At 40.9% G+C, this 144,179-nt stretch overlaps 5 protein-coding genes across 6 annotated transcripts in view; 3 read left to right on the forward strand and 2 right to left on the reverse strand.

Moving 5' to 3' along the window:
* The first annotated feature begins 38,340 nt into the window (after positions 1-38,340).
* LOC108427305 (glycine-rich cell wall structural protein 1.0) lies at positions 38,341-63,980 on the forward strand. The gene is made up of 25 exons (XM_037544911.1): positions 38,341-38,407; positions 45,005-45,052; positions 45,605-45,646; positions 46,933-46,986; positions 47,354-47,371; positions 47,489-47,560; positions 47,733-47,822; positions 47,978-48,007; positions 48,328-48,363; positions 51,303-51,353; positions 51,474-51,524; positions 51,709-51,747; positions 51,842-51,898; positions 52,023-52,073; positions 52,376-52,420; positions 52,821-52,865; positions 53,821-53,880; positions 54,052-54,099; positions 61,619-61,651; positions 61,779-61,838; positions 62,398-62,466; positions 62,863-62,895; positions 63,293-63,337; positions 63,444-63,500; positions 63,785-63,980. The coding sequence occupies exons 1-25, from the start codon at positions 38,341-38,343 to the stop codon at positions 63,787-63,789; spliced, it is 1,206 nt and encodes a 401-aa protein (XP_037400808.1). The 3' UTR covers positions 63,790-63,980.
* Positions 63,981-67,575: 3,595 nt separating this feature from the next.
* Positions 67,576-77,515, reverse strand: LOC108427338 (perforin-1-like). 2 transcript variants are annotated; one of them, XM_017697396.1, is made up of 5 exons: positions 77,447-77,515; positions 74,670-75,256; positions 72,728-72,866; positions 71,469-71,686; positions 67,576-69,586 (listed from the first exon to the last, which is right to left on the reverse strand). In XM_017697396.1, exons 2-5 carry the CDS (start codon positions 75,218-75,220, stop codon positions 68,710-68,712), a joined length of 1,785 nt encoding a protein of 594 aa, XP_017552885.1. In that variant the 5' UTR covers positions 75,221-75,256; positions 77,447-77,515; the 3' UTR covers positions 67,576-68,709. The 2 variants fall into 2 exon arrangements, with proteins under 2 accessions (XP_017552885.1, XP_037400910.1); XM_037545013.1 differs by lacking the exon at positions 77,447-77,515 and adding an exon at positions 75,596-75,625.
* Positions 77,516-79,258: 1,743 nt separating this feature from the next.
* On the reverse strand, positions 79,259-84,937 carry LOC108427337 (perforin-1-like). The gene is made up of 5 exons (XM_017697395.2): positions 84,899-84,937; positions 83,289-83,842; positions 82,758-82,896; positions 81,662-81,879; positions 79,259-80,278 (listed from the first exon to the last, which is right to left on the reverse strand). The coding sequence occupies exons 2-5, from the start codon at positions 83,816-83,818 to the stop codon at positions 79,387-79,389; spliced, it is 1,779 nt and encodes a 592-aa protein (XP_017552884.1). The 5' UTR covers positions 83,819-83,842; positions 84,899-84,937; the 3' UTR covers positions 79,259-79,386.
* A 5,117-nt stretch (positions 84,938-90,054) lies between these two features.
* paqr4a (progestin and adipoQ receptor family member IVa) lies at positions 90,055-106,730 on the forward strand. The gene is made up of 3 exons (XM_017697364.2): positions 90,055-91,704; positions 101,325-101,543; positions 105,668-106,730. Exons 1-3 carry the CDS (start codon positions 91,539-91,541, stop codon positions 106,099-106,101), a joined length of 819 nt encoding a protein of 272 aa, XP_017552853.1. The 5' UTR covers positions 90,055-91,538; the 3' UTR covers positions 106,102-106,730.
* A 19,256-nt stretch (positions 106,731-125,986) lies between these two features.
* Positions 125,987-144,179, forward strand: part of coro1a (coronin, actin binding protein, 1A) — a 20,182-nt gene continuing 1,989 nt past the window's right edge. Inside the window, exons 1-7 of the mRNA XM_017697392.2 lie at positions 125,987-126,139; positions 130,485-130,699; positions 136,014-136,136; positions 137,914-138,043; positions 139,480-139,661; positions 142,187-142,306; positions 142,575-142,679. Of these exons, the coding sequence (XP_017552881.1) occupies positions 130,502-130,699; positions 136,014-136,136; positions 137,914-138,043; positions 139,480-139,661; positions 142,187-142,306; positions 142,575-142,679 (858 nt within the window). The 5' untranslated portion in view covers positions 125,987-126,139; positions 130,485-130,501. The remainder of the gene's footprint in view (positions 126,140-130,484; positions 130,700-136,013; positions 136,137-137,913; positions 138,044-139,479; positions 139,662-142,186; positions 142,307-142,574; positions 142,680-144,179) is intronic.

Below are 144,179 nucleotides of genomic sequence, written 5' to 3' on the forward strand. Positions count from 1 at the left end.
ACATCCCCTCGCTATTCTACAAAGTACACAATAAAACCTTTTACCGCCCTACAATTTATAGAAAACCTTCCAGAACCATCAACCCCAGTCTCCACTTCATCAGACCAAATGGAGCTAGAATTACTAACCGATTATTTAGAAAATACCTTTTGATCTACTTTAGAAAATGTGGCACCACTTAAAATAAAAAGGATAAGGCAGAAAAAGCTCGCCCCGTGGTACAACGATAAAACCCGTGCCTTAAAGCAAACAGGTCGGAAACTAGAGCGGAAATGGCGACAAACCAAGCTGGAAGTGTTCCACTCTGCCTGGAAGGACAGCCGTATAGAGTATAGAAATGCCATCACTAAAGCTGCTCAGCACATCTGACCTCGATGATTGAGAATAATAAATATAATCTTGCTGAGTTCTGTTTAGTGTGATCTCCAGAATCACAAAAAATCAGGCAGGTACTGAACCACAAATTCTAGCAACTCTCACCAGTGAAGTTTTTATGGACTTCTTTAATCATAAAATTGAAAATATTAGTAGTTGTAGAAAAGTTGTAGAAAAAAGGCTGGAAACTTTTTACCCACTCCCACAGCTAGATAAGATTGTCTCCTCTGCAAATTGTACAACGATGCACACACACACATTTTCTAAGCTGCTTCTCCCTCAGGGTCGTGGGGGTTGTGCTGGAGCCTATTCCAGCAGTCATCGGGCAGAAGGCAGGATACACCCTGGACATGTTGCCAGTCTATCGTAGGGCAGACAAATAGACATACACAATCACACACACACCTAGGGGCAATGTAGCATGTCAAATTGACCTAACTGCATGTCTTTGGACTGTGGGAGAAAACCCACGCAGACACAGGGAGAATGCGCAAACTCCACACAGAGAGGACCCTGGTTGCCTGACCAGGGAATCGAACCCAGGCCCTCCTTACTGTGAGGCGACAGCGCTACCCACCACACCACCGTGCTGCCCACACTCATTGCAATTCCCTCAAAATTATGTACCCAAAGCTTTTAAACCAGCACGGCTCATCTTCAATCTATCCAAGTTCAGCCACGTCACCCCACTGCTGCGCTCCCTTCACTGGCTTCCTGTAGCTGCACACATCAGATTTAAAAACCTAATGCTTGCCTACAAAGCCAAAAATGGACCAGCCCCTACCTACTTGATGGCAATGGTGAAATCTGGTGAAGATACTTTCTGTAGATAGACAAAGCACTTCTTGTAAGTCGCTCTGGAGAAGAGTGTCTGCTAAATGCTGTAAATGTAAAACTAGCAGTTTAAAGTAGATTAATGTAGAATTTACATATACACTGATCAGGCATGACATTATGACCACTTCCTTGATTCTACGCTCATTGTCCAATTTATCAGCTCCACTTACTGTATAGGTGCACTGTGTATTTGTGTTTAGACACTTCAGTGTCACTGCTGGACTGAGAGTAGTCTATCCTGTGGGCAGCGTCCTGTGACCACTGATGAAGAACTGTGCAGCAGCAGATGAGCTGTCGTCTCTGACTTTACATCTACAAGGTTGACTGACAAGGTAGGAGTGTCTAATAGAGTGGACAGTGAGTGGACACAGTGTTTAAAAACTCCAGCAGCACTGCTGTCTCTGATCCACTCGTACCAGCACAACACACACAAACACACCACCACCACATCAGTGTTACTGAGAAAGTGCTGAGAATGATCCACCACCCAAATAGTACCTGCTCTGTGAGGGTCCATGGGGTCCTGACCACTGAAGAACAAGGCAAAAGGGGGCTAATAAAGTATCAGAGAAACAGATGGACTACAGTCTGTAACTGTAGAACTACAAAGTGCAGCTATACAGTAAGTGGAGCTGATAAAATGGACAATGAGTGTAGAAACAAGGAGGTGGTCATGATGTTACGCTGTAACATAATTATCGGTGTATAGCTGATGCACATTTGATCGACTCCATTGCAGATAATTAAAATTGGCTCAAGATGGTTTTGAGCTCCAAATCCAGGGTATATTCCAGTAAACGGAGGGCTACACGCGTAACCTCACACCTCACCATCTATAGCACCAGTGTAGACTGTGACTGACTGACCACAGCAGTTTTAAACATCATTCACAACTTTGAATTGCCTGCATAAACGCAGTATGACCAGCGTTTCACCTGAAGTGAAGGCTGCAGTTTTGCTGCAGTTACACCCTCTATTCTGGGATGGCTTTACACTGGATGTTGAACATTGCTGTGAGGATTTGATTGAGCATTAGTGAGGTCAGATATTCATGTTGGATGGTCAATTCTGGGCACTCCAGCTCATCCCAAAGGTATTGAATGGAGCTCTGTCACTTCAAAGAACACTGTTTCCCGTCTAGCCCACGCTTGCCATTGGGCATGGTGGCCTCAGGCTCATGCGTTGCCCCATTCTATTGGTCATGGCTTTTCTATGGAGATTATACAAGCTGTGTGTTCATGTGTGAGCAATTAAGTGGCCTTAAAGCAGCTGAATTCACTCATTTGAAGGCCTGTCATACTTCATTAGATATTAACCCTTAAACGTCTGGAGTTATTACTGTTATTTTTAACCTGGAAATCGGTATAAGTAGGTTTAAGGATTAGTAAAGTTGTGACAAATATTAATAATAAAAAATATTTGAAATTCTGCACTATTTTTAGGTCTCTATTCAAATTGAAGCTGATTTGTGAAACTGGCCAGGTTAAGGCCTTTAAATGAACAGCTCAGGTTTTAAAAAAATCTTATTCCTTCCATTGAAACACATTTTTTGGTTTGATCTACTGATCAGTGGCTTTTGCGCAAACTTGTGGATGTCCATGCCAGCTTGAGTGCACACTGTCATTAAAGCAAAAGGGGACACCCAACCAAATACAAAAAAAAAAATAGAAATTCATGTAAGCATTCAAAAATTCTACTCCTCACTCCAATTGGTATCCTGATCATATTATTTGTAATGAACAATCATGTATTACATTATAAAGCAGAGGTCACTAATAGGCCAGACCCAGACGCTGTCCTATGCAGACCCGGACCTATAACTGATGAACTATGGAGAATCATTTACTTTTGATGGGCTGGTCCTATTTTAATCGGCATGTCATTTATAGTCCTTACAGTTCCGCTTTAGCACCCGGGAGACTCACAGACCAATCACATGCATCCTAAATATCACACGAGATGCTACTCAGCCAATCAGATTTGTGCACTACGATGCCCACTGAGACTCGAGTGAGTGACACACATGCAGGGGAGCACGAGACGAGAAACAGCAGTCAGAGAAGAAAGTGAGTCAGAGGGAGGTTATTTTACGTGTCGTGCTCTAAAAAGAGAAAAGTGACAATAAATGTTGTTGAAATTTGACTGAACTGTACTTGACCCTGTACGTAACCCTAACCCTATTTGATTTGACACTCAGTTGTTGACTGTATAAGATGCTGATATACCAACTAGGCTACTTCAGTAAACAGTGAATGGCACTGAATCATAATGCAAGTAGACATTATGATGTTCTGGACCTTTGCTTGAGGAAATTTTCTCTACTTGGACTTTAATGAATTTTAATTAAAGACCGCTGTTATAAAGGAATGCGAAATAGAAACATTTTCGCCAGTGGCCTCAGACTTCTGGACCCCTCTGTGTGTGAGATATTTATACTAGGTTTATATTCCGTAGACTGTGTTTCTGACTTTTTCCATTTGATTCGACATCAAAGCACCACAAAAATGTCAAAAGTGCTGCTTTTTCTTTCAGCAGAAACGAGACTGTATGACTGTATGCACAGCAACAATTTACCATCAAAGTAGGCGAAAATAAAAGATCTCATCAAGGACTTAGAAACTCCCCCTTGTTCTGTTCTGCTGTCAGTTTTGTTTTAAAGGAACATATTTCTTAAATACTGGAAAAGCTGTGTCACAGACTGAGATTTGGGCACAGAGCATTTTGTTATATATTCAGGTAGCATTGATGCATTTTTCCTAATAAATAAATAAATAAATAAATAAATAGATAGAGCCCTGCGATGGACTGGCGACCTGTCCAGGGTTTATCCAGCCTTCCGCCAGAAGACTGCTGGGATAGGCTCCAGCACCCCTCTGCGACCCTGACGGAGAAGCGGCTTAGAAAATGGATGGATGGATGGATAAATAAATAGAACTTGTAAGCACTAACGTGTTAGAATCTGGATCTCTGCACTTTTTCTCCACTTCTTTCTAAGAACTGAGTGAGAAACGATTCATGTACAATTACCCCATGTGTTTATAATCGCTGCTGATAGCTGTGACTTTCAAGAACTACCTGAAGTCATGAAGGATCACCTACATTGTTTTGAAACTGGCATCACATGAGAAATCATAGAAAAAATGAAGTACATGAGCAGTGATGTAAGGACACAGGCGCACACTGTAGATATATAAATAAAGATATCATCATCAGACCTCCCTCTTGGCCGTGTGATGCAGCAGCGAGGACCCGCCGTGCCACCATGGACGAGGCAGACGCAGCCATCCCTCTGCAGGCCAGACAATAAAACACTTAAGCATATTACACCTTCTACATTAGATAAACAGCAACGTGGAGTAGATTATGGATTAAGAGCCTGTTAATCTCAGAAAACTAGAATTAAAGGTGGTGTTAAAGCTTATCGCTGTTGTCGGAAGAAAACCTCGTATCTCCAACATGGTAACTTTACAGGAGGTGGAAAGAACCTACGTTACTTTTAATATAAGTCAATGGAATCAGACTCTTTCCAAGCAATTTTGGGCCGTTTCTTTTGGTCCACTCATCATAAAATTTACCCACAATGTAAAGGACAACAGGCATTTTCAGATTATGTCAAAACTGAAAATCGACAAAAATGGAGATGTGAGGTTTTCTCCCGAAGGCAGTGACATGTTTTCAAAGGTAAAATAAAAGTCAACCTGAAATCCAAAATGTTACCTTGTTTGTTCATGTGGCTGGTAATAATAAGCGTGCGTCATCGTATCATTTACAAGATTCATTCATTCTTGCTTCCATTGAAACATACTAGCTTTTGCCCCGCCTCTAAAACATCTACTGATTTTTAGTTGATGCCATTGTGCACCAGTGGGTGGGACAAATTAATATTAATCAATAATATCATGTTGACCTTCCCGTCCCACCACCTCTATCATGGAGAGAAAATGCCCAGCTAGCTTTAGAGACCCTCCCAGATATACTTTCACTCACAAGTATGTAATATTATGGAAAAGGTGGAATAGTTTATCATTTCCGATTCAGTGACTGACGTTAAAGACGTTATTTCCCAAAAAATGACTTTGCAGGTAGTGTTAACATTGTTTCAGCATGTTTGTTTAAACTTAGTAAACGGTGTTGATTAATGGAATCAATACAGGCTTAATTTCACTCATTTTCCATTAATGTGCATAATTACATTTTTAAAATGTAAACAAAGTCGTTTAGAATAGTTTAGTGTGAAATACTCTGTTATAGTCGGAAGTGTTCACAGTGGTTTTGAATGGAACCAGACATCCGGCAGCTCTAAAAGCTCCCTCACAGAAAATTATTACATGACGTGGTTGTAAATTTGACGCCTGATTGACTAAGACCCTATTTTCTGGTAGTTTTAAAATCCATGTTATAAGGCAAAATGCTCATGGCAGAATCTGTAACGGACGTTTTTGGTGTGAAAAACATGCTAACAGAGCTGCTAACCTGAACAGCTGAGCTGCTAACCTGAACAGCTGAGCTGCTTCTGTCAGTAGTCACTCGTCTGCCGCTGTCTGGTCGCTTACAGTCCGAGTTAATGTTAATTTGAGAGCGGAAGGAAACGCTGGACTCTCGGCGTAATGATAGCCTTTAGCCTCGATTTAAGCTTTAGCATAGCTGCCCGCTAGCCGGGCCTGTGCGCCCACTAGCCCCGCCTGCGGTGCGCCTCCGTCGGTCAGCTGTATAACTCAGCAGCGGTGTCTCTCGGCCTGTCGCTTCAGGCAAGCCAGAAAAACACTGAAAGTCGCTGATACTGACGGCGTGAACGACGGTGATATTTACTGAACTGACGCTCAGAGATGCAGCACGAGTGAACAAGACGCTCGTATGAGACAAACAACTTGAGAAATTTGATAAACATGTTTTTTTATGACTGATTATATAATAGTAAATACTAAATATATACAGTAAATAAGCAAAAAGTTTTCTTAAGCATCTAACAAATATAATCCATTAAGTAAATGCCACCTAGCCAAGCTGAGTGTGATGTAGATCATATGTTTTACCAAAATAAAATCTTTTAAGATGTAATTGTATATATATCAGGACTTATAAGTGAGTTAGGTTAGAGAGAGTTAGTATCGATATCGATACTAAAGGATCAGGTATCGGATGGGAAGAAGTGGTATTGCTGCAGCTCTGGTGTCAATACAGGTTCTATTTTGTCTGTTCCAACTCAGTTAATCTCAGAAAAACTAAATATTGTGCTGGGTATCTTGTATTGCGACAATGTTTTGAGGTATAATATAACAGAATAATTATAATATACAGTATATTTGCCCCTTTGCTGTCCCCTAACGTGGCTTTCTTGAGACAGCATAAATAAATATTGTTCTATTTTGATGTTGGAGCAGAAATGCGCTCACAGGCTGCAGCACCACGAGGTTTGCATTTAATGTTTAATATGTGATTTTGTTTTCTAAATCCAGAAGAACCAAAGAACATGAAGCAGGTGCGAGAGTGGCTTTTCTCACCCAGTCCTCCCACAGCCTGTGGGTGCTGGGGGGGGCAGCTGCTGGCCTAAGCTGACCTTCTTCAGCAGTGAGGACCGACTCCTGGAGAGGTGGAGACAGCAGGAGAGTCTCCAACAACTTCGGAGAGAGATAGAGAGAGAGAAGGAGCTGAGAGAGATGAAGCAGAAGAGAGAGAAGGAGAGAATGAAGAGGAAACTGAAAGAGAGGAGGAGGCAGCGAGAGAGGGAGTGGCAGAAGGAGTTTTTGTCTCTATCTATCTGTCTGCCTGTCTACCTATCTGTCTGTTTGTTTCTTTCTCTGTCTGTCTGCCTGTCTTCCTATCTGTCTCTCTATCTTTGTTTTTCTGTCTATCTTTTTGTCTGTTGTCTGTCTTTGTTTTTCTGTCTGTCTGTCTGTCTGTCTGTCTGCCTGTCTCTCCTCCTCTCTCCACTCTTTCTGCTGTTTATCTTGTTCAGTCTGAGTGTGAAAGCCCAGAGTTGATGGTCTCAGTCAGGACAGTGTTCTTCACCGACTGTGTGTGTTGTGTGTCTAAAGGGAGCGACAGGGACAGTGAGATCAGAGGAGTGGAGGAGATTATCAGAAAGCAAGAGACAGAGATCCTGAGATGCAGAGAGAGAAGGAGAGAGCTGAAAAGAGAGGTGCAGAGGATGAAGGACAAAATAGCGGAGGAGGATAAGAATCGAGACGCTGAGAGAGAAAGACTGCTCCTCCTGCAGAAAGAGATGGAGCATTTCAGATGGACAGAGAGAGATGGAAAGAGAGAAAGAGAGAGAGGAGGAGTTAAAGAGAGTGCAGCAAGAACATGGACAAAAGGAGAGGGAGCAAATGGAGAAAAAGAGGGAAGAAGAGATGACAAGAGAGAAAGAAAATGGAAGAAATGAAGGAGTTATGCAGGAAGATGGAGAGAGAGATGGAGATGGTGAGGACGGCGGCCAAAGAGAGAGAACTGGCCATGCTGAAAGAGATGGAGAGAAGGAGAGAGAGAAAAAGAGGAGAGATGGAGAGAGAGCTGATGGAGGGACAGAAACAAATGGAAAAGGAGTTGCAAGAGCGACTGAGAGAAATGGAGATGGAAAGAGAGAAACAAAAAGAGAGGAAGGAGCAACAGATGGAGGTGGAAGAAAGGCTGAGAGAGATGGAGAGAAAGATGGAGGAGAAAAATGAACAGACTGAGAAGAGAGGAGGAGAAATGGAGCGAAAGAGTGAAACAACTTGAGGAAGAGTGGCAGCATAGATATCTGGAGATGGACATAAAGAAAGAGGAGGAAATATGGCTTGTGAAAGAGGAAGTCCAAGAGAGACTGATGTCTGAAGAAAGAGAAAAGCAGAAGAGAGAGAATGAAAAACAGAGGGAGTTTGAAAAACTGGAGAAAGAGAGAGAAGAAAAGGAAAGAATGGAGGTGGAGAAATGCAGGAAAACCCAGATGGAGGAGCAGCTAAAGACTGAATGTGAGGAAGAGTGGAGAGAGGAGAGCAGGAGAGAAAGTGAGAAAAAGAGAGAAGAGGAAAAAGTGATGGACATGGATAAAGAAAAAGAAAAAGCTTGAAGAAAGAAAGATGCAAATGCTGAGAAAGATGAAGGAGCAATAAAAGCAGAAAAGGATGATGGCAGAAAAGAAGAAAGAGAAGGAAGAAAGGTTGAGAGAGAGGAAAAGACAGTGGGAGGAGGAGAGAAAATGCTGAAAAGAGAAAGAAGAGAGAATGTAAAGCAGCAGAGCTGGAGTTCACTTCAAATTTCAGAGAGGAGGAGAGAACATTTGAAAAAGAGGAGGAAAGGCAGAAAGACATGGAGAGAGAGCTGGTGGAAAGAGAGAAAGAGATGGAAGAGAGTAAGAAGACTAAACGAATGAAGAGAGAGGGAAGAACATGTGAGAGATGTGCAGAGACGCCTTGAAGAAGAGAGAGTAACATCAAAGCTGGAACATGAGGAAGAATGGAAAGACCAGGAAATGGAAAAGGAGAGAGAGAACGAGAAAGAGAGAGAGGGGCACGGAGACGCTTCCTGCAGGTACAGTCCAAAGACATGCAGTCAGGCCAATTGGTCATGCTAAATTACCCCTGGGTGTAAGTGTGTGAGTGACTGTCTGTGTCTGTCTGTCTGCCCTGCGATGGACTGGCGACCTGTCCAGGGTGTATCCTGCCTTCCGCCCGAAGACTGCTGGGATAGGCTCCAGCATCCCCCCGCGACCCTGACGGAGAAGCGGCTTAGAAAATGGATGGATGGATGGATATGGAAGCTCTCATGGCAAACAGATGTTATACCCAACACCAGTTCCATTTCAAATCACACTAAATCACACCTGTTTCTCTCAAGGAGCAGATACTTTTCCTTAATGTACATATCTATTATGTCCTGCTCCAAAACTAATCAGATGTTCTTTGGAAGCCAAAACATTTCCACTCAGTTGACTGCATCACATCACAAACCATACTACTGAAAGTTTCAGTTAAAATAAAATGTTTAGTCAAGTGTATAGGTGTGCTGATCAAGGCAGTAGATGCTACTCTAAAATTTCTGCTTCTAAAATGTGCTATTTGTTTATTGTCTTTCGCCTAACATCTCTTCTATCTGCATCTCCTCCAGCGGTAACACTACTGACCTTTGGAACTCCACCAGTGGTAAACACCACTGACCTCAGCAATTTCTTCAGCAGTTACACAACTGATCTCCAAACATCCATCAGCAGTAATACCAGTGACCTTCTGAGCTCCTCCAGCCGTTACACCACTGATCTCTATACCTCCCAGCAGTAACTCCCGTGACCTCTGCACCTCCAACAGTGGTAACACAACTGACCGTTGCATCTCCTCCAGCGACAAGACCTCAGCAACTCCTCCAGCAGTAACACCTCTGACCTTTGCGTGTCCTCCAGTAATAACACCACTGACCTCTACACCTCCTCTAGCAGTAACACTTCTGACCTTTGCATCTCCTCCGGTAATAACACCACTGACCTCAACACCTCCTCCAGCAGTAACACCATAACACCACTGACCTCAACACCTCCTCCAGCAGTAACACTGTAATACCAATGACCTCAACACCTCCTCCAGCAGTAAAACCAATGAGCTCCTGGCCTGCTCCAGGGGTAACATCATTCACCTCTACACCTCCTTCATTGGTAACACCACTGACCTCTACACCTCCTTCAGCAATAACACCATTGACCTCCATAGCTCCTCCAGTAGTAACAACACTGACCTCCACACCTCCAACAGAGGTAACACAATTGATCTCCACAGTTCCTCCAGCAATAACACAATTAACCTCCACACCTCCTCAAACAGTACTACAACTGACTTCCATTTCTCCTTCAGTAGTAAGACCACTGATCTCCACATCTCCATCAATAACTTCACTGATCTCTACTTCTCCTCCAACAGTAACACCACTGACCTCTACATCTCCTCCAGTGGCTTTTTTTACTGTGTACTATCTGGTATCGACCAGAGGAGGATGGGTTCCCCTTTTGAGTCCTGGTTCCTCTCAAGGTTTCTTCCTCTTGCTTTTCGTGAGTTTTCGTGAGTCGCCACTGGCTTGCTCATGGGGGCTCGGATCCGGATTTTTCTGTAAAGCTGCTTTGCAACAACGCCTGCTGTAAAAAGTTCTACATAATTAACTTTCACTTGACTCTAGTAGTAACACCACTGACCTCCACATCTCATCCAACGATAACGCTGCTGACCTCTACACGTCCTTCAGTGGTAAAATGATTGACCTCCACACCTCCTCCAGCAGTAACTGCATACTGTTTACTATAAATACTGTTTACTAATTCTTACATCATTCCTCCCAAATACATCTACCTTCCCAAGTCTGCTACAAAGGGAAAAAGATCAATATATTGTATGATATTACAGGAAGCTAGTAGTAAGATGTCAGTACACAATCCAAATAGGATGAAAATAATAAATTTGGAATAGCTGGTAATGGACATCCTGTCCTGGGTGACTTAAAGTCAGGAGGGTGGCTGGCACAGCATGTGCTTTAGCCAAACACTCGTCCCACGCTAGTCCTCACAAGGATAGCGTACACAGAACTCAATCCCCATTCTCAGGGGCAGATGGCATGCTTCAGCTGAATTGTCAGTCACCCGAGCTCACACGCTCATGTCAAACTGCTCAGGCCTATAGCCTTTTATTCACACCCGAAACCAGTCTTTTAGTGTTAAACAACAATATGCCAATTAAACCAAAATAGAGCTTCTTATCATCTATCATACAACACAGATTTCTATGAGTACATATGTATATGGTGTAAATATTGCAGCAAAGCGTGACAACCCTTGTTTCTAAAAAACAAAAATGGTACTTGCAATGGCATTACATACATGAATGAAATGAATACATATGGATAACATATTGAAAACATGAAAATGAATATATGCGGATAACATATGAATAACATAGGAATAATGATAAGGTCATGAATAAATGTTTGTCCATAAATGATTGTCCAGGCGTTGTCCTCTTCTGCCCATTGTGATATTACACCATGTAGATGGGCACGTTGCTGGCACAAGGGAGAGGTTACTAGCACATCACCTTGGTCAGTTAAGACGGGTCGCCATGGATGATAGGTCGAACGCGGCAAGTCAAACGAACAGTCTCAGGTAGTTCAAGAGACAGTTCGGCATGGATCATAGTGTACTGTCCAGTAAAGTTGGAAAATATTATTTCCACCATGCTGCGAACAAATGGTACCACACAGCAACCAAACACACACAAAATCACAAGGAAAATCAACAATACCATCCCTAGCCTAATTAAAATAGCTTTCCATTGACCTGAAAATATCCAATTAAACCATCCCTCCCCAGGGGCCTGTCCTTTTGTGTTGGATACATGCTCATCTCTTAAATCTTTTAGTTGTCGCATAATTTTAGTGAAATTACCCTCTTCTGCTGTGTGCATTGGAATGTATGTGCAACACTCATCACCAAACAAAACACACACACCATCATCTGGGGCTCTCATGGAATCAATAGCAAACCTGTTTTGCATTGCCATCCTGGATGTAGCATCTAGTTGTTGTCCCAATGCTTCCATGGCAGCAATTGTGTAATTCATAAATCTTTGCTGGTTGTACCAAATGTAGTTGATCCACTTAGCATTCTTATCATTTTGAAACCATGGAAAGAATACAACCCAATTCTCAATACTACAGACAAGGGATCTGGTTCTGTGGCTCTGCCTGTGTGAAGTTTGGGTGTCTCCTGTGTTGTGGATGTGTCGGTGCAGTTTATTATCGCTTTTGGATTGTCAGTGTGTGAAACAGTTGCAGACAAAATTATTGTCACAATGATGACAGACAACAACATTAGCACACATGTGGTTCCTCTCAGTCCACAGAGTCCTGGATGTCTGAATGGGTGCCAAGCCGACATTTTGTCAGTTTGTTCGGTGTTAGGTCAAAGTCACTTGTTCAATCTGTGATTGTATTCAATAGTGTCAATACCTGCTCTGTAGAGGCGGCGCTAGGCTCACACCTCAATTGTGAGACAGGAAAATAGTCGGTCTGGAGGGTTGTTTACCAACCGTAGGCCAGAATCTCAACTTACGTTAATCAGAGTCATCATCATCTGGTGGCGTTGCTCTGGTGATGCTCCTTGTGATCGGTCGTGAAACACCACTCGGTCCTGCTACGGCCTGGTCCCCTGCTCCTGAGTCTTCAGCGATGTGTGGCTGCTGCTGATCTGGTCCCACTGATGTCAGATCTGGAGCTCTGGAACAGTGGTTAAGATGTATCCAAACCTTACGACCTTTTACCTTGACAGCTGTGGGCGTAGCTAGGATCACCTCAAACGGTCCTTCACGTCTTGGTTCACTCCAGCCTCTCTTAAAGGTTTTGACGTACACGTAGTTGCCAGGAAGCACTTCCTTCAGACGTTTGTCATTGATGGTGGAGGTTCTCCACTCGGTGGCACCTTTCACCTGGATTTTTGTCAGACATTTGACATACTCCTGCAGTTCATTTTGCAATTGTTCAAGGTTTGGACCATGGGTAGGCCCACGCAAGTAAGTTACTGGCATGGGACGACCCGTTAACATTTCGTGAGGAGTCAGGTGAGTGGTCCTGTTGGTTGACATTCTCATGCTCATTAGGGCTAACGGTAGTGCATCTAGCCAATTGATTTTTTGGTCGCTGTCAGCCATGATTCTTGTCATTTTTGCATGTATGATCCCATGACAAAATTTGTTTTATTTCCCTCACTATTTTAGTTTATGAACTGGCTGTACCATGACTGCTCTATGGGTGTGAATGTTACTTCTCTCTCCTGCGAACACAAGTCTGCTAAACAAAAAATGTATTATTTTCTTGTAAATTTTAACTTTCCAAATTTTACTAAGTGTGAATATTCTAAATGCTACCAGTCATGCTACAGTCAAGTCCTGTCCAGTCTTTTACCTCAAATCCCATTTTGTCTCACCACTTCCACATGATACATCCCTGGGGATGCATGTCTGTGGGTTGGTCTAGGGTTAAACACTGCCCCTTCGTTCCATTGCAGTATTACTACCAACGTTTTGAGCGTCACATTCTTTTGTTTTGGCAGTTCATGGTCATAGCCTGGTCCAAATGGATTAAGTCTGTCAACAAGCGAGGTAGCTCTCCTTCTCTCCCAGAAAACTTCCCTTTTTTCCAAGGCCAATCTTGCAGACAATTCCCTACATTGTTACTCTTACTTGACTAGTCTTTTGTAGTGGCCGCATATTAGACAAATGACAAACAAGACAAACAACATTTATCTTTCACTGCTTTTTCACCTTTTCTGTTTCTCTTTACTCTTGTGCACTTTATCTTTGTTTCAGCTCTTTTTGAGCTCTTTTTTATCCTTACTTTTTATACGCAGGGGTTTTCTGGTAGTTTTCTATTACACACAACACAAATTTTTATTAGACTGAGGCCTTGTCCTAGTTCTCACACCATACACCTCCCCTTTCCTCACACACTGCAGTTATGTAAGTTCAGTCAAGAGGTTCACCAAGACCATCAGACTTGTTTTTATTTTTATACTTTTTCTATCCGACTGGGTTTTCTTAACTATTACTCCTTTTATTGTAAATTTTTATCATGCACTTCTTCTTCCAACGAGTCTTCTGTTTAGTTATGCAAAATCAATCATCATCATTTTTAATCATACCAGTACATAGCTTTCAAACACATTGCATTTCAATCTTTGTAGTGGAGAGACTCCATCCATCCATCCATTTTCTAAGCCGCTTCTCCGTCAGGGTCGCGGGGGGGAGCTGGAGCCTATCCCAGCAGTCTCCAGGCGGAAGGCAGGATACACCTTGGACAGGTCGCCAGTCCATCACAGGGCAGGGTGGAGAGACTCAAGACCCATCAAATGCAGAATTTATATGAAAAATATAAATATAGGGCGCGCTTGTAAAGAGCGTTGTTTTCTCTTGTCCACAAAATGAATGCAACGGCCTGATGCTGCTGATATCGCCAATCGGGGGGGGGTCCCTTTAAGTCCCCTGGGACGGGCCACCATTAAATGTCGTGACTCGACACTTGTTTGACCACCAAGCCTAAGTACTATTTATGGTTTGTAAAATAAAACTAATTCAATTGTTTGTTGAAAGAAAATAAAAAGAATCGAACAAACTAAAAAATGCGAGAAGACTCTTCATAATTCAGAAGTGCAGGTCCTTTATTCCTTTTGAGCATGGAGAATGTATTCCCAATGGGCCCTTGGGCGACACTCACAAATATACAGTTTGTACACATGTTTTATACCCTCGGTGAAGGTGGGGTGATATCGCCCAACCTCTTTTTGTCATCTCCTGATTTCATAAAACCACCATTATATCCAAATTGACCTTCATACGTCTATCATATAGGGTCTTGTGTGAACCATTATCTCCAAGTCTAGTCTGAATCATTTTTTAAAAAGCATTGTGCCAGGTGTACGCTGGTGCTTTTCCATCTCGGCTTTTGGCCTTGAGAAGTTCACAAGTTCACTCGCTCCCTATAAAGTGTCTGTCTGCTCTCTTACGCCCTTCTGAGGAAGCTTGTTTTAGGGCACTTACTCCAATGTGCTAGGCCTTTATTTATGGTTTATCCTGCATAATACATGGCATTTTAATTTTGAGAATCTTTAATTTACATCAGTATGTAGATGTTAAATACACCATTTTAAATTACACCAAATTCATCCATTCCTCTAAATTATCAAGAATTTTCTTGTTATTGTATATGTCCAGTATTTGATGCCCTGCAGCTGAACTAATTAGACGCACACATTCTACCATCTCTTTTGTAAGCTAAGAACAGAATTCAGCATCTCATCACAAACTGTCCTAGGCCTGGTGATCAAGCCAGTGATTTAAATCGTACCCGAGTTAATAACTCATGCTGGTTCTGAGAGTCAGAGAACACTGTACTGAGAGTCTTTATCACTGCCATTTCTATAAGAGGGCAGCTACATACTGGTCAGATATACAATGGCATTTACTGATTGCTAAGCAACACCTTCTCCAGCAGTGACCAACCTATCCCACTGACTTTTGAAAATAATTTGAAGGATTAACTGGACATATTAATGGCCTGTTTTATTACTTTCAGAACATGAATGTCATGTTTAACAAAACACAAGTTTAATTAAAGCTTTATTCACAAACACAGGTGAACAAAGTTCCCATCCTGAACCCCCAGCTGGCGTACCCTGCTTTGAAGGTTCACTGGAGAAACAGTCTTGCAGCCTGGAGCCTCACAAAAGATCCCGAAAAGTTCTGACAGAAGAAGTCCAGGAAGAGCAACACATGATATGTCAGAACAGGATGAAATCAATAAAGTTTCTCCTCATAATCAGAACTCAGAAGAAAATGAATCAAACTTGGAATAACCAGCAACTACAATGAATAATACTGTGGTTTAATAGTACAACTGTATTTAGCACTACATATGATGTAATATAATTACCTCAAAAACATGATGTGATGTTCAGTCATATTTGAATGTTGACCTGCCCGTCTACATGCATGTCCTCAGGTGGTGGAATATCATCTGAAAGGGGCATCTTTGTACCCAGCACTTTCCTGCACAAAGTGAGGCCTGTACATCAGAGCATGCATGACAGCTGTGCTACCCCTAGGTGGAGCACAGACACAATGAAATGACATCTTGTTAGTTCAGTGAAGTAATGTCTGTAGCAGGGGTGTTGAATTGCCGTCTTAGAGAGCTGGCGTCCAGCGCAGTTTGCAGATGTTCCTGCCTTTAACACAGCACTTAAACCTGCCAATTAACTGCTGTGTTGAATCAGGTGTGTCTGAGTAGGTAAATCACCATATTATGCTGGACTCTGGCTGTACATGACTGGAGTTTGCCAATCCTGGCCTAGTATAGTGCGAAATCAACACCTAATGTCATATGTAGACCCTTCATGGGTGGATTGCATTTCTTTTTTTTGCCAGTAGCACCTTCATGAATGACCAGACAAAACGTTCTGATTTTAGTGTACATGGCCGACTTTTCTGCCCAAGGTAGGAACAAAAAATAAGAGTATTCACAGACTAGACCGGGGTGCACAACTTCAGTCTTAGAGGGCCGATTTCCAGCACAGTTAGATAGTTGCCCCACTCAAACACACCCATTAAACTTGGCAATTAACAGAAGAGTATAATCAGGTGTGTTTGAGCAGCTAAATCACCTAATTCTGCTGGACACTGGCCCTCCAGGGCTGGAGTTATGCACCCCTGAACTAGACTGTTATTTTAGAGTCTAATGACCAGTTATGGGTAAAATTAGGGGCAGAACACAGATTTAATAAACATTCAAACCTTGTTTGTGGACAAGCTAGTGAGATTTTTAATCTGCAGCACAGCATCAACGTTTAAGTCGTTTTTTTTTTTTTTTTTTAATTATAGTTTCACCCATCCAAACCAGCCATTAGGGGTGTACTTTGTGTACTTCTGGTGCCGGTCCCAAGCCCGGATAAATGGTGAGGGTTGCGTCAGGAAGGGCATCTGGCGTAAAACTTGTGCCAAAACTATCATGTGGATCACAAATATGATTGCCATATTGGATCGTTCGAGGCCCGGGTTAACAATGACCGCCTACGGTGCTGTTGACCAGCAGGGTGCCGGTGGAAATTGGACTACTGTAGGTCGAAGACCATCAAAGAGGAGAGGAGGAAGGCGGGTTAGAAGGCAGCAAGAGAGAAGGAAAGGCAGGAGTGTGGAGGTTAGAGTAGGGACTCTGAACATAGGGACAATGACTGGTAAAGGCAGAAAGCTTGCAGACATGATGGAGAGAAGGAAGGTAGATATTCTGTGTGTCCAGGAGACCAGATGGAAAGGAAGCAAGGCCAGGAACATTGGAGGTGGATTCAAACTGTTCTATCATGGTGTAGAGAGGAAGAGAAATGGAGTAGGGATAATCCTAAAGGAACAGCTTGTGAAAAGTGTTCTGGATGTAAAGAGGGTGTCAGGCAGGATCATGAGCCTGAAGTTGGAGGTTGATGGTGTAATTTTGAATGTGGTCAGTTCATATGCACCACAGGTTGGTTGTCAGTTAGAGGAGAAAGAGGAATTTTGGAGTTAGATGGATGAAGTGGTAGATGGTGTCCCTAGAGAGGAGAGATTGGTGATTGGTGCAGACTTCAATGGACATGTTGGTGAAGGGAACAGAGGGGATGAAGAGGTGCTGGGTATGTATGGTGTGAAAGACAGAAATGCGGAAGGTCAGATGGTTGTAGATTTTGCAAAGAGAATGGAAATGGCTGTGGTGAACACATATTTTCAGAAGAGGGAAGAACACAGGGTGACATACAAGAGTGGAGGGAGGTGCACACAGGTGGATTATATACTTAGCAGGAAATGCCACCTAAAGGAGATTGGAGATTGTAAAGTGGTACCAGGGGAAAGTGTAGCAAGACAGCATAGGGTGGTTGTCTGTAGAATGAGATTAGAAACAAAGAAGAGGAAGAGAGTGAAGACAGAGCCAAAGATTAGATTGTGGAAGCTGAAGGAGGAGGATGGTTGCAGGCAGTTCAGGGAAAAATTGCAACAGGCCCTTGGGGGCAGTGAGGAGCTACCTGAGGACTGGGAAACTACAGCTCAGTAAAGAAGGAGTAAAGGACTTGTATCGTTTGGCTAAACAGAGAGATAGAGCTGGAAAGGATGTACAGCAGGTTAGGCTGATAAAGGATAGAGAGGGAAATGTACTAGTGAGTGAACAGAGAGTGATGAGTAGATGGAAGGAGTACTTTGAAGAACTAATGAATGAGGAAAACGAGAGAGAGAGGTGGACAATGGGGGGATAGTGGATCAGGAAGTGCAGAGAATTAGTAAGGTGGAAGTGAGGGCAGCTTTAAAAAGGATGAAGAATGGAAAGGCAGTTGGTCCAGATGACATACCTGTGGAGGTATGGAGATGTTTAGGAGAGAAGGCAGTGGACTTTTTAACCAGGTTGTTTAACAAAATCCTGGAGAGTGAGAGGATGCCTGATGAGTGGAGAAGTAGTGTACTGGTCCCCATTTTAAGAACAAGGGTGATGTGCAGAGCTGCAGTAACTACAGAGGTATAAAGTTGATGAGCCACACCATGAAGATATGGGAAAGAGTTGTTGAAGCATGGCTAAGGCGAGAGGTTCAAATCAGTGAGCAGCAGTTTGATTTCATGCCCAGAAAGAGTACCACAGATGCAGTTTTTGCATTGAGAGTGTTGGTAGAGAAGTTCAGAGAAGGTCAGAAGGAGCTACATTGTGTCTTGGTGGATCTAGAGAAGAATATGATAGGGTGCCAAAAGAGGAACTGTGGTACTGTATGAGGAAGTCAGGTGTAGCTGAAAAGTATGTTAGGGTGGTGCAGGACATGTATGAGGATAGTGAGACAGTGGTGAGGTGTGCAGGTGGAGTGACAAATGGTTTCAAGGTGAAGGTAGGGTTACATCAGGGATCAGCTTTGAGCCCCTTCTTGTTTGCAATGGTGATGGAAAGGTTGACAGATGAGGTCAGGCAGGAGGCTCCATGGACCATGATGTTTGCAGATGACATTGTAATCTGTGGTGTTAGTAGGGAGCAGGTGGAAGAGAATCTGGAGAGGTGGAGGTTTGCACTGGAGAGGAGAGGAATGAAGGTCAGTAGAGACAAGACGGAATACATGTGTGTGAATGAGAGGGAGGCAGGTGGAAAGGTGAAGATGCAAGGAGTAGCGGTCGTAAAGGTGGATGACTGAGGTAGAGGTGAAGAAGAGGGTGCAGGCAGGATGGAGTGGGTGGAGACAGGTGTCAGATTTAGAAATTAGCAAATCAGAGGGACAGTGAAGGTGGAGCAGTTTGGAGATAAAGCCAGAGAGGCCAGGTTGAGATGGTTTAGGAATAGTGGATATATTGGTCAAAGAATGTTGGAGATGGAGCTGCCAGGTAGAAGGAGAAGAGGTAGACCTCAGAGAAGGTTTATGGATGTAGTGAAGGTGGACATGGAGATGGTTGGTGTAAAAGTAGAGGAGGCAGTGGATAGGGCAAGATGGAGGCAGATGATCCGCTGTGGCGACCCCTGAAGGGAGCAGCCAAAAGAAGAAGAAGAAGATAGTTTCACCCATCCCTCCACTTAAGAACTGAGACCCGCACAGACCCTAGGGCATGACCACGGCTGACTTCACTGATGCTTTTTCCAACTGTAAAACAAGTGGGGGGGTTTCTTGCCTCCTGGGCTTTAAGTGCAGACTATTCCTGCTTACCCGTAGTGGACTGTCAGTAGTGAACTGTTCACATGGCAGCATTAGAGTTGTATCCTATTCTATGGAGTGGGTCCTTTCTATTCCCTAATTACTGTCACATTTCTGTAAACCTGCACTTTTTTTCACATCTCATATTTATTATTAAAAAGGCTCTGAAACTGTAAACACAGATTACAGTTTACAGTTTGTAGCTCTGCTTGGCCCTATTGGAGTTTAAGTGTCTGAGACAAATGGCAGAGTACAGCAAGTACAGGCTATTGGAGAGTCTTTCAAGTCTGTGAAGAAAGTGCCATTACTGGACACTCTGACCTTAAACAGAGTCTAATTCTCATTAAATAGCCATTTTAAATTCCAAACTTGAGGTTTTGTACTATTTTGCTTTGAGTTATGTGGCAATATGTTGACAATCCTTGGCATTAACTATCAACAAGAAAGACTTCTAGTCAGTCTTAAACTGTAGATGGTGGCCATCTGGTGCAACTAATTTCTACGGCCAAAGACAAAGTGACCCTTCAGAGTGCTGTGAGCTCTGGGGACTGGGAATCCATTTGGTCATTTGATTTTTTTTTCTTTTGAAACAAACTAACCTTGTAGAATTCTTGTGCTGGGTGTGTGTGTGTGTGTGTGTGTGTGTGTGTGTGTGTGTGTGTGTGTGTGTGTGTGTGTTTGTGTCTGGAAGTCTATGAATTGATGTACATGTTGCCAACCATGCCTCATTTGTTTTTGTATATTTTCAGTTCGTCATTTTGGCCTCCTGTTGATTCAGTGTTTAGATGTATTTCATGTTTTTCTGCCTGACTGGTGCCCCAGCTCACACATACATCCACCCACATAAAGAACAGGTTTTGATATATACACCGTTTACACTGATCAGGCATAACATTATGACCTTGTTTCTGCACTTATTGTCCATTTTATCAGCTCCCCTTACTATATAGGTGCACTTTGTAGTTCTACAGTTACAGACTGTAGTCCATCTGTTTCTCTGATACTTTGTTAGTCCCCTTTTACCCTGTTCTTCAGTGGTCAGTACCCCCATGGACCCTCACAGAGCAGGCACTATTTGGGTGGTGGATCATTCTCAGCACTGAAGTAACACTGACATGGTGGTGATGTGTTAGTGTGTGTTGTGCTGATCTAAGTGGATCAGACCCAGCAGCACTTCTGGAGTTTTTAAACACTGTGTCCACTCACTGTCCACTCTATTCCACATTCTAGTCCACCTTGTAGATGTAAAATCGATCGCTCATCTGCTGCACAGTTTGTGTTGGTCATTCTCAAGTCCTTCATCAGTGGTCACAGGACGCTGTTGGCTGGATATTTTTGGTTGGTGGAGGTGTTTAAAAACTCCAGCACCACTGCTGTGTCTGATCCACGCAGACCAGCGCAACACACACTAACATACCACCACCACGTCAGTGTTACTGCAGTGCTGAGATCCACCACCCAAATAGTACCTGCTCTGTGAAGGTCTATGGGGGTCCACTGAAGAACAGGGTGAAAGGGGGCTAATAAAGTATCAGAGAAACAGACGGACTACAGTCTGTAACTGTAGAACTACAACGTGCATCTATACAGTAAGTGGAGCTGAGAAAATGGACAATGAGCGTAGAAACAAGGAGGTGGTCACAATGCTATGCCTGATCGGTGTATAAGCTACATCTTATTAACAGTTTCACCCACAAATCTTTTTCATATATTTATGCATCAAACATGATACACAGAGAATTTTGAAGTAGCTAAAATGCATGTGTGAAAAAGTGTGGCATGAAACAGAATTAAAGAGAGAGAGCTGAGTATTTCCTGAGCTTTATGGAAGAGAGACCACTAAAGTCATAAAGGTCAAAAGAGCATGTAAAATATCATCTATAAATAGGAACACACTAGAGACAACAAGCATGATTATGCGGTATTAGTCCTGCTTGATCTTATAGCCAGCTTGACTATATTTCTGGGTGCATTTCAGAGCATTATTGTTTCCTATGTATGTGGGTTTCTGTGTGCATATGTGAAACTGAGGTGCTATCATTGTTATTCACACTCTGCCAGTGGCTTTAGTGTGTGAGAACGTTTGCATGAGGCAGAGTCAAAGTGTGAATCTTTTGCTTTGCATGCCACTTAGGTAGCGTTTCTCCTCTCCGTCTGCATGGCACGCACCTCTAATACCGACAGCCGCGGGGGCCGGTCGAGGGTTAGCCAGTCACGCAGGCCGTCCATTTGGTCGTCTGGACCGGTGTTATTGTGGGCAGAAGCTCTGTCTTAGTGTGCGGACACATTCCCATCAAAGCACACACACAAAACGGGGCCTGTTAAAACACACTAGAGTGCAGCTTGGATGGCTTAATGCGTGAGGGTCTGGAGGGGTGAGCTTTTGGTTGAGTGGGCCGCCATGTTAGTAGTGTACTAGAGTGGTGGTGTGGTACGCAATCGTACACGTATCACTGTTGGATTTTCCATAGTCTCTTAGTTCTTCAGAAGTCCTTTTTACTTTTGTGCACACTTGCTCTTTATACTTTTTCCCCTGTTGTCTTTTTGTGCTCAGTGAGCTCTTCCTTCAGTTTCAGTATGTCTGGCACATTCCTTTCCCCCAGGAGACTCAGACACTCTGCACACGGTCAGATGTATTTATGCCCACAGTCTGTTGGCTGTAACTGAAGTGATCTAGTGAAATAGCGACACACTGGCTGTGTTTACATGCAGTTTTTTGCCAATATAATCGAATACGTTCAGATTATAGATGAAGTCTGAGGTGTTTATATTCTCACTCAACAATCTGATTGAAAATCTCTCTTTACATGCTCATTTCAAATAACCAGTTCCAAAATGACATGCATGTGTAGAGTACTACTCACTGTAGACAACCAGCATCATGTGACTCCAGTCAGAGTGAGATGAGCAGCAGTGCGCAGTGCTTGTGTTATTAATGACTTTAAAATGATGTCAGACTCAGGAAAACATCTTTCACATGTACTTATTAAAGAAGGCTGAGAGGAAGACATCATGTTCTGAGACACGTAAGCTGGACGTCCATCCCACCGCCATCTTTTAAAGATCAGAGAATAAACTTCGTCTCCTCTGCAGACCAGTTTCTGCGCCGCCATGTTGAACGTTATAAACTTTCACTATGACGTGACACACAAGCAGAATGGATTTAAACTTTCCGATAGGGAATGTAATCAGATACACGTGTTTACACAGCTATTATTCTTCCATTTAACAGATTATTTACAGCATTTCCTACCTTGTTCAGTCAGATAGAAACTGTATTTCCAAATAGAAACTATTATAGTCTGTTCCGACTGAGGTGTTTACGTGAATGTATTCTATTCCGATTGAGCTGTTAGTTGGATTATTAATGGATTATTAGGCTGCATGTAAACACAGCTACTCTGCTAGAATGGAATGTTTTTAATGTTTATTCAGTATGTAGTCAGAGGAGGGCAGGATAACATAATTCAGAGATGTTTGGCTTTAGCCAAAAATCAAATGACACAATTTGCCATTATCTCAAATATAGTTGATTATACAAAACATGATTAGTGTCTTAACTTTGTGATGGAGCTATATGGCTAAGTTAACAAGTGGAAACTTGGAGCCACATATTTGCATTGTGCAGACTGCATGCCAGACTCACACATTTGATTCAAAGTGCATTGTGAAATAATCTTCCACAGGCTTAGTTACATTGTTTCTGATACTTTATGATATGCCGTTATATGACAAGAAGATACCACAATTCACAATACATGACATTTATTTTTAGATTTGATATGTTTGACCAAAAAACACCACCATTAGTGTAACCCCTACATTCTGAAATACTGAAACTGAACACAGTGATTTTTATGTACTGTGCTATGGTGAATCCTGTTAAATAGGACTATTTATGCTCTCTTTGAAAAGAATCATGTATTTGTTTAGTGTTCTGTAAGTACTGATGAGCTGGTGTGCTCAGACATAATATTTTGACATAAATAATCTTGACACTAAGTGCTTTTACGTGCACTTAATAATCCAATAACTGCAGTGATTTTGTCTTTAATCCAATCAACACATTTAGACGCAATCAGATAATGGAGAAACTCGTAATCAGATTTCTGCTTTGCAACCAGCCCAAAAACTCACAGACGAAGATGTGACGTAAACGTAACTTAAAACTCAAACTTCATGCTGCTGCTTATTTTTTAAACCTCAAACCACGTTACCTGAAAATATGAACATGCATCATCTACAAGATGAAGAATATTTAAATCCTTCGTTTTGTCAAGCATGTGTTTGGTTTCAGCGCAGCTCCAAAAGTGTTCTGCTGCGTCTCACGGCAACACTGCTCGCTTATTTCCGGTACCGCTGTCTGTTTTCACACATGTGCAGAAATCAGAGTAAGAGTTTACACTGAGAAATCTGATCACATCACTGAGCTACAATCCAGCCTCTTTATAAGATTACTACACCTTCCTCCCATCTAAGAAATCTGAGCGTGCTGTTTAAGTGCCTGTTTGAATGATCAGATAACTGCAGAAATCTGACTATGAAGTGATGTAAACACACTGAATGATAAAATATTATCATATTGCGCACCTGAGGTAACAGTATATCATATAATGTTAGAAACCAAACAACTAATAAGCTTCCATTAATTGTTAGCCTTTTAATGGCAGAGCAGAACTAAACAAGCAAACTTTGGATGCCAGTGTTTTTGCACATCGACTACTTTGGGGTAAGATAAATATTGTGTACATTTCATTTTTGGCCCGACTGTTGTGAGTGAGGATGACAAATGTGTACCATTAGGCTTGGCTTACCTTATAATCAGCTGTTTAATATGAATTATCATGATGTGAAATCCACTGAAAACAGGAAGCAAAGAGATGGTGAATTATAGTGAACTGGATTTTTTGATTTCTTGATCTTTCCCAAAATCATTAAGGGAAAATGTTCATTACATACATATTATTTTGAATGTAGGACCGGTTCTTCTCCGTTTGTCTGCAGCTGCTGGATTGAGGAAAAACACCATGATCATACTTAACTCTTGTGTGGTGTTGATGTTGTTACCCTAGTGGACCCACCACATTATTGTTTTATTAAATCAATACAGCCATAACTCTTTATGTAAAAATACTAGATGTTTAAAATATCACAAGTGTCCAGCAAGGGGTTCTCCTTTAGCAGCTGTAGCCAGTCAGCAGCCTGTCCATGCTATCCACCCTCACACACACACACACACACACACACACACACAAACAGCAGGCCATGTAGGAGGAGAACAGAGTGAAGAATCTGAGGGTCAAATAATAGTAAAATGTGTCTTTTTTTCTTTTGGTAAACACTGAAAATGGGTCCCACAGACCTGAACACCGCACAAGGGTTAAACAAAGCAATGCACTAGCTGTGTTATGGCTTCTGTTCATCGTTTTGGTCTTAAACTACAACATTTGATGTGTAAAAAGGATTATACATTTTTGTAAACTTTATATTTTAGTGACTTGATATCATGGCAGATAGTAGAACAAGCCGTCTTACCCTCATCGCCCAGTGCTCCCATATTTACTGTCTGTATTTTTCCTGCTCTGTCCACCTGTTCAGACGAACATGTTTGCGCCTGCTCTTGCTGGCCTGCTCTTGCTCTGTTTTTAACAGGTGTGGCATCTACAGTGGTCTGCCTGCCAGTTCTCGTTGCTGTAGCAACCAGCATCACCACATCGGTTTCCCTGGAGACAGATGTATTAGTATGTAAGTTTTTACACAGGAATGAAATGGCAGACTCTTCTGTCTCAGGTCAAGTCAGACTGCACCCCTGCATTACTCACACACTACGATGCTTGTCCTACATCAGTGCCTTTTACACACCGTGTGATTTGGGTGTTGGCCTGTATTGACAGCAGGTGTGAAGAGATGGTGCAGAAATGATCCTGGCTTCAGGACGATGGGTGGATGATGAACTTTTTCCTCAAATGTTTGAGGAAAGATGTCATAAATCTGGGAGAAATATGATGAACAGCTGAACTGAAGTAGCCTGTCAGTCAGTTACAAGATTTAGGGCATCTGTACGGTAACAACTTGGTTTAAAATTCTTGGAAAGCGATTATATATTTCTGAGAATGCTACTACAGAATGAGGTGTACAACCAATAGATTTATGGTCTTCAATCGTGAGAAAACAGGCAGTGCATGTTGAACATGCTTATATAAGGAAAGTGGCAAAAACAAACAGAGTTCTGGAGTTGAAACACAGTAAATTCATTCATCTCTTACATTGGAAAGATGACAAACTAAGAAAGGATCACCTTTGACCTCTGCCTCTTTATCTAGAGTTATGATGCTGATGGCTTATGGCCTGCATTGCGGCAAGACTACACTCTTCATGTAATCACCCTGAGGATGTATACTAGTATCTAATCCAGGGGTCGCAACCCAGATGTTAAGAGCTACTTTCTCATTTTATCAAAAATCTGTCCACTTTAGGAACCATAACTTTTTATGTCCGTTTTATTGAAGTAACATTTTACCATTTTAGCTGGTATAAATAGGTCTCAGTATGTGCTAATGTCCGTAGTATAGGCTAAAAAATGTAAACAAAAATCCAGACTTTGCTCTGCTTTAAGCTTCAGCTCAGCTATAGCTGCTTTTCTCGCATCTCCAGCAGGAAACGTTTTCATAAAAGTAGAACAGTTTCTCCTAAAACATCTCAATGTTCAAGTTTTTGTGAGGCTGAAGTCATTTGCCAGCTTCTTGTTCAAAAGGTAGAAAATGGGAAAATTTGAACAAGAAGCTGGTGAATGAGAAGCTGACTTCAGTCTCGCAATTTTACAGTGGTTGACAGCTTCTCGTTGCATATTAAACATATTGGTAAACCAGCTGAGTGCTTATAAATGCAAAGAAGCCTGTCTAAATCATTGATGTTCGTCTTAAGTCTTTCTCTTCTTTGCATTTTTGTTAGCTACTGGCTAGGCAAGAGTATTGTTTGCATTGCTGTGTGACCAGCAGTCTACGCACCAATCTTTCTGGTTAAAGGATGATTTAGCAGTGTGTAAGACCATTTATGGAGTAACTCCAGCATTTATTGTTGGAATTGTGTGTTAGAAAGCTTAGCAAAGCTTTATGCTTCTACAAAGAAGGATTATTTTATTGCTATCTTGTCAGACTATCACTTTAAAATGGCTTGTATTGTTTACAAGTGAGTTGTTAATAGAGTTGTAACATTTGTCAGACAGTGAACTTTTCACTTGGATTATATAGAAAGTTAAAACCATAGAGGCACATTGTAAGAGCTCAATACAGGTTAAACGGGTGTGTATCTTTGTGTGAGGAGCTGAGCAGTGCAGTGTGACCTCAGTCTTGTGGTGACTCAGCCACAAAATAAACAGCTATTAAAGGACAACAGACAGCATAAGTTTAAACTGGGCTCAGATGCAAAACGTATAAAGCTCAGTCTGATTTCCTCCTATGTCTGTATCTCAGCATCTCTCTTCTCTGTGCGTCTTTGTTGGATGAGGCCTCTGAGTGACTGTTTTTGGCCTGTGCTTTTTGGCTGTAGATGCCTGGGCAAATCTTTGAGCTGGAAAAATCCACCACCAATATTGTTCCTGTCTGACTGTATCAGCGGGACACTGGACAGCACTAGCGGGGCGGATATGACTGAGCACAGAAAGCTTCCATTTGCAAATGTATACAGATATTGAAGTAATATGTTTATGTGTAGTTTTTCCACTTTTCTTGAGGTATCTCAGTGTTCTGGATCCTTCAGCGGTCCTACTGATTTAAAATGCTGGTCTGTTCCTCATTTTATGATTGTGCATAATTACACCATAGAGAGTTGTTGACTTCTTTAAACGGTTGAAATGGGTTTTTCGTCATGATGATAACATTTATGCACTACTGCAGTACTTCCTTAAGTTCCCGAGTTGTTTGCTGTTGCTAAGATGCATTCCATCTGCATTATGGGCATTGACATTTATTGATCATCATGTTGAGAGACAACTGCATCTGCCCCCAAATGCCAATAGAATAACTCTATACTTATTATATAATTACTTCCATTTTAAACCCAATGCAAGAATACAGGACTCCCCCAAAAACTGTCACAGTCTACTGCATCAAGTTTGTGATGTTGGTCAAAGCAAGAGAGATAAACTCAGACAAAAAGACCACATCAAAGTTTTAAACATTTATTACAAAACTGATTATATAGAATAAGTTGCCTTTTCCCTATTTAGAGGACCAATTATTCAGGCATGACCTAAAAAATAAAGAAAATAACACTAGTATTTGACAACATGTTGAAATTAATAGCCTGTGTGCCTTTCACAAGAACATTTAGCTCCATGTCTGTCAGAACTGTCAGATCTTCTGACCTCAACCAACATCACAACCACAAAGGAGCTTTATGACTCGATGTTGTCGTACTTGGCCTGCGGCTACTAAAGCCTCTGTAGAAGCCAAAGAGAACTGAGAAACTGTGCACAAGTACACCAGCAGAATTGCAAACCACTCCCTGCTCCAAGATCACTTGGAGAAACATCTGCTGCTTTAAAACATCTATTTTTGCAAGGCCTATCCTGTGACACTATGTACCTCAATGACGTTCTTATGCATGAACATTATGCACTTATTAATTACACAGACTCATTCCACCATCCTGGCAAGTACAGACATAATAGTGCAGAGATACAGATGATCGGATTCTAAATAACTAAAGAAATATCTATGGCATGATTAGTTTTCCTCATTATTCTCCCAAATGAGAGTCCCTCTTACACAGATTCTCCTCTGTGTTCTGGAGTGACCTTTCCATTCCATCACCAGCTCTTCATTTTAAAAGCTCTGAATATATTTTGACCATAAGTACATGTCAGGAAGATCATTTTGCCTGGCAACAGTCCAGCTCCACCTGTAGCCCTGCTGTCTACTGAGTGTCTAAATGACCTTGTTTGGTTGTCTCAAAATATCTTATTCGTTTTAGATTTTCTCCAGATTGTGTCTTGGTGGAGTTTATCGTCAGAAATAGGCATGCACTGCCCAGCTGGATCAATATTTAGACAGAGTGAACTCTGATTATTGCTTGTCATTACAGAGCCATCACCGCTGAATGTTGAAAATTTCTCCAGTTTGGCCTTTTGGGCCATGTTTTCTTTGCAAAGAAGTAAAGGCTCCCATTCATTATCAGAAGGAATGTAAAGGATAAACTTATTAACTGTTACCTGACAAGTAAACTATTGTTGTTCTAGGGTTTTGGTCACGTGATTTTTCTGGTGCTGCCGCCATATTTGGGACCAAATTTCTGGCTTTGCTGCTCCACATGAACATAACTTGAAGGAAAAAATGGCTAAAATTACTCTCCTTACTTTACAAATAGGCTGGAATCCTTTATACAGTTTCCCCTGAACTCCTGGTCCCACTTTAACTGGCAGACGTGTTTTCCTGACATTTATATCAGCCCCCTATTCTGGTCTTTCAAAGCATTTAAACGCTCAGAAGCCCACCAGCTCTTCACACCAGGGTGGGTAAAGGATCCCACGGTGTTGCAGAAAGAGGAGATAAACTCTGTGATCATCATAGGAGGGTAACGACATCAGCTACTTAACACAGACGTGAGCAATGCTAGCCTTGAGGTAACTTCAGCTAATGCTAACAGCCGAGAGGTAAACAGCCGCCCCCCCTAACGGAGCTGCAAACAGCCGGTATCAATTCTCTCTCTGTTTCTGGAGATTTAAATGACGTTTGAAGGGAGAAACATAAACGTTAAACATCAGGCTGAATGTCGTGGGTCGGAAAACGACGTCGTGTTCCGACAGACGTGATTCTGTAAGTTTGCTAATGCAGTTAGTTCAGAGTTCAGCTCCAGTCCTGCAACCGCCGCACCGTCTAACTTTCCTGGTTAAAATACCTGAGATGATTAGCTCATTAAGAGGTGAAGAAGAGGGTGCAGGCAGGATGGAGTGGGTGGAGACGGGTGTCAGGGCTGATGTGTGACAGAAGGATAGCAACAAGAGTGGAAGGGAAGGTTTACAAGACAGAAGTGCGTCCTGCTATGATGTACGGTTTGGAGACTGTGGCTCTGTCTAAAAGACAGGAGGCTGAGCTGGAGGTGGCGGAGATGTAGATGCTGAGATTTTCGTTGGGAGTGACAAGGATGCACAAGATTAGAAATGAGCAGATCAGAGGGACAGTGAAGGTGGAGCAGTTTGGAGATAAAGCCAGAGAGGCCAGGTTGAGATGGTTTGGACATGTGTTGAGGAGGAATAGTGGATATATTGGGCAAAGAATGTTGGAGATGGAGCTGCCAGGCAGAAGGAGAAGAGGTAGACCTCAGAGAAGGTTTATGGATGTAGTGAAGGTGGACATGGAGATGGTTGGTGTAAAAGTAGAGGAGGCAGTGGATAGGGCAAGATGGAGGCAGATGATCCGCTGTGGCGACCCCTAAAGGGAGCAGCCGAAAGAAGAAGAAGAAGAATTAGCTAATTAATCCTTCTTGACCTGAACGAGGCGTGAACAGCAGAGAGAAACACTAAACTATACAGTGCAGCGGCTCCAAGCCTGGAGTGAAGACACTGGATTAATGGTCTGTGTGTCTTGTCTTGCAGGTGAAGATTCACAAAGCACAGTTAACCGAAGGCGTCGTGCTGATTCGGTCCTCAAAACGGCGGCCACTATACTGTGTGACGTCACATGGACCATGAGAATAGGTTAGCTAAAAATAGTGGTGTTCACTTTTCCACTTTTCGACAGGATGATAGGTCAGCTGCAATGAGGTGCCACGCAGAAAGCAAACATTCACACGCGATAAGAGTGAGACAGTCCACTGTGTCATCCGCGTTGTCTGAGAGAATTCGTGACGCAGGGTGGGAGGCTTTTTGTGCATTAATACAGGATTCAGTGATTCTTGTGTATTCTGAGTGTTTTGCAGTGGCTTCAAACGTGGCTCAGCCACTCAAACTTCAGATGAAGAACTATTTGCGTTCTAATTGGCATTTTGATGGATTGCATCCTTGCCTACTAACGTCTGTCGGTTATCTGTCAAGAGAGTTTATTAAAACTTACACCCTCCTTATAGATGCACCTTGCGGGTGTGTCAAATAACAGATGAGCTCTATTTCACTTTTCATCTTCTCAGCACTCACTATAGAGAGACCGAGAGGGTGTGTGAGATATGGTTGTTTTTGTGGTCTGCCATGTTCTGTCGCCGTTTTTGGTACACTCTGAGAAGCAGAACACCACCACCCTACTAACACAGCTGTGGGCCAGGTGACGGTTCACACCTATAGATAGTTTAACACACAGAGTCTCTGGAACCATGAGCATGTGCACGGTTACAGAAAGGGCAGATAAATCCTGAAGCATATGTAGAAGTAGGAGCCAGTGGGTGCCTCAGCCATTCTCTACTGGATTGACTGTAGGCTTTGTTGTCAACATGCACTCACTACAGGCCAAAAGTTTTGAAGCAATGCAAAACAGCATGTTTCTTAAGATCCACACACCAATCAGGCATAACATTATGAGCACCTCCTTTGTCCATTTTATCAGCTCCACTTACTGTATAGCTGCACTTTGTAGTTCTACAGTTACAGACTGTAGTCCATCTGTTTCTCTGATACATAGTTAGCCCCCTTTTACCCTGTTCTTCAGTGGTCAGGACCCCCATGGACCCTCACAGAGCAGGTTCTGGGTGGACAGTGAGTGGACACAGTGTTTAAAAACTCAGGAAGCACTGCTGTGTCTGATCCACTCAGAGCAGCACAACACACACTAACACGTCACCACCACATCAGTGTTACTGGAGTGCTGAGAATGATCCACCACCCAAATAGTGCCTGCTCTGTGAGGGTCCATGGGGGTCCTGACCACTGAAGCACAGGTTAAAAGGGGGCTAATAAAGTATCAGAGAAACAGATGGACTATAGTCTGTAACTGTAGAACTACACAGTGCACCTATACAGTAAGTGGAGCTGTGAAAATGGACAATGAGTGTAGAACCAAGGAGGTGCTCATAATCTTATGCCTGATCTGTGTATGTGCAGCAATGAAGTTCATCAGACTGACCATTAATGAGCTGAGCTCCAGCTGATTCTTCTGCAGAGTGTTATTAAAGCTTTTCAGATCGACCTGGTCCTCCCATTCAGGTACTCCTAAAGACTTCATAAAATTTGTCTGGTTTGTTTTTAGCATGAAATAAAACCTCTTCAGTGTAAGGCACTGTTGTCAAGAAAGCTTTACCCACGTGACACTGTAGTGCAAGAGTACAGAACTGCAAACCAATGAAAAAACGTGGTTTTACACATCAACATGCATGCTGTGTTCTGTTGGTTGGTGGCAAGTTGGCTTAATTGTGAAATATTTATTAAGCTTTCTTTAAGTCTTTTTTTGAAACCCCATCCTTTTGGCCAGTAGTACACATGCTGCTGAAGTTGTGAGAGAATGTGGCTCTACAGAAGTTTATTTAACTTCACCACGTCTGTGGGAGTGGCACGGGGCCAAGCCCCCTCAGGCCTCCCTCATGCTGAGGCTAAGCGCGTGTGTGGGATATTTAGGAATGGCACATCTGCCCATTAATGGGCTCGACGGTGGCCGTCAGGTAGACCTGTGGCCAGTTTTGTTTATTTTTCTGTGCCAGCCTTCTGGGTGGTTTGTGGTCTGGGTGTCCGTTTAAGTGCACAGCAACTTTGAGCTACGCATGGTTTCCGAGAACCTACAGTCCAGAGAGAGAGAGAGAGCATGTACGTTTGTTCCCTCCTCTACATCTGTGTTTTCTTCGTCCATTGTCTGTGTGTTATTTCCCACCATCCTTGAGTTACTTACCGTTTTACAAATATGATACCAGCAACATGTGCAGCTGCAGGCACTTTTTTGCCTGTTGACACATATTACCTTTAAAGCTGTGGCCACAGCGGCCTTTCACCTTGATACTTTCTTTGCTTGGGTGCAATGAGCAGTTTTGGAAAGGAGTGTGTAGTCTGATGAACGGCTAATGTTCACAAGTTAACTAGTTTTTGCAACTGTGAGCAACAAGCGACATCATGATTGTTTTTCTATGTGGAGGGTTGAAGTTCATCTAGATCAGGTGTCGGCAACATGCAGCAACATGCAGCTCCAGAGTCTTCACAGTAAAGTAAAGCTCTGCTGATCGTTCAACACAGTTTAACAGTAAATGGTCTTAAATGCTGGAGTTAATGTAGAACTGCTACTTCACCCTTTAACCCTGAAGATCAGCGCAGACTGCAACACAGTCGACTCGTCCAGCTAGTAGCTAACGAAAGGCAAGAGTCAAGGTGAACGTTGATAATTTGGAGACAAATGGATTTATTTCCGTTTATAATCACTCTAGTTGGTTTCCTGATGCGTTTAATCTGCAGCGAAACGCTGTCGCTCACTAAAAAGGTCAGGAAGCTAAAGTCAGCTTCTCTTTTGCCAACCTCTTGTCTGAATTTTCCTGCTCCACTTTAAATGGTGCAGCTGTTACATTCTGACATCTCAATCACCATTTAAGGTGGAACAGGGAAATGCAAACAAGTTTGCCTGTTGTCCTTTACATTGTGCCTAAATTTCATGATGAACAGACCAAAAGAAACGGCCAAACATTATTTGGAAAAATGTCTGGTTCCATTGACTTACACTAAAAGTAATGTGTGTTTTTTCTTTCTTCTGAATGAGAAGCGACTTCAGCCTCATAAAAATTGAACGTTGACACATTTTACAAGAAACCTTTTACACTTTTGCTGAAAATATTCCTGTCAGAGATGTAAAAAATGTGAATATAGCTGATCCAAATTTTAAAGCAGAGCAAAGTAAGTCTGTTTTTTCCTTTAGATTATTTTGTTAGTCTATACTAGGACATTAGCTAGCACATATTAGGACAAGGTGATAAAATGTTACTTCAGTAAAAAGGGCATAAACATGTTGTTGCTCCCAAGATGCAAGAATTAATTAAATAATATATTGTTTAGCATAATCAATCACTACTGGAAGTGAGTTCCTTTTCCGCTTTAATCTTTTTCTTTTCAAGCGATTGAACTTCATCACCTGTTTTGATTAAGATTCTTTAGGAAATGATTCAGTGCATCAGCATAGAGAGCTTCATGGAATGCGTTTCCATGACCGAGCAGCTGCATCCAAGCTTTACATCACCAAGCGCAGTGCAAAGCATTGAATGCAGTGGTGTAAAGCACAACCACTGGACTGTAGAGCAGTGGAGACGTGTTCTTTGAAGTGACCAATCACTCTTCTCCATCTGCCAATCTGATAGATGAGTCTGAGTTTGGTGGTTGCCAGGAGAACGGTACTTGTCTGACTGCATTGTGCTAAGTGTAAAGTTTGGTGGAGGGGGGATTATGGTGTGGGGTTATTTTTCAGGAGTTGAGCTCGGCCCCTTAGTTCCAGTGAAAGGAACTCTTGATGCTTCAGCACCAAGAGATTCTGGACAATTTCATGCTCCCAACTTTGTGGGAACAGTTTGGGGACGGCCCCTTCCTGTTCAAGCATGACTGTGCACCAGTGCACAAAGCAAAGTCCATAAAGACACGGATGAGCCAGTTTGGTGTGGAAGAACTTGGCTGGCCTGCGCAGAGTCCTGACCTCGACCCGATAGAGCACTTTGGGATGAATTAGAGCGGAGACTGCGAGCCAGGCCTTCTCGTCCAACATCAGTGTCTGACCTCACAACTGCGCCTCTGGAAGAATGGTCAAAAATTCCCATAAACACTCCTAAACCTTGTGGAAAGCCTTCTCAGAAGAGTTGAAGCTGTTATAGCTGCACAGGGTGGGCCAACATCATATTAAACCCTCTGGATTAAGAATGGGATGTCACTCAAGTTCATATGCATATGAAGGCAGACAATCGAGTACTTTTGGCAATATAGTGTATAATAGATGACAATATAGAGAACATATTGATAAAAAGCTATTCTAACCTTCCAGAATCAATGCAGTTGAATCAATGCAGTGCACCCTCAGATTGATGTATCACATTGCACTAATGCATTTTTCAACCTGTGACTACCAGTAGCCACTTAGTATTACTGGAATATTACTGCCACAGGTACAGTTGAGGTCTCTGGAGAGTGCACTTTACACACAAAGCCTGTTTATGTAACACGTTCGTCACTCATCTCTTTACAAAGAGGTCTGTGCAAACAGACATTATATACTCCAGCCCTGCTTTCCCCCCCCAAACACAGTGCAACAGGTGTTAGAGTGGCATATAAAGAGGGAAAGAGGAAAAAGTGGCGAGCCAGAGTTAGGTTCTAATGAAGGCCTCATATTCACATCATCTGAAAACTGGACGATCCAAACACAACTGCTTGTAAATAATGCTTGTTTGGGCATTCACTTAGTCTGAGATACTTGGCGCCTCCTAAAAATTGTGAAAAAGGCTTAGAAGAATCAAAGTGGGTAAACAGAAAAAGTCCCCAAATTGCCCAAACTAGCTGAAGAGAGAAGGGCAGTGAGTGGTGCTCTGAATTACTCTTTAAACATGACTTCATTTAGTAAAAGTCACTGCCAGGTCCCGTCCTTACATGAAAAGCAAGCATTAACGGAGGTTTAATGTGGAACTTTGTGCGTCTCAACATCCTGCGGTAGTTTGTATTATTCCTCTCTGATGTTTACAAAATCTTCATTGCCTGGATTTTTCCGAGCTTCGGTAATAGAGGAGCATTGTTGTAAAGGTTGAAAAGCACACCTGTGCAAGCTCCAGTCGATACCTACGTAAAAATATCCACATCATGGGCTGTCTTGGCAGTAACGCAGACGCAGTTGCTGTTGGCCCCAGTTTTACAGTATTGGTGATAAGTTTTAATGTAGCATGACGTATTATTTTAGCTTGGCCGTGATGTTTGTCTGTCACCTCCAAACCAGGGAGATATTTCACAAAGACTAACTAAAGCCCAAACCCAAGCCTGTCCAGTAGGTCAGGGACATTCTGGGACATATTGGTCAGTTCTTGCTTTGAAGTTTAACTGAGATGTTCTGCTTTGTCCAGTCCCTCCAAGCATCCTCATTTTATTTAAAACTTTCCCTATCCTGCATACAAGTATGAGCTAATGAAAAAGTCTCTTATTCAGAATGATCTATGAGTTTTCAAGGGTGAATCTTTATTATATAAATCTTTATTATATATTTTATATATATATATATATATATATATATATATATATATATATATATATATATATCAATCCCACCCAACAAAAAAATAATGGCTTAAAATTATGGCTTATGTTACAACCGAGGATGAGATACTAGGACACAAAATACCCCATTAGGGTAACTAGCACACGCACTTAAGAGGATACGTAAAAGGTGATGTTTGCACGTCTGTATTATGTATTATTATGTAACCATGTTTGTAAAATGGTCCTGTTAGTCATTGGATACTAGATTATACTCCACAGCCTTTGTTCTTTAGTTCTGTTTGTTTATACTGTTATTAATCGGTCTTTTGTCCTGGAAGTCATCCAGTGATCATCGTAAAATGAGAAAAATGAAGTTTAGAAAAAAAAAGACTGGAATAAATGGAAAGCTAGTACTGACTGACTTCCCTAACAACGAGTTTGTTTACATGCACTTGAGTTATCAGATAAAGGGAAAACTCTGGGTCTATATGAGTCAGACAGTAATCAGATTCAAACTCACAGAAGAAGATGTGACATGAATGTAATGTAAAACTCAAATTTATGCCTCGTTTTTTTTCTTTTTAAACAACGCGGCACGTTACCTGAGAATATGGACAGACATCATCCAGAAGATGAAGAGTGTTTACATCCTTTGTTTCATGTTTGCTTTCGGCGTCGCTCCAAAACATTTTGCTGTGTCTCGCAGCAACACTGCCTGCTTTTTCCAGCACCACCGTCTGTTCGGAACTGTAAACACCAAAGAAATCAGAGTAAGAGTCTACATGCACTGAGAAATCTGATTACTGAGCTAAAATCCAGCCTCTTTATCAGATTTGTAGATCAGAACATGTCCATTCTGCAGAAATCTGATTATGATCAGATTATTGAGTGCATGTAAACACATTCACTGACTAAAAACTAGCAGGAACCATTTGGTATAATTGAATGCTTACAGACTTCTATTCACTTGCGACTATTATGAAACTTTAGCACTTTGGGTTGATGTTTTCCTGTAAGAAGACATCATTTTGAGAATGTCTGGGGCTTTGTGGTGGTAACTGTACTGCTACAGAAAATGTGTGTTTGATAGATCTGAAATGACGAGGAGAAAACTGTAGACTGCTTTAGTAAAAGACAAGCCTGGCCTGCCAGTAAATCTGCCCTGGTCCATTGTAAAAGTACACCAAGGATGGGATGGTGACTCACTCCATGTTTCTTCTGCCGTAAATCTTGCACTTGGCTGTCCGTGTGGAGGAAGGCTGTGTGCCAGGGGATGTGTGTCAGATGGAGCAAGCTATTTTGACCTCAACTGATCTTTGGTCAGGAATTCACCCATACGCTTAGTCTAGTGAGTTACTGTGGAAGCATTATATGTAATTTAGATGAATGTCTACATTATATTCACATTAGCAGAGGTGGATGAAGTACACAAACCAGGTACTTGAGTTAAAGTAGAGGGACCCAAGGTAAAATATTACTCCAGTAAAAGTAGAAATTCCTCCCTTTAGACCTCCACTTGAGTAAAAGTACAGAAGTATTTGCCTTCAAATGTAAAGTATCAAAAGTAAAAGTACTAAAAGATTAATTATGACTGTAATGTCCTGTTATCATTTTATAACAAGACTCGCTTCATGAACTCATTTTAAGTGAAAATCCTCCAGCGTCTCTCTTGGTAAACCAGTCTTTTAATAGAACGTCATTAATTAGTGACGCTGACGTCTATTAAAATGATCATAAGCTCAAAACACTGAAGGTAAACAGTTTCCATCAGGGAGAACAAAGCAAAGTTTCAGTTTAAGATTACTTTGTAAATTAGTTACAAGTAGAATAAAAACTGGCTTTAAACTCAGGATCAGAAATAAGTTTCCTTTACTGTGTTGATCTGTAGGTCCCTGTTCATAAACATAAACCAGGCAAACTAATTTACTATAAAATGAAAGTGTTTGCATAAATTCAGACAAAAAGAAACATGATACCCTGATTGGTGCTCTTGCTTTGCGCTTCTTTTGTTTTGATATGTTACGTTTTTATGCACACATAAACCAAAAGGAAGGACAGACTTTTAACTGGAGTTAAAGGAAGATATTTAACTCTGAAATGTAGTGGAGTGAAAGTAAACAGTCGCCCAAAATGGAAAAACTTCATAAAGTACAGATACACGAAAAAACTACTTAAGTACAGTAATGAATTACATTTACTTCGTTACTGTCCACCACTGCACATTAGCAAAATATGTATCAAGAATGTTTTGCCAAAGACAAAGTTGTGGTCATTGGGAAACAAGGTTTAGATCTGAATCATGTCAAAGCATTACTTTTTTCAGTCAGTGTCCTATTTTGTGTGTTTGGGCATCAAGCTAGTACCATGGTGTAGAGCACATATTACTAAATGTCCCTCTGAACCTTTTCGTCTCGCCTCTGTCTTGAGTTTGAGTGTCCTGGCTTGCTCTTTGTCTCTCTCATCCTCTTGCACTGACCTGTTAGTACACCTGAATGGCCTGAATGTGTACAGCATCTTTGGTTGAGTTTTTCCCCTGGGTCTGGAGATCTGGTCCAGTCTGGGAGGGGGGGGGGGGGGGGTGTTGGGGGGGGGGGGGGTGGCACAAGGAGAGCCACACAGGGCAGTTGGTTGGACTAAGTGGTGCCCAATTTCATGGTAGAAGGCAGGGCTCTGGTGGAGGGAAGGCACAGGAGTCTAGAGCATATTTAAAGGGCGTGCAGACACTGAGACTGGCCATTGCTTGCGTCTCCGAAGTCAGCCAGCTCATCCGTCCTTGTCTATCCGCTCGGCTGCCCATCCTTCTCTGCATCTGCCTGTTTGCCTGTTGGCTGCCATGTTGGGTCAGAGGCTCCTGCAGACTTCAGTGCTGCTGTGGCTGGCACAGTGCACCTTACAAGGAGGTAAGAAGCAGTGGGGGTGGGGGGGGGGGGGGCACGTTCATCTGAGGTGCTTGGAGATGCATGGAGATGCAGTTGTGTTAGAAAGATGGTGTACAGAACACAGTTCTGGAAGCAGGAGTTTCTGAGGGTTTGAGTGATATTAGTCTGGAGTTTAACACTTTGTTGAAATGAAAAAGTTAGTGCTTAGTTTTTAATGAGCTTCTAAGTCAGTAACCATGCTAATACATGCTAATGTGTGTAAACTGCATGAAATGCATTGAACTAATCTAGCAACTAGCAGTGGTGGACAGTAACTAAGTAAATGTAATTCGTTACTGTACTTAAGTAGTTTTTTTCATGTATCTGTACTTTACTGAAGTTTTTCCATTTTGGACGACTTTTTACTTTCACTCCACTACATTTCAAAGTCAGATATCTGACTTTTTACTCCACTACATTATGAGAAATCTGTCCTTCCTCTTTGTTTATGTGTGTATAAAAACGTAACAAGTTAAAAAGCAAAGAAGCGCAAAGCAAGAGCACCAATCAGGGTATCGTGTTTCTTTTTTCTGAATTTCTACAAACACCATTTAATTTCATAGTAAATTTGTTTTTGCTAGTTTATGTTTATGAACAGAGACCTACAGATCAATATAAGTTACAAATAAATCTTACACTGAAACTTTTCTTGTTTGTAAAAAGTGATTTCAGAGCCACTCGGTTCTACCTGATGGAAACTGTTTGCTTCAGTGTTTTATTATTATGATAATTTTAATACAAATCGGCGTCACTAATTAATGACCTTCTATTAAAAGACTGGTTTATCAAGAGAGACACTGGAGGATTTTCACCTAAAACGAGCTGATAAAGTAAGAGTCTTGTTATAAAAACGATAACAGGACATTAGAGCCATAATTAATCTTTTAGTACTTTTACAGTTGATACTTAAGTACATTTGAAAGCAAATACTTTTGTACTTTTACTCAAGTGGAGGTCTAAAGGGAGGAACTTCTACTTTTACTGGAGTAATATTTTACCTTGGGCATCTTTAACTTTAACTTAAGTACCTGGTTTGTGTACTTCGTCCACCTCTGGTAGTGACACAAAAAACTATTTTGTGTCTTTCTGAGAGTATAATAAAAATGTTTAGGAATAAGCCGGAAACAATGGGATTTTTTGGCTTAAATTCACATCACAATTTATTTATGTTTTTTCAAAATACCAATTTTGTACAGAAAGTACTTATATGTACTAAATCCCTGTAAAGCAAAACTTTCAGCAGTGAGGTATATATAATACGGCCAATGCAAACATATAAACAAATGCATAAATAAATTGCTTTATGATGTGAAACTTCTATTAAAATGCAAGTAAAATGATGCTTGACCTGTACAAATCTTCTGTACATGCTCCTAGTGGCATTCAGCTCATGGCAAACATCAAAAATTAGGCAGTGTGACAACCTGGCCTCACTTCTATCGTCATTCATGCAGTGCTCGATGCAGAGAGCTTGTGTGTGAATGGTCACATTGATAAGTCAAGTAAAGGTTTATTTATGTACCGCTTTTTAAAACAGGCGTTGTCGCATAGCAGTTTTGCAGAAAAATCCGGGTTCAAGCCTCCATGAGCATCGCCAGTGGCGACAGCGGCATCACATTTGGCATCACATTCAAAATGGGCAAATATTTTTCAAAAAACTATCTATCTATCTATCTATCTATCTATCTATCTATCTATCTATCTATCTATCTATCTATCTATCTGTCTGTCTATCTATCTATCTATCTATCTATCTATCTATCTATCTATCTATCTATCTATCTATCTACTTGTGCATTAGTGTCTGCAGCACTGACTTGGATGTAGTCTTGATATACAGTATACATGTGCTTCCCTTAATGAGATCCATCTATGAATGTTCATATATCTGAATTCTCCTCTTTACCGATGCTGCGACTGAAGGACATTGATCCACACTCTGACTTCATAATCGTCTGATCTGTGTGGAAGTGCTACCCGATAAAAGGTGGGCTGGATATTCCAGTCTACCCTCTTAAAAATGAAGGGACCAAAAAGTATAGAACCTCTTTTAAATCCCAAAAGAATCTTTCAGTGGATGGTTCTTTAAAGAACCATTTTTGAAGAGCCTTTTTACAACGTAAAGTACTGCCCCCCCCTTAGAACTGTACATCCAAACCAAGAAATGTTTAAACCTTTATTTTTGTAGGAGTGTAGCCCAGCATTGGGAAAAGGGTCAGGATGCCCTTTCCCTGAGCTCTAACAGTGAAAAGTCTGAATGTGACAAATTCCACTGAAGTATGGCACTATCTGTTCCTCTGCAGTGCCCTCACTAGGTAACCTCCTACACTGTTAGAAATGAAGGTTCTGTCCAGGTACATTTTTCATTCATCAAGGTACAAACAATGGAAGTGTTCCCTCAAAGGTACAACACTGGAGCTGAGACGGGGTGTGTGTAGTGAGTACAGCTTAGAAAATATCATTTCAGTGGATTATGTTTCAGTTACGTTCCCTGACTAAAGGTACTGAGATGAACCACTGAGGGTCCCACACCAGTGACGAGAGGGGAACTGCCCCAGTGACAGTTTAGTATTTTTAGTTTTTGAGAGTGTATCTGAGGGGGACTACAGTATGAGCTTTAAGTTTTAAGGCACACAAAGCATACAGACAGACTATATTACTGCAAATTCTTGACTAATAAACAACGTGTCAAAGGGAAAAATGTGAGTGAGGTTACAACAGTATTTTCCCACAGCGGTGGCAAGTTAAAAACTCCCTAAAAGCAAGAGGAAGAAACCCTGAAAAGAACCAAGACTCAAAAGGGGAACTCATCCTCCTCTGGTCAACACCAGATAGTAAACAATAACAATAGAGCTCCTTAAATAGAGAATAAGGTTTTAACGTTAGCATGAAATATTAAAATACAGGGCCACCTCTGCATGCAGCAGTGGTGTGAAGCAGAAGGGTTGTGGCTACTGCAGCTAAAATGCACTTAGCTGAGCTGAACTCTCACAAGAAAAAGGCCTGGTTATGATGGTGACACACTCATCATGGTCAGCATGCTACCATCATGGGATGCTTGCTGGGGTCTTTAGAATCGCTGCTGTTCTTGAATTAAATTGTACTGAGTAAGGAATCCAGATCAGGATTTTAATGTAATGTTTGTGCAGACCTAGTTAGGAATAAACGCTAGTGTAAAATAAAAGCTCATCTATCCACTATTGCTCAGGGATTCCTCATCTAAATGCATAGTGAATGCTTGATCTCTGAAGGTTAGTCATCTAATACTGTGCAAAACTAATAAGAAAACTGTCCTTCTCTTCTAAACAGTGATGATAGTTGTCACATATAGGTAATAGGTGTGAAAATAACTAGTCTTGTGTGATTGTATCTTGATAGCAAAAGCTAATCTGGACATGTTCAACTCTATTTCCAAAAAAGTTGGGACGCTGTGCAGAATGTAAATAAAAATGAAATGCAATGATATGCAAATCATGTAAGCCATGTTTACGGTGCCACTTTGCGGTGCTGCCAAGGATCACAGCCAGCAAGTGCCTTACATACAAAGATTCTCCAGATTCTCTGAATCTTTTAATGTTATTCTGTACCGTAGATGATGAAAAGCTATTGCTGTTTTATGTTGAGAAACGTTATTCTAAAATTGTTGCATGTAGTCTTTCACAGAGTGGAGAACTCCTCCTCATCTTTACTTCTGAAAAACTCCGCCTCTCTGAGATGCTCTTTATACCCAGTCATGATACTGACCTTTTGCCAATTAACCCTGTTTTTTTTTTATTTATTTAGCATTACACTTTACCAGCCTTTTGTTGCCCCCATCCCAACTTTTCTGGAACGAGTTTTTGGCATCACATTCAAAATGGGCAAATATTTTTCAAAAAACTATAAAATTTCTCAGTTTCAACATTTGATATGTTGTCTTTGTGCTATTTTCAATTAAATATAGGGTTTAAATCATTTGCACATCATTGCATTTTGTTTTTATTTACGTTTTGCAAAGCATCTGAACTTTTTGGAAAAAGGGGTTGAAGTTAAACTGGTAGTGCAGTTTTCTGTAATCTAGCCACGTTTGGCTGTAATCTAGCGAAATTTTGGTACAGTCATTATTGCACTACATCTCTCATCTCAGGTGATAGATATTATCACAGACTGTGGTATTTTTTTTTTCTATTTGTATATATGCCTGTAGATAGGATCTGGTTTATTTATTCTTGTTTTATGTCTACACCCATTTACGGTTACTGTATAGTGTTGTGTGTCTGCTAGTGGCAGCTAAATTTCCTTTGGGATCAATAAAGTATCTATCTATCTATCTATCTATCTATCTATCTATCTATCTATCTATCTATCTATCTATCTATCTATCTATCTATCTATCTATCTACTTGTGCATTAGTGTCTGCAGCACTGACTTGGATGTAGTCTTGATATACAGTATACATGTGCTTCCCTTAATGAGATCCATCTATGAATGTTCATATATCTGAATTCTCCTCTTTACCGATGCTGCAACTGAAGGACATTGATCCACACTCTGACTTCATAATCGTCTGATCTGTGTGGAAGTGCTACCCGATAAAAGGTGGGCTGGATATTCCAGTCTACCCTCTTAAAAATGAAGGGACCAAAAAGTATAGAACTTCTTTTAAATCCCAAAAGAATCTTTCAGTGGATGGTTCTTTAAAGAACCATTTTTGAAGAGCCTTTTTACAACCTAAAGCACTGCCCCCCCCTTAGAACTGTACATCCAAACCAAGAAATGTTTAAACCTTTATTTTTGTAGGAGTGTAGTCCAGCATTGGGAAAAGGGTCAGGATGCCTTTTCCCTGAGCTCTAACAGTGAAAATCTGAATGTGACAAATTCCACTGAAGTATGGCACTATCTGTTCCTCTGCAGTGCCCTCACTAGGTAACCTCCTACGCTGTTAGAAATGAAGGGTCTGTCCAGGTACATTTTTCATTCATCAAGGTACAAACAATGGAAGTGTTCCCTCAAAGGTACAACACTGGAGCTGAGACGGGGTGTGTGTAGTGAGTACAGCTTAGAAAATATCATTTCAGTGGATTATGTTTCAGTTACGTTCCCTGACTAAAGGTACTGAGATGAACCACTGAGGGTCCCAACCAGTGACGAGAGGGGAACTGCCCCAGTGACAGTTTAGTATTTTTAGTTTTTGAGAGTGTATCTGAGGGAGACTACAGTATGAGTTTTAAGTTTTAAGGCACACAAAGCATACAGACAGACTATATTACTGCAAATTCTTGACTAATAAACAACGTGTCAAAGGGAAAAATGTGAGTGAGGTGACAACAGTATTTTCCCGCAGTGGTGGCACAGTTTTCCGATTCAGTTTTAGTTGCCTTTAGCAATTTTTGCACATTTACTGTACTAGAATTACAATTAAGCCACTGTCCCACAGTACTTTGTGACACTGGCCCCAGCATCCGGCCAATCATCCCAACAGAGCGCTGGGATTACTTTGCATTGGCAAATAGATTGTCATCTCAGTCAATTCATGGATTAATACTCTATTTCATTGCAGCAGTTCTGCGTCACCAAATGTATTTTCAGTCCACAGATTTTTATTCCTAATCCCCATTTACACACAGCACCACAGATGGTTACATGAATGACAGATTAGGGGTTGTGTGACATGGCACGCAATACTGTACCGCAATAGAGATGTGGCCTATAAAACTGTTAGATGCTGGGATGTTGTCGTTGTCTTTTATCATATGGTTTGTGTAAATCAAGCATATTTTTCATAATCCCTGCTCGTGCAGACCATAACAACTGTATGTGAGATTTTTGAAACAGTTGATAAATAGGGGAGAAAAAAAAACTCCAAAGCACGTCTCAGTTGCCTGGACACTGGCAAGTTCACAGAGTAGCATCCGCAGCCGCAGCATAAAAGCCCTCCGTATTTCATGTCTCGCCACTATGGCTGAAAATCACAGGCCTCGGCCTGGAGGTGGCAGAGGCGGTCAAAATTTGACAACCAGCTGCGAGCGGAGGCTTTTACAACCCATGCACAGTCCATCCATTTGTCCAAGCGCATGTGCGCATCAATGGAGGCCTGTTCCCAGTTTGTGCTGAGTCGGCTCTGAGCCCAACGACATTCGCACAGCTAATCGCATTTTACGTCAGCCATCATACTTTATTGGCCATGAAAGCTGCCCTGCCATCATCCTGAGAAATGCAAACGAGGAAAGGCATAAAACGCTCACAGAAGAGGCGGAAAACATTGAATGCATGCACAGTTTTACATCATTTAGTAGCCATCATGGAGCTGTTTATCAGCAGAAGCTGTCTGTCTTAAATCGGCCTGACGCTTACTGTCTCACTACTTTACGTTCCCAGAGGCTGATGTTACACCTCATGTTGAAGCAGTGTACTCACTGTTTTATTAATTACAGTAATATCAGTCACTCAGTCAATTTATCGACTTGCTGCCATCCATGGAAGAGGCCACATTAGTACAAGTTCAAAGCCTTACATCTCTCTCTCTCTCTCTCTCTCTCTCTCTCTCTCTCTCTCTCTCTCTCTCTCGCTCCCTGCTCTCTGTGTTTTTTCTTTATCAGGCGTCAGGCCTCAGACTGGAAGCCTGGGGAGATTGGTACCGAGTCGAGGTAAAACAGAGCACAGTACTTTGTTAACCCAGTAATTAATCCAGTATTTTGTTATCCCATTCAATTAACCTAGCAATTATCTCTGTAGTTACCTAATGTTGTCCACAAATCAATGTTATTATTCCTGAAAATATCCAGTATTATTAACATCTTAAAAAAATGTTACAGAGGTAGGCAATCATTATATTAAGAGTCTTGCCCAAGGACGTATTGGCATGGAGTGCTTGCCCAGGTAGGTTATACTGCTGGCGTCTCCATGCTAGACTAAGGTTCGATTCCCCACCTGGGCATGCACTCCATATGTCCTTGGACAAGACTCTTAACATTGTGTTTGCCTGCCTCTGTAACATGATTCAGTTCTTCTGGCTTAGAGCATCTGCCAAATGCATAACTATAAACGTACCTAACCCAGTTATTATCCTAGTAATTATGCCAGTAATTATACAATTACATTATCCAAGTATTTGTCCCAGTAATTATCTCATTTCCACCTATGATGAACAGGAGGTAGCTCTTCCTGAGTATTCATTTATTTTTTGTTTTATTTTTAAGGTGCTGCTCTTGGTGCTGCTGGTCTTGGTGGAAAGCCTGGAGGTTTGTGAGGCTGTGACATTGTCTATATTGTGGCATTCCCTACTGACTACTAGAGCTGGGCGATATGGCCAAAAGTGTTATCATGATAAAAATGTTCATATCAGTTGATATTGATACATATTGTGATAAATCATTATTACTTTCGAGTTTGAAGGCTGATTTTTGCTCCTGGGTGGTTAATTTCTGTTTTAAACTATCCTTTTTGCTCAGAACATGACAAACACTCACCAAACAGTGGAACATTTCACAAATCTGTCATGGGACAGTGGGAGAAAGTTTCTGGTGAGCTGTTTATACCAGCTAGAAAAACACGGCTGCAATTTTTGTAACATTCATCATTTAAGAAAGAAAACATTAGCTGGTTCGGCACGTCAGTGATGGATCCACCCACCTTACTGCCAGTGCTCCTACCGCATCCATGTCAGAGCGTATCACAGTATTCAAACACCAGCTAGCGACGTCTGAATTTCTCTATTTTATCGTAGTAGTTTAAGGGGTGAACTGCATTATATCAACACCAGACAAACAGAGTGCTCCTTTTAGGCACATTTAAAGTGAAATCAGCAAGTTACTGTGCTGTGCGAGTGACAGAGCGCTGCATCAAGTTAGCCAACTGCTAAAAACAGCTAGCCCTGGAAGCTAGCACTCTCTCATTCTGAATGCCACACACAGTCAACCTCGGTTTAGCTTTGTTTAAATCAGGGCTGTCTTTTCCTTTCAGGGCTGACTTTCACTTTCGTTGCTTGGGAATGCAGTACTTAAATATGACTGTCTGAACACTGTAATAGTGCTGTAGTTGTGAATAGCAGACATGATTTAACGTGATTTAAAGTTGGTTAGCATGTACGGAAAGAGGTGAGTTCACTGTAGGTCAGCACAGCCACACCACTGATCTTGTCACTCACACTTGGTCACAGGAGAACAGATCGCCGGTTGCTCCATTCAGACAGGCAATGTATAACGCCGTGTTTTGTAGTGTATGTAATATATTTGGCGACTCATTTCACTCCTTGAGCCCCCCAATCATGTCAGAAAAATTGGGAAGTGCACCTTCTTGTGGCAACAGCAGAGTAGTGGCGCTTTCCTTGCAGTAGAAAACGCCACCACGGCTGTCGCCACAATGTGTAAGTGTGAGAATGCTCTATTATATCGAATGTTTCTTATATTTTTATTGAGGGAAGTTATATCGTTATCGTTTTATCGCCCAGCGCTACTGTATACATATTGCTTTCTTCAAGTCGTATTTAGTGCTTGCTCTGCACTCTTTCTGCACTTTTCCTCCCTAGGCACTGGTATTCTCGGAGGCCGTGGCTATGGAGGGAAACCTGGAAAGGCAGGCAGTAAGTACTATGACTTCCACCCACTGAAGTGTGTGTGTTGGCTGAGGGGTGGTGGGGCTTGTGAAAGTTGTAGGCATGTCCTTGCCAACAGTTTCTTACATGTGATGTAGTATTTTATCCTGTGAACTACTGATATGTGTATTTGAGCATATTTAAGTGTATTTAAGTATATTGTTACTGTCATATAAAGCTTACTATTTACTATGTAAACTTACTATTTACACCAGTTGAAAATGCCAGATGCCCTTTATATTTCATGATAAATCTTTGTGAGATTTGAGGTTTTGTTACAAAAGAGACAATTTAGCAATATAACACTCTAATAACAGTAATTGCTTTAATCTCTCCTGTGTTCTGTTTTAAACAGCTGGTCGCTACCTTGGAGGTGAGTTGACGTCATTAGATCTTCATTGTGCTGGTGGTAAAGGAAGGATAGGAACATTGTTGTATATAATGAGCAAAATATGTCCATAAGAATTCGTATGGTGTTGTTTTCTTCAAGCGGGAGGATACAGGCCCTTATCAGGCAGAGGAGGTGCAAAACAAGGCTACGGAGGAGCCCTAGGAGGTTTCGGTAGGAATAATAATGCCTTTCCCATATTTTCTGCCATCAAACATTTCGTGCATGTTTTAAATAAAGCTTCAAGTGCCCTTCGTTTCAAATGCAGGTCAGAGAGACCTTAAAGTACAGGTGATATTTGTAAACAGACCCCTTTCTGGGATGCTCTGGTTGGTTTCGGTTGTAGGTGCTAGTCTTGGAACAGGACTTGGACTTGGACTTGGAAACGGCCTGGGAGTGGCCCTGGGGTCTCAGGCAGGAAAGCTAGGAGGGCGAGGTGAGAGACCTTCTTGAAAAAATAGTAATAAACAACAAATATTTCAATATTATTGCAGTGTCTAGCAGTATTGCTTATTTTCAGAAAGGGTTCTTAATAAGATCAGGCCTAATTGATTATTAGAATGAATTAATTCACTGTCTGCTTTCCTTCAGGATACACTAATGGCTATGGAGTCCAGCCAGGTGAGTATGTCCTCTATGGGTTATGTCTTTGTCAGTGTGTCCTCTGTGGGTTGTGTGAGTATGAGTGTGCTTAGCTGAGTTCACTATGTCTCCTTACCATGTGGCACCTGGGGACGTGAGTCTGATCTAATCCAAAAACTAAGATTGGGCCATGATAGTAACACAAGTTGTGATATATGCTTTTCATTGGCTATGATTAAATGCCATGGTGTTGATTTATATGGGTGGGGTGTAACTGTGTGTTGTGCGTGAAAGATGGAGCAGTAGTTTGTTTATTCCCATTTGCACTAACCTTGGCCTTGATCCTGTTTTGTTGCTAGGTTACGGTGCCGGTGGATACCCTAGTGCTGGACGTGGTAAGTCAGTTCGCAGTAAGCGAGACTTTTACTCTCATTGGGCCTTGTGATTAACGACTAACCGGTAATATATTTTTCCAGTCATGGCATTTTTTATTGTGTTTCATTTTTGCACACGTAATATTTCATTTGCTGAATGTTTTCTTCCATTTTGTGTCCTGAATGTGTGGCTCCTGTAATTTCATGTGTTTTATAGACTCACACTGTTTATTTTGTGAAATCTTCCTTGTCTTCCTGTGATGATCAGCCAAGGTGGGTACTCACTGGGTACTGTCAATCAAGGAGATCAGAAAAAGGCCTTTTTTTTTTTTAGTAGAAAATGACCACCTCTATGGAAATATGTGAGACACATCTGCCCTTGTTACTTTATGAGTGCTCTACTGTTTCGTGAATGTATGGAGACTGTGGTTATGGTACCTGATGCCACCAGTAGGTGATGTAGCCGGGGCTGTTCCCACAGGACAGGGTCTTGAGACCTCCAAACTGGGTAAAAACAAAAATGAAAATCTTTTTGAAGTTGTATGTGTCCTTTGTATCCACTCCCTTTTTATCTACTCTACTGTGTCTGTAATGTTGGTTTGTAGCATAACCTGCCCCTCCACACAGTTTTACCGCATCTGCTTTCCACATCTCTCAATTCAGTTTACGTCACAAATGTTTTGATGGAGCCGACAGTGATCCCTGGCTTTTGTGTGCAGGTGTGTGAAAACAGGCCCCCTAATGTTAGCTGGGTCTTTTTTGTCAGTAGATGTGGATAATGGATCTTAAAATAACATGCATTTGCATTTTGTTCATGTGCATGTTTTTGATCATCCTCTGATGCTGAGAGCAGACAGTCACTGCATTCTTCAGCAAACACCAGCAGAAATGCTGGGTTTATGTGCTGTTCTTGTGTGGTTTTTGGGAGTTTCTGAAAGGTTCCCCACCATTAAAGGTTCTCCTTCATTGGACCCATTGGTTTGGTCAGTGCTTTCATTCTTCAGCCAGTAATATTGGTGCTGGTTGTCACTGTGTAACAGAGCGGTTTCTGCCTTTCTGTTAAATACTGTTATCTGTAAAACTGGACAGAAGTGTCAAAAACAAAGGCAAGTCTACTTGAGATTATTTAATAACTTGATGTGATTTAAGGGCACATGTGTGATGCAGGGGTGCAATATGTGTGGTTGGTGTAGAGTAGTGGGTAACATCTCTGCTTTTTACACTGTAGACTAGGGTTCAATTCCCACCTGGATAAGCACCCTACACTATACTAATAAGAGTCCTTGGGCAAGACTCCTAACACTACCTTCACCTACCTGTGTAAAATGATCAAAACTGTAAGTCCCTCTGCCAAATGCCATGAATGTGAATTAGTTGACAGTTGATCAATAACCAGCAAGCCATCAGAGTATCAATTATGAAATGGATAGTTCTAGTCGGTCTGGTTGACTGAGCCATGTTCAAAGTACTCAGTATATGCACACTCATAATGATTAGCTACTAAAAGTTAAAGCTATCCCAAGTCAAAAGGAGCAAAGCTAGCTTTAGCTCAGTACCTATAAAAGCCACTTGGGCCTTGTGGACCTGAAGCTAGTGATGGTGTTTCACACTGCTTATATTCAGTCACAAGGAGCCGCAGTTTCAGTTTAAAATGGAAAGGCTTTAAAGGTTTAACCTCTTTGTATTACTTCATCTGAACGAGAAGTAGTGAGACTTCCGGCTGTTTCACAGGCTCAGATTCAGACAGCTCTGGCTGTCCCTTCAAAGACTGGTAGGGAAGTCTTGAAGCTTTGATCATCAAACCAGTGATCAAGTCTTGAAGGAACTTTGACAAACTGTTTAGGACCTGTACTTTCAAACAACTTCCTTTGGCTGCAGACTGAATAAATCATAGAAACACTTATGCAAAAAGCACAGATGAGTAAAAATCTGGCAAAGAAGCAAGTCTTTTGCATGTTTTGTGCAGGTTCTGTTGCTTCCCTTTGGAAAAACCATACCTTTAATTACAGGCTCTCTTGAATGAATACCATGTATGCAAGATAGCAGAAGTCTCAAAGGGTCAGGTTTTTTTTAGGAGAGCAAGAGTCTTGGTTCTCCTTCCTTTTCTGCACTAAAGGGCAAACACGTTGATGTGTTAGATGCTTGTTGAATTTGCATTTTGTGTATGTAAGACAAGGTGTCCATTGCTTGCTTTAGTTCCTCTGTCTGGGTTTGTATTTTCTCTGGATTAGTATAGCTTGTCTTTCACAGCTGCAGCTAATGTGACATTTTTGTGACCTTTTACACTGTTAAAAGCATCATCTGTTGTATGAACCACTTTAATGTTCTATCCAGCAAGAGCTTTTACTTTTAGTTTAGCCGAGCTAAAATCTCGCCATAAAAGCACTATTAACCCTTATGTGGTGTCCATGTGTTCGTTACTTAGATACAGCCACAACTCTTTATGTAAAAATACCAGATGTTTAAAATATCACAAGTGTCCAGCGTAGGGTTCTCCTTTAGCAGCTGTAGCCAGTCAGCAGCTTGTGTCTATATATATATATATAACAAACACACACATACACACACACACACACACACACACACACTCGCAGCAGGCCATGTAGGAGGAGAACATAGTGAATGACACAGCACCTCCACACTTTTACTCCCTGTGGGTTCAGTTATTTTATATATTCCTCACAGAAAATGAGCAAAGGCCAAGAATCTGAGGGTCAAATAATAATAAATCGTATCATTTTTTTTCTTTTAGTAAACATTGAAAATGGGTCCCACAGACCTGAGCACCACACAAGGGTTAAGTTATTATTGTTCATAATAACTGAAAAGCTACTTATGTTTTTGTCTTGCCATCATTTAATATTTGTATGCATTGTGTTTGAGTTTAACTGTGTGTGTGTGATTGTTTTCCTTTCACAAGACATACCATTTCTTGTTGGTTGATATGTGTACGTTTGTAGGTAATGGGCATGGAGGAGGACTTCCAATTGCGCAGGGAGAAAAAGGCAATGGTAAAAGGACTTTGCATTCATTTGTGAGACTCACAGTTCAGTTGCAAATGTCCCGTAGTAAAAACAATAAGATGTTGTACTCCTGTAGCTTCCTTCTGTAACCCGTGTTGTGATCTTTAGGATATGCTTCAACTCCAGGAGTACCAAATGGACAAGGTGTTCCAAGCAATGGTAACTCTCTGGTGTCTGTATGTCTTATGTTTGTGTGTAGATACAGTGGTGCCTCATTGGCTAGTGGCTTAGGTTGTATTTGAGGTGTAGCTGTGTCCAGCGGAATGACCTCTGGGGGAGTTAAATAATGTAAGGAGATTATTCACACTAGCTTGAGCCTAGCATCTGTTGTCTTGGTCTGTAGGTTACGTCCCAGCACCAGTGGTACCCAATGGACAGGGAGGTAAAACCAGTGCTCTTCAGTCTCACTTCACTGTTTAGTTTTATAAAATGCTGTTAAATTGTTGTTACAACCCCAGTGTTGTGATCTCCATCAGGGTATGGCTCTGGAGCAGGGATTGTTAATGGAAATGGAAAGGGAGCTAAAGCTAACGGTAAACCTGCATGTGTGTGCCTTATAGTTGACTTTTGTGCCATTGTATTGTAATTTATGATCATGTTTGCTATTATTTTTAGTTCTGAATGTGACGTATAGTTAACTAATAATGTGGTCTGTAGGCTACAGCCCAGTGGCAGGAGTGTCTAATGGAGCTGGAGTTATAAGCAACGGTAAAGCACCACAGCCATATCCATACTTGTCGATTAAACACTGTGTTTCTGCAGAGTCGACACTATTGAATGATCAATATAGCAGTGAGTCTTGACCGGTAGTAGGAGAGCTTGAAGCGATGTTAAACCTCCATTGCATGTCATTGCATCTTGCTGCCTTTATTTTTAGCTAAGAATTGTTATTACGTCTCAAAAGACAGAGGAAGATGTTACGAACTGTTACAGAAGATTTCATCATTTTGCCACTAGACTTGTAGAGAATGATCTTTTTAGTGGCTAGTCATGAGCGCTGTGCTTTGTAGGTTATGGACCAGGGCCTATAGGAGTCAATGGACAAGGAGGTAAAGGTAAAAGCCTGCCAAAGTTGTTTCTAGCAATCTATATGAGCATGCAATACCCTACACTGCATATACCAGTAGTTCCCAACACTATTCCAGAAAAGCCTTTTGCATATACCTTTCTATCCTTAGCTTGTAAAAGGCTTGATAGTTACCAATGGAGACCAGTCAGAGCTGTGATTATTAATGGGAACCACTGATGAACTCATACTCATTGAATTAAACATACATGATCATTTGAGTTTAATACCATATCATGAAGATGTAAATTGTATACAGTGCTGAGTTCCCTGTGGGGAGAGCCATCTCAACGCAAGGCTTCCTTTTAAAACTTGGTCACATAGAGTGTGATTTGTGTTGAAGTGTTGATGGTGTGTTTTTAAACTTACTATTGATCCGTATGGTGTAGGAGGAGCCGTGCTCCGCAGAAAGGCTGACAAACTATCCAAGACCGGTAAACTCCCTAACTAAAGTGTGTCATAGGCTGTGTGTCCACATGCATGCCAGCCACAGGGTGGTATTTTTAACGTCCTAAATCACTGGGCTAGTCAATGCAATCTCTGCCAAGATGATGAAGGATTTAGGCCTGTAAAAATCCACCATTCACTATGGATCTTCTGCTGCTTCACCTTGATCTGGCTACACACCCTACATATACCTCTCTTATTCAAGGCGTTTGACTCCCATGCTCCAACCCTCACTTCCTTTTTCCACTCTTTTTTTTCTCCCCTTTTTGAATTTGTTGTGCTGCTGAGCACTCATTTTGTATGTGCGTGTAACCTTTCAGTTCACTTTCCTTTATCACTGCACAATCACTTTGGCTGTTATCACAGACGTGCACACAGTTTGTATGGTTTGTCATGTGTCACTGTTTTTTTGGCTCCACAGGCTCTTCTACCATGCTGTTTAGTGATGTATGTAATATTGGGGTAAAGTGTAGGTGATAAAACCACAGTGTACATTCTGGACAGTGTGTATTGTGTTATGTAGGGTATTTAAGGTTAGGGGTAGATGTAGAGTAGGTTATGTGTAGGGTAGTTAAGGTTAGGGGTAGGTGTAGAGTAGGTTATGTGTAGGGTAGTTAAGGTTAGGGTAGATGTAGAGTAGGTTATGTGTAGGGTAGTTAAGGTTAGGGTAGATGTAGAGTAGGTTATGTGTAGGGTAGTTAAGGTTAGGGTAGATGTAGAGTAGGTTATGTGTAGGGTAGTTAAGGTTAGGGGTAGGTTATGTGGTAATAGATGCTAATTATACATTTTATACGCTGTCCTTTGTGATTATATCAACTACACAATACCATGATTTTCTGCTCCACAGTTTCCGTGCAACTCACATGTCTATCAAGGAGCGCCGTTTTATCCGACTGTCTCAATATCAGTGTGTTTTAAAGCCTGTGTGATTGTTTTTGATAGGGTACGGCCTTGGCACAGGCAGCTATCCAGGAGCCGGTATAGCTAACGGCTATGAAGCGGGTATGAAACTGTTACGAATCATAAAGATCATCTGCACTTTCAATTAGTCCTATAAACAGACCTGTTTATTATATTAGATTGAAGCAAATGTTTTGAATATACAGACACACTATATGATTGTGTCCCAATCTAATACTGGAGTAATGAAAGGCTTTGTGTATTTTGATTTAGCTCTTGGCTGGGGTGGATTACCTGTTGGTAGAGTGGGCAAACAGACTGGTAAGGCCATTTGTGTTTTATTTCACCTTCATTTCTTTCTCTTTGTCTCATTTTCACAATAGTGCTATTCATTTTTTGCTAATTTCTCCTTCATGTGCTGTTCTTTGATCTTAAATTAAAATGTGGTAATTGTAATATATTTTATGCTATATACGCCAACCGGCCACTTCAGTAAGTGGATCTACACTCTTTGGCCATTTTATCAGCTCCACTTACTGTATAGATGCACTTTGTCGTTCTACAATTACAGACTGTAGTCCATCTGTTTCTCTGCACTGATGTGGTCTGTTAGTGTGTGTTGTGCTGGTGTGAGTGGATCAAAAACAGCAGTACTGCTGGACTGAGAATAGTCAATAATATCCTGTGGGCAGCGTCCTGTGGCCACTGATGAAGGGCCAAATAAAAACCTGCACAAACTGTGCAGCAGCGAATGAGCTTTCGTCTCTCATCTCTACAATGTAAAATGACAAGGTAGGAGTGTCTAATAAAATGGACAGTGAGTGGACACAGTGTTTAAAACCACACACAACCCACACTAACATGCTACCACCACGTCAGTGTTACTGCAGTGCAGAGTATGACCCATCACCAAACACCTGCTGTCTGGTGCTCCTACAGGAGACCTGTCCACTGACCAACAGGGTGAAAGGGGGCTAACAAAGTATGCATAGAAACAGATGGACTACAGTCTGTAACTGTTGAACTACACAGTGCAATTGTAAGGTATGTGGAGCTAAAAATGGAAAAAGAGTAGATAAAGGTAAGTGGCCAGTTGTGGTGTGTGTGTGTGTGTGTGTGTGTATTAATGTGTGTGTATATTAATGTGTGTGTGTGTGTGTGTGTGTGTGTGTGTGTGTGTGTGTGTGTGTGTGTGTGTGTGTACATACACAGATGCTTGTTAACACAAATAGCTAATCAGCCAATCACATGGCCGCAACTTTAGGTGTGTAGATGTGGTCAAGATAACTTGCTGAAGTGCAGACCGAGCATCAGAATGGGGAGGAAAGGTGATTTAAGTGACTTTGAACGTGGTTGTTGGTGTCAGACGGGCTGGTCTGAGTATTTCAGAAACTGCTGATCTACTGGGATTTTCACGCACAACCATCTCTAGGATTTACAGAGAACGGTCCGAAATAGAGAAAATATCCAGTGAGCGGCCAGTTGTGTGGACGAAAATGCCTTGTTGATGTGAGAGGTCAGAGGAGAATGGGCAGACTGGTTCGAGATGATAGAAAGGCAACAGTAACTCAAATAACCAACCAAAATCTCTGAGGAACGTTTCCAACACCTTGTGAAAGTATGGCATGAGGAATTAAGGCAGTTCTGAAGGCAAATGGGGGTCCAACCCTTTACTGGCAAGTTGTACCTAATAAAGTGGCTGGTGTGTGTGTGTGTGTGTGTGTGTGTGTGTGTGTGTGTGTGTGTGTGTATAAATATATATATATATATATAATGTTATGCCTAAGACTTTCGCGCAGAAATTTATTTACATTACTATGCAAAAATCTTTAAATTGTCCTAAATTGTTTAAAACGGTCTTTTTCTGCAGTATGTTTTGCCTGTATAATATAACGCTAAATACTATTAATAAATAGAGTTAAACCTTACAAGATTTTTGTTTTTTAAAAAAGTTAATACGTTGGTTAGAAGAATGAAGTTTGGGGAAAAAAGCTTGGTTCCTTCTTGCTAATCTTCAGTGCTCTCCAGCTGTTTCTTGGATTAAATTCCATCAACAGCACACCAGATTAAATTTAATGAAGAGTTGAATCGATAAATTAGGTATTGCATGGTAACTGCAAGGAGGGCTTTGGAAATGGTTGAGCCAGCACACCTACTGTTCAGCTTTTCATATCATTTGGCCTAAGACCAAGATGGCCAAAGACTTCTGCACGGTGCTGAGTGTACTGAATGTTTATCGAGAACGAACTCGGACCGCGGTCCGCCTGTTAGTGACCTCTGGTGTAGAGGCTCATATCAGTGTTCTACCTGCATACAGAGAGTTAAAAGCATTTTCGAGTCTTTCTTGCTGTCCTGTTGTTTAGATAAGCTAAGACAGCTGAGGGAGAAGACTTCTGCTAATGCATTGCTAACTGTTATCAGCATGTGTATGCGTGTGCATCTGTGTACCACAGGCCGTCCACAGCTGCTGCCGTCACTCTCAATATATCGTTTTCTAACCAGTGCTGGTCACATTCTTAAGAGGGCACAAACATCATGTTCTCTCTCTCTTTTTTTTTTTACACAAAGCTTTACATACAACTTGAGGCAGATTTTGTAATATACATTTTAAACCATGCATAATTTGAGGCAGTGAAATAATCAAGCCATGCCCCCACCCCCCACCCCCCCTCTCTACAGGCTATGGCAATGTGTATGGCATTAATGGATATGATGGTGGCTATGGAGCTGGTGAGTGTGATCATGCCTTTATAACACTGTCTCAGCACTGTACTAACACGCAGGCATAATTATAATCAAATGGGAATTATAATTATGTTACAGAGGTTGGCTATCCAGCAGCGTTAGCTGATAGCACTGGGCTTGGAGGCAAGGCTGGTAAGAGCTGAGTCTAACTAAACACTTTAAGCACTTGGGAGCAGGTAAACTTAAAGTTTCTCACAACTTTCTTGGTGTCTGTGCAGTTGCAGTTGAATCCCAGAGAGTGCTTTGAAGTTTTAAGGAAACAAGTCATACAGCGTCACTGTTTTTTGGCCTTTCACCTGTGGGATGAGTCAAAAGTTGAGGCCCTGTAAGACCCTTAAATGCCACAGATTTTTCAAAATGTCCATTGTTTATTGGTTAGCGTGTAAACAAAGCTGCTCTGAGTGGTTCGATGTGAAATGCTTCGTTCCAGAGAAACGAACCAAGTCAGAATTGTTCGAAGTGGTGGTGATAGGAACCAGACATCTGAGGTGTGTAATGCCTCTAAAAGCTCGTTCACAAAACAAAAGGTTATTATATGCAGTAGTTCTAAATACACAGCCTGACGTCTGAGACACTGATTGATGCTAGCTGATAAAATATTGGCCTAAAAAACTTTTTTAACCCTCTACTGCACAAATTAGGAGAGCAGTTAAAAAGATTTGATTCATGTTTCTTGCATAAATTGACCTGATTATTAAATTCAAAAACATTTTTTTAAAATAATTATATGTGCAGGGATCCTTTGCTTGGAGGCAGGAAGAAATATATAGAGCCCTGTTTCCTGAAGTGGTGAGACTTGGCTGGTAAAGGGCTAAATCCATTCCACTGTTGCGCAATGTTGCTTGTAGGCAACATATTTCTGCAAATTCTAATGATACTAGATGTTTAAGAAGAGGTTTAAACATGTTTAAGAGAGGTTTAAGAGTTAGTGACCAAGTACATGCTTTTTAATGACTTGCATGAACTCTGCCCTTCATTGTTGACCCTTTTATTTTAATTGTAAAGTGAGGAAAATTGATTTTTTTCATTCAATAGTAGGTTAATCAATTTATTTTAATCCATTCATGGTTAAGGGACATGTGATTGGCTTTCTAAGGCAAAATAGTCCCCAAAGAAATGTAACGCTGGCAGACAAAATCAGATGCTCGCAGCAGAGGTTTGATCTTTATTGTCAAAGCTGTTGTCCAACATCACAGTCGATAAACAAAAGCAGAAAATCAAAACACAGAAAACCAACAGAACAAAAGGCTATAGCTAGAATCAGGGTCATAAACAAGAAAACGGTTTATACACTGGACAGCAGTCAGGAACACGGGAGAAATGATCGATATGCACATGAATGTGACAATACTTCACAAGGAACATAAGCTAAAGTCTGGGCTTAAATATTAAACTAACAAATGACAGAAACAAGGAGCAGGTATGTGAACTGTAAAGTCTGGCGCTGATGGGTGGTTCGAGTCCTGAGTTATGTGAATGCAGCAAGGAGTTCTGGCAATTGGAGTCCTGGGTGGCCCCGTTGGATGTAATTTCAGGTTCACTGGTGGCTTTGAATAGCAAATAAAATGGCTATATTTGTATTGTAGACATAGCAACCCCTGGTTCCTATCACCACCACTGTAAAGAAATCTTTAGTCTTTAAGCTTCACTATAAATGAGGCATCTTACACCAAAGCACTCTGAATGACTCTGTTTATACACTGATCAGGCGTAACATTATGACCACCTCCTTGTTTCTGTGCTCATTGTCCATTTTATCAGCTCCACTTACTGTATAGGTGCACTTTGTAGTTCTTCAGTGGTCAGGATCTGAGAATGATCCACCTCCCCACTAGTACCTGCTCTGTGGGGGTCCATGGGGGTCCTGACCACTGAAGAACAGGGAAAAAGGGGGCTAATAAAGTATCAGAGAAACAGATGGACTACAGTCTGTAACTGTAGAACTACAAAGTGCAGCTATACAGTAAGTGGAGCTGATAAAGTGGACAATGAGCGTAGAAACAAGGTCATAATGTTATGTCTGATTGGTGTATCTCAACCATCTGATTATGCAGACATTTTGAAAAATTGTTGGAAATTCTTTTTAATGTTCGACATATCATGATTATGTATTAGGTTAGCATGTGTGCCTATAATGTCTGCTTCTTTAATGATATATGGGTAGTTCCTAACTTATGATTCCACCTGTAACTAATTATCCACCAAGAAAGGATAAAGTGATGAAGCGTGTTGATTTATTGTATTTCAAAACCTTCATACTTCTTAATGAGGGTAACTGATAAAAGGTACTGCCACCTTCCAGCTGTACCATACATATTAACACATCTCAGCTAATCCTCAATGAGAGATCCTTTTGCACTGTGCATTATTCTGTGTGTAGAACTCAGCAGCTTAGGTTATTTGATGTGTCTTTACTGCTGTAGGCCTGGGAGCTGGAGGCTTTGGCGCTCCAGCACTGGGAATAGGCACCGATGCCAAGTCTGCGAAGTACGGTAAGAGGGGGTCTTTCAAACCGGTCAAGTTTGTTTCCATCCTGTTTGATGAAATCTTCGTAGCAGAAGATTTTAGAGCTGGAGTTAAATCAAATCATTGATTTTAGGGCCGGACTAATCAAATCATTCTGCTTACTGCAGTTTTCTATCACCGTCACAGCACCACAAGCATTTACAGTTTTGTCTGTGCAGCAAGCATTTTCTTTTTTTTACAATAAAACTGTGAACGCCATATCACCTCCTATGGTCTGTATGGTGTCCTGCAGGCTTTCTAAATGTTTATATTTATATATATTATGTTTACACAGCAGTTTGTTCCAGCCACTCAGGCTGATTTGAGAAGCGTTCTAACCGTGCTGTTATTTCGCCATAACATCACAGGTTTTTCACAAACACTGTATCACTCCGTTAAGACGCCGTTGCTAAGCAACAGGTTTTATTGCTGTAGGAGACGCTCAAGCCATTTGAACCTTTTTACTTCTTACTTTCCCACAAACAGAAAATGGACACTTTTAAGATCACATCTGACCGACAGCCGATTTGGTCAGACTCTGAAGATGAGACGACACTAAATTCCCAAACTGTCATCACAGATGAGCAGCTTATAGTGGCAGCTGTGACAGAAGAACAGCTAAACAACCTGGAATTAATCAGCCAGAAATGAACCCAGTACCATAGCCAAACAAAATGGGCTGTAAGATGCTTTACAGACTGGCTGGAGCAAAAGAACATTAATATTGATCTGGCAAAAAATGACAAAACTGAGCTAAACTTGATATTTCGGGAGTTTTATGGCTCAGTCTGATTTGGTCAGACTCTGAAGATCAGACTCTGAAGATCAGACTCCACGTTTGGTGAATGGTATTCAGTTCATTTCTGGTTGATTCCAGGTTGTTTAGCTGTTCTTCTGTCAGAGCTGCCACTGAAAAGCTGCTCAGTGGTGACGAGAGTTTGGGAGTTTAGTGTAAGGAGCTGGAGAGCGAACTGCTGACTGTGCAGCGAGTGGGCGGAGCTCATTACTCTGACATAGCAACAAGCTGCTGGTTAAGGAACTATAATTTGGCTGAAGGAACTGAACATTAAAACATATTAAATGCCGCGTTCACAGCCCAGTTTATTAATCTCTTACTTTATTTATTTAACTGTTGTATAAAAGCAATAGAACACTCAAAGTCATGTGTTAACGCTATAGCATCACGGCTCTGATGATCTACTGCGACCAAATCTCAGCCATGATGTTATTTCGTGATAACACACGACTTTGAGTGTTCTATTGCTTAAGTACATAACAGAGTATTACAAGGCACTTTTTAAGGGGACACACCAACAACAAATCCACACATCAACGTGTATTTCATAATCTTTTATAATGTTTCATAGGTTGTTGCATTGTCTGCATTGTCCTAGCATATCTACTTAGACCATTTCCTGACTGATGACCAGTGTAATTTCCTAACTGCCCTTTATGAATGTGTGGGTGCTCCTTGATGCAGTCACTGTGTGTTGTCTATAGGAGGCGCCAATCCAAGTTCTGTGCTTGGTGCTACTGGTGGCCAGCCTGTTGTGTCTGCTGGACTTGGCCATCAAAGCAAAACAGGTGGCTATGGAGGGGCTCCTTATGTGGGGCAGACAGCAGGCCTGGGACCTGATGCTAGTCTGGGTAAATACACACCTGCGTTACGACGACTGCATGTGGTAAAGCTGTGCGTGTGTATGTGAGTGTGTCTGTGTGTCCAAGTGCAATTCAAATGTCGATGCAAATCGCTCACTTCCCTGTCTCGTAAGAATTTGCTTGAGGATTTGACTCAACACGAATGCTCTACAACAGTGAAGCTCTGGTGGAGAGATCAGAAGAATTCACGAAGACAAGTCAGAGAGGCGATGAAGAGAAAAGAATGAATGCTTTAATAGTGAACAAAAGATAGTTGGTGACATGGGATAGAAGGAAATCACTGAAATGTGGGGCTAGAAAACATCCGGATTTAGAAATACTGGTTTAGATGTAAGGGTAGGCAACTTGGCAAAGATATAATATCATGATACTTGAAAGCACTTTCATGATACTCAATACATTTCAGGATATTTCAGTTTTTGAGGTTTGATAAGTTTAAATGAGCAAAATTCCACATCAGAGCGGCTTATTTTATCATAAAAGACTCTCTAAAATGCTGAGTAAACATCTAAAATTAGCTGTATAGAGTGAAATAGTGCAAACATCACTGGTGTCTGAACAAAACCTTGTATATGCATTTTTGCCATTTTTCAGTTTTTGACATAAATGCCTTTTGTTCTTTACATTGTTTGTAAATTTCATGATGAATGGACCAAAAGAAACAGCCCAAAATTACGTAGAAAAAAACTCTTACACTAAAAGTGGAGTATGTTTTTTCTTCTCCTGTAAAGTCACCATATTGGAGATACAAGGCTTTGTTCTGACAGAAGTGAAATGCAGTTGTTTAGTGTTTTTAGGCAGAAATGATGCCACAGCATGTTCAGAAAAGCATGCTATGGTGTATTTTTTTAATACATTATCAACTGGACTCCTGATCCACAGTGACTCTACTGGGACGGTGACTAAAGCCCATCTACCTTTTCTCTTTAAGGTGGTACCGGTGGAGTCCTGGAACCTGTGACTGGTAAATTCACCCACATACTGTAGTTCTCCTTTTCTAATCAGAGCCATATGGATAAGGTAGTGAAATTATAAGATTTACTACAACTATTTGGACTAGTCTTAATTAAAGGCCCCCATGTCTTGCACAGGTGGAGGAGTGGGTCAGATTCCATACAATGGAGCACCAGTGATTCCTGCAGGACTGGAAGGTCAGTTAGAGAGAATGAATGAGGGAGAGAAACAGTAATTATTGATCATTTTGGATCGTGAAACTACAGTGGGTGTAAAATACTCCGACTATTTTGTCTGATATACCTACCATAAAGGTGCACTTTAAAGATATGCAGTTACAGACTGTAGCCCATCTGTAGCTACACAATTTATCAGTTGCCCTCCACCCCATTCATTAATGGAAAGGGACCACCATTGACCAGATGTTATTTGGGTGATGGACCATTCTTAGCACAGCAGGGCCACTGATATGGTAGTGGAATGGTAGCGGGTATTGTGCTGGTACAAGTATGGTGGTGTTGCTAATGACACCTCAAATATCTGGTGGGCGGGGTCCTAAGGTGGTCCTTTTGCAACAGTGGACGAGGTAGAGGGGGGCTGATAAATTGTGAAGCAACAGATCGGCTAGTTTGTAGCTGGAACCCTAGAAAGTGCACATACTATGTAGCAGGTGTTTATGTTAAAATGGCCAGAGAGTTTATGATTTCATGTGGTGTTTGTTATTTTGCCCCTCTCGTATCTGTTGTGTACCCCCAGCTGAAAATGGCTATGGCTATGGTCCACAACAGCTCAATCTAGGAACTGATGGAGGCAAGTTAGCATATGGTGAGTGAACTGCTGTGTGTGTGTGTGTGTGTGTGTGTGTCTGTTGTAATATCTTTAATGGGCAGATTAAATATTGTTTCTTGCTGATAATTTCTCCTGTTTTTAAGAAAGAGAAATAACAAAACCTCGTATCTCCAAAATGTTAACTTTACAGGAGAAGGAGAAAACCTTCTTTACTTTTAATTGTAAGTCAATGGAAACTTTGGGCTGTTTCTTTTGGTCCATTCATCATGAAATTTATATACAATGTAAAAAACAACAGGCATTTTCAAATTATGTCAAGAGCTGAAAAACATCAAAACACAGTGTCAGTAGATTGTTGATAATTGGCACATCTCTTAGTAAATCTGCCCCTTTACTGTTATTCAAATGACTGACCTTTCCATTGCTTTGCAGAAGATGGAGGAGCATATGGAGCACAGCCAGCAGGTACACACACACACACACACACACGTTTGTCTTGTAATACATATGAGGACGTCCATAGCTTTCTATTGATTTCAGTATTACTGTAGCTAAACAATACTACACCTAAACCTAAACCTAACCTTGACCTCAGTATCCAAATGGCAATTTTGCTACTCTTTTTGTTTTCAAATAAAAAAAGTATTGCGGTGATAACAGCTGACATGGGGTCCTCACAAGTATAGCACTACAAGAACATACACACATGTAAACATAGATCTTCAATGCGTAGATTAGATTCATAACTGTTCTCAGCCTGGCTTTGATGTCATTATCAGCTCACAGTATACAGTATGTCTTACTGTAGCTCGTACTGTTTAAAGCTGTTCTGAATATACTAATCGATAATGTCCGTGTGCAGGTTATGGGGCAGCTCTTGGGGCTGGAGGTCAGGCTCCCTATGGAGGTGAGATTTATTCCCCCTATTTGAATCAACTCAGCTTTCTCAGTAATTGAAGCCATAGATCTGGTCATGAGAAATGAATATGAATTTACTCTGTCGACTTTCTCAGGGGCGAAGGATGGCAGCAAGTACGGCCTGGGCGGTTTTTACGGAAACAGAATTAAAGGTGTGAAATAAGGAGGATGTGGGGACGTTGGGTTTGTTTGTTTTCCGCTGTATGTGCTACTGTTCGAAATAAGTCGCCTTATTAAGTGTGTTGTTGTTTTTAGACTGTATTTATAGTCATTTTACATCAACCACTTTCAAATATGGGAATGTATGAATATATAATAAGTCATTTTCAGTGCTGTACAGGTGGTCATGATGGAATGGTCTGATGTTTTTTCTGCTGTTTATGTTCTTTCTTGTTTAATATTTTGTCCAACCTGCTTTCCCTCTGTCTTGCTGTAGGCTGATGTCTGATGTGACTTGGCGTGAATTGGGCTTCACCCCTCCCTCTGTACCCCCCACGTCCTTCATCAGTGTGCAGTTTGTGTCTTTGTCATCGGCCTGTTGTTGTCCTTGTCTTGGGTCTTTGTTTGGTCATGTGTGTGTAGTGTAGTGATGATGGTCATGTTCTTGATTTGTGTCCCCTGCCCCCCCTGCACCCCCCGCCCCCTCCTCTTCTCTGCTGTTGTTGTTGTTTATTGTTTGGTTTTGTTGTTGGTCTCTGTATCCAACTAAAACCTTTTACGCACTACTTTCAGTTGTTATTTTAATTCTTATTAAGACTAAACATGTGCCCTTATTTACGGCTCTGACTAGTCATTGTGTCATTTCCGCAAAACATTTAAAGACTGAGAAATCCAACCTTTTTCCAACAAACTATTTTTTTAAAAAATCTGCTTTTTAAAGCACTATTGGAACTAGTTTGTGTATATGTGATGTGTGGGATTTGATTAGCCTGTTACTTTGCGGTTAAATATTTGTATAATTTCCATTTTTACACAGAAAGACGCATTGAAAGGCCATAGCTCATATGTTCAGTAACCAGAGCTACGTTTCCAGCACTTTCTGCCCAAACTTCAAGCTGTAACATGGTAGTAGGGATGCTGAGGGAGCTGTGGACCCCCTGAATTTTAGGATCATCTCTCTGCAGCTCTCAGTTGTTTTTCTTCAGCCATTATAATAATCTCCCATTAGATGTGCACGTGCAGACAGACTATGACACAAATACTTTCCACGCCAATCTGATTTGTCAACATTCAGCTCATTTGCATAAAGTTAGTCAAGCCACAGAGCAGAGGGACACCAGTGTATCATGAGACATCAACCATTTCTGTAATAATTGTATGTGCATATCTGTGTTTTACCACAATGATACATTCTGTGTCAAGTTATCCAAACAAATCAACAGTATTGTCATCATAGTGACGTCATTGTGTACGTCAGCTATATGCGGGAAGACAGTTCAGCACCCTCAACCTGAAACATCTGCCTTAAAAAGGTTTGTGATATAAATGCTTTTTAATGACATCATTTCCACAAAAAACTGTTGTAGTGTAAAATTTTAGCAGTAAAACAGTTGCGTTAATGTTCAGGTGTTCAGGACATACACTATATTGCCAAAACTATTCACTCAACAAAATCATTGAATTCAGGTGTTCCAATCACTTCCATGGCCACAGGTGTATAAAACCAAGCACCTAGGCCTGCAGACTGCTTCTACGAACAATTGTGAAAGAATGGGTAGCTGTCAAGAGCTCAGTGAATTCCAGTGTGGTACCATGATATGATGGCAGCTGTGGAAGTCCAGTCGTGAAATTTCCTCAATACTAAATATTCCACAATCAACTATCGGTGGTATTATAATAGTGAAAGCGATTGGGAACGACAGAAGCTCAGCCACGAAGTGGTCGGCCACGCAAAATGAATAATGAATCACGCTTCTCCATCTGGCAATACGATGGGTTTGGTGGTTGCCATGAGAAAAGTACTTGTCTGACTGAATTGTGCCAAGTGTAAAGTTTGGTGGAGGGGGGATTATGGTGTGGGGTTGTTTTTCAGGGGTCGGGCTCGGCCCCTTAGTTCCAGTGAAAGGAACTCTTAATGCTTCAGCACCAAGAGATTCTGGACAATTTCATTCTCCCTACTTTGTGGGAACAGTTTGGAGACGGCCCCTTCCTCTTCCAGCATGACTGCACATCAGTGCACAAAGCAAGTCCATAAAGACATGGATGAGCGAGTTTGGTGTGGAAGAACTTGACTGGTCTGCACAGAGTCCTGACCTCAACCCGATAGAATACCTTTGGGATGAATTAGAGCGGAGACTGTGAGCCAGGCCTTCTCGTCCAACATCAGTGTCTGACCTCACAAATGCGCTTCTGGAAGAATGAACAAAAATTCCACATAAACACTCCTAAACCCGGTGGAAAGCCTTCCCAGAAGAGTTGAAGCTGTTATAGCTTCAAAGGGTGGGTCGACATCATATTAAACCCTATGGATTAAGAATGGGATGTCACTCAAGTTGCACATGAAGGCAGATGAGGGAATACTTTTGGCAGTATAGTGTATTATTTGTTTAATTTTTATGTTATTATTTTTGTCAAGGGTGTCAAACTCCACTAAACTTTAAAATATCTCAACAGATCCGTGGGCCGGCTGGGCATTGGTTATTCAAAATATGCCAAAACTGCAATAGCTAAAAAAATGCACTGAATACTAATCAGACTTTTTCTTTATTTCGGTCTTTTTGCTTAGGTGTGAAAGATAAAATAAAAATCCATTGTTTTAAAGTAACAGGGCGCTTGTATGCCCGGCAAATTTCTGACCAATCAAGGAACACAAAGAAGATACGGTCCCAATATATGAAGTGTCTCTAATAACTGTGTAGTTAAACATGAATAACATATGCAGCAACAACAACTGCAACTACTGATGATTTAGTCAGTGTTACAGATGTAGAGAAGTACAGCCTATGTAATTACACATGTGTATCAACTTCAGTTTTGCCTTGTGTAATTACACAAATGTATCTTCTACACAGGGACTGTAACCAGTTTCAGCTTCAAATCAGTCTGTAATGTGACGGAACAGCAGACGCCCCCTTATCTGAACATGAAACTTCTATAACATGAATTAAATGTGTTGCATTAAGCTATTTCTATATTACTGCTCCATTATTACATGATACCTGTATAACAGCTACACAGGACCTGCCCACTTATTTTAAAGTGTATCTTTAACACTAAACTACAGGAAAGTCCTTGTGTAGAAATTCCATGAGGCAAAACTGAAGTTGAAACATGTGTAATTACATAGGCTGCACTTCTAAATCAGCAGTTACTGTTGTTGCATATGTTATTCATGTGTAACTACACAGTTATAGACACTTAATATAAAGCGGACCCACAAAAACTGCTGTTCCAGTCTGATTCCAAATGTAATTACATTTGTGTCATTACACTCGTGTTATTACATGCGAGAGAATAGGCTGTTACAACTATTTAGATACACTTGTGTAATTACATGAAGCAAAACTGAAGTTGCTACACGTCTGTAATTACATAAGTTGTACTTCTGTGACTGAGTCATTAGTAGTTACATTGTTGCTACATATGTTGTTCACACATAACTACACAGTTATTAGAGACACTTAATATAAAGTGGGACCGAAGATACACGTGGATTATTTAGTCCACTCAGGCCACTGCAGAGTGAAACCAACCGGAATGAAAAGGATCCGATGTCACAAAAACCCAAAATCTAGTGCGGACTTGAGCAAACAAGCTAGGAGTGAAAGCTAAGCCTAAGACTCGGATGAAGTGGCTTTAATTTTGACTGTAATGTCCTCAAAATTCCGAAAGTGAAAGTTTAATGAAGAGAGACACAGCAGGCGCCACCGCTGCCCCTTTTCACATGGTGAGGGCTCATCCTGCCGCCGTCTCGAGTGGCTGTCACTCAGATGGTGATGGAGTCAGCGTGTGCACATGTGCGCTGCGTTGAGCTTCGTGTTGAACATGACTGTTTTGTTTCTACCTCTCAGACCTCATCCGTTCACAGGAAGCCAGCGTACTTCCTGTATGCATCTAAACATTGTTCCTGTCTGAAGAAACAGACATTTTAGAGAAGCAAAGGCTAGGCAAGCCTGGTCATGACCAAACTCACAACACAGCTTCTGCAAAATCAACGGGACTTTGGATGAAGTTCATCCTCCACTGTCTGAAAAAATGGTGTCACTCAAGAACCAAAAACACAGGGAGCTGATTTATGCACACAGTCTTTATTTATCTGGAATAACACAAGGCAAAGGAATAAATTATACACGGGTCATAAAATGTTCATTTAAAGACACTTATCAACTCTTATACAGCAAAACAGGAATAGGTTTTAATTAAAGCTTCTGCTTAGCATCTGTATAAATATATAAAGCCTATCTCTTCTGTACTGCAACCTCACTAAACCATTCTAGAAAGTTAAAGACCAGAACACATGTTATCACTGAAGAACCACAGATCAGCAGATTTTATATATTCTTTGAAAACGCTACAGGTTAGTGATTCCTTGGCTTGTAACAATGTATATAATCAGAATTGTCCACTGACCATTTCTGGTGGTTATAAAAAGTAGATGAAAATATGCACAGTGCCATTTAGGTTTGATGCAGTTACAAAGTTCTTCATTTTTACAATTCAAAGAACTAAACGTGATCTAAAAGTTATCCTACACTGCAAAAATGGCATTTTAGTGAGTGTAAACATCTTAAATGTAGCCAATATAATATTTCTGATTATGAGACTGTGAGATTATTTAACTTATAGACATTTTTACTCGCTTTTAAGCAGTTTTCATCTTATAAAAATGCCTGGCAGATCATGTTGCTTGTTTTTAGCAGTATTTCTCGAAACAAGTAAAACAATATGCCAATTGAATAAGACACTTTCACTAGATAAAATCACTTAAAAGCAGTAAAAAATTACAGAAACAGATGGAAAAAATCTTATAATATTCTTACATAATGAGAAATATTAGATTTATTGACTACGTTTGGGAAGTTTTCACTTGTTAATGTATTTGTTTGCAGTGTAGTATCAATAAGAGATGTTATATATCATCACTCCCTAAAGAAAAACAAGTATTTCCAAAATGTTAACTTTTAAGGAGAGTGCAAAAAAGATCTTTACTTTTATTGTAAGTCAATGTGAACATATTTTATTGCAAGTAGTTTTAGAGCATTTCTATTGGTCCACTGATCATAAAAATTTCACACAATGTAAAGGACAACCACTGTATTGAAATGATGCAAAAAACTAAAAATCTGCAAAGTTGTTTTCCTTTGTACAGCAACGGTTTCTATAAAGGACAGTAGAAAAAGCCGCTGTAATCTTCTTGCCGAGCTACAGGATGATCTCAGCAGTATTGTTTGCCTTCTGATTGACAGTGAAGTGAAACTCCTCCAAAGTAACCCCCATTTTCAGCAGCATTTCCTTTGGGACGAGGCGAGCATGGCGAGACACATACACCTTCTCCAGATTGTTATTCATAGGAGATCCTACATAATCTGTGCAAGATGGACCGGCTAGGCTTGGGGCGCACACTACCTGTATTTTGTAATAGAGCTCACCGTTATCTAACTTACAGAAATTCTGGATCTCACCTGCTTTTACGTCCACCACGCAAGCTCCCAGCAGGTCATCGTCCCATTTGCTGTCTTCGTCCCACACCTCCAGCCTCAGAGAGTTGTGGTCTGTCAGAATGATGTCACCCAGATCAAAGGGCATGCCCCAGTGGGGTGAATTGTTGTTGTAGATAACGGGGGTGCGTCCGATCTCCATTTTGTTTTTGTCAAACACTTTCACATACCCGTCTGTTTGTGTCGTGTGGTCCCCCCATAAACCGGATGCTCTTTCTATGGTGACCTTCACCCGAGCGAGGCCACGTTTAGACGGGCAGCAGTCAGGAGTCACCCCGGGGTTGTTCCGGCAGGTGCAGATGCAAGGCTCCTTGGGATTGTGTTTGACGCCGGCCATGCAGGGTTCAGAGCAGTTTCTCCACAGTGACTTCTCCAGGATGAAGTCGTGGACGGCTTGGCGCAGGTGCTTTCGGACTGGATTATTGGGGGGCAACAGCTCATGAAGAGCCTCTAGCGAATAGGAGATGATATCTGGCTGTTGGGGCAGGGTGGACAGCCACTCCTTATAGGCACCTGGGTCCTTATCTGCAGAAAAGAGGAGCTCGGGCTCAGTGGTGTGGCCGCCATATATCTCCGTGAACCTTTCAGAAATGAGAGAGAGAGTGTGAGTTAATGAGAACATCTACTTTTCATATTGCTTGTAGATGAACGTTGTTAATATATAGAGTCTGGCTATCTGGAGTTTATCACCATGAAGCATTCTAGAAATGAATTTTACTACAACTTCATTGGTGCTCTACATATTTCTCAGCCATTTCAGAATGATTTACAGCTCTGTTCACCATTCTTCATCAGTTTTATGTCCTGTTTACTGACATGTTATGTGGCACAGCACACATATCAGTTTAGAATCTACCACAAAATTGGTTTCAGATTATTGATAATACAGACCCACTTCCGAAAAAGACGCTTTGAGATGCTTTGTAGATGTAAATAAAGATAGGATACAATGATGTGCAAATCATGTAAACCATGAGAGAAATTCTACAAAGACAACAAAACAAATGCTGAAACTGAGAATTTTTGTTGTTTTTTTTAAAAATATATGCCCATTTTGAATTTGATGCCAACAACACATTCCAAAAAGATGAGGGCTTTTTTACCACAGTGTTTCAAGCATTTGGGAACTGAGGAGAAACTGCTGTAGTTTTGAAAGTCAAATGCTTTCTCATTCTTGTTTGATACAGAATTTCACCTGCTCAACAATTTGGGGGCTCATTTTTGTCATATTTTTCATTTCATAAGTCAGCAAATGTTATCAGTAGTGACAGGTCTGGACTGCAAGCAGGTCAGTTTAGCACCTGGATTCTTAATATGGAGCAATGCTGCTGTAATACATGCAGAATGTGGTTTGACATTGTCTTGCTGAAATAATCAAGGCCTTCTCTGAAAAAGACGTCGTCTGGTTGGCAGCATATTTTGCCAAAACGTGTATATCTTTCATGTACCATGCCATATGGACTAATGCACCCCTATACCATTATTAATACTGGCTTTTGAATTGTATGCTGATAACAAGCCAAGTGGTCTTTATCCCAGAGGACACAGTGACATGATACCCAACAAAGAACTTCAAATGTTGATTTTTTGGACCATAAGACTCTCCTCAACTTCATCTCAGTCCATTTTGAATGAGCTTAGGCCCAGAGAAAGTGGCAGCATTTCTGGATCCTGTTTATTTATGCTTTCTTCTTTGTGTTTTAGAGTTTTAACTTGGATTTATGGATGCAGCGGCAAACTGACAGTGGTTTTCTGAAGTGTTTCTGAGCCCGTGCAGTGATTTCCACCACAGAATCATGTCTATTTTTAATGCAGTGTCACTTGAGTGTCACCAAAGATCACAGCCAGCAGATACAGGTTTTTGTTCTGATCCCTTTTCATACAGAAATTTCCCAGATTCTCTGAATGTTATTATGTACTGTACATGATGAAAGCTAAAGTACTTTGTTGAGAAACTTTATTCTAACTGTTGCACTATTTGGTCGTACAGTCTTTCACAGAGTGGTGAACCCCTCCTCATCTTTACTCAGACTCAGCCGCTCTGAGATGCTCTTTTTATACACAGTCATTTTGCTGACCTGCTGCCAATTAACCACCAGGCGTTTCTTTTTAGCATGACACAACTTTAGCCGTCCCAACTTTTTTGCAACGTGTTGTTGGCATCAAATTCAAAGTGACTAAATATTTTTCAATACACAATAACATTTCTCAGTTTCAACATTTGTTGTCTTTGTACTATTTTCAGTTAAATATAGGGTTTAAATAATTTGCACATTATTGCATTTTGTTTTTATTTATATTTTGTACAGAGTCCCATCTTTTTTGGAAATGGGGTTGTAGTTCAGACAGTTTATGCTGCAGCTATTAGATGGCAATGAAGGCGCCTATCTTTCACAATGATTAAATCTATGACCTACTAGAGTGGCACGCAACACTGAGTCACTGCTCTCTTTAGAAACCCACCTGTCATTGAAGTTGCTGGAGAAACTGCCTTTACTCTCTGTCTTGGACTTGGCTTCGTCACAATGCTTCATGTCTGCTTTCGCGTTAGCCTTTCCCGCCACGCTGGCAGACGCCTCCACGTCAAGGCATATCTTTACTTCATCCGCGCTCAGGCCCTGCAAGGCTGCCTGACACTGCTTGATACTGGTCACGGAGTGGACTTTCCCTCCAAGGGTTACCTGCCCAGAAGAGAATTTGAGAATAATATCACAGACCTGTGATGGTGTTGGAAGTGGTTGAAAAGAAGAGATTCTAAAAGCAGTAGTTGTGTAAAAATCTAATTTACAACATTTTTGGGCTTCATCTCAAATGCAGTCAGTCAAACAAGACACGTTCAGTTTCTGAAGTTTGCAAATTTAAGCTACGTTCACATTCAAGCCTTGCTGCTCTAATCCGATTTTTTGCTCAGTTCCAATCTCTCTGACTGGACGTTTCTCACTCATTTAGGTAAGTGACTCAGATCTGTCAATGATGTGATGAACTGGTGTCATGAAATGACCCGCATGCGCACATTCTACTCAGTAACGTCATGTGAATGAATCACGTGCGTCATCAGCAACAAACTAACAAGCGGAACGAGCTTCGCTGTGAAGATAATTAACTCTGATCAGCTCTCAGCTTCATTATTAGAGCAAGACGAAGGTGAGATGCATTGCGTTGCCACCATTTACAGGCTTAGCGCTGTTGCCATGGTAACGCTGAATGATGGCACATCACATTAAGGTCACATGTCCACAAATCAGGTACGTATCTGATCTAAGACCACATATGAAAATGGCTCAGGTCGGATTTAAAAAGATCAAATTTGATAACATCAGATCTGAGTCACATTAGGTCAAAAAAATCAGATGTGTGCCACTTCAGCCTGGTAATGCGAACGTAGCCTTAGTTTTGCATTGGACAAGGCTGATGTAGCTCGTACATACCAAAGGCATATTGCCAACCAATTGGCAACATCATCCAATGTATTTTTTGCTGAACTATGACTGGCTCAACAAGTGTGACTTCATTTTAAATGGCGCTTTTGTAGGTACTGTCCAATTTGTCATGAGGGCAAGTCGTTCCTAAAAGGCATTCTTTCAATTTGACAAATACCTTGGTTTCTTGTGTTGTAGACTAAATGGGTTGTATGTGGTTCCATTAAGCCAAAAATGTGAAAGGGACACAGAGATTTTGAATAGTGCCTCACATGCTTTGCTGAATGTGTATCTTAGCATTACCTTGGTGATGAAGTGTGTGCCAAAGTTGTCAATAAGCTTGTAGAAACGTGGCTTGAACTGGGCATTGTACTGCTTGGGTAGCTGATTCACAGAGCGTTTAAACTCAGGATGGAGAATACGCTTGTTGGAAACCCTGTAACTGAAGATGGGAGTGAAGAGTGAACTGATTGAACATACAAGTTATGCGTTGGGGTGGTTGATGTGTCAAAAATACATCATGATACTTCAAGACATTTTCTTGATGGTCAATATGCATCACAATATTTAGTTTTCCTGAGGTTGGACAAGATAGAACAGACACAAAAGGAAGCACTGGGTTCCAGTACAACCGATATCCACAGTACACTCAGAAGAGCCTTTTGGCACATAATGTGATGTACCACCCTTTTTTCCCCCGAAACATTGGGATGCTGTGCAAAATGTAAATGTAAAAAACTAAATGCAATGAGATGCACATCATGTAAAGCATGTTTTTAAAGGAAAATACTACACAGACATGTTAAGTGTTGAATCTGTAAAAATATATGCCTATTTTGAAAAATATATATGCCTATTTTGAATTTGATGCCAACAACACATTCCAAAAAAGTTGGGACGGTGGCACATTTACCTCTGTGTTTCATCGCCTCTTCTTTTATCAACACTCTTTAAGCATTTGAGAACTGAGGAAGCACTGCTGTAATTTTAAAAGCGATATTTTTTATTTCTTGCTTGATATAGGATTTCAGCTACTGAACAGTTCGGCAGTCGGGAGTCTCCTGTGTCATATTTTTCATTTCATAATGCACCAAATGTTATCAGTGGTGACAGGTCTGGACTGCAGATTGCTGTGTTGTTGTAACACATGCAGAATGTGGTTTGTGATTGTCTTGCTGAAATAATCAAGGCCTTCCCTGATAAAGACGTCGTCTGGATGGCAGCGTATGTTGCCAAAACCTGTATATATCGTTCAGCATTAATGGTACCTTCACAGATGTGCACATCACCCATGCCATGTGCAATAATGTACCTTTAAACCATCATGAATACTGGCTTTAGAATTGTGCACTGATTACAAGCAGAGTGGTCTTTATCATAGAGGACAATGTGTCCATGATTTCCAAAAAGAATTTCTAAAGTTGATTCGTCGGACCACAGAACACTTTTCCACTTCCCCTCAGTCCATTTTAAATGAGCTCAGGCCCAGAGAAGGTGGCAGTATTTCTGGATCATGTTTATGTACAGTTTCTTCTTTGCATTTTAGAGTTTGAACTACAGACTGTAGTTCTCAGAAGTGTTTCTGAGCCCATGCAGTATTACTAAAGAATACTACAGAATTATGTCTGTTTTTAATGCAGTGCCACCTGAAGACCCAAAGATCACAGCCATCAAATACTGGCTTTCGGCCTTGTCCATTGCATACAGCGATATTTTTTTACTGATATTATGTACCGTAGATACTGTTGTTCTAGAATTGTTGCACTATTTGATTGTGCAGTCTTTCACAGAGTGGTGAACCCCTCCTCATCTTTACTTCTGAAAGACTGTTACTGTTCTGTTACTGACTCGTTGCCCATCATCCCAGGTGTGTTTTTTTACCAACCTTTTGTTGCTCCTGTCCCAACTTTTTTGGAATGTGATTTTTCCATCAAATTTAAAATGGCCATATATATATATATATATATATATATATATATATATATATATATATATATATATATATATACAGAGAGAGAGAGAGAGAGAGAGTGTATAAATGATTTGCACATCATTGCATTTTGTTTTGAGTTATATTTGCACAGCGTCCCAACTTTTTTGAAAATTCACTTTTTTTGGATTGCAAGAATGCCTTGATACATCAAAACACCCAGTTGGATCAATGGGTCAGGATGCTTAGTTAGAGGGCTCACCTACTTCAGTATTGCATATTAGTATTGCCAAAATTGTAGTAACAAGATCTTACGTGTAATATCCACAGGAAATGCTTTGACTGGCAAAGTTGAATCTGTCCTTTTTGGTTTTCTCCATTGAATACTCAGCCAGCTTGGAGTTAGTGCCGGCCATCGCCAGCGATGCGTCAACCTTCTTTACATTGATTCCCAGGTTTATGCCCCAGTTGTTTTCGATAGCAGAGGTGCTGGAGCTGAGCAGGGATTCGCTGGACTGGTAAAGTGAACTGGATAACTTCATGGTGCACTTCTGGCTGGGTCTCCAGTCGACCACTGAAAGCGGCAGCTTCTGCTTCTTCCCCTCCATGTAGGGGTTTCTGCAGAGGGTGCAGGTTTTGTCCTTCAGCTTCCATCGTGTCATGTCGATGACAAAGGCCCCCTTTCGCTGCATCGTGGTGATGTCGAAGCCTTCGCCGGCCAGATTGGATCCTGGAGCAAATTCAGCTTCGGCACACTCGCGGGGCTTTCCATTTTCACATGACTGCATCAGGGGCAGGGAGAGGAAGACCAAAAGTCCTGGCCACAGAAGCACTGTCGTCAGGGACCTTGTCAAATAGGTGCCCATGTCAATGCAGGAGGAGATGCTACTGCTTTTCCTTCTCTGTGAAAGACACATTGTCCCTATTTATTCAGCAATTACTCATCAACTGCTTTCAAACTAATCTGTAACTTATGTACAGAACTCTGGAAAAGTCAGAGACCAATCTTTTGTTTATTAAATATCTAGCTGAAATAGCTATTAAATACAAGTTCTTAAACTTTCAGCTTCAGAAAAAAACAGGAAATATATGTGTGGTGTTTGGCTCTGTGGAAATCATTTTCAATGTTCACTATAAGAAAAATGATGTGATTTATTATTATTATTTCAACCCCAGATTTCATGTCCTTTGCTCATTTTCAGTATCTTCACTCTGTTCACCCCTCACACATTTACACTCACCTGCCACTTTATTAGGTACATCTTGCTAGTGAAAGGTTGGTTCCCCTTTTGCCTTCAGAACTGCCTTGATTCTTCAGGGCGTACTTTCAACAAAGTGTTGGAAACAATACTCAGAGATTTTGGTTGGTTATTTGAGTTCCTGCTGTCTTTCTATCATCTCAAACCAGTCTGCCCATTCTCCTCTGACCTTTCACATCAACAAGGCATTTTCGTCCACACAACTGCCGCTCACTGGATATTTCCTCTTTTTCTGACTGCTCTCTGTAAATCCTAGAGATGGTTGTGTGTGAAAATCCCAGTAGATCAGCAGTTTCTGAAATACTCAAACCAGCCCATCTGACACCAACAACCACGCCACGTTCAGTCACTTACATCACCTTTCTTCCCCATTCTGATGCTCGGTCTGCACTTCAGCAAGTTATCTTGACCACCTCTACACACCTAAATGCGTTGAGTTGCGGCCATGTGATTGGCTGATTAGCTATTTGTGTTAATAAGTTAAATTGATGGTATTGGCTGAATCTGCAGGGAGTAAAAGTGTGTGTGTGTGTGTGTGTGTGTGTGTGTGTGTGTGTGTGTGTGTGTGCGTCAGGGTGGACAACATGGACAGGCTGCCGACTGACTACAGCTGCTAAAGGAGAACCCTACACAGGCCACTCGTGATATTGTAATCGTCTGGTATTGTTACATAAATTGCTATGGCTGTATTGATTTTAAAACAATAATGTGGAATGTCCATCAGGCCACTGACAAACATAACAACACCACACACAGGTTAAAAGAAAATTACACTAACGTCTCTAAAGCTCAGTATCTATCAGTATTTAATAGATCGCCTCTTTCTTTCTGTTGCACCCTGTTGCTTCTCTGTTCCCAGAGGAGTCACTGACGTTGCTACCTTTCGAAGAGACACTAACATGCACACAGGCACCTGCCCGAACACACTTTAGCTGCCCATTCTTTCTCACATGCCTCTAAAATGGCTAAAGGAGATATTTTGGAGGAGATAAATAACAAGAAAAGAAAATGATTTGACAACAAAGACAATCTGGTAGACCACCAAACCGTCGCCATCAGATAAACAGTGCTCACAGCTTTTATCTTTGAGAAAGAAGAGAAACCCGAGGCTTATACTGTCTCTCTGATGTGAAGTAGGGTTATGGTCTGTAAATGGGATTATTTGTATTGTGAGACATCGGAAAGAGCTGAACCTTTAAAAAATATCCCTTGTTGAAAAATATCCCTGAAAAGCCTGGAAGCTGTAATAAAGACAGTGGACTCTCTAAATGATAAGAACGTGTTGTATTAGCTATATTAGATGTTGTTGTTGAGGCTTATTGTGTATTTTTCTGTCATTTCTCTCCTTTTTCTTAACGCTTAATTGCACAGTCCTGTAGTTTTAAGAGCGAGGGATCAAAGTTAGCCCCTGACTCACTATATCAGGCACAGTTTATTGAAAAAAAAAGCAACAATTCACGATGAAGAACAGTGGAGTCGTATTGATACTTTTACTTTTGTTGTCTTAGTGGTTTCCATGGCCAAGTTGTAACATAAAGTTACTGCAAAGTTAAGGTGTGATTTCTTATCTGCCACCATCAGGCTTGCGCTTGGGCTTTGATGAAAGTTGAGCATGTCTTTCAGAGATTCTTAGTGGAAAATGAAACCAGAGATGAGTTACGTAATGTGCCAATTGTTAAGACGTCACCTAACCACAGTTTAGATATATTTAGCTATTGTTTGATGTATAAGCATCATGTATTATTTGATGTATTTGTGAAAAGAGTGAGTTATTTTCAAATCAGCTGCATCAGAGTTAGAAACAGAGGCTGAACGTAAAGTGTGCTGTCTTACCTCTTTGAGCTGGCGGTGGTTTGTGAGAACAAAGTCTCTGTGCTGGTGGGTGGGCTTGACTAACGGTAGAGTTTGTCACTGCTATCAGATATGTGGAAAATAGACACAGGCATGGGCAGAGAGTGTGTCACGATCAGTTCTGTGGCAACAGACCTGTTGCTGAGCAGTTTACACTGGTGGGAGAGAAGGAGTACTAGAATGACTGTAGGTAAGCTGAGCATCAGTAGATGTTTTCTTTCAGTGTTGGGTCTATAAAATGGAGGTATATAGACAGTATATAGACTGAACAGGTGTGTTCAGGCAGGAACTGATGGATTTCACCCGTCCAGTCTGCTTCAGTGCTTGAGACTGTCTGCTAAGATCTTTAAAATGGTTGAATCAAGTTTAAACTGACACTCATTCTGTCAGAGAAGAGGGGGTCACCTCTTCCCATGAATAGCCACATTACCACCACTCGTATTTGTGCTCATCTCTGGGAAGTCACATGGGCCAGTGGTTGTACTTGTGGCAAGGTAAAGGTTTTCTGGCCTTTTTGTGACGCATGTTTACCAATACGCCTTTTCATTCTGCTCTGCATGCATGACATCTTAGCACCTTAATGATTAATAACAAAAGAGAAAATGTGCCTTTTAATATTTTTAATAGATCCCAAAAAACAGCAAAGATGAACAGCAAATTTGAATAATAATATGCAGAAAAAATTGTTTTTAAACTGAATTAAAGCCACATGTTGCTCAGTTCACAACTGCTTTAAAAAAAGCCTTAAAAGCACATTTCATGTTGGCATGTTGTGTATATATGTTTGCATATATATATATATATATATATATATACTTTTAGTGTGTTAATGTTATAACATTAACTTAATATATAATATGTTCCAAGTCATTTTATTGTCACAAAGTGCTCAATGAGGTTATGCCTTTAATTTTGTGAACTGTTTGAAACTGATCACGCATATTAAAACAGAAACTGCGCTCAGCTAAAAGCCAATGTGCCCTCATTTAAAAGCATACCAGTGTTAGACTTTTAAGATTTGTATCATGCTTTAAAACAAAAAAAAGCAAACAAATGCACAGTAAATTTGAGCAATAACAATCTATCTGCAAATTTATACCTTTGTATTACATATATATATATAGCCATTGCTGTTGTGACAAAACCTCTCTAAAATGGTAACATTTTTAACTTTTACTGTTACAAGATTTTATTCCAGATGATTTTAGACCATTTCTGCTGGTCTGTTAACCCTAAAAACTTCAGGCAATGTAAAGGACAGCCGGCATTTTAAAAATAATATGAAAATCATATGAGGTCTTGATCTGACTCCAATGTCACAAAGTATCCGACTACTTCACAGGATGAAGCCTCAATTTGAAACTGATGACACATATTAGAATATAAACTAAGCTAAAAGCTAAGCATAAGATTTTTATCATGCTTCAAAAAAAAACCAAAATAAACATATCACTGTTGTCTGAAGAAAACCTTGCATCTCCAGTTTTTTGTCAATTTTCAGTTTTTGACATTTGAAAATAACTGTTGTCCTTTATATTGTACATTTAAATATATATATTTAAATTTAATGAGGAATGAAGGAAACGGCCTTAAATTCTGGTTCCATTGATTTACATTTAAAGTAAAGTAGGTTTTTTCCTTTTCCTATGAAGTTATCACTTTGGAGATACAATTTTTTTCTGACAACAGAAATACACACACACACACACACACACACACACACACACACACACACACACACACACACACATATATATATATATATATATATATATATATATATATACACACACACACATATATATGTACATATATTCCAGATCATTTTAGACTATGTCTGTTCACCATGAAATATTCTCACAATGTAAAGGACAGCTGGCATTTTCAAATTATATGAAAACCATACGAAGTACCCGACTACTTCACAGGATGAAGCCTTTAGTTTTGTGAACTGTTTGAAACTCATGACTCTGACTGGAATTGAAACTGCGCTCGTCTAAAAGCACCCCCATCTCCAGCAGCATGTCTTTGGGAATGGGCCTGGCATGGCGAGAAACGTACACCTTCTCCAGCTGAGAGGACATAGGTGAGGGCACATACTTAGAGCAAGTTGGGCCAGTTAAACTTGGAATGCAAGTCACCTGGACTTTGTAGTACAGAAGACCGTGGTTCAGGTGACAGAAGTTGTCCTGTAACCCAGCTTTTAGCTGGACCTGGCAGGCCCCCAAAAGGTCATCATCCCATTTGTTGTCACGGTCCCACGTCTCCAGCTTCACAGAGGTGAACTGAGTCAGGTCGTTAATGTCAAGATCGAACTTCCAGTTCCAGGTTGGGGAATTACGGTTCCAGATCACCGGTGTTTCTCCCACAACGATCTTGCCATTGCGCAGGACCTTGACGTATCCGTCCGTCTGTGTGAAATAGTCTCCCCACAAGCCGCTCGCTCTGACTGCAATTACAGTGACCTTGGCCAGTCCGCGGCGGGCGGGACAGCAGTCATTGTTGACCCCAGCGTTGTTGTGGCAGCTGCAGATGCACGGCTCCTTGGGATTGGTTTTGATACCGGCGTTGCAAGGTTTCGAGCAGTTTTTCACCAGGCCTCTCTGCAGGATGTAGTCTTTAATGGCATTCCGTAAATATTCGTGAGTGGGCTTCTTCTCGGGCAGCAGCTCATGAAGAGCGTTGAGGGAGTAGGAGATGATCTCGGGGTGTTGGGGCAGGGAGGAGAGCCAATCTTTATAGGCAGCAGGGTCTTTATCCGAAGAGAATAGAAGCTCAGCATTCTCAGTGTGTCCACCAATGATGTCGGTGACCCTTTTAGGACAAAAAAGCAGATGAATGAAGTTGGGAAAAAATGCAGAGTGCTGGTTAAATCTTGAGACAGATAATTCAACAAGAATACTTGTATATCACTATTGTCGAAAAACCTCGCATCTCCAAAACTTTACAGGAGAAGGATAAAACATACTTTACTTTTAATGTAAGTCAACAGAACCAGAATTTTTTTCAAATCATTCTGGGTCATTTCTGTTGGTCCGTTCTTCAAGAAATCTGCATACAATGTAAAGAACAACAGGTATTTTCAAGTTATGTCAAAAACTGAAAAACAAGAAAAATGAACATACGAGGTTTTGTTCCGACAGCAGCGATATGCAAGGGTGCAGTGTTTGTAGTAAGGGGTGCTGAAATGTTACGGCGCATAGACATGACATATACAGTGACGTCAAGCTAAATGAAGTCTTACTTGCTTATTTGAATTTTTTGGATAGTTTACATCAAACAGATCACATCATATCCTGTTATAATGTGATGGGGGTATTTACATATATGACCCATCAGACACCATGAGTTCTTTACCCTCTCTTTTCTGGATCGGTAACCAATTGTGTTGTCTGTAGTCAAGCTACATGCTAACGGATGTAACATGGGAGGTAAATTAAATAAAAACAATATTAGGCATAAAACTGGCCAACAACATCAAACGTTTTCCTCTGAACTCTAAACTTGTTTGTATTTTAGTTCTAAGCCTCAAAGCCATGTAGTAGTGGGCGAAGGAAGCCATTTGGCCTAGTGTAATGTACAACTCCAGATTTATGAACGCTTTCTGAACAAAAAAACTTGTGAAGGCTCTTAAGACGAACACTAAGAAGTTCATAAGAGTGAAATATTCTCTTAAGATAATCTTAATGCATTTTCTTATGAATGCATTTTACCCCATACAATAAACGTCACGAGATGCATTTTAAATACGTATGAACTGTTAATTCCATTATTTGGATTTATTGCATTCAGAGGAGCAAAATGGTGAAAAAACATCAAATATGACATATGAATTGTGGGGTGACAGACGAGGATGAGGAGCAGCAGAGGCGGCGTCCGTGATACATTTAGACTTAGTCAACTCTTACAGCCTGAGATGAGTGTGATTAGGTCGTACGGTTAGAAAACAAATTAAGAACATAATATTTTCAAGAATCCCACTTGTTCTTAGATTTAATCTTTAGAAAATAATTAAGAAATAATTAAATAATTAGCAATCTCAGGTGAACAATCCAGAAATCTGGGGGTGCTGCAGCCCCCTCAGCTCCCCCACTTCCCGCATCCCTGTTTATATGTGCATGTACATTAAGGCAATTTGAGGTAAACAGTGTTGTAATATCTCTCTAGGCCTCAGAGAACAACACAGTACACACAGACCTGTCGCTGAAGCTGCTGGAGAAGCTCTTCTTGTTCAGAGTTTTGTCCTCGACTTTCTGACAGTGATGATATTCTGTTGTTACGCTCATCTTTCCCATCATGCTGGCGGACGCCTCGACATCCAGACATGTCTTCACCTCATCCATGCTCAGACCCTGCAGGGCCGCGTGACACTGTCGGATGCTGGTCACTGAGTGGACGGCTCCGCCCAGGGTCACCTGTAAATAGCGGGTCAACTTAACAAGTGCTTTAAGGGTACATAGTGTTTATTGACCCTGAGGCTCTGCATGTTGGCTCAATTCATGAGCTCACAGACACAATGAGCAGCTTATAGTCAGTGATTAATAAGAACTGAATTTAGGAGGTAAACTGAATAGAACTGTTAACTATATGTACCTCTTTTCCAGTCAATATTGGTTATTTATGTTGATGTTGCAAATATTTTGATTGCCGCCCCCTGCACTAGTGGGTCGGTTAACTTATTTTCACTTAGAAAATCAACAAAACGTGATACGACCAGATGCGTTAAAATTTGTGCTTAATATTGCTGTATTATTGGTGACACTTTATTTTGAGTGGTTCTTTTTAAATGAAGCAAACACTCAGCAACTCTCAGTAACATGTCAAAAACAAATAAGGGTTAGGATTAAGGCCAGGGTGAGGGTTAGGATTAGGTTTTAAGATGCGGTTAAGTTTAAGATCAGGGCCAGGGCCAGGATTAGGCTTTGGGTTGAGGTTAAGGTTAGTGTTAGGATAAGGGGCCAGGGTTAGGGTTATGTTTTGGGTAAGATTGGGTGAGGTTCCGTTTTGTGTAATGGAACATTAACATCTACATAATGTAAGTCATGTGTCAACAGAACATCTACAAGATATTTACTCCAATGTCTTCAGCTGCTTCACTACTGCTCCTTCACTGATATGGTGTTGATGTGTTACTGATCATCTGTTATTAGTTTATTAATCATCTACAAAGGACCACTCCAAATAAAGTTACCATATTATTTTATCTAGTAATAGTCTACAACACAAGTTTGACTGTGCAAAATATAGTATCTGAAGTGCCTTTTGACAGAGAGGGGAAATTATTTTCAGTTACCTTTGTAATGTAATGAGTACCAAACTTGTCGATGAGTTTGTAGTAGCTGTACTTGGTTTTGTTGTCGTATTTCTCAGGAAGCCTGTCTATTTCATACGTCAGTTCGGGGTGCACAGCAGGACGGCTCGAAACTCTGTAACTACATGAATGAAGAGAGAAATTAGCATTAATAAACACTAAATGATTGCTCAAATAACTTTACAGGTGTGAAATTACAGAATGTAGCCCCTCTGTTGTCATGCAGAATTTTAACTGCCCCCCGCCTCTACTCTATTCATCCTTGGTCAGTTTCTTTCCTCAGGGCTGCTGTTAGACCATTCCCACTACACCACTTTCTACACACATCACTCTCACTGCTAAGTTAAGCGGTCCAACACCCAAAAATATCCCGTTGAAAGCAGCACTGAAGAAGACTGACAACAACACAAACTGGTCATCAACAGATATGCTACAGTCTCTAACTGTACACAAGCAAGATTTGCTTTTCTGATAAAGTGCACAAAAATACAAAGATGTGTTTTCTTGTCTTACCTGTAGTATCCACATGAGACCGCATGACTCGTGAAGCTGAACTTGTCCTTTTTGGTTTTCTCCATCGAATACTGAGCCAGCTTTGAGTTAGTGCCGGCCAGCATCAGTGACCCCTTACCTCTTATATCAATGATTCCCAAGTTTACCTTCCAGTTGTTGTCAATAGCAGAGGTGCTAGAGCTGAGCAGGGATTCGCTGGACTGGTAAACTGAGCTAGACAACTTCATGGTGCACTTTTTGCTGGGTCTCCAGTTGACCACCGAAAGCGGCAGCTTCTGCTTCTTCCCCTCCATGTAGGGGTTTCTGCAGAGGGTGCAAGTTTCATTCTTCAGCATCCAGACGCTCATATCAATGACGAAGGCCCCCTTTCGCTGCATCGTGGTGATGTCGAAGCCTTCCCCTGCCAGGTCGGACCCAGGAGCGAACTCTGCATCCTGACACTGAGCTGATGTACCCTTGAAGCAAGCTGGGATTGTCAGCAGCGGGAAGCTAGCGGCAAGCATCACCCTGAGGGTAATTGCCTGCAGCATTGCTGAGTTTCGCCTGACCTGTGCCTATAATATAAGAGTTAAGGCTTTAATTGTAGCCTCATAAACTATAAGAGCTGATATGTAGGCACTTTCATCAACTACTTTTTTATGTAAGAAAGTCTTGTTACATTTACTGTATTAATGTTCATAGCGCTAATGTCAGAAAAAACCTTGTATCTCCATTTTTGTTGTTTTCAGTTTTTGACATCATGCTTATATACATGCATATATACATGCTTTGATCCCATCAGCCTGCATTCTTCACATACAGAGCTGCATTCACTGTTTGGTTTTGACCACCTTATCTCAAGCACAGGCTGTTGAGTATAAGCTGTAGTGGTAGCTGTATTTGTAAAAGAGGTCATTGACCTGCAGCTGTAGTTGCACTATGCAAACCAAATGCTGAAGGATCACAGAGCTGAGCAGTTCAGTGCTTTTCCTGAAGAAAACTCTCAGAACCGCGCTGGCCCTCTAGACTGGGATGAAGCACTGATTAGTAATCTGGTTTATTTTAGATTGAATAAGGAAATTATTACCAGTATTACTAAATAATACATATAAATGTAACATATGTCCAACTATGATTTGTATGTACTTGTACATTCTGTCACACTCTAGGAATATCCTGAGATCCATTTTGAAGAAAACCTCATATCTCCAAAATGGTCATTTTACCTGTAATTTTACACACACACATAAATATTTATGCACATATATATTTGTGTGTGTGTGTGTGTGTGTGTGTGTGTGTGTGTGTGTGTGTGTGTGTGTGTGTGTGTGTGTGTAAAATTACAGGTAAAATTACCATTTTGGAGATATGAGGTTTTCTTCCAACAACAGGGACATACACACACACACATATATATATATATGATGGTATGATGGTATATATGATGGTAATATGATGATATATATATATGGTAATTTTATAGGAGAAGGACAATCCTACTTTTAATGTAAGAGGCTGTAACAGGCATTTTCAAATCATGTCAAAAACTGAAAAACGTCAAAAATGGAGATATGAGGTTTTGTTCCGACAACAGTGATATATATATATAAAAAGCCTTACACTGGCCTTACCTTGCTGTTGTCTGTTCTTGAATGATAATGCAGCGCTCTCACCTTTTTCTTCAAGTAACCAGATGGGCTCTAGGCTGTATATATGAACGGTTTCTGGGGGGGGGTTGGGGGGGTTTGGGTGTGGGCTGTGGGGAAGCAGGGGGGGGGGTTATTTATTGTGGCAAAAAAAAGTGTGATTGAAGGTGATACTTACGTTCCCACAATGTGGTGTAGGAGGCAAGGTGTTTCTTCTAAACTCTCTGTGGTCAAGACAGGGGGACAAAAGTTGAGAAGGAGAAGATCAGTGTATCAGTTATGTACTCAATTAGTCAGTGTCCAAAGAAGAAACTTTCCAAAGTAGTAACTTAACCGGAGAGGACAAAAACGTTTTTAACTTTGAATGTAAGTTAGTAAAGACATTTTATTCCAAGCACTTTCGGAGCATTTTGATTGGTCACCTCATCATGAAATTTTCACACATTGGAAAGGGCAGCTGCTGCGCTCAAATGATATAGAAAACTAAAAAAGGAGATTTTTTTTTCTTGGACAGCAGCGATACTCTCTGTGCAGGCCTTGTTAATAGGCCAGCTTCCACTTTTAAGGTACCGTTTTCCGTGCAGCATTAAAAAACATGACACTTTACACAAAGTCAATCCCAAAAATGTTGTGAAATGCTAATAAAAGCATAGAGCAATGATTTGAAATTCTCTTTGACCTGTTTTATATTGAAAAAACACAAGATTGGATTTTTTTTACTTTATGAACTTTATTGTTGTGTGTAAATAAACGCTAATTCTAATTTGATGCCTGTGACACAGATCAACAAAGATGAAACATGAGCATATTTACGACTGTATTACATCACTTTTATATTTCATAAACGTGGAGACTGAAGACACAAACTTGTCCAGTTTTGAAAGTGTAACTTTTTCGATTCTTTTTGTAAATCCTCAGGTGTGCAGCCATGCAGGGCTTCTGTTTTTGTATTTTGAAGATGCACATTTTAAATGAGAGACAGTTCTGGACTGCTGGCAGGCCGATCTGGCACCTAAATGCTCTGATTACCCGGGCATGTTGTTGTAACACGTGCAGTATGTTTTTTGGTGTGGACCTTTTCTTCTTCGTCCACGATACACGTTTCCTTTGGGCATCAATTTCAGTTGTTGACATATGACTTCTGCGGTGCATAGTTCAGTCTTAACTTACATTTGTGGATGCAGCGACAAACAATGTTTATCGATGACAGTTTGTTGAAGTGCTCCTGAGCCCATGTGGTGATGTCCATACACAATTATACATTCTATTGTATAATTGTATGCATATTTTAATGATTGTTAAAATTATTATTATGTTAAAATTTATATATATATATATATATATATATATATATATATATATATATATATATATATATATATATATATATATATATTAAAATAAAAATATTTTTAAAAATGATTTCAAATGTGTACCAATAGTCAATAGAAGGTGTAAATAAGTTCCCAGTTTACAGGCATATTAAGTTTCCCCTCACGTTTTCTGGGTTTTACAGGTGTTTGTAGGAGATCAGTATCTGCAGATGTAAGATCAGGTGTTGGAACATAAACAGATGCTCGGTGAGGTAAGCAGGAGCTTTAAAGCCATTTTGAGCTTCACTATTCTAAAAGTCACTGGTGGTCAGTGCAGTTTCTCCATGGGCATGCTTTGTTTTGATCTGTGCTGCTGCATTTTGTATGAGTGGTAAGGGATGTACTATTTTCTTAGGAAGTCCAGTAAGAAGATCATTACAGTGATCAACTGTGCTGGTATCAAATGCATTAACAAGTTTCTCTGCAGATAAGGCCAAACTTTACTGATATTTTTCAAATAATAAAAAGCTACTTTGTACTTCAGGTTTGGTACATGAAGGTAAAGAAACAAATGTCTCACATCTTTTTCTGGATTTTCTCAAGAATTTGTATTTTTTTTTTTTTCTTGATTTAGTTGTAAAAATTGGTGAGATTAATTGAAAGATAATAATTTTCATTAGGAATGTAAATGTGTATGTTCCGACCCAGATGCATACAAAACTAAAATCAGATGTTGTTTAGAAGTAACTGTGTTGACCTAACCTGATGCATGAAGACAATAACAATATATTATATTATATTACATTTTTACATTTACAGCATTTAGCAGACGCTCTTATCCAGAGCGACTTACAAGAAGTGCTTTGTCAATCTAGAGAAAGTATCTTTGCTAGTTACCAATAGCTTAGAGAAAAGACAGACCTGAGCTCAGATACTGCTAGAAACAAAATGTCACTGCAGACACCAAGAGAAAAAGAAACAGAGTTGAACGCAGAACTCTGTGCCATTCAATGCAATACAATAACAATAAGATACAATACAATAAGCTACAATACAGAGTGAAGTACAATAAAATAAGTGCAGCTTATATGTTATTATAGCATATATATTATAGCAATATGATATATTTTATTATTGGATTTTGTTGAAGCAAGGCTAAGGCGAGAGGTTCAGCTCAGTGAGCAGCAGTTTGGTTTCATGCCCAGAAAGAGTACCACAGATGCAATTTTTGTGCGTTGAGAGTGTTGGTAGAGAAGTACAGAGAAGGTCAGATGGAGCTACATTGTGTCTTGGTGGATCTAGAGAAGGCATATGATAGGGTGCCAAGACAGGAACTGTGGTACTGTATGAGGAAGTCAGGTGTAGCTGAAAAGTATATTAGGGTGGTGCAGGACATGTATGAGGATAGTGAGACAGTGGTGAGGTGTACAGTTGGAGTAACAAATGGTTTCAAGGTGAAGGTAGGGTTACATCAGGGATCAGCTTTGAGCGCCTTCTTGTTTGCAATAGTGATGGAAAGGTTGACAGATGAGGTCAGGCAGGAGGCTCCATGGACCTTGATGCTTGCAGATGACATTGTAATTTGTGGTGAGAGTAGAGAGCAGGTGGAAGAGAATCTGGAGAGGTGGAGGTTTGCACTGGAGAGGAGAGGAATGAAGGTGAGTAGAGACAAGATGGAATACATGTGTGTAAGAGGGAGGCAAGTGGAAAGGTGGATGACTTCAAATATCTTGGGTCAACCATCCAGAACAATGGACAGTGTAGAAAAGAGGTGAAGAAGAGGGTGCAGGCAGGATGGAGTGGGTGGAGACGGGTGTCAGGGCTGATGTGTGACAGAAGGATAGCAGCAAGAGTGGAAGGGAAGGTTTACAAGACAGTAGTGCGTCCTGCTATGATGTATGGTTTGGAGACTGTGGCTCTGTCTAAAAGACAGGAGGCTGAGCTGGAGGTGGCGGAGATGTAGATGCTGAGATTTTCGTTGGGAGTGACAAGGATGGACAAAGATTAGAAATGAGCAGATCAGAGGGACAGTGAAGGTGGAGCAGTTTGGAGATAAAGCCAGAGAGGCCAGGTTGAGATGGTTTGGACATGTGTTGAGGAGGAATAGTGGATATATTGGGCAAAGAATGTTGGAGATGGAGCTGCCGGGTAGAAGGAGAAGAGGTAGACCTCAGAGAAGGTTTATGGATGTAGTGAAGGTGGACATGGAGATGGTTGGTGTAAAAGTAGAGGAGGCAGTGGATAGGGCAAGATGGAGGCAGATGATCCGCTGTGGCGATCCCTAAAGGGAGCAGCCAAAAGAAGAAGATTATCAGAATTGGATTTTCAAACATTTGATTTCCCTTTGACATTTACTTTCACTTCTCTGCAGCAAACTTGTCCACTGGGCAGGATTTTGCTAAAATGATTAGAAATGTCTAGATTAATGCTGACAATTATTTTATTGTTGAGCTCACAATCAATCTATCAGCCTTTTTTTTTTTACTGATACTTTTTTGATCCCACAACCGGGGAAATTCCACCTCTGCATTTAACCCATCCGTGAAGTGAAACATCTCATACACACTAGTGAACACACACACTAGGGGGCAGTGAGCACACACCTGCCCGAAGCGGTGGGCAGCCCTATCCACGGCGCCTGGGGAGCAATTGGGAGTTAGGTGTCTTGCTCAAGGACACCTCAGTCATGGACTGTCGGCCCTGGGGATCGAACCGGCAACCTTCCGGTCACAGGGCCAGATCCCTAACCTAACAAAATTCACATCAGCGAACTTAAAAACCCAAACCACCAAAAATACTAAAGTAAGACGTGTAATGTGACAGATGTGTAAGATGTTTATGTCCTATTTATATCTTACCTTTGATGTCTTAATGTGTGGAAGTAGACAGTTTACAGATCATTGCCAGCAACAATGCAGAAATGTTTTTCTTTAACTTGGCCTGTTTTTATTATTGAATATGTGCATCCACTACGTTTAGTAGGTTATCGGGTCTTACTTTTACACATTTGGAGATTTTGAATATCTGAAGTAACATTTGTTTATTTGATGTTTGTTAATAATGCAGGATCAGTTGTTAAAAAGTTTAGTTGCAAAAAAGCTGTTGGATATCGATCATTTTATTGTTGTCAGTTACAGTTTAAAACTCTAATTAAACCCAAAATAGATTTTGTTTTGTTTAGTTGTCATTAGTAACAACAAAAAAAGAAGCACTAACATGCTCTGGACTCATACTTCTTTACTGTACTGGGATTGTTTGTTGACTTATGCTATAAAAGCTATTGGAAGTTCTTCCTTTTTGTTCCTCCATCTTAATTTGGCTAAAATATTCCGAGTTCTGGCCAAGAATTTGAGTGACAGAATGAAAACAAAACTTAATAACATTGTAATAAACAGCAAATCTGAATCTCTATACTGAATATTCTTCTTCTTCTTCTTCTTATTATTATTATTGCTGTTGTTGTTATTGTTGTATCTTCAAAATGGGAACTTTCATTCATCTTATGACATTTTAACACAATACAAATACTACCTTGAGTTCTCAAATTATGCAAAAAAGAAAAACAAGGATTTAGATATCTTAAATGACGAGATTATATATTTGGGAATTTATATGCATTTCATTCATTCACCTCCACAGGGCCCAATACATTACAGCACAGGAAAGCCGACGTTATTTTTTCCACACTCGTTTTCCGACTGACTTCTAGTAAGAATGAACTACCAGCCAATCCGGGCGCAGGACAGCGACAACACCAGCCAATCCAAGCGCGAGGGAGGCGGGACTTTCCGAAATACGGGTGTGGGGGACAACGCAGATGAAGCAAGCCAATCTGCTGCTTTAGGAAACGGGAGATAGAAGATGGTCGGGGCTTTCTGGGGACAGACTGTCGAGATTTATGGGGGATAACCATAACGTAGAGCCAAACCGAAAGCTGTTCACGAAGTTTCTCTTCTGAAATAAGCGAAATTCAAAGGTTCAAATGTAACTCTAGCTGTTTGGTTAACGTTAACATTAACATTAGGGTCTGTATGGGCCGTTAGCAAACCGCCTAGCAACCGGGACACGACCGCTGTTATTGAAACACGGGAGATTTTTATGAGCATATTTTTCTACTTTTTTCGCCAGAATTCGTGTGGGATGCTCGTTTTTCCCTTATCCATGTGAAAGCCAGCATTTTCCCACGTTCGCCGAGGTGACAGCAGCTATCCGGTGCTGCTAACTTGCTAGCCTAGCCAGCTGTGCATGTTCCAGAGGGAGACATGGCTGTTAGCTAACGTTAAACGACTGAATGGGTTTCAGTGTTGGCTTCTTTTATTTTTCTTTTTTTTAAAGAGTGAGCGGTTCTGTGGCAAAATGCTTCATTTTAGGCAGCTCAGCCTGTGAGATGGGATCCTCGTTGTTCTCAGCGGTGTTCCTGTCAAACTTGAACTCGTTTTGATGGACAGACATGTAACCTAACCTTTACCACACCAGCATGCTGTTCATACATACTGTGAGCTGATGGAAGAAATGGGCTTCAAGAACTAAGACTGTATTCTTCACAAGGCCAGTGGTCAGTAGACATTTCTCAAGGTGTTATGAACTTAGAAGGTTAATGCAAGCTGCCATTCCAGTGCTGCGGCAAAAGCTGGGCTTTGCAAAGTGTCTGAAGCTTTCTGGTCAACCATGAATGGTGGTGACTTTGTTCACCAAACCATGAAGTCCCTCTTGAAGCTCACAGAGGAGGAGGAGGAGCGGAAGATGGACAGAGTTTCACTCCGCAGCCAAAGCTGACCGACTGATTTACTTCCTTTTTGGGGAGATTTAGGGAAGCAGCTTAGTGGGGTGGGGGGGTGTGTGTGTTTTTATCAAGAACTCTTGAGGAAGAGCCCCACTTCTTTGGTGTAGAAGATGCCCTCAGAGTGCACGCCAAGGTGACAAGACCAGGACTGGGCTCAAAGGTTAATGTACTGGCTGTGATTGATTGCAGCCGTGCATTTGAATGTTGCAGCATTGTGCACTGCTGGCTGTCATTATGAAGGATGTGTGCTTTTTCTTTCTTCATCCTTGCGGATGACGGCTTCGTAGTCCACTTTTCAGAAGCAAACTGATAACTCTTGCTCAGGCAAAGGAATAACGAGTCCGTTTCCTTGACTTTCCAAGCCAACCAGCCAGCCATAGCTGCATAATGCAGGCCTAAGTCCACATCCCAATGCCTATGGTGTTCAATTCCCTCTTTATGAGCAGTAACTGTGCTCCGCCTGTGCATACATGTGCAGCTGTGGTGTTGCTGTTGTGTCGTTGTTCTCGTCCTATCCGTCCTCGCTGCTATGGCCTGTCTAAATGGCCCCAGGTTACTGGACTGGGCAAACTCTCCTCCACACCTGCAATTCAACAAATATGTCCTCACTGGCTACAGACCCATATCATCGGTTCAGGACTGCATCCGAAGCCTGTTTTATCTCCACAATGAACTGGGCAACATCTACACACATGGTGAGTAGTGCTGACTTCACCTTTGCCTTAGTTTCCCATTAAGCTGGGCTGTAAAGCCTGAGTGGCTCAACACTGAGCTTAACACTGAACTGTAAGTGTCTCTGAAACAAAAGCAGATAAATGTGCCTGGGTCATCTTTATGACTGACCCTCCAAAATCCTCTTACCACATCTCACCTTATGGGTGACTAGTAGTCCAAGCTGGCTGAGTAGTGAAACAGGGGCTACTTTATTTTCTTTTTCCTCTTTCATTGTAGATGTGAACATGTGTTGCATGAGTTTACACAAGCAGGATACATTTGCTAAAATAAATACAGATGGTTTTGTTAAATCATTTGAGTATGACTGTCAACTGAGTCCATGTGGATTTTACCCTGATACTGTGTATTTACAGCACTGCACAAAACTCTTAATCATTTAAAACCATTTATTTAGGCTGTAAGATTGTTTTTAGCTTGGGAAAACATACCTATAAAAGGAAGAAGTAGCATTAATTGTCTCCAAAATGTCATATGATATCATACGAGCTGGTTAGAAAAAGCCAAATTTGGTTCCACTGCCTGGATTTGTTAAAGCAGCACACCTGGTTTAATTTAATTTATTGTAAAGTATTGATTATCTAAACCAGGTGGTAGTAACTACATTTGTCTGAGCAAGTAAATGCCTCCTGCCCGGATAAACAGCTTTTATAAATGTGATTTTCTCAGGTTCCTAAGAGTGTCCTGCTACTATCACTACTACTATCCACTACTATCTGCTCTTTCCACTAATAACCAAGTTAAAGGAAGTTTGTGGAAGCTGCGCCCTTTGGACCAGCTAAGCGTTGTTTGCATGAGTCACTCATAATTATGTGATATATGAAGTGCTCAGCATTGTTACATTGCTACTGTAGCATTTGCTTCTGAAAATTACGTGAAACCGTCTTGCACTTGTATCCAAGATCAGACTCTGACATCAGTGCCACTGCAGGGCTGTGTGCTCTTAGACGTCTTGTCATACTGCTTAGAAGTGATTACTCAATAACATGATTAATTGTGCATTGGCATAATTAACCTTTGTGTGGTGTTCAGGTCTGTGGGACTCATGCGATTTATTATGATTTCAACCAAATTTCTTGTCCTTTGGTCATTTTCTGTGAAGAACATATAAAATAACCCATTTTCAGTCTTCACACGGTTCACCCCCTACACATTCGTATTACACATGTGGTGTTGGGGTGAACCCATGGGGAGTAAAAGTGTGGAGGTGCTGTGTCCTTCACTCTGTTCTCCATCGACATGGCCTGCTGTTAGTGCCTATGTTTACATGCAAAGGTTTTTGCCAATCCGAGTGAATACAATCAGATTACAGATTCATCACGTGAGATCCAGTCCGCAAAACGTCTCAGAAAAACGTTCTTCACATGTACTTATAAAGCAAGCGGCGAGAGGAAGAAGTCGTGTTCTCAGCATAAACTTCAGCATAAAATCTCCTCTGCAGACCAGTTTCTGCTCCGCAATGTTGAACGGTATAAACTTTCGCCATGACATGATGCACATGTGCAGATCGTACTTGCACATTCCGATTGGAATGTAATCGTATTCAGGCGTTTACATGGCTATTCTTCTGTTTAACAGATTATTTAGAGGTTTACCCACCTCGTTCAATTGGATAGAAACTGTATTCCGAATGGCTTCAATCAGATTAGACTATTCCGATTGAGGTGTTTACATGGATGTATTCTATTCCAATTCAGCTATTAGTTGGATTATTAACGGATTATTAGGCTGCATGTAAACGTGTGTGTGTGTGTGTGTATATGTTTGTGTGTGTGTGTGTGCGCGTGTGTGTGTGGGTGAGCGTGGACAACATGGATAAGCTGCTGACTGGCTACAGCTACTAAAGGAGAACCCTACGCTGGACTCTTGTGATATTTTAAACATCTGGTATTTTTTCATAAATAGTTATGGCTGTATTGATTTAATAAGACAATGCGGTGGGTCCACCGGACCACTAAGTAACAAACACATCAACACCACAAACGGGTTAATTACATTTACATTCAGTTTCGATTCTTTTTTGACAGGTTAAAAGAAGCCAAACATGTAACGAGTGGTTGTTTTACCACAGAGCGATATTTTCTTCACGTTCAAATCATAATAAAATATCTTCTCTTATACTTGCAGACACAAATGTGAATGGATGTAAGGTTTAGAATCTGCACGTTCAACACAAGATCTCCACTTGTTTCACTGAGCTGCCAGTGAGAAGTAATTAGGCTGTATGTAAGAAAGAATTACAGAGGAATTTCTGTGTGTAAATAATTATCACCTTCAGGATGAGTGATCAGTCCAGATGTGGGTTATGTGGATGTCCTCTCATGCCCTTCTTATACAAACTGAATCGTCGTGCACTTGGTGACCAGTAAGCTGACAGATTTAAGCTTTGCAGCTAATCTATTTATTTTTCTGTTTTTGATGATACAGAATAACACACAGCACTTTGCAACGAAATTGTGTTGTATGCAAAAGGTTCTGGTGCTCTGCACATTTTTGCGATGACTCTATTACACTTGATTCAGCTTATTACAGCCCTGATAATGAACAGACGAAGGGAGTCAGGTGTGTTAGAGCGGGAAAACGAACCTATGTGGTGCCGGGCTTCCCCCAGACTGAAGTGCAGAAGCACTGAATGTGAACAGCTTGTGTTACCCGTGCAGTCAGCTTACTCTGCAGCCTCTGAGCATTCGGTCCTTTTATTTGTTGTCTAGCAAGCAGGAAATCGGGGGCTTTAAATGAGCGACGCAGCTTAACCTGACCTGTATGCTGACTTTGCTTCAGGAAGCTGGAAAATAAGCCATGTGCTTCGTCGTCATTCCTCAAGTGGAGCTGTGAGAATTTTTGACTTATTTTTCAAAAATCCTGGTATCAGAATATCAAATTGATTATTCATTTCACATTGCATTGCAACATTATTGTTAATGACCCTATGCTTATTAGTGGTACTTTGCTTTGCAAACCTGACCTGGCTTGTTTTAATTGAACTGTTTTAGATCTGTTTACTGCCGAGTAAAAAAAACATTCATTTATTAATGTATTTCTTCTGAACCATAACAAGATACTAAGATTTCCATGTGTAAACATAACTAAACTTTTGAACATATTAGCTGGTGTGATCTCCTACATTATATTACAGTTAGTTCCGGCTACGCAAGCTGATTGGTTGAAAGGTGTTTTAACTGTGCTGTTATTTCACCATAACATCACAGGTTTTTCACAAACACTGTATCACTCTGTCGCCTCACAGCGAGGAGGGCCTAGGTTCGATTCCCTGGCCGGGCGACCAGGGTCCTCTCTGTGTGGAGTTTGCATGTTCTCCCCGTGTCTGCGTGGGTTTCCTCCGGGTTCTCCGGTTTCCTCCCACAGTCCAAAGACATGCAGTCAGGCCAATTGGACGTGTTAAATTGCCCCTAGGTGTGAGTGAGTGACTGTCTGCCCTGTGATGGACTGGCGACCTGTCCAGGGTGTATCCTGCCTTCCACCCGAAGACTGCTGGGATAGGCTCCAGCACCCCCCCCGCGACCCTGACGGAGAAGCGGCTTGGAAATTGGATGGATGGATGGATGTATCACTCTGCTAAGACGCCTTTGCTAAGCAGCGACATTGACAGTCGTAGGAGACACTCAAGCCATTTGAATGTTTTTACTTCTTACTTTGCGCAGAAACAGAAAACGGACACTTTTAAGATCACATTTGACTGACACCTGATTTGGTCAGATTCTGAAGATGAGACGACACTAAATTCCCACCACTGAGCAGCTGTGACAGAATAACAGCTAAACAACCTGTAATCAGCCAGAAATGAACCCAATAAAAGTGGCCCATGATCTTTTTCCTCAAATGTGACACAGATGAACAGCAAAAACGCATTGTGTCTGACATTTTCAATTCCGATTTGAGACGCTTTCAAATGTGGTACTGAAATCCGATACGTATCTGATCTGCAGCAATGCAACTTTTACGTCAGTACAACTTGACATTCGTCATCAATTTGTGCTGCTGAGACTCATAAACATTTAGGCTGATGTTTCTGTGCCAAAACAGTCGTCACAACCGCTCCGTGTTTAAAGAGGTTTCATACGAAATGCCAAAACAGGGCTGGAAGAGACCGAGACTGCAGCGTCAGAGAACAGTTCAGAATCCGAGGTCACGAACCAAAGAATTGGCCCTAGTCGAATAACTTGCCCTTTTTACAGCATACTCAAACACATTGGTGGTGATGAGCCCAGCTGTCAACCACTGGAACTTCATAGCACTCCTGTGATGCTGGCGAAGACGAAACCGGGAGCGGCTAGTGTTCACTAGTCGTCATGATTGTTTACCTCTGGATGAGCCACGTGAAGTATTGTTCTTTTGCGCATCGGTTTCCGGTCGGTTTGGGAAAGTTATCTGTTCAGACTAATGTTGCATACAGGTCACATTTAAAAGATAATAACACACTGCCTCTTGTGTTCTGTTGCTTAATTAATATCACATTTATCATAGTGTTATGTGTAAAACAACAAATCAAGTAGCTTGGGGGAAATCATTGGTGTATCTCAACTCTCAAGCAAGCAGGCTAAGGCATCGGACAGTGGAGTTCAGCTGAACTTGTGGCCCAATTGAAAGATGACAGTATACTACAGCCTCAGTTTTTATTGATCTGACCTGTTATTAGGCTCTTTTATTCAACAAAGACTCACTATATTAGCTCCCATGTCTGCTTCAGTGTTGGGATCTGCGTCAAATTTACCAGAAGTAAGATTGTCAGTTAGTGTTAGTGGTAGAATCTCTGTAAGTACATCTGCTGATGCTTCTGAACACATCATCAGTAATGCACTGGGAAGCACAGTGATAACATAATAATAATAGCAACACTTGAATCAATGTCTCCAATACTTTACTGTTTATTTACAGTACTTACAGTGTATTATACAATTACAGTACTTTACTGTTTTTTAAATACAGTTGATTACTGTGTTTGTGCTAATTGTGATGTCCTGGGGCCAGATGCACCAACAGGGCTCACACCTGGTCATATACTAAGTTGATCATAACTTTCTTCATGTAAGCTTCAGGCTGTTGCATCAACTGGTCTGAATAATCTCAAGAATGGGTATAACTTTTGGGTGCCGTCAGGTCATTTCCGACTCCTGGTGACCATATTGATGGTGTTTTTCCAGAATATCCCGTCTTCTGTTTGGGTCTTCAGGCTTCTGAATGGCTGGTTCATGGTTCCTCTGATTGTATCCATCCGTCTTGTTGCTTGTTGTCCTCCTCCTCTTTTACTTTCAACACTTTCGAGAACTGTAGCCACGTTTACATGCAGCCTAATAATCTGTTAATAATCCGACTAATAGCTCAATCAGAATAAAATGCATCCATGTTTACACCACAGTTGGAGTAGACTAGTCCGATTGAGGCCATTCAGAATATAATTTCTATCCAACTGAATGAGGTGAGTATTCCTGTAAATAATGAGTTAAATAGAAGAATAATAACCATATAAACACCTGTATCTGATTCCCAGTTGGAAAGTTTGTCTGTTCTGATCATGTTCGTCACGTCATAGCGAAAGTTTATAACGTTCAACATGGCGGAGCAGAAACTGGTCTTTAGAGGAGACGAAGTTTATGCTCTGATCTTTAAAAGACGGCGATGGGACGGACGTCCAGTTTATGTGTCTCGGAACACGATGTCGTCCTCTCTGCCTTCTTTAATAAGGACATGTGAGGGACGTTTTCCTCAGTCTGACATAATTTTAAAGCAATTAAAAACAACGCTGCTCACTGCTGCTATCTCACTGTGACTGGACTCACGTGATGCTCGTCATGGTAACGTCTACACTAAGTGGTTCTCTAAACATGCATGTATCTTTGGATCTGATTACTTGTAGTGAGCATGAGATTTTCATCAGATTGTTGAGTAGAGTGAGCGGAATGTATTCAATCAGATTGGCAACAATCTTTGCATATAAACATAATAGAGGGCTTTTTTTCCCACTTTTCTCACTTTGTTGTGTTTGTTGTCCATAAAGAACCACAGATAAAATAATAGCATAATAATCGTATTATTCAGTAACTACTGTGAATTATTAAGCAATTGTAAAGTTAATCTGCGAGTTCTGTAGTTGTGAGAGTAAAGAGTTAGTGTTGACTCAAATACATAGAAAAATAGAACAGATAGAGCGCAAGCTTAATTATAAATAAAAAAATGCTGAAATAGCAGCACTGATGCCCCTGGAAAGGCTCTAAACCTACTAACCCAGACAATCATAAACATCCACAAAGCACACACATGCAGTAGTTTAGAAGGCCCAGGTGCTTTTGCATAGGTTTTGTTTGAACACACCCTTAAGTAGCTCATTTGCTTGGAGATTTTGTGATGTAGCTCAATATCCTTCTGTAGTACCCCCCCCCAACAAGTTTCCACCTGCCTGTCTTGTCTTGTCACTTGCTGTTTAAAAATGTCTTGTGCCAAAGACTCAAGTTTTGATGTGATGAGGGGGAAAACCTGTCATGCCATTAGATTACTCCTGACGGGCCTGATTGTGACTGCTGGCTCCGAAGGTGCTGAAATGGGTTTTTTTTTCGTAGAGCTCCTGCTGAAAATAGAGTACTTTATGTATTGTATTGATTTTTTTGTGATATCTGATCCTTCCCAGAGTCACAGTGTACAGGATTTCCTAGATGGTGGTTTTAAAACGATAGTTTGTGGGAAAAAATCATATTTACACCATGTCCTCCCCCTATGGCATATGTGGTCAATCGGACGAAACATATTTGGTGTCTGAAGTTTGTTCTTTTAGTTTTGCACTGGAGTGATGACACTAATGTAGCTAACGAGAAATGAAAGCATTTACCCCACCAACATTAGCACTGTGTAAACCAGGAGTGTCAAACTCATTGAATAATAGGGCCATATTAGAAAATCTAAACAGATCTGTGGGCCAAAAAAATGTTTTTATTGTATTTTTTTAATTAACATTGTTTTGTAATCTGAACTGGACATTTGTTTATTTAAAATATGCAAAAACTTCAACAGCAAAATACAGGCACTTGTAGTAGACTTTGAAATATTGCATGAATACTTGAAATATTCTAAATGTTAACATCCTCGGGAGGTCAGACTTTTAAAACTGTCTATCTACTGCTGAACTCGACATCCTGTCATCCTTTCTCTGATGCACGTTCATTAATTCTTGGGCTCAGTTTCTGAGCTGCTGAGCTGATGTTTAATATTGTTTGTACTGCAGCTGAAATACAATTGGTGTGTTTGGTGATACTACTGGTGTGGGATTGTGTAGAAATGAGGTGTAACCGCTGGCCCATAGAGTGCTATTGGGGTAGGAGAGTCAGAGCGCACATTACATTGCAGTGCATGTTGGGGACTGTAGTGCAGCACAATGTGAAACAGGCTAATATTTAAAAAATGTAAACACTTCTGTGGGTTGGAGAGAACAGTGTCGCGGGCCTTGTGTTTGACACCTGGGGTGTAAATTGTATGCCTAAATCACTACACGCTTATCTCATATTGCTTTGAGCTGTTAAGTAATCTTAAATACACTTGTGGTTTCTGACGTTTATAACATATTACAGCTTCCATTACTTGTTACCCTCGTAGCTCCAACGTAGAGCTAAAGAAGCATACTGCAAGCAAAGTGTGTCGTGTTTTAAACACTTGCTTTTTGCTTGGATTTCTTGACATATTTCAGTCTATAGTTTTGTAAACCATTGTCACAGTGCATGGATTAAAACCAGAGATGTTATAAGGGAGGAGACAGTTGAAAAATAAATAGAAAAGCTCATAATGCTTAACATGGCAGTTGATTATGAGGAATATCTAGATATTCAACAGAAAGAACCAGTCAGTTTGCTGGTAAAGCTGCTAGCAGGAAAAGCCCACTCCCTTTGTGGCGATATTCAGTAGCCAGAACAACCTGAAATAACAAGGCAGCAAACTATTTATGCATCAAATTTCAGCACTGGTTTCAAATATGTTTTAAACCTTAATGTAGCCAGTGTAGGCATACAGCATATCTGATCTGCCTTCTGTTATATTATGTTCACTATTGTTAAACAGAGCATACTGTAGGTTTAAAGTTAGCACACCATTATTGCCTATAACCTAACGCAGTCAACAGTCAGGATCCACAATTTCAATTATTTTTTGCTTTCTAATTATTTTAATTTATTTTCGGTACAAATAAGTTGGCTCCCTGCTTAATGTGTACACCCTTTTGGATTCTAGAGGCCATGCTGACGCACACACTTGGCTGTAGAGTAGAGAGTGCGTGGTCTATCTATAGCAGCCCAGCTGTGGGCTTCTCTAGTGCTGAGCCAGGACAGATAACTGCCTCAAAATAGACCTGTTAGATGGCTGGGGTGCTTTTACCTGGATAGGCTAAATCGTCTGACATTAGGAGCTAGAGCATGGTGGCGGGGCTTATAGATGGAGAGAGATTGACTGATTAATGATGAATAATATGGTGGAATGTGAGGAAATATGTTTATTTTAAAAGCACTGTCATTTGTAGAACATATTTATTTGCCTTATTAGCACTGATATTTTCAATACAGCAAAGCCACTGAGAGCCACAGTGTACTAGGCCGTTTCGGTCACTTCCATAAACCCATGTGTAAATCATGCTCATTCAGCTCAAGGGAAGTCATAAACCTCAAGGCAGGGATTGTGTAAGCTTAATGTGCAAATACCTGTTCACTCTGTCCTCTAATAGTGTGTTTCAAAAGCCAGTTGTCTTTGTTTAGGACTGCTGAAACTGGCTTATTTAAACAGAGTATGATCTGTAATGTAATTTGTACAGGATTTGATCGTTACAGGATAAAGTGTCTGAGAAATTTCACCAAATTCCCACAGACAGCATGGATTAAAAGATCATGATTCAGTTATCCTTGCCAGCATTATACCACAGGACACACTCAATAACAAGAACAACATGGCCATTTCTATTAGCAGGTTCTGTTCTTATATTAGTGTTAGCAGAATTAGATCAGGACTACTATTACTGAGGGACTTCTGGGTTCAGCCAAATACAGAAGACCATTAAATCTTCAATTATTACTATAAGACTATAAGTACTGTACATATTGCTTATAATCATACTGGATTAAATCCACAAATATTGGCATCAGCAAAACTTCTACTGTAAAAACTGCACACACTGCAGATTCATACTCGATTAAAATCCCTCCACAATTATTACTGTCAGACTGTAAAAACTACACACTGCAGATTCATACTGGATTAAAATCACTCTATAACTACACATTGTAGATTCATACTCGATTAAAATCACTCTATAACTACACATTGTAGATTCATACTGGATTAAAATCACTATAACTACACATTGTAGATTCATACTTGATTAAAATGACTTTATAACTACACATTGTAGATTCATACTCGATTAAAATGACTCCACAATTATTACTGTCAGACTGTAAAAACTACACACTGCAGATTCATACTGGATTAAAATCGCTCCACAGTTATTACTGTCAGACTGTCCCCTCATACTGTTTTTAATTTGCTTCTTTTTTCTCTATCTATTCTCACAGGATCTGTGTTTTTGTATCCACAGGAATCCCTCTGCTCTGTTTTCTGGTGCTGCTCCCTCTAAACATCCCCTGGTCTCAGATCAGTGTGACATGGCTGGGTGTGGTGCACTTCTTGGCCTGCTTATCTCCACAGCTGGGATCTGTGGTGTATCACCTGTTTATGAACCACGAGGGCGGCGAGCCTGTCTACAAAACCCTGCTCACTTTAGACATGTGCGGCATCTGTATGATCAACACCCTGGGTAAGAACCTCCACTCAAACAGTTACAGCCTGACTGCTTTGTTTGCACTTATAATCACAGATATTTTGATTCATTCTTATGAATATATTGTAATTCTGAAGCATTTTTATGCCGTTATGCGAACCTTTACAGTTTGTTACAGGTTCTTTTTAAGTTGTCCAGCATTTTGGTGAGGATTTGATGTTTTTAACCTCTTCAACTCCTTGAGACCACCAGTGGTTCCAAAACGCACTTTGTCATATTGTTCAAAACTTTCATATTTCATAAGCTACATTCATGGTGGGTGTGGGTGTCGTATGAGGCTGTAACCGTCTTCTTTCCGGTCAAATAGATGGTGATGTCATTTTAAACCCTTATAATAAAAGAAGATGAACTGAAAGTTGACCCATTTTTCCACAAACCTGGGCTATAAACTATAAACAGATGGCATAAAACTATTTTATAAAAACTATTTTTTATAAAATAATACAAAGTGCGTCTAAGATTTTTGGCTTTCAGCAGTAAATTGTAAATGTATGGCGATATGTGTATGATTATAAACACATTTTTCGTTAATGTGAGGGGAGCATTTAAAAATAAATAAAAATGTACATTTATTTCATCCCATTACTGAATAATTTGCCTTATGATTTGGTCATGTAGATTCAGATGGAAAAACCAAAATATACCCTGCGGTATAAGAGGTTAAGTGTACTTTGTTAGCGAACATGAATTGATTTTTTTTGACCAGTTGTTTACTTTTATTACAATAATACAGGCTGACCTGGAAAACATGAATGCAAAATGGTCAACAAAGACCAACCTGTAATGTGGAGCGAGGAGGCGGACGCATATGTGGAGATAAGCGACTTTTATTGTGGGCAAATCCAGGGTCATGCTCAACACGGTCCAGGGTCATAGAGCCAACACGGATAGAACGAGAATTAGACATGACGAGAAACACACCAAACAAATCCTAATCAACAAACAGAACATCCAACACAGCAGATAATACCACCAACAACAAAGACCAGCAAACACAAGGGGCAAACACAGGGCTTAAATATACATGGAGAACGACGGACAGGTGGAAAACAGCTGGAGACAATCAGGGGCGGAGTCACGAAACCAGGGTGCTAAACCAAAACAAACGCACATGGACAGGACTGGGAGGGGCCAATCGTGACACAACCAAACCTCTAACAATTTTGAAAAGCTCCAGTTACGGCTCAACAGTATTTATCTTCTTTATGAATTTTGAAGTTGTTGCTGTCTTATTGAGTTTAGGATTTGATAATTGAGAACTTGACAGTCGTATTTAACAGCTTTCAGTCATGTCAAGGAAGACACTGAAACTGTTTAATTAAAGATGTTGGAGTGTGTTTTGACTGATCTTATCAGCTGTTAGAGAACTACCATATTTTTGGTGACAAAATTTTCTATCACTACTATCCACACGCTCTCTACTTTCCTGTTCCTCTTACATTTCTTCCTTCTTCTCCTCATGGCTCCTCTTTCCCCCAGTTTTTCCTCTTTCTCCTTGTCTCTTGCTGATTCATGGTTTTCTCCACCTCCCGCTTGCACATCTGGATATTTTTGTTCTGTGTGGTCACACTTTGAGTCACCTACGGAGGCTGATGCTGACGACACTAAAGGTGGTTTTAGCAGCCTTCAGTACAAATTGATTTGGCTTCCCTGATTCTAGCACATTTCCCTCTGCCATGTCAAAGTGCCCTTAAAGATTAGCCGGAACGAAAAGGAATTATATGGATTTGTACAATTTAAATCCTGTGTGATAAAAATGACATGATAATTTTTAATTCATGGTAGTAAACAATTACTAAAAACTCTTTATCATGTGTACATACAGCGATCAGGCATAACATTATGACCACCTCCTTGTTTCTGCGCTCAATGTCCATTTTGTCAGATCCACTTACTGTATAGCTGCACTTTGTAGTTCTACAGTTACAGACTGTAGTCCATCTGTTTCTCTGATACTTTGTTAACCCCCTTTTACCCTGTTGTTCAGTGGTCATTTGTGGAACACCATGGACCCTCACAGAGCAGGTACTATTTGGGTGGTGGATCATTCTCTGCACTGCACTAACACTGACGTGTTGGTGATGTGTTAGTGTTTGTTGTGCTGGTCTGAGTGGATCAGACACAGCAGTGCTGTCCACTCACTGTCCACTCTATTAGACACTCTTACCTTATCAGTCCACCTTTTAGATGTAAAGTCAGAGACGACAGCTCATCTGCTGCTGCACAGTTTGTGTTGGTCATCCTCTAGTCCTTCATCAGTGGTCACAGGATGCTGCCCACAGGATGCTGTTGGTTGGATATATTTGGTTGGTGGACTATTCTCAGTCCTGCAGCGACACGGAGGTGTTTAAAACTCCAACAGCACTGCTGTGTCTGATCCACACCACCACCACGTCAGTGTTACTGCAGTGCTGAGAAAGATCCACCACCCAAATAGTACCTGCTCTGAGAGGGTCCGAGGGCGGCCTGACCACTGAAGAACAGGGTAAAAGGGGGCTGACAAAGTATGTAGAGAAACAGATGGACTACAGTCTGTAACTGTAGAACTACAAAGTGCACCTATACAGTAAGTGGAGCTGATAAAATGGACAATGAGCGTAGAAACAAGGATGTTTAATGTTTGCTTGATTGGTGTATATTTGTCTATATATTTGCATTAAAATGATCTGAAGCAAAATTGTCAAAATTATTTTACAGTCATTCACATGTTTGCCTGTGGGCTGAATTTATTAAAAAGTGTGATCCATATGTGTCCAGTATTTTAATGTAAAAATGCTTATCTGTAGTCAGGTATAGGCTAGGGTTTGACAATCTGGTGATGTGTTATCACTATTGTGATAAGTTACGTCATGATGTGTTTCCTAAGAATAATCCACCCCTTCTAGATCACTGAACAACCACATGTAGCGCATAAGAGACAGTAGACTTTGATCCAGCGTTAAACTTCAAACAAAAAACATGCAAATCAGTATCTTTGGCCAAAATGACACAGTGCTTTGAGTTGTTAGTGTGGTTCTGTGCTGTTAAACACAACTTCTGATCGCTACATTGTTTGTTCTGAGCCCCCCCGACTCCCTGATTGGTCCTTTTCACTATTTAGTTGAATCTGAGACTTCTCCCCCAACTGTGAATGGCTCGTTTCACTGTCTGGTTTCTTCTGGGAACCGCCGCCCTTGTAATTTTTCCATATCACTGTGTAGTTTATTCAGCGACCTCTCCCAGCTGTGACCATTCATCATTGTCTTAATCACTTGTCATTTGTTCTGAGACCACCCCTCAATTGTGCTTGGCCCATATCACTGTGTATTTCGTTCTGAGACCTCCCCCCACTGTGATTGTCCCTTTTTACTGTGTATTTTATTCTGAGACCCCACCCCACTCTGACTGGATCATATCACTATGTAGTTTGTTCCTCTTGACTGTGATTGGTCCATATCACTGTGTAGTTTCTTCTGTGACCTCCCCCTTGTAATTTGTCCATATCACTATGTAGTTTATTCTGAGACCTTCCCCTGGCTGTGATTGGTCCTTACCCCTGTGTAGTTTGTTCTGAGACCTTCCTCTGACTGTGATTGGCCCTAATCACCTCATCATTCGTTCTGAGACCTCCTTCTGACTGTGACTGCTCCACCTGTCATATGATTGCCTGCAGGCCTTTAGCTGTGATATTACATTCTTTTGTCATTTGAAGTATACTGCCAATTTTAGGGAACCTGCAACAACAAACAAAGTATAGTCACTGCATGAACGGCATAGTAACAAGTAGCTGATTGGACATCAAGCCAATTATGTCATTATCCTATTTTATGAATGTATTGTACAGATTGTTTGATTTTTACTCTTTATTTCCTATACAAAAAATTATTCTCAGTTTTTCAAGCAATGCACTACTGTTTTCCTGGTGCATTTTGTCCATTCTGCCTTGTTTATGAACCTTAGCAAAATGAATTTTGTGATGTCTATCACGTATTCTTAAATGCCTATTGTGACGTTATATTTTTTGGCATATTTCACCCTGTGTGTTCTTTCACTGGAATGTACTTGTCCTCTGTGAGCGATTTGAGATGTTTGAGTGTTGTTTTGTTTTTGTTTTTTTGTAGGCGCTCTGCCCATTGTGTACAGCACACTGCTGTGTTACCCGTTCACTCGCACCGTGGCCCTTCTGATGTACATCCTGCTGTCTGGTTACGCCATCTACTGCGCCATAACGGCCCGGAGCCGTGTGCGGCGCCTGCGCTCCTTCGCCTGGCAGGCGCTCTTCCGCTTCTCTTTTTTCTTGCTGCGCTGGGTAGGTGTGGGCGGAGGAAGTCCCACATCCCTGCGCCACTTCCTCACCATGGACGCCCTGGCGGTGGTGGGCGGAGTCATCAACATCACCCGCATCCCAGAGAGGTTCCGACCGGGCCTCTTCGACTACTGGTGCAACAGCCACCAGATCATGCACGTGCTGGTAGTGGGCTCTATCCTCTACCTGCATTGGGGTGTGCTGGACGACCTGCTGTGGATCAACACCTATCACTGTCCCACAGACTGACCCGCCTGGACCGCTGGACTGGGAGCGGGTAACAGGGTGCCAGGACCTCTTGTATGGGGATCGTTGGGTATTTTAGGGATGGGGGATTGGGGGGGTTATTTATTTGTTAAAGGTGAGCGTGGAAGAGTTTGACATGCGTTGTGCCGCCTTTCACATACGTGCTTGTTCGTGTCCTCAAATGCAAGAATGTACATATCCGCATTTACCCAACAGTGTCTGTGCATGGAAGTTTAGACCCGAGTTGACTCATACAAAGACTAAAATTCATTCGACACCTACAGTACGTAGGTACGCACAAGCACACACACACACACACACACACACACACACACACACACATACATACATACACTGACACACTGAAAAAGTAATGCATTGAATTAACTTGGTTCTAATGTACATTACTGTGCAAAAATCTGAGACCACCTTCATGTATTTAAAATTATTTAAATAAATGAGTCTGAAAACAGACTTAGCAGCAAATCACACAGACGCCTCAACAAATCCATATAATATAATAGAATTTCAAATGTTAAAGTATTTTCTGTCCCCATTTTTGCCTTTATTACAGCTTCCAAGCCTTCAGGGATACTTTTCCACACCCCCAGAGTTCAGTCTTAGAAGCTGGTTGATCATTTTCTGAAGTAACCAAACCCATTCAGTGATGTTGAGGTCTGGACTCTGGGGTGGTCAGTCCATTGATCAGATTCTTTGTTTGAAGTGTCTGTCTCCTTTTCTCAGTGAGGTTCTTCTTGACAGCTACACATCCTTTCAGACCCACAGCGCTGAGTCGTCTTCTCACAGTGGAAGGATGGACAGAAACTCCTGTCTATGTTTTCAGATCTGAATCAGCTTGATTTTCTCCTCTCTCTCAAAGATGAAAGCTTTAAGTGCTGTTTATCTGATGGGAACAGTTTTTCTGGTCTTCTAGGTCTTGCACAGTTGTTAGGAGTTGTTAGGAGTTTCTCTGTAGCTTTTACTAACTCCAGTTTTGGAAACTGTACACTTCCTTTTGCACGTGGATTATCTTATATCTAATCTTCCCAGAAACATCACCTGAAAAAACATTATCTTGTACTCAGTGGCCATTTTGGCTGAAAATTAAATGAAGGACACATGGTGTCTAACTTTTGCGCAGTAATGGATATATTTAAATAACATCAACACAGTTTTGTCTTTAAATCACTTGCCTTTGCCAGTGATTGTCTCGATGTAACATACATTTTTGACGTGCGAACATCTGAACCAATTAATTTCAGTGCTTAATTTTTTCAGCATCTCAGAGGCCCAACATATTTCATTCTTACACCAGCATCCAGAGCGTCAATTGTAAAAACACTTTATGTTGTGTCTTATCATATGTACAAATGTAAGGTGCAACTAAGCCGCCAAACTGGCTCTTAACACAAAGTAGTGTGCGATACATGACATACATTTTCATTACACGACCACTCATTGCTCGAAGCGGTTTGAAAGCATGGCTTCTGCGTAGCTTGTTTTGAAGCCAAGAATTAGACCTCCACACAGATGTTTCACCACTACAGACCATTAACTGTTACTGCATGCTCTGCACTGATTCTTCTCATGAGCACACGCATATACACCCACTGACAAACAATGCACTACTAACACACACAGTCATAGCAAGGTCCACTGGAAATACTTGAGTTACAGCCTAAAGGTATCTTTAAATGAGTCCGCATTACCCGTTTGACTCACTCTTCCTCCATCATCACTGTTCTGTCTCTCCTCCGCTCATATGTTATTGCATTGGCTCTCTTTCTGTGGGCTGGAGGGGACAGTCATTCCTCCGTAGTTTATTGTTTTGGTAAATGTAGATTTTAAGTTTACAGGCTTAATGCAGTATTTTATGATATGGCTAAATGGTCTGAACAAACTGATATTTGCTGACTGCTGATGTTTTTATTGACATTTTTATTTGCTAGTTTTGCTCTTCCCGAGGACACCCCTCACCATCCAGGAGATTGCTTTATCTTAATCTCCATACAGCTAGATTGGATTTCCATTTCACTCAAAATTAGATTTCATTTCTTCAGAACCTTTAACCCCAATTAAATATCTAACCTTGAGTTCTAGACAAGGCAAATTATTTTTCCTAATGATTTGCAGTTTGCACAATGGCTGAGCATTCCCATGATTCTCAGCACTCTGGAGGGCGCCAACCAGAGAGATGAACTCTGAGCTGGTGTCTGTGCTTCTTGAAAATGACGTGCAAATTTGCTGTAAGTGTGAAACTGGTAGTTACTTGCCAAAGTCCAAAGCACCTCCCTTGTGCTTGCATCGTATTAGACATTATATTATGCCCAGATACATGAGTTACAGTCGCCTCAGGTTTGGTTTACTGCTGCCAAAAAGGGATAGCGGTGTTTTCCTTGCTGAAACTGGACAGCCACAGCCAACCCCTTCATTCATGGTGATAGATTCATAATTTGTGCTTTCTTGTCTGGATTGAATAGATCAGTTCCTGCTGCAGATTGTATGATAGAACCGTTTCAAACGGACTGCATTGCGCATCTGTTTACTGCACTGTTGGATTTGAGCGCTGGATTGTCATCGGGAGAGCAAGCAAAGGGTGAATGAATCCCTTCCATCGTACCCGTTAAGGGTTTTAGTGATAGGCCAGCCAACACTAACATATTCAGCGCTACTGTGTCAGCATATCCTTTGGAATCGCACTGTTCGAAACTGTCAACATATTTTTGTTTACTTTGCACGGACGTTGCTTATTTATACTATGTGTAATGCATTCTGTTTACCATACTGTTTTACATGATTTAAGATGTAAGATATTATATGAATATGGATGCATGTTAAAAGAAGAGACCAACTACTTCTATTAGTAATTTGACCAGTAGTGAAGCCATCATATCCTCGCGTGGCGGAGTCTGTGTAGGAGATCGGTGTATAAAAAGAAAAAAAAAAATATGTATATTAGAATCAAGAAGTGCATGCTAGTTAGACAGTGTTGCCCGGAACACGCTCCTAGACACGTCTCCTTTACGGAGTACTTGCCAAATAACGTATGAAGTATTCAGGGTGTCAGGTCCCGTTATAAGTTCCCCTTCATGAAAATCTGAGGGACTTTACACAGAAGCCTCACGCTCCCTGCCTTTTGTCCACTTACTCTCTGCGCAGTCCCCTCTGGAGCACCATCCCATCCCTTTAATGAAACAAAACGAGTACAGAACATTGTAACTAAGTAGTGCATGTCAGTAGCTGGAACAATGCTAAACCTGAAATAGGACCCCTCAGTATTAAGTATATGCAGAAAGCTGGCCGAACGCATAAGCATATGCATCGTTATATGTGGGCCACTCCAGCCCAGAGCTTTATGTGTAGTCACAGAAGTCAAGCTTCAGAAAGGCATGTCTGTAGGACAGGGGACGAAACAGAGGCAATACCATATCAAACAAACAAACAAACTGCACTGTTTATTTTTTACAAAAAAGGGCTTTGGGTCAAAGTGTGTACCATTAACAGAAGTTGTCAACTCCTTATAAATAATGTAAATACCTGTATGTATGTAAATTGTATATGCATACGGTGCAAACAGTATACACTCGAATACATTTTTATACCCGTCGATGTATAAAGCAGAGGTATTCTAAGTGAAGCTGTGGATTTGAATGTGTTTTGATTTGGAGTAAAGAAGGGAACCTTTAAAGGAAAACATGAGGGAAATGGGCGTTTTCATATCAGACCGCCTGGTTTTATTCAAGACTCCATGATTGTGGCATCACAATGACCATTAAGATAACTGAGTTATTATAATGTGATGTCATAGACTCCATGATTGTGACATCTCAGTGACTTCATAGGGATAACAGTTTTCACAGTATGATGTCATAGAGTCAATGATTGTGACATCACAATGACTTCATAAAGAGAACTAAGTTATTGTAGTGTGATATCATAGACTCCGTGGTTGTGACATCACAGTGACTTCATAAAGATAACAGTTATAGTGTGATGCCATAGACTCCATGATTGTGTCATCACAATAACTTCATACAGAGAACTGAGTTATTGTAGTGGGATGCCATAGACTGTGATTGTGACATCAATGACTTCATAAAGATAACAGTTATAGTGTGATGTTGTAGACTCAGTCGTGACATCACAATGACTTTATAGGGATAACTGAGTTTTCACAGCGTGATGTCATAGACGCCATGATTGTGACATCACAATGACTTCAGAGTTTAATTAAATTATCACAATGTGATGTCAGAACTGTACACATTGCAGTCGTGGCCACTAACTTTGATGTCATTATGAATCATTAATATGGCCTAATAATATGACAGCTGAGAGCATCAGTGACAGGAACGCAGAGTGCTAGACCTGTTTACACGCCAGCTTTTAGGCTAGAACACAGGGTGGTCTCTGATTCTGCTCAGTTTGCAGTTGGTGCAGTTGGGAATTGATGTTGAACCACGGCGAATGTTGCTGACTGGGCGATGGTGCTGGCCTGGCTCAGTCTGACGCATTGACCTTCTCACATTTCTGTGGATTTTGCACGACCGAATTAACCTAGTACTTTTGCAAGCGTGCGAAAGCTAAAGGGATGTAAAAATGTTCACTTTGATGTGATTCATTTCTTTCAGTTTGTAGATGCAGCTTCCCTGACGCGGCTCTCTGATCAGTGGGTGGAGTAAACAAGTCTACCTTACAAGCCTGTGTTCAAAAGAGAGCCTTTTTTTTGTTTGTTTCTAAATATATATATTTTTTACATGAAGAGTTCAGCTGGGTTGAGGTGAGCGGGCTTCAGTTGAGGGATGGGGGTCCAGACAAGCTTATACCTCTGATAACAACTGGATATCTATGCAGATGTATTCATTTATATATATATATATATATATATATATATATATATATACACACACACACACACACACACACACACACACAAGCATGTTTGTGTGCATTCAGAAAAAAAGAGGTATGTTTCTCCAGCCCTAATGAAGAAGATCTGTGTCAATCACAATATTGTAGTTTACTCAGAGCCATCTCCACCACATCATCCCTGGCACGTACAGTGATCTTAAACTGACCCTGAGCCAGTTGCATTTGCATATTTGTTCCATTTTACTTCCTTGTTTTTAGTTCGGAGCCTGCTGTGAGGAATGTGAGCTAATCAGGAATCACATGTTAAGAACTGAAAGTCATAATGGTGAAGTCCCATCTGCCAAAGCAGTGCTGCAGTTTTGATGGTGTTTGTTTGATTTTTTAAGTGGGCCAGTATCTTCCTCAGAAGAGCAGCTGCCCTTGAGGGATGGGCTAGGTGTAGAAGCCATTCCTAAGTGCTGCTCTGGGGTGACTTTAGCCTGTGATCCATAAAATGGAAAGATAATGCAGGATAGGAAAGCCCCTGCAGCGAATTATGTAGACTTTCTGGGTAAAGGACAAGAAAAGGAAACTGTGCCAGAAACCGTGTTTCTTAGAGGATATGGGTGACTGGTCATCCTTGTCTGTATGAAAACATGACTCACTATGTTTTTTCTTAATATGCAGGTGCTGGATATCCTCATGATAAGCATTTACAAATGATTAATTATTATCTAGCATTATTATAATAACATGGTTATTATTAAATTTGCTATTTAAATAGATATCCTGGGATGGATTGGTACTAATGCTGGCACTGTTAACCTCTGTGCTTACAAAAGAGGAGCCTGCCAGTGCTAATAGGGTTGCTCTGTCTGTCCTTGTGCTTTCACAGATGTGGTGTCATCTCTGTCAAATTGAGTTGTCGTTTGGCTCCATCTCGTGGTTGGAATTATATTGCGGCACCCTGGTGGAATTGTAAGATTTAAGATTTCGTTGTAACCCCATACAGGTGATCATAAAACCCCTCATTCAGGTACAGGGATAATTTTTTAACTCATTTGACAAGAAACAGCACATTACTTTTTCTTCTAACAGGATTTTGTCTTTACCTATGTGTATATTTCTGTTTGCCATCTGTATGTTTCGTTGACTACTCTAAGTAGTCCTGCATCCTTTCACCCAGTCAGATCCCTCCAATCCCCCAGTTTCCTGCAGCGATTGTGCAATAAATCGAAGTCTATATTTTTAAACTTTCCTCTGGACTCCAGTTATTTATCATTGCATGCAACGCTAATGTGCACTGATGAGCTAAGACATTATGACCACCTATAGCCTAATATACTGATGGTCCTCTGCCTGCCACCAACACACCTTCGACCGACTGATGCATGGTCTTTACAACACCTCTGAATGTCGCAAATTATATCTGACAACAAGACTTTACCAGCAGATCTTTTAAGTCCTGTAAGTTCCCACAGATTGAGATTTGGGTGTTATGCGCCAGGGGGTTCGCCCTGAGTGAGAATCGAACTCGAAGGGACGTAGTGGACAATAAGGGTCAGGGAAAAGATAAACTTTTAAAAGAAAAAGGCTTAAGAGTAGGAAACCAAGTTGGACGACAACTGACGTGCTACGCCACTGAAGGGATTATGCCGCGCCTAAAAGGGATAAACTAAAATGGGAACTCCCCAAAACTGAACTCAGAACGCTACCATCTTTAATCTCTCCCTCACTTTTCCATAAACACAGAAGGTGAGAGAAGATTTTAATACTTATGCTGGGAACCAACTGAAGGAAAAGCAAAGGGCTCGAAACTCAAGAGAGATATCGAAATTAGTTGCTGAGTCAGAGCATCCTGCATGTTGTAGAGAGAACTCAAGACTGAGCCCCAAGCAGAGTGTGAGCATCCCTTAAGTAGTGTGCTCAGAGCTGCTACCGCTCAGCCCTAATTACTCAGTCCTGGCTCTCCAGCCCCTCCTAGCAGCCAGAGGAGGCCAGAGAAACACCTTGAACTCTTTATCATGTTTCTCTAACAATTCCTGAACAATGTGTACATTGTAGCAGGGCACATTATCCTGCTGAAAGGGGTCACTGCTATCAGGGAATACCATTGCAATGAAGGGTGCACTCGGACTTGTATGTCCATTGTAGGTACTTTCAGCAACTGACAAGAGTTAGCATGGGCACCCTGACCAGTTTGTGGCTAACCAGCCCCATATGCAGTAGGATGCAAGGCACTGTCGCCAGTTTGTCCCTCCTCGGACCACTGTTGGTAGGTACTCACCACTGCTGACTGGCAACACCCCACAAGTGTAGCCAAGGAGAACTGGCTTTTTGCTTTCTGGCTAGTACAGGACAGCCCCAACCTGGTTTTGGAGATATGCCACTGGGGCTGATGGATTAAATGTTTTTATATTGAAATTACAATTTAAAATGAAGTAATTTTCAATTCACAAGAGCTGCAATTTTTACTATAGTTTTATAGCCTACTATCAACAATAGTCTTAAAGATTGTAGAACCATGAACCCTAAAAGAACCCTTTGCATGATTAAGTGGTTCTTTGTATGGTAAAATGGGTGTTCAGATGGAGAATGTGTTGTATATGGTTCTGTACAGAACTTTTTGAAAAGAAAAAGTTCTGTTTTTATGATGTCAAGCTTGTAACAATAGAAGAAATATTTGGTGTGATATAGAACCATTTACAGCACATTTTTCCCCAAGTGTTCATGGTTCTATGTAGAACCATTTACTGAAGAACCATGTTTTTTAGGTGGGGAATGTTAAATACATGGAGCTTATGAACTGCTTTTAGATGAATTTGATGAATCAGAAGCAGCTGAACATCTGTGTGTTCATCACATCCACAGATAACTCACAAGCTGGAGCACTGTGTTAGGATCTCAAGCCTCAAGCCAAAAAAGTGTACTCTAACTTTTTCTGGGATTATATGCTGAAAATGAGAAACTGAAGACAGTGAAGTCTTCCATCCCTGAAGTAGCCGTATTCTGGGGATGTTCATGGTGATCCATAAACTTCAGGAATAGACAGAACACATCCTGCACTGACAAAGTGAGTCCACACCAGAGGGGGCGGGTGGACAAATTTGGGTTTGAAGCACTACAAAAGGGACAAAGTCATAGAGTTGGTAGCATCCATTAGAGCAGGGGTTCCCAACCTTTTCCGCCCCAAGGCCTACCTGTTTATAACTATGAAATGATTAAGATTAAGTGAGCCTTATTATAGTCCCAAATTGGGGAAATTTCATCTTTTCATTTAACCTTATCCATGCAATGAAACACCACATACACATTAGTGAGCACACATACACTAGGGGTCAGTGAGTACACTTGCCCGGAGCAGTGAGCAACCCTATCTGCAGTGCCCGGGGAGTAGTTGGGGGTTAGGTGTCTTGCTCAAGGGCATTTCAATCATGTATTGTTGGCTCAGGGGATTGAACCTTCAAACTTCCCGTCACAGAGTTGGTTCCATAACCTCCAGCCCACAACTGCCCCCTATAATACTAAAATCAATAAAATATCAATAAAATAAAAATAGTAAAAACAACATTTAAAAATAGTTATTACTATTATTATTGTTGTTGTTGTTGTAATTATTATTGATTGCTCACACTGAAAACCTATGAATTAGGGCCTGAAAAAGATCCCATTGGAAATGGGAGTGGGAGCGGTGTTCTCACAGTAGAATGGATCTCCTACTAATTTGTGCTCCATAGCATTTTTTCCCCATAAACTGTTACCCACAGAAAGGAACTATGGAATTGGAGATCAGTAATTACTGGCAGTCAAGTTAGCCCTGGAGGAATGGCGTCATTGGTTGGAAGGAGCCAACCATCCTTTCACAGTTCTGACTGATCATAAGAACATTGAATATCTTCGCGCTGTCAAAAAACTCTATATGCTAGATGGTCTCTATTTTTTTCATGTTTTAGGTTTAGTATCACCTATCGGCCGGGTTCTTGTAACACCAAGGCTAATGCCTTGTCTAGGATGCGTCAACAAGAGATGTCCACATTGCAGTTTGAGACAGCTGAACGCATCCTTCCTCTGGAGCTAAACATCTCTTTTATCTGATGGCAAATAGAAGAAGATATAGAAAGGGCTTTACCCAATACCCAAGTGCCCAACTAATGTGCCCCAGGAAAACTTTATGTCCCAGAGCCACTTTGGACCTCACTTTTCACATGGGCTCATTCCTCTTTAACCTCAGGCCATCCAGGAGAAACCCAAACTCATAAGCTACTAGCCAATTGATACTGGTTGGTATCTATAAACCAAGATATTCATTTCTTTGTATCCTCATGTTCAACAGTGTAGCCTCATGTTCCCAGTGTAAGACCCCAAAAGTATTACCTGCTGGAAAATTAATGCCCTTACATATACCCAACAGACTCTGGTCCCATATTGCTGTGGATTTTGTCACAGATTTACCTGAGTTGCAAGGGTTCACGACCGCTCTGATGGTTATAGACCGATTCTCTAGGGGAGTTCACTTTGTACCCTTGGCTACCATTCCCAGTGCCTTTCAGACTGCAGAGACCTTATTCCAGTATGTATTCCAAATTTTCCATTTTCTGTATCCCAAACTACATTATGTCAGACAGGAGACCTCAATTCACATCCCAGGTATGGGCATCTTTTTTCAAGCACATTGGGGTGTCTATTAGTCTGTCATCGGGCTATCATCTGCAATAAAATGGGTAATGCGAGAGGGCAAATCAGGAACTGGGAAAGTTTTCGAGACTGTTCTGCCATGATAATCCTTCTGATTGGTCAAAGTTTTTGTTTGGACCGAAATAGCACAAAATTCATTAACTAGCCCTGCTACCGGAATGACTCATTTCCAGTGCATTTTAGGGTACCAACCCCCTCTAGCACTTTGGACCAGATCTCAAACAGATGTTCCTGTAGTGGATGACTGGATGACATGCAGTGAAAAAGTGTCGGAGGAAACTCTTCAGCACATTGAAACCATGCTTCAATGCCAGAAGAAACAGGTAGACCAAGGTCAAACCCCTATATTTCATCCTGGAGCCATTCAGAAGAAAGTTGCCGTAAGCTTCAGCCCATATATGTTGAGTCACTCAAAATAGTCAAACGTATTAATGATGTCCTTGTGCCGAGGCCCACCCTCTGGGGGGTGCTGTCACTCATCTGGCAAGTTCTCAAGAAGAGACGGACTTCACATCACAGATTCCCATGGGAGATCATGTGACTGAGCAACCTCACTCAGACTGAGACTCCGACAGAGACTCCGTTGCTCATAGTTCAATGGAAGCTCATGTGACTGCTGACTCTCACTTGCGCTTCTATCTATTCTATTCACCTGCGTGTGTCTTTAGTTGGTTTCTTTGCGAGGTATTGTTTCCCTGAAACCTACTGAGAGTTATTTTTCTGATTGCCTGTATTCCGTGTTTTTGACCACTGCTTTGTTTATCCCATTTCTTAGTTTTGCTTTGTCCTTTTTGTACTTTTGCCTATCCTGACTGATAGAAGGGAACGAAAGCCAGCTCTATTGATGAATTCCCTCATTTCATCACAAAATGTGGTCCCACCAGCAGTGAATTGAACAGGGTTCAGTTGGAAGCGGATGCTTTTGCAAGACTGGTTCAGCTGTTTGATACAGATCCGAATACGGGTGGAATGTTCACACACGTCAAAATGGAGCGAACTTAAGAAAGAAAATGTGATAGGTCCACACCGAGCAAGGCAAGCGAAAGTGTCCTGAAAAACCTCTCCATCTCTGGCTAAGCCTGCACTGTGCGCCCACAGCTGTATTGTCTCTAACTGATGACATTTAAATAGCCTGCGATTAGTTCAGGCCTGCGGACTGATAGAAGGTACTTCTAGAGAATGTATATAGTGTGTCCCAATTCAGTGGCTGGTTCCTTCGAAGGATGTGGTTTACAAAGGCATGTCCTTCAAAGGCTGCTTTGACCCACGAAGGCTGAACCAATATGAAACAGTCCGTCCTACAGCGGATTTTTCGTTTGCATTTCTGTTCCTGCCCTTACCATTTCCATCACGTTATCCATCAAGTTATTCTGTCAAGTTATTTTAAAATTCTTTAAAGACAGAGCCAGAAACTTTTATTCTAGTTGTTTATTTTTCTATTTATTAGAGCTAGAGATGCTTCCCTGCCAGATACTGATGAGAATTTTTTTTTACATTTTCTTAGCTGCGTATGAAGGAGCCATCGGAAAGGAATGACCTAGTCGCACTGCTGTGACGCAATCAGCATTCAAATGCAGCCTCTGAAGGACGCAGCCCCTGAATTGGGACGCCGTGGTAGAGATGAGAAAATTCCCATTCTACAAGGTCTTCCAGGTTTCTCAGATGATTCACGAGCGAGTCCAAAATGAATGGGTTGATTGGGTTGAATGGGTTGCGAAATCATAGTTTTAAAATGCTTAAACATTTCAATGTAAAATGATACAATCATTTCCTGAACACAGAACAGCACAAAACATTTAACACCTGTTATATTTTTTAGAGCTTTTAAACTCGAGTTATAGGAGTTTAAAAAGGTGTCTCATATATGTCCATGACGTCTGAGAGTGAGAACAGCCAATGAGCTGCTCTGCTCTCCAACCAATCAGCACTCAGTAGCATTAATGCCCACCTTCTGCTGTCCAAAACCCGTTTTCTGTAGAAAAATGGAAACATACAGCCATGTTTTTTGTTTGCGTTTTTAGTGAAATACATCCTTCTACTTTCTAAAATTAAAGGGAGGTTCTGAGCAAGTGATTAGAAATGTTTTAAACTTTTTTATTTTTAGCTGTTTAGCTCTATTTACTCCCATTCATTGAAGACTCCCTTGCAGGTGCCCTGTTGTTTAGCTGTCCTGTTTTTGATATAACGGGGGACATAGGAAGAGGCCAGGCTCCTCATAAACCAGCTCTGGTGCTTCATGGCCCATAGATAGTAAAACCCTGCAATAACATCAACATTAACAGCTTTTCATGTCAGATAAACTTTGTCAATAAAGTGAGTACATTTTTATTTATAGAGCACGTTTACAACTATAACAATTGACCAAAGTGCTGTATGTAAGGGGGAGCGAGGAGGCGGACGCACACGCTGAGATAAGCGAGATTTATTATGGGCAAATCCAGGGTCGTGGTCAAAACAGTCCAGGGTCAATGAGCCGACACGGACAGATCGAGGGTAAGACATGACGACAACAACCAGAACCAACACAAACAAAGACCAGGTACAACGATACAACGATACAAAGACTGGCAAACACAAGGGGCAAACACAGGGCTTAAAGACACGGAACAATGAGGGACAGGTGAAAACCATCAGGGGCGGAGTTACAAAACCAAAACATGAGCACATGGACAGGACTGGGAGGGGCCAATCGTGACACTGTTCATAAAGAGAAATTCATAAAAATAAGTAATAGAAAATAGTATAAAGTTATAATAAAAACTAAATAGTTAATTAGACAGATTATAAGTAAATGTAATTAAAAAAATCAAATGTGACAATATTGATAAAATTTCAGTGTAAAGAAGTAGGTGTTAAGTGTGAGGCATACTGAAGGGTTGGCTGCTCCCAAGAGACCAAGCTCTGACACTGAGGAACACCCAGAAGCAGCTGATCTGAAGACCTCACAGACCGATGAGTAAAGATGGAGCAAGTCTGCAATTTAAGAAGGGGCTAGCCCATTAAGAGCTTTAGAAACAAATAAAACACCTTACATTGGATCCTGTAAGGACAGGAAGCCAGTGAAGGGGGACTAAAACTTGAGTAATGTGGTCCCTTTTCTTGGTGCAGCAGAGCAGCTTCATTCTGTACTGATTGGAGCCGAGCAAATGGCGAGTTAAGTCGTACATGCAGAGAATTACAGTCTAGATGAAAATGGATTGTTGCTGCATGTTTCTGCAGTGAAGGGTGTGTTTTGGAGAGGTGAACTCAAGTACTGTTTGGGTGGTGGATCATTCTCAGCACTGCAGTAACACTGACGTGGTGGTGGTATGTTAGTGTGTGTGGTGCTGGTCTGAGTGGATCAAACACATCAGTGCTTCTGGAGTTTTAAACACCATGTCCACTCACTGTCCACTCTATTAGACATGCCTACCTTGTCAGTCCACCTTGTAGATGTAAAGTCAGAGACGATCGCTCATCTGCTGCTGCACAGTTTCAGTTTGTGTTGGTCATCCTCTAGTCCTTCATCAGTGGTCACAGGTCGGTGGAGAAATCCTTTTAAGCCCCTTAGATCCATGCATGGTTTTAGAGGGGTGGCCAGTTGGTAGAACAACTGTTCAAACTCACACAGAGTGTCTAAGATACTGGGTAAGTATTTTGAATGCAGTGATATGTAAACTTATAATAAATATGTAAAACATTGATATGATATTATGTCAAGATCATTAATAAGTAATAAGGTGTAATCAATTCTGTTGTATTGTCACATGTTTAAGCAGGACAATTTACTTGGAAACACCTCCAAGTAGCAGCAAGTTGCCACCAACTACAAAGATACAAGTTTTCTGAAGTAAATGGTAAACAACCCAAAAACCACAGAGAGAATCACTGCTTTATTTTCCAGTCCAGATCCAGTTTCATTTTTGGGTGATAAACAAACAAACACTATGTGAGATTCTTTGTGCTTTCAGTTTTTCTGTTTGTGGCATGAGTAGCATTTTAAAATAAGGCTTCCCATATAAAGGTTAAAATAAAATAAAGAGTGGTTAAAAATGAGTTTATTAATAGTTATAAAGACCTTAAATCATTAATAAGCAGTTACAACACATAATAAAATGGGCATCAGTGGCCTGTTGTTCACTTAAAAGTAAACCCTCATTCATTTATACTGGCAAACCTCAGATTTTAAAGTTTACAGATCTCACTACTGGCCCTGAGATGGACTGGCGACCTGTCCAAGATGTATCCTGCCTTCCACCCAATGACCGCTGGGATTGGCTCCAGCACCACATCATGGGTAGCTCATGGGTGTCATAGGCAAAGACGAGGCTAGAAGTCCTGTGAACCTGGAGCTCAAACAGGGTGATTCAGAAAGATTCATCTGATTTCAACCTGATTTATTTCACTTGTAAATTATTACAATGCAGTAAATGTAAATGGTTTAAATGAGCATAAAGTTTATTGTGTAATTTTACAAGTGCTCAATATGAACGTCCTCCAGCTGTACGGACACCATCAGCGCCATAGTCAAACTCATCCCATACTCGATTGAGCATGTCGGGTGTCACTGCACTCAGAACTCTCTCAGTGTGAGTTTGAAGATCATCCAGTTTTGTGGAACCAACGCTGAACAGTCTGAGCTGTTGGAGGTTCACTGTCGACGAAAATCACGCTGCACAGTTATGATGGATTCACTCTTATTGAAGTGGAGAACGCAGAACACTTTCTGCTCAGGGGTCCCATCTACTCGCATACTGAAGGGAGCCATCTTCCAGTGATGGTCAGAAACTCGGTCAGAAAATGACCCTCTCTTTCAGTCAGTTTGTGATTGGTTCCTGGGCGCCTCACGGTTGTGAAAATATGGCTCTTTAAATTTGGATGAATGTTTTTGGATCACCCTGTACTTTAAACCAAAGTAAGACATAACATTACTCAAAAGCGACCACTGCCATGTTTGAAGGCCTCTGCTCAGCCCTGATCTTACTGATGTTTCACACGCAAGTGTTTCTCAGTACAAATGCAACTTGGATTATTTATAGCAGTGGCAATTTTTTAACTGTTACCTCTTTCACAGTTTTCAGTGGTTGGAGGTAAAGACTGACTATCACACGTTCCTTCAGCAGCGCAATTCGGCATGTTGGCTGAGCAAAAACTTTGGTTTATCTTATTGAAATCATAAATCTTCTCAAAGCTGTGCATTGCTGATATAGCCACATCCCTACCAGCCACTCCAAATGAACTCTGGGACATGTAGGAATCAATCGAGATGAAAAAAGCTCATTATCTGTTAGAAGTGGAGCATCAAAAGATATGATTTAGTGTTTGTTCAGAGGGCTGGAAAACTGATCAAGGCTATTTGACAGTGTGAATGGTTAAACTCTTAAAGGGCTAATATCCTACATTTTTATTGTAGTTAATTTGTTCCCCTTTTTAATACCAGTCATAATATCTGTGGGTTTTATGTGCCAAAGACATATGACACATGACCATTTCCTAAACCCTCTTTCCCCCTAGAAAATCAACAGGCTGGTTTTGTTTCTGTGCCTTTAAGACTGATGTATGTAAATAAGCTCTGTTTTGATTGGCTGTCCTGTAGTGTAACAAAAACAGCCTGTGTAATTCCAGGGGATACAGAGATGCAGACTGCAGGATATGAGCCCGTTAGGATGCTTTGTGCGAGTGACCACTGGACTAAAAAGGTCCACTTTGGGAAGAGGGTGCCACAGACACGGCATCTCCATACGGCCCAGAAATGTGGGAAACGTTCCATGGTGCTAGTCTGAGGAACAAGCATTAGCAGTCTGTGCTAACTGTTCTAACATGAGCATGTTAGCAGCAGGGGCCCTACATTCTTTAAAAAGATGGTTCTTCAAGGGCTCTTTAGTAAATGGATCTATATAGAACCAAGAACACTCAAAGAAACCTCTGCATGATTAAAGGGTTCTTTGCATAGTGAAATGGTTCTTCAGATTGATGGAGAATGTGTATTATATGGTTCTATATTGAGCCTTTTTGGAAAGGGTTCTATATAGCACCAATAAGGGTTCTGCCATTGTAACAGGCCTGACATTGTAACAATAGCAGAACCTTTTAACATTCTCCATTAATCTGAGGAATTATTTCACCATTCGAAGAACCCTTTAATCATACAAACAGTTCTGCAAGCGTTCTTCAGATTAATGGAAAATGTGTTATATGGTTCTATATAGAATCTTTTTGGAAAGGGTTCTCTATAGCACCAAAGAGGGTTATGCCATTGTAACAGGCCTGACACTGTAACAACAGCAGAACCCTTTTCAAAAAGGGTACATATAAAACTCTCCATCAGTCTGAAGAACCTTTTCACCATGTAAAGAAATCTTTAATCATGCAGAAAGTTCTTTAAGGGTTCTTCAGATTGATGAAGAGTGTGTTTTATATGGTTCTATATAGAGTTTTTTTAAAAGGGCTCTATATAGCACCAAAAAGGGTTCTGCTATTGTAAGAAGCCTGACATTGTAATAACAGCAAAACCATTTTCTAAAAGGTTCTATTTCAAATCCATATGTAGCACATGCTCAATCAATCTGTCAAACCCTTTCACCCTTAACCATGCATAGGGTTTTTTGAGTGTTCATGGTTTTACATAGAACCGTTTTCTTTACCAAAGAACCCTGAAAGAACCCATCATATTTAAGTGTGGAATTTAGGAAGGCAGGCACTGGCAGCCAAAGCTATTAGTTAGCCTGTGAGCACTGGCTGCTAATCTGAGGGAGCCAGTAGTGGCGGCTGGAGCCAGCAGTGCTAACCAGAGTAAACAGCCCGCTGCTCAGATTATAGACAGAGAAGATTTGCATTTACATTTACAGCATTTGGCTGACGCTCTTATCCAGAGCGACTTACAGTTTGATCATTTTACACAGTTGGCGAAGGTGGTGTTAGGAGTCTTGCCCAAGGACTCTTATTGGTATAGTGTAGGGTGTTTACCCAGGTGGGGATTGAACCCCAGTCTACAGTGTAGAAGGCAGAGGTGTTACCCTCTACACTATCCACACACACACACAAGAAGAGCTGTAAGACTCAACAGTGTCACAAGTGGAAAGCAAAGCAAGGTGTTGACCTGTATGACAGAGAAGAGGAAGTAGGACGTCTCCTGTGTAAGCAGAGTGTGTACGTGACTCTCATACGTCACGTCACTGCATGACTTCGTCGGGCTGAAGCGTGCTCTGCTCCGGCCTCTGGAACGAGACGGGGGGAGTGCTTCAGTCCTGCGGCCCATCAGGCTTGTGCATTCCTGCTCTGATTTGGCTGAAGAAGAACCTGATGGCTTTAATAAACCCCAAACTTTAAAAAAAATTAAAAATGGACTCTGAAGTTCACAGCTTCTTCTAATAGAGTCGTATGCAGAAGTTTGAACAGCAGGTGGTCAATCGCACCAGATCTTCACAACATACAGTGATGTGCACAAGTCAGAGTTATTTCATTTTCAGTATCAGGAGCAAAACAAAAGACAGACAACATTATCAAAACACATATAATAGAAAACTACACTGAAGCATCAACAACTAAATATAATAAAGCAATAAGCTGTTGTAAAACCCATGCAGTAATGCACGGCGCCAAGTGGCTCATTACTTTTATAAAATAGCCCACATAAAAAATGAAAAATAGTTCCTTTAGAGTTTGGTATCGTTGCCAAGCAACCATGCACCACTGCATGAGAAGAGTGTTTGGTCACCCATCACTGTATACTGCAGTCACTTCATCTTTTTGTTGTATAACAATGAACATATGATAACACAGCCCTGTTTAGTGCAAAAGCTTTATTAGTACTTTTTGGTCGCTAAATTACCACCACAAGTCTTATTTAGCACCAGTCCAGCTGCCTCCTCTTCTCTCGCTGGGGCTGTATCTCAAACGGCTCCCTGCTCCTTACATAGTGCCCTATATAGGAGTTTAAATACTGGATCCTGGGCCCAACAGAGCAAAAAAAAAATCTTCTCAGCCGCTTCTCCTTCTGGGCCGCAGGGGAGGAGGGGAACTATCCATTTTATATTATCACTATATTATATTTTTCAGTACTCTTTACCTTTAATAGGTGAGTGTGGGTAACAGCCTAACACGGGTCACAAATTAACACAGACTTCATGTTGTTATTGAAGGTCAAGCAGCTTGTGCTTCTGGCCACATTACCACATTTCCTTGCCATGGTCTCCCACCAAAATTCAGAGCAATTCGTCAGCAATTTAAAGAGATCTGAGCCAAAGAGTGTTTTCAGGGCATGTAAGCCACTTATTTAACGCAACGTATTTTTTTTACTGAGCTGTTTGTGTGAATCGCAAAATCCAACCTCATATTACTTTAATCACCATCTTGTTGCCAAATATGCAGCACCATTTCGAAGCAGCTGAGCAGCTCACCGCAAGTGCAGCTGGGCTGAAGTCCAGCCTTTGTACTGTGGGGTTAGTTTATAGTGTTAGAACTAAGCCACCTTTACTAAACAAACATAGTGAATTTTGTCTCTGTTTCCATATTTTTTTTTTACTGAGATTTAAGAGAAAACATCTGAAAACGGGGATTTTGCCAGATGTTAGTATTTTCATTTTAATAAGTATATCAATGACACTGATATTAACAGCTGGTAAAGCTGTAGTTGTTCAGAAACAATGCTCATATTTTACTGATGTGTGATGTTTTTATTTACTGTCCTTTACTGGACAAACAATACGTCTATCATTGTTTGACACGCAGTCTCATGTCAATGTTTATATATATATTGCAGTTTACTTGGCAAATATATTTGTAGCAAGTGTAAAATTGACCCTTCTGTTACAGTCAAACCACTCAAGGGCTGAAGTGTAACATTGCACTTCCTGTCATCTTCGCTGGAATTGTACGTGAACAGTTGGAGCTAGAAACAAAGTTCAAGTGTTCGTTTGTAGCAGAGATGTTTATGTTGCTTGTTCAAAAACATGACAGTAAGTAACCCCTGGAAGCTGGTCCCACCAGCCTGGTCAGTAATCCATCCCTCTGAGTTGTCTTCTCACAGTGGAAAGATGAACAGAAACACCTGTGGATGTTTTCAGATCTGAAACAACTCAAAGAGGAAAGCCGTAAGTGCTGAAGTAGTAAAGCTAGACTTAGAATGTAGCAACAGTCACACACCATCAGAAAAGGCACTATACAAGTTCATCAAGGATCAAACAATGTAAAAGTCCCCTCAAAGTGGGCATGGACTGACCATCAGAAGGACTGGGACAGATCCCAGTGGGCCGCACTGTGTGTGGGCCGCTGGGAGAGTGAGAGAGGTAGAAATATGTGGTCATTTCAATGCAGTCCTGAATGAAATGTTTGGAGACTGACCGGCATGTACCCAGTGAATGCTGGAGAGCGCATATTTGGACATGTTAGTGGCCCACTATGGTTTTTGGGGGTTTTGGTTGACGAAGGGTCACTGCGGTTGTAGTGGGCTGGTTTAGACAAAAGTCCTTGGTCGAATTTAGTTCCCAATTTAGTTAGCCTCAAAGGTACAACAGAGATTTTAAGGTCCAACTGTGCACCTTAAATAAGCGTTTCCCAGGCAAAAGTGTGTATTTGTACCTTTTCACAATCTAATAATGGTACGGGGTATGTGAAGTCAATACAGCTTGAAAAATATATCTGCAATGGAATATGATACAAATATGGTTCCTAAAGGGGAATTCCACCCATTTTTTTTTTAATTCTACATAATAAAATTGCCTATGTGTAAACAAAATTATATAATATGGTCAGATGTGAAATGGTTGATGGTACAGACTCTGTCTTCACAGTGGTGGTGTAGGAACCAGGGGTTGCCATGTCTATAACACAAATATAGACGTTTTATTTACTACTGAAAACCATCAGGGAACCGACACAAGTCTTCAGAGGTTTATATGTAATGTTGATGATGGTTAAATAGTGATAAATCTGGAAACGTAAGTTTTATTTGGGAACTGTTTTACCTCTACACGTGCACATGTCCACGCAAGGAAATGCACTTTAGGCCTAAAAAGAACAACTTATCATAAAACTGTCTCACTGCATTCAAAACCACTTCTCTGGTGGAGCTTTTAGAGGTGGATGTCTGGATCCTATCACCTCCACTGTGAACAAGTCTGACTCTTAGGTTTCTATAGAACAGATCAGCATGTTCACCCTGATCATGGGCACATGAGCCTCCCAGCGCACAAATGCAAAAGCAGCGCGCGCCTTTTCGTCGTCCACGTCACACGGCACGAGGACGCGGACCAGAGGACTCCTCAAGTCGTCTTGTCATTTGCTGTCGCGAGCGCCTCGACGCTCTTTAAAAGGAAAAGAAGAGTAGCAAGAGACGCCTCCCTTTTTTCATCCGCATCTCAAACTTTCACTTCCTCTATGATTTAAACACAAACTCCGGCACTGCCGGCTCGCAGCCACTTCTCTCTTCCTCCCTCCAGCCAGCCAGCCAGCCAGCCGCGCTCGAGCCAGAGCCGAAGTCCAGCTCAGCCTTCCCTCCGCCCGCCTTAGTCTCCAGGTACCCTCTCTCTCTCTCTCTCTCTCTCTCTCTCCCTCTCTCTCTCTCTCTCTCTCTCTCTTTTCACACATTTCACTTTAACGCTTGAACCTGGTGCTCGCAGCCTGCAGTGCGCAAAAATGCGCACCATTGCGCATCATTTCAGCACCTTTACTTTGGCCATGCGCATTTAATTCTCTGCTGCTGTGGGGATGTTTTTACACCCAGCAGCCCACTGTGCTCTCTCTCTCTCTCTCTCTCTCTCTGTCTCTCTCTCTCTGTCTCTCTCTCAGTGAGTGAGGCTGGAGCAGCGCGCAGGGCGGTTGGAGATTTGAGGAAGTAGGTGTGCTGCGCGTTGTGCAGCTCATCTTTCCTGCAGCAGCTCCTTCAGAATAGAAACTGCATGCTTTTGTTCTCTGGCACATTTTCTGGCCGCAGGTTTTTTTTGGGTGCATGCACTGTGTTACGTTCGCTGCCACACAAACACAAAAAGTTTTTGAAATGCTGCTGAACTTCCCCTTCAGAGGTCAGGACTCAGTTCAGTGTTTGATAGCGTGTATATGCAGAGCTCTGATTAGCCTATGTACACAGACTCAGCAATACAAAATAAAAGTCTGCTTTTCCCTGGGGCTTTTATCATTTCAGTCCACTCTTGATTTTTGTGGTTTTTCGGCATTGAAACCCCCTTTAAAGCGCAGTTCCACCCATATTCCAAACATTTCTGCATTGTTAAGTGGTGGAAATGGAAGGCCGTTCAGGGTGTTTGGTGCCGTTCTAGAGGGTGACTTGTTCACAGTGGTGGTGTTTGGGACCAGACGTTTTAAGAGTTCAGCTCCCTCGCAGAGACAGTACAGGAAATGGTTGCTCATGCATATGACTGACACCTGAAGCATTGTTTTAGGAGAGGTTCAAGACATGCTTTCAGCCTCAAATGAGTTTTTTTTAACTGTTTTTGGTGCAGATGTGCATGCAGCTTGTTATACCTCCCAAAAAACTCATTTCTATAATTTATTCTTTCAGGTTTATGCTATTTTTCAACATTCAAGAGTCACTGGTCGTTTTGGACACTAAAGTTTGGATAGTTTTGGATGGCTGCATTTGTGATGTAGACATGGTGACCCCTGGTTCCTATCACCACCACTGTAAGGAAATCTGAGTCTCCCACCATGAACCATTTCACACCAAACCATTGTCTCGTTAATTGAGTTATGCAGAGATTCATATAGAAAAATTGGTGGAATTTCCACTTTTTCCACTTTAATCGCTGTCGAAGTGCTGAGCAACAGCGGCAGCAGCATTTGTAACGTTAGGCCGAGAGAGGAAAGAGCTGTGAGACTAGTTGGCTATGGTGTTTGCTCAGTAGGATGTGGTGTAACTGAAGTGTGCAGTGACTCCTCCGCTAGAGCTCACGCGCCCTCATCACACCTCATATGAGTGGTGTTTCTTCCTGCAGCCTCCCAGAAGCCCACCATAGTGCCACTGCCTTTAAAATAGCTGATTATAAGAGGATGAAGTTGACTAGACCTGCTTCTCTGGAGGAACGACAGAGGTGAAATGGCTTAAAGATAAAGTCATGGGTGGGATCAGTGTGTGGTCAACTCTTTGTGAGGACTTTATGATGAAAACATCTTTGTTTTGTTGGCATGAGGTTGAGGTCGAGGCAGAGGTTAAGGGTGGGCCCTGTAGGGAAGAAACACAACATTGAGATGAATTGATTCAGATATTTCTGTGATTTCTAGATGAATAAACAAAAAAACTCCACAGTTTTATCTTTCAGTTGGTTTATGTCAAATAACCACTGTTGATGTGTGTTTTAACGAGGAAGTGATGTACACAGTAAGCTGTGCACTGTTTCTAGTATTTAGATACTCTTTAAGACTTTGATAAACCGGATCAGGTGGATGTGGTTAGGCCCAAACTCATACCCTGCACACTAGCAGTTCTACAGAAGCACATATTGAGGAACGGAGGTGGATGCGAAGCTTCTCCAGCCGGCTGCTCTTGTTCTAGCATCCTCTTTCTCTTTCCTTCCTCTATTTCTGTGCTTACAGCCTGAACAGTTTGTCTCATATGGTCACGACCAGCAGGCTGAATCTGTGTGAGTGAAGGCTGGCTTAAATAGACCAAACAGGCTCTAAAGAAAAAGCCAAATCTTCACAAATTCTCAGTTTTTATACTGTGTATTAGTATTTTGCTACCAGCATTTATAGTACTTGAATAAAACTTTAATACTAGAACTAGTATGTTTACACTACTTTAGTACTAGAATTTATAGTACTTTTACAGTACATTAGGACAAAAATTTAGAGCACTTTCAGTGCATCAGTATTAGCTCTCAGAGTACTTCATAATATTTGACCTAATGGTGCTTTTACAGTACTTTAGTGCGTGGACTTATAGTACTTTAATACCGCTTTAGTACTAGAATTTGTAGGACTTTTGTAGTACCTGAACTTTTATAGTACCCACAGGACTAGCACTTAGAACGGTTATATATATACCAGTACTAGAACTTATAGTACCTTTACAGGACTAGCACTTAGTTATATAGTACATTAATACTAGTACTAGAACTTACACAACATTTATAGTAATTATATAATACTTTAGTGCTAGTATTAATGTACTGTCAAAGGACTCCAAGTGCTAGTACTAATGTACTATAATAACTGCTAAAAGGGCTATAATGTACCATAAGTTGTAGTACTTGGAATGCCTTTATAGTATTTTAGTACAAAAACATGACATTTGTAGTAATTGTATGGTACTTCAGTACTCATATTCATGTACTGTAAAAGCAACCAAAATACTTGTATTAATGTACTATATAACTGCTATAAGTGCTAGTCCTGTTAAGGTGACATACGTTCTAGTACTTCTAGGAGTGCTTTTATAGCACTTTAGTAGTAGAACTTACACAACATTTATAGTAATTGTATAGTACTTCAGTACTAGTATTAATGTACTATAAAAGCAGCCCAAGTACTTCTATTAAGGTACTATGTAACTGCTAGTCCTGAAAAGATAGTATAAGTTCTTGTACTTGGAATGCTGTTTTAGTGTTCAGTACTAGAACTTACACTACATTTGTGGCAATTGTGTAGTACTTCAGTATTAGTACTTACAGTACTTTAGATTATTTCCATTAAGTAAAATCTATAGCACTTTAGTAGTAGAACTTACACAACATTTATAGTCATTGTATAGTACTTCAGTACTAGTATTAATGTACTATAAAAGCAGCCCAAGTACTTCTATTAAGGTACTATGTAACTGCTAGTCCTGAAAAGATAGTATAAGTTCTTGTACTTGGACTACTACTTCAGTACTAGTATTAATGTGTTCAGTATTAGTGTTCAGTACTAGAACTTACACTACATTTGTGGCAATTGTGTAGTACTTCAGTATTAGAACTTACAGTATTTTAGAGCACTTTAATGCCACACCATGTAGCACTTTTATGGTACTTTGATGCTAGTGTTTAGAGTACTTTTGTAGTACTTGAACCTGGAAAATGTGTACAATACTTTTCTTAAAGTATTACTAGGATTAAAGTACTTTTAGTACTAGAGTGTTTAGTACTTCAGGACTAGCACTTACAGATCTTTACAGTACATTAGTATTAATACTTAGAGTACTTTTATTACACATGAACTTATAGTTAATTTATCATGCTTAATACTAGAACGTTTAGTAATTTGTTACTTTAGTTCAGTACTAGAGTTTTATAGTATATATTAATATGTAGTAGCCGTATCACACCCTCTTTTAAAATTACTCATCATATCTGTAGAAATATCAGCAAGTTTGTGTGCTTAAAATAGCCTATTAGGAGTTTCAGATATGAGCGAAAACTCTATATTTGCCTATGCCTGCTGCACAGCATTCATATCTCTCTCTCTCTCTCTCTCTCTCTCTCTCTCTCTCTTTGTCTCTCTGTCTCTCTTTCTCATGGGTTAGCTTGATGCCATCTTAAGCGATACACTTCCTTTTTAAGCCATTTCCTGTGTAACATGGGTGTTCACGCTGTTAAACAGAGCAGAAAATGTCTTCATAAATCAGCTCTAAATACTCTGTGCATTTAATTAATATAATAAGAAAATTAATTAAATATTTTTTTTAACCATAATTAAATCATAAATAATAAAGTAATAATTCCAGATATTTCGCTTCTTTCTTTTAAAAAGTGTTTAAAGCATTTTGGAGGTATTCTCTTCAGACAATTTGTGCATTACTGATGACTCTTGCACTCTCTCTCTCTCTCTCTCTCTCTCTCTCTCTCTCTCTCTCTCTCTCTCTCTCTCTCTCTCTCTCTCTGTCTCTCTCTCTCTCTCTCTCTCTCTCTCTCTCTCTCTCTCTCCCCCAGACCCCCTGCAGGTCATCATGTCCAGGAAGGTGGTCAGGACCAGTAAGTTCCGTCATGTCTTCGGTCAGGCGGTTAAGGCTGACCAGTGCTATGATGACATCAGGATCTCCCAGATGACTTGGGACAGCAACTTCTGCTCTGTTAATCCCAAATTCGTCGCCATGATCGTGGAAGCCAGCGGAGGAGGAGCCTTCATCGTCCTGCCGCTCAGCAAGGTGACCGCTGACCCCAACAAACACTTCCTAAAGAGAATTTTCATTTCTCTCTAAGGGTCTGTATGAAGATCTGCACGTCAGCTTCTCACTCTCAGAGCTACAGAACTGAAAGATCATGGTGGTTTTATAGATTTTGCTGAATAGCACGTTTTGAGAGAAATAAGTGAAAAATAAGCCTGGAGCTTCGGAGGTTCAGGTGTTACATGCAGCGATTCTCTATTCTAGTTGTGCATCACAGGTTTTGTGTTTTCTCTGTAACACACCTTACATATTAGATTCATAATAGATACTGAATTATTCATAAAAGATACTGAATAAATCACAGTAGCTTCTGAATAATTCTTGGTAGATGCTGAATCATTTGTAGTACATATGATTATTTCATAGTAGATACTGAATAATTCATAGTAGATTTTGAAGAATTCATAGAAGATACTGAATAATTTATAGTGGCTACTGAAAATGTTACAGTTTTAATATGTAGAGCATGAAAAGAAAGAATATATGTGACAAAGAGAAAGAAAAAAGAAAATACAGGAACTCCCACACACTCCCTCATTCCCTCTTCAAAGGAAGGAGAAAAGAGACCTGCTACACAAACAAATGGTCTACGAATATTAAAAAGAGATTTGTTTTACAGTCAGATATTTGGACACATTACTAATCAATGCCCTTTCTAAAATGATTTTAAAGGGTTCCCACAAGCCCTAAAAACACAGCTGTAATTGACAACATAAATATCATATCATATTAAACGACAAATGCAGTATTATGAATGATATGGGGTGTTATGAAGATGCTTGATGTACAAGTTTAAAGGGCCTATTCATTTATATCCTGTTCATTTTTCTCCCTGAGGTTCAGTTATGACATTATATATATATATATATATATATATATATATATATACATTAGAAACAGCCATAGTTTATTTTTACATGCCCAAACTCTCTTTATCTCAGGTTGTTTTTGTTACTCTGCCTTTAAAGCTGAGACATATAAATGAGCTTGGCTCTGATTGGCTGTCCTGTATTGTGCCTCTTTCTAAAAGCTGAAACACCTCATAACTTCGGCATGAGTGGACCGGACTGAATTAGAGTAAAATGGATAGGCGCTTATATGTAAATGCACTGGCTTTCATGACATCACAAAAATGAAAAATGTAAAACAGCCTCTTTTTGCAGCAACTTTCAGCATAATTTCCATATAAGGACTGTATAGAATGAGAACTGAATGTCACATTTTGAAACCTTTACAACCTTTTGATTCTACATCAAACTTTTATTTAAAAAAAATAGGTTTTCCATGATTTGGGCCCTTTAAAAAAACAAAGGAAACGCCAATGATACAGAAATGGTGTGTAGTAAAGCAGGCGTGTGAGTGCGGGTTTGTCTTCACCTGTGTGTTTGAGAGCGTTTAAATTTAAAAAGAGCGCGCTGAGTGTGTTTTGCTGAATGTGGAAGTTTGAGGTGAGTTTTTCTCGTCCCTGCGTCATCATCTCTCACTCGTCTTTCTCTGTGCTGCTCTCTCGCTTCGTGCGCTCTTTTTGCCTTATTTGGACAGCTTCGCTTTCAGCCGTCTGCACAGGATGTGGTGACAGTTTGCAGATTGAGTGTGAGGGACAGCTGCCTGTCACAGTGCCGTTCATATAAACTCACTGAACTCTATCACTGCCTGATACTCATCAGGGCTCAGCTTTACCTTTTTAAGTCATTTAGAGCCCTGATGAATCGTATCGCAGTGCTATTCAAACGTCAGGTGATGCACTGATTTGTATTTAACAGCATGAACACAGAAAGGCATTCAATCATTTTTCAGCCAAAATTAAACTCCCAGGCTACTTTCAACCAGACAGCTTTCCTAGTACTGATTAAATAGTTCCTCCAGTCACGTGTGCATGGAGTGTGTTTCTAAATGTTCAGATTTGTGCAAAAGTTGGCCGAATTCCATGAAAATAAGTGAACGTATGCTCTACACAGAACATTCTGCACATCTTACTGCACAATTAATGTTTCTTGAATTTTTAACATGCTGGGAAAAATAAAACAAGTTATGGGACATGTTAGTGTTATTGGTTTTGTTTCATGCCATTTGCAGGTGTTTTCTCTGTGCAGGACGTGTTAACTTACTTTTAAGAAAATCAACCAAATGTCATTTGTCCAGGGTGTGCTCAAACATTTGCACATGACTGTAATTCTCAATTGGTCCGAAATAATCAAATTCCATTAAGTAAAATCAAATATTTGTAAGATCACAGACTTACATCGCAACTATAAATGTCTTACATTGTTGTTATATTTTATTACATATTTATTAAAGACAAAGACCCAGAGTATCTGCTGCGCTGAGGCTGATTGATTGCTTTGATTGGGGATTAATTGTGGATTGGTCTGACTGGTAATTAATTGGTTTCAGTGGTGATTGACACTTGATGTTAGTGGTGATTCATTGGTTGAGTGGTGATTGACTGGTGATGGATTTAAGTGGTGATTAATTCGGGATTCATTGGTTTAAGTGGTGCTTGGCAATTGATGTTAATGTTGATTCATTGGTGATTGGTTGAATGGTGATTGAATGGTGATGGATTTAAGTGGTGATTGGCAATTCGTGTTAGTGTTGATTAATTGATTATTGATTGTTTGAGTGGTGATTGGTGTTTAATTGGTTTGAGTAGTGATTGAGAATTGATTTAAGTATTGATTAGTTGGTGATTGGCTGTTTGGAGTGGTGATTGAATGGTGATTACTTTGTCTTCTGAATCTTTCTTTCCATTCAGTCTTGGCTTCAGCTTTCAGCAGCCTGAAGCCAGCTGACATTAAGGCAATGAAAAATATGGCAATGCATTTGATTGGCTCAATTCAAATGTATGAATTATTTCCACATGAATAACACGTGTTGCATCAATGCAGCTTTTGCCAAAAGTAGAGTTGATTCAGCAGATAAAGTGGCTCAAATGACTTCATGCTGTGCTTTGAGTGGCACGAGCCAATCACTGATATCCAATGAAATGTATGATCAACAATTACATCGATGCTTGTTACTCTGGTTTTCATTAGCTCTGCGTTTGGGCGTGGTCAGACTTTCAGCTAAAGTAAACTTCCTTTTTCACTGTGTTCATGCTTGTTGGCTCATGCTGGGCATTTCAAAGGCCCAAAGAGACTATGAAGGTGTAAAAAGTCTCCAGATATTTATACCCTGCTCTGGTTGTTTTCCATGTATTTACTGTTCAGTTACACTTAGATTCCATCCATCCATCCATCCATTTTCTAAGCCGCTTCTCCGTCCGTTAGATTCCTACTTCTCTTAATTATTGAATGTTTCTTTTTCTCTCTGTCTCTCTCTTTCTGACCCAGTTTATCGCTCTGTCTCTCTCCTTTGGGATGTTTATTTGAGAATGAATGGATGTCCTGTCATCTTACACTCACTCTGCATCTCACACTCTGGGCATTTCTGAATGGAAGCCATTGTTTGCCAAAGAACGCAAGAATTTTGCGTCAAGCCCGCTCGGGTTGTGCATTGAGGAAGTTCTCTGTGAGCCGTGTGGTGAGAAACAGCATGTTAGAGAACAAACAATATCACATTGCCCAAGAACGTAGAGAGAGAGCGAGATACAGAGATAAAACAATAGGAAAAGAGAAGGAAGACACATGGTGTCATATCATGACTAGTGTAAGCTCTCTATCATTTAGTATTGACTCTTATTTCAAAACTTCTGGTTATTTAGCCTTTAGCCAAACCAAACATGCTTTAACATGGCAATTGCTCCAATTAATAATAGGTTTAATTTACACCGATCAGGCATAACATTATGATTGCCTCCTGTTGTGTCTGATCCACTCAGACCAGCACAACACACACTAACACACGACCATCAAGTCAGTGTTACTGCAGTGCTGAGAATGATCCACCACCCAAATAGTACCTGCTCTGTGAGGGTCCATGGGGGTCCTGACCACTGAAGAACAGGGTAAAAGGGGACTAACAAAGTATCAGAGAAACAGACGGACTACAGTCTGTAATTGTAGAGCTACAAAAAGGGGCCCTGTATAGTAAGTGGAGCTGATAAAATGTGCGCAGAAGCTGAGATGTAGCATCACTTAGTCAGCCAGCCTGGGAAGCTCTGAACCTGAAGTGTAGTGTTGCTCAATCAGCTAGGCTCTGAGCCACAAAGGAAAGGCACTCTTGGCCTCATTCTTAATCTTATTTTTTTAATCCTGTAATTTAACTTACTTGAGTAATCATGAGAGCCCAACTTATTGCTGATACTTTAGGTCGAGCGGATTTGTGTGCTTGAAGCAAGCATGACATTAAAGCTGGAGAAGTGAAGCAGAAGGAGCTTTAGTGGACTATAAAAGTAGCAGCACTTGAAATATATAATCATTTACATTTTAAACATGATTTGGACCTGATTTGGGCCTCTGTACTAGAGAGTATTGTGGGTTGTGTTAGCTGTAGTAGTAATGGGTTTCCTGCTCTTAATTCTGAAGGCCTGAAGAATATCTGCACAGGCTCAGGTCAGAGCTCAGTGCTCTCTCTCTCTCTTTCTCTCTTTCTCTCTCTCTGTATCTATCTCGCGCTCTCCTATCAAGATGGGAACTGTCTGCTGTCTGCGCTGTTGTCTCTAACACAGTTAGTTTCCATTAAAAGTAATTGGAAGCATAGCTGTAAAATTGATATCAGCTGACAGAGTTTCTCTCATATGTTCTGTTTCTCTCTCTCTAACTCTCTCCCTGTCACTCTCTCACTTTCTCTTCCTGTGTTTCTGTCTCACCCTCTCTCCCTCTCTCCATCTCTCTCTCTCTCTCCCTCTCTTTCTCTCTCTATCGCTCTCTCTCCTTTTCTACTTTATTATTTTTCTGTCCATCTCTTTCTGTCTCTTTTACCTTTCTCTCTCTCTTTCATTCTTTCTCTCTCTTTCCCTCTCTCTCTCTCTCTCTCTCTCTCTCTCTCTCTTTCTTTTCTCTCTCTATTTCGGTCTTTCACTCTCTTTCCCTCTCTCTCTCTCTCTCTCTCTCTCTTGCCCTCTCTCACTCGCTCCCTCTCCATGTCTTATCTCTTTCTCTCTTTCCTTTCTCTATTTCACTATTTTTCTCTCTCCCTCTTTCCTTGCTCTCACTTTCTCTCTCCCCTCCCCTTCCCTCTCTCTCTGAAGCTTTAATATATATGTGTGTGTTTGTGTGTGTGTCTGTGTGTGTGTTTGTTGATGTTGACTATTTTGGTCCATTAAAGTCAGACTCAGTGTGAACCTTAAGTGGAAACACAGAAATACCCATCATCCTCCTGCTGACCTTAATCTCTCCTTGTCTCCCTCCAGACCGGCCGTATCGATATGTCCTATCCCAACGTCTGCGGCCACACTGGACCCGTGCTGGACATCGAGTGGTGTCCGCACAACGACAACATCATCGCCAGCGGCTCTGAAGACTGCAGTGTCATGGTGAGAGGAACTGACCTGTGACTTTGTGCCATGTGCTAGCAGTGACCCTCAGTTAATTACAGCATTAATTACTCAAGCACATATACTAGTGACCATAGAGCTGGGCATTGACCACATGGCTACTTCCTTTTCAGTCTTCAATTTAAAGTGCACAATTTCAAAGAGCTATAACTGTGTTATATGATTAGAATTATATGATTTTATTATGGCTGGTGACTTCTAAGGGTTTATTTCTACAGCTTTGAGAGTATGAACATATCATCTCTGTCTAAAGAAAAGCATGTATCTCAAAAGAGTAACTTCAGAGTAGAAGGCAAAAACAATCTTAAAGCCCCTGACAGCTCATTAGCCATGTTTACATTTAACCTGATAATCCATTAATAATCTGATTAATAGCTCAATTGGAATAGAATACATCTACAATCAGAATAGACTAGTCTGATTGAGGCCATTCAGAATACAGCTTCTATCTGATTGATCTTCTATCTGAGAGGAGATGAAGTTTATGCTTTTAACTTTAAAAGCATTTATGCACATGAGAAGTTTCCCACATTACAGTGTCCACTCATAACAGGAGCACAAACACAGTCCAGCAGTTGGCTAGCTATAGTTTACAGATATAACATTAGTGCTCAAATATCTACCTACGTCATACAACGAGCGCAGCTGCAAAATAGCTGCAAAAGTTAGGTCTCTAAAATCACCATCAGATGGCTTGTTCACTTTTTTGCGTGTTGTACCATTCAGAGACCAGCTGAGAAGAGTGAAATGGTCTGTCTTCCTGAGGCGGCGCTCTTGTCACTCAAAATCATACTGGGCATGATAGGGCTGAACCATACTGGGTTGTTCGTGTTGCCAGGGAGATGCCACTGTCAGTCATTATTTATTCTGACACATCCACACAGTGGGTTTTGGAGCATTTATCTTTTCTTAAATTGGGTCGGAACAAAACCTCATTAATTTTTGTCATTTTTCAGTTTTTAACATAAATGTTTAAAAGAAATGTATGTTTCCCTTTACATTGTGTGAAAATTCCATAATGAATGAACCAACAGAAACAGCCCATATTTGCTTGGACATATGTCTGGTTCCATTGACTTGCATTGAAATTGAAGTAGGTTTTTTCCTTCTCCTGTAAAGTTCTCTTTTTGGAGATACAAGGTTTTGCTCCGACAGCTGCAATATTCTTCTTGGATATAATACTGTTAAACATTTAATCTGCAGCACATCTACCAACCAAAATTGTAAACATTTGAATCGATGTTCACAGGGGCTTTGGAGCATTTCTATTGGTCCATTCATCATGAAGATTTTACGCAATGCAGATCACAGCTGTTTAAATAATATGTGAAAACAAATATTGACAAAACTAGAGATACTAGAGATACTTTTTGCGCACTGATGATATTCAATGTCTGACCATTTAACGCATAAACGCTTTTAAGCAATAGGATACTGGAGATCATGTTATCATGAATGCAATACTCGCCCTTGTTCCTGCGACCCAGTCACAGCAGTGATGTCATTCATGATAACAGTGTTCTGTTGCTTTTATACTACAGTTCTGCAAAACAGTGTTTCCATTTTCTGTTTCTGTATATGCAAAAATAATGGAATTAGTAACAGTTAGATTGTGTGGTCAGAACTAACTATATGTAATTATTGTACTACAGCTCTGTTAAGCGGACACAGCAGGTCCTCAACGTTTAGTAGAACTGACATTTCTCTGACTTGTGTCATGTACCGCTGTTTATTTATGTGTCTGTGTGTGTGTTAGATCTGGGAGATTCCTGAGGGTGGTCTGACGCAGCCCCTGAAGGACCCTGTAGTGAAGCTGGATGGTCACTCCAAGCGTGTGGGCATCCTCAGCTGGCACCCCACAGCACATAACGTCCTCATGAGTGCAGGTAAACACACACACAGGTAAACACACACACACACACACACACACACACACACAGTCGTTGTTTTCATTGATATAAAACCAATTTGGTTACCAATAATTACCTAAAATGATTATAATATGATGAATTTCAGAGATTTAAGCTCATTAGACAAAAATGCTCATAAAGAATCAAATATTGAGTAAAATAAACACTAAACATGTTTTTTGGTATTTTGCTACTATTATATTCTCATACTTTTACACTCTGTTTTATCAGCTCCACTTACTGTATAGGTGCACTTTGTAATTCTACAGTTACAGACTGTAGTCCGTCTGTTTCTCTGATACTTTATTAGCCCCCTTCTACCCTGTTCTTCAGTGGTCAGGACCCCCATGTGTCCTCACAGAGCAGGTACTATTTGGTTGGTGGATCATTCTCAGCACTGCAGTAACACTGACGTGGTGGTGGTGTGTTGTGCTGGTCTGAGTGGATCAGACACAGCAGTGCTGCTGGAGTTTTTAAACAATGTGTCCACTCACTGTCCACTCTATTAGACACTCCTACCTTGTCAGTCCACCTTGTAGATGTAAAGTCAGAGACGACAGCTCATCTGCTGCTGCACAGTTGGTCATCCTCTAGTTCTTCATCAATGGTCACAGGACGCTACCCACAGGACGCTGTTGCCTGGATATTTTTGGTTGGTGGGCTATTCTCAGTCCTGCAGTGACACAGAGGTGTTTAAAAACTCCAGCAGCACTGCTGTGTCTGATCCACTCAAACCAGTGCAACACACACTAACACACCACCACCACATCATTGTCACTGAAGAACAGGGTGAAGGGGAGCAAAGTATGAAAACAAAAATAGCTGATCTCTTGCACGCTAGTGTATACATGGAGGCACGTTTGTGAGCATGTAACCACAAACACGCCCCAACCCATAATACACAACAGCCATAAACGGATTTCAACTGAAGCTCCTCCTCCTTCCAGTATAACGCCTAACGCTCTTTACGTTTCCCATCTCAACCTTTTGTTTTCTGTGACAAAGTTTTTGCACCCCACCGCCACCTGTTCCTCAGTTCTACCTCTCAGTCCTGTTTCTGCTTTCAAAAAGGCGCGTCCAGCATTCTAGCTCAAAGCAGAAGCCACTCAAACTCCAGCCCAGGTTCTCAGAGTTCTCGCCCCTCATAGAGCCATCTTTTCTAAAACTTCCACTTACACCCCCGTCCCTCTCCTTGTGCCTTGCACCATGTCCTTACGTGATCAAGTAGTCCCCCGCATACATACAACTGTGACAATAACACACTATACATGTACTGAAATGATACCTGTTATGAGTGAAAATAGACAGCCCTCTGCTGGCTGTCAATATGTATTACAGCGTCACAGCATTGCCTCACATCTGCTCTCCTCTTTTGTAACCTCTTCCTCCTTTCTACCCCTCCCTCCGCGCAGGCTGTGATAATGTGGTGATCCTGTGGAACGTGGCCCGAGGTGAGGCAGCGGTCAGGATCGACTCTTTGCACACCGACCTCATCTACAGCGCCTGCTGGAACAGTGACGGCTCGCAGATCCTCACCTCCTGCAAGGACAAAAAACTGCGCGTGTTGGACCCCCGCAAGGGCACCGTCATCGCTGTAAGTCTCCTCACTGCTCATCTTCAATCTTGTCCTGGTCCTGCTGGAGCACAGCTGTGTTAGTGAAGGATTGGCGATAACTTTTGGCGAATTTATGCAATCTGTAGTTAAATATAGGCCAGTTTTTTGGAGCTACAGTGGTATGCAAAAGTTTAACCCCCTCCTCAGGTCAAGTTACATGTTCTGTTGAGTTTCTAAGTGAAAAGAAGTTAACACATCCTCTACAGAGAACACACTTAATTATGGCATTTTTCTGCAAACAATGACTGTAGCAGCGCTTTGAGACTGTAACAGTGTTTTGAGACTGTAGCAGTACTTTGAGACTGTAATAGTGCTTTGAGACTGTAGCAGTGCTTTGAGACTGTAACAGTGCTTTGAGACTGTAGCAGTGCTTTGAGTCAGTAATAGTGCTTTGAGACTGTAATAGTGCTTTGAGACTGTAATAGTGCTTTGATACTGTAGCAGTGCTTTGAGACTGTAACAGTGCTTTGAGACTGTAGCAGTGCTTTGAGTCTGTAATAGTGCTTTGAGACTGTAATAGTGCTTTGAGACTGTAATAGTGCTTTGATACTGTAGCAGTGCTTTGAGACTGTAGCAGTGCTTTGAGACTGTAGTGCTGCTTTGAGACTGTAGCAGTGCTTTGAGACTGTAGTGCTGCTTTGAGACTGTAGCAGTGCTTTGAGACTCTAACAATGCTTTGAGACTGTAGCAGTGCTTTGAGACTCTAACAATGCTTTGGGACTGTAGCAGTGCTTTGAGACTGTAACAGTGCTTTGAGACTGTAGCAATGCTTTGAGACTGTAGCAGTGCTTTGAGACTCTAACAATGCTTTGATACTGTAGCAGTGCTGTGAGACTGTAGCAGTGCTTTGATACTGTAACAGTGCTTTGTTACTGTAGCAGTGCTTTGAGACTGTAGCAATGCTTTGAGACTGTAACTAATGCTTTGAGACTAGCAGTGCTTTGAGATTGTAGCAATGCTTTGAGACTGTAGCAGTGCTTTGAGACTGTAGCAATACTTTGAGATTGTAGCAATGCTTTGAGACTGTAGCAGTGCTTTGAGACTGTAGCAATGCTTTGAGATTGTAGCAATGCTTTGAGACTGTAGCAGTGCTTTGAGACTGTAGCAATGCTTTGAGATTGTAGCAATGCTTTGAGACTGTAGCAGTGTTTTGAGACTATAGCAGTGCTTTGAGATTGTAGCAATGCTTTGAGACTGTAGCAGTGCTTTGAGACTATAGCAATGCTTTGAGACTGTAGCACTGTTTTGAGACCACAGAAATGCTGTGAGACTGTAGCAATGCTGTGCTACACGTGCTTTGAGACTGAAGCAGTGCTTTGAGTCTGAAGCAATGCTTTGAGACTGTAGCGGTGCTTTTAGACTGTAACAGTGCTTTCAGACTTTTGCAGTGCTTTGAGATTGTAACAGTGCTTTGAGACTGTAGCAGTGCTTTGAGACTATAGCAGTGCTTTGACACTGTAGCAGTGCTTTGAGACTGTAACAATGCTTTGAGGCTGTAACAGTGCTTTGAGACTGTAACAGTGCTTTGAGACTGTAACAGTGCTTTGATACTGTAGCAGTGCTTTGTTACTGTAGCAGTGCTTTGTTACTGTAACAGTGCTTTGAGACTGTAGCAATGCTTTGAGACTGTAACAGTGCTTTGGGACTGTTGCAGTGCTTTCAGACTGTAACAGTGCTTTGGGACTGTTGCAGTGCTTTGAGACTGTAGCAGTGCTGCTTTGAGACTGTAGCAGTGCTTTGAGACTCTAACAATGCTTTGAGACTGTAGCAGTGCTTTGAGACTCTAACAATGCTTTGGGACTGTAGCAGTGCTTTGAGACTGTAGCAGTGCTTTGAGACTCTAACAATGCTTTGGGACTGTAGCAGTGCTTTGAGACTGTAACAGTGCTTTGAGACTGTAGCAATGCTTTGAGACTGTAGCAGTGCTTTGAGACTCTAACAGTGCTTTGGGACTGTAGCAGTGCTTTGAGACTCTAACAATGCTTTGGGACTGTAGCAGTGCTTTGAGACTCTAACAATGCTTTGAGACTGTAGCAGTGCTTTGAGACTCTAACAATGCTTTGGGACTGTAGCAGTGCTTTGAGACTGTAACAGTGCTTTGAGACTGTAGCAGTGCTTTGAGACTCTAACAATGCTTTGGGACTGTAGCAGTGCTTTGAGATTGTAACAGTGCTTTGAGACTGTAACAATGCTTTGAGACTAAAGTGGTGCTTTGAGATTATAGCAATGCTTTGAGATGGAAGTTTGTACGGAAGTGTCCTGTAAATGGCTGGGAGTTCAGCTGCTCCCCCTCAGATGCACTTTGTTTGTTTGTTTGTGTAGTTGGGGAAGTTTCACAGAGGTAGCTATGAAACAGGAGGATCTGAAAACTGCTAACTGTGTGATTTACACATGTTTTAAATAGTCCCGCTGTGTCTCTGTGTCCTCCCTGCTTGGTGCTCTTGTCTGGTCGAGTTGTTAATTGTTCCAGTGTGTAAAGTTCTTTTTCGGATGTGGTATTTCAGGAGAAGGATAAGCCTCATGAGGGCTCCAGGCCAGTCAGGGCTGTGTTCGTGTCCGAGGGGAAGATCCTGACCACCGGTTTCAGCCGAATGAGTGAGAGACAGGTGGCGCTCTGGGATCCGGTAAGCATCTCCTGACAACAACATACACAGATTAAACTTTTAAATAGAGCATTAAGCCACCTGAGGCTGTGTTTTACTATAATCTTATGCATGTTCTTTGCATGACATGAAGCCCACTGGGATGCACAGCATTGCCTTTAGGACATGCTAACAGCATCAAATATGGCAAATTCAGTAATATTAAACTAATCATTTAAGTTATAATTAATAAGACTTGAGATAAACAGCATGGTCATGTAGAAATTATTGTGTTGATGCTTGTTTGCAGAAAAGCTTTGATGAGCCGCTGACCCTGCAGGAGCTGGACACCAGCAGTGGAGTCCTGCTGCCCTTCTTCGACCCGGACACGGGAGTCGTTTACCTGTGTGGAAAGGTGAGGTCACCACATACAGGTCCACATGGGCCAGAGGTGGACGAAGTACACAGATCATGTACTTGAGTCAAAGTAAAGATACCCAAGGTAAAATATTACTCCAGTAAAAGTAGAAGTCCTTCCTCTAGACCTCAACTTGAGTAAAAGTACTAAAGTATTTGCCTTCAAATGTACTTAAGTATCAAAAGTAAAAGTACTAAAAGATTAATTATGACTGTAATGTCCTGTTATCATTTTTATATCAAGACTCGCTTCATGAACTCATTTTAGGTGAAAATCCTCCAGTGTCTCTCTTGATAAACCAGTCTTTTAATAGAACGTCATTAATTAGTGACGCTGATGTCTATTAAAATGATCATAAGCACAAAACACTGAAGGTAAACAGTTTCCATCAGGGAGAACCGAATGGCTCTGAAATCACTTTTACAAACAAGCAAAGTTTCAGTTTAAGATTTATTTGTAACTTAGTTACAAGTTGAATAAAAACTGGCTTTAAACTCAGGATCACAAATGAGTTTCCTTTACTGTGTTGATCTGTAGGCCTCTGTTCATAAACATAAACTAACCAAAACTAATTTACTAAAAAAGTGATGTGATGTATAAAAGTGTTTGTATAAAGTCAGGAAAAAAGAAACATGCCAGTCACGACTGCATATGTGTATATATTTCTATATTGTGCTCTATTTACACAAAGTTGGGTTAATTCCATCATTTAGGTAGATGTATGTACTTTTACGCTGCTGCACTGACGTTGAACCGTGTGCTGCACTGGGTCGGTATGTCCAACAGGTCAAAACAAGCTCAGAACAAAGAACGCTGTGCCCTTTTTTGACGTTATGTTTTTTTTCATACACATATAAGCCAAAAGGAAGGACAGATTTCTCAAAATGTAGTGGAGTAAAAAGTAAGATATTTGACTTTGAAATGTAGTGGAGTGAAAGTAAAAAGTCGCCCAAAATGGAAAAACTTCAGTAAAGTACAGATACACGAAAAAAACTACTTAAGTACAGTAACGAATTACATTTACTTAGATACTGTCCACCACTGACATGGACTACACTAGACTTGAGCAGGTTATTATGATATTGTGTAAGAGGGGTCATATTCACAGCCTCTGAACTATATACAGTCACTGAGAGCCGTATAGAGCATCTCTAACATTAAAATCACAGCAGTGTGTCCAATTTAGATTTTTATTACTGTGAACTATTTCTCTGATTATCTAACTAAATACTTCATATACAAATATTTTTGGGGGCTAAATAGAACCCTTTTCAAAAAAGTTAGATATAGAACCATCTTCAGCATGTTCTCTATCAATCTGGAGAGTGCTTTGACAATGCAGAGAACCCTTAAATCAAACAAAGAGAGAGAGAGTGAGAGAGAGAGAGAGAGACGAGTCAGGCTGTGTTCAACATTTCAGTTAACAACCAGTGAATATAAGATACAGGGCTGGAAACTGAATAGTTTCTCTGCTCCTTCCTTGTTTATTAATGAGGG

Source organism: Pygocentrus nattereri, chromosome 14 (genome assembly GCF_015220715.1).
Source record: "Pygocentrus nattereri isolate fPygNat1 chromosome 14, fPygNat1.pri, whole genome shotgun sequence".
Lineage (NCBI taxonomy): Eukaryota > Metazoa > Chordata > Actinopteri > Characiformes > Serrasalmidae > Pygocentrus > Pygocentrus nattereri.

Excerpts from the sequence above, each read along its gene's own strand:
- LOC108427305 (XM_037544911.1), top strand. The coding sequence starts at position 38,341 with ATGTTGGGTCAGAGGCTCCTGCAGACTTCAGTGCTGCTGTGGCTGGCA. Across the intron at positions 48,364-51,302 it reads ATACCCTAGTGCTGGACGTG|GTAATGGGCATGGAGGAGGA; the intron begins GTAAGTCAGTTC and ends GTACGTTTGTAG. Across the intron at positions 61,839-62,397 it reads GATTCCTGCAGGACTGGAAG|CTGAAAATGGCTATGGCTAT; the intron begins GTCAGTTAGAGA and ends GTGTACCCCCAG.
- LOC108427338 (XM_037545013.1), bottom strand. The coding sequence starts at position 75,616 with ATGTACCTAATAAAGTGGCAG. Across the intron at positions 72,867-74,669 it reads ATTTCCTGTGGATATTACAC|TTACAGGGTTTCCAACAAGC; the intron begins GTAAGATCTTGT and ends TCCCATCTTCAG. Across the intron at positions 69,587-71,468 it reads TCCAGCAACTTCAATGACAG|GTTCACGGAGATATATGGCG; the intron begins GTGGGTTTCTAA and ends CATTTCTGAAAG.
- LOC108427337 (XM_017697395.2), bottom strand. The coding sequence starts at position 83,818 with ATGCTGCAGGCAATTACCCTCAGGGTGATGCTTGCCGCTAGCTTCCCG. Across the intron at positions 82,897-83,288 it reads GTCTCATGTGGATACTACAG|TTACAGAGTTTCGAGCCGTC; the intron begins GTAAGACAAGAA and ends TCATTCATGTAG. Across the intron at positions 80,279-81,661 it reads TCCAGCAGCTTCAGCGACAG|GGTCACCGACATCATTGGTG; the intron begins GTCTGTGTGTAC and ends TTGTCCTAAAAG.
- paqr4a (XM_017697364.2), top strand. The coding sequence starts at position 91,539 with ATGGCCTGTCTAAATGGCCCCAGGTTACTGGACTGGGCAAACTCTCCT. Across the intron at positions 91,705-101,324 it reads GGGCAACATCTACACACATG|GAATCCCTCTGCTCTGTTTT; the intron begins GTGAGTAGTGCT and ends TTGTATCCACAG. Across the intron at positions 101,544-105,667 it reads CTGTATGATCAACACCCTGG|GCGCTCTGCCCATTGTGTAC; the intron begins GTAAGAACCTCC and ends GTTTTTTTGTAG.